This window comes from Cervus canadensis, chromosome 1, assembly GCF_019320065.1.
Source record: "Cervus canadensis isolate Bull #8, Minnesota chromosome 1, ASM1932006v1, whole genome shotgun sequence".
NCBI lineage: Eukaryota > Metazoa > Chordata > Mammalia > Artiodactyla > Cervidae > Cervus > Cervus canadensis.
The window spans coordinates 122,472,096-122,593,991 of record NC_057386.1 but is presented as its reverse complement, the minus strand read 5'-3'; the positions used below and the strand labels follow the sequence as shown (position 1 = coordinate 122,593,991).

The 121,896-nt window shown below is 43.0% G+C and overlaps 2 protein-coding genes across 4 annotated transcripts in view; both read right to left on the bottom strand.

The window, feature by feature from the left end:
* Positions 1-20,758: 20,758 nt before the first annotated feature.
* TMEM233 (transmembrane protein 233) lies at positions 20,759-66,778 on the bottom strand. 2 transcript variants are annotated; one of them, XM_043440337.1, is made up of 3 exons: positions 66,431-66,778; positions 32,266-32,402; positions 20,759-22,751 (listed from the first exon to the last, which is right to left on the bottom strand). In XM_043440337.1, the coding sequence occupies exons 1-3, from the start codon at positions 66,614-66,616 to the stop codon at positions 22,745-22,747; spliced, it is 330 nt and encodes a 109-aa protein (XP_043296272.1). In that variant the 5' UTR covers positions 66,617-66,778; the 3' UTR covers positions 20,759-22,744. The 2 variants fall into 2 exon arrangements, with proteins under 2 accessions (XP_043296272.1, XP_043296281.1); XM_043440346.1 differs by having other exon boundaries at positions 32,262-32,402; positions 66,431-66,766.
* Positions 66,779-106,066: 39,288 nt separating this feature from the next.
* The window catches only part of CCDC60 (coiled-coil domain containing 60), a 174,504-nt gene continuing 158,674 nt past the window's right edge, over positions 106,067-121,896 (bottom strand). Inside the window, exons 8-14 of one of the 2 annotated variants that reach the window (XM_043440303.1) lie at positions 119,072-119,156; positions 115,897-115,968; positions 113,162-113,224; positions 112,016-112,138; positions 110,753-110,884; positions 108,489-108,678; positions 106,067-106,456 (exon numbers count right to left, since the gene is read on the bottom strand). In XM_043440303.1, the coding sequence (XP_043296238.1) occupies positions 106,355-106,456; positions 108,489-108,678; positions 110,753-110,884; positions 112,016-112,138; positions 113,162-113,224; positions 115,897-115,968; positions 119,072-119,156 (767 nt within the window). In that variant the 3' untranslated portion in view covers positions 106,067-106,354. The remainder of the gene's footprint in view (positions 106,457-108,488; positions 108,679-110,752; positions 110,885-112,015; positions 112,139-113,161; positions 113,225-115,896; positions 115,969-119,071; positions 119,157-121,896) is intronic. The other variant, XM_043440312.1, reaches the window with a different exon arrangement.

Below are 121,896 nucleotides of genomic sequence, written 5' to 3'. Positions count from 1 at the left end.
ACTAGAGTGTCCGTGTGCCACAACCACTGAACCTGCACACCACAACTAGAGAGTCTGTTTGCCACAACGAAAAGATCCTGCCAGTCACAAGGAAGATCCTGTGTGCCACAACGAAGACCTGATGCAATCAAATAAATAATAATAAAAATAAATAAAATATGTACCTTCATTTTGGTACACAATTTTACTTCTAGGAAATTTCTACAGGAAAACACGTTAAGATTATATGCAAGCAAGTTCATTGAAGCATTGTTTCTAATGCTATAAAACATTAATTCCAAGATCCCCATTTTATTTTACATTTTAATCTCTCTAAAACGGTGTGTCTTACAGTCCCTGGAATCTTAGATTTGATGGAATAAGGAAATGTGGCTTTGCCACTTAAGAACTGTCATCTGGTTTCCTCTTTTGCGAAATGGGGAATAAAAATAACACCTTATCTTACAGGTTTGCCTTGTGAATTAATTGAGAACATGCAGGAAAAGTGCTCTGCATAGCACCTGACTCTTAGTAAGCAACCAGTAAACATTAGCACTTTTATTAGTATCATTATGCTTGCAAATGGAAAGTTCTGGGAAGATTTACAACACGCTGTTAATACTGGTCCCCTCTTGGGAGAGAACTTGGATTGGAAACATGAGCAGACAGAAATGGATTTTCACTTTTTAGATTACTGTTTGAAAATACTTCTACTGCAAGGATGTATTACTTTTGTAATTTAAAAACATTTTTTAGGGCCTTCCCTGATGGCCCAGTGGTTAAAACTCCGTGCTTCCAATGCAGGGGGCCTGGGTTCAATCCCTGGTCAGGGAACTAGATCCCACATGCTGCAAGTAAGGGTTTGCATGTCACAACTAAAGATCCTGAGTGCTGCAACTAAGATGTGGCACAGCCCAAATTAAATAAATAAATAATTAATTAAAAAACAGAAGTGGAAACTTTTAATAAATCTAAACAGACATCAATATAAGAACATTTAATATAAAAACAATATAAGAACTTCTAGGAATTTATCCTACAGATACACCTGTGCACCTGAAAAATGATGGACAAAGTCATCCATTGCAATATTTGAATATTTGCAAGAGAAAAGTACTGGACACAGCCTGTGTGTCCACCAGTAGAAAACTGGTTAAATAAATCATGACTTATCTATGTAATGGCAAGCTATGCAGCCTTAAAAATGAGAAAATGCTACATGTTGACATGGATCAATATCCAAGGTATATCAATCAATAAGAAGGAAAAACAAGTAAGGTGCAGAACAGGGCATCAAAGTATGCAACATTTAAGGGGGGAGGGAGGAAAAAATATACACATTTGCCAGTAGAAGTACAGGAAATCTGAAGAATATATATGGAAATATATAGGAAACTGAAACTATTTGCTTCTAGGGAAGGCAACTGGGCTTCTGGGAGACTTTTCACTTTATTCCATTTTATACTTTTTGAATTTAGTGCCAGGTGAATGTTAACTATTTAAGAAATAAATATAATTTAAAGAAAAAAGCAGAGAGCAGTGCTTAGCTCTGGAAAAGGGAACCCTGCCTCATTTCTGGACTGAAATCCCTCAATTGTGAGAATAAGAGCCCCACTCTCCTCCCTCATATTCCTTCTAGGAAAATACATCTGGCTCAAGCCATGACTGCTAGATGACAACCTTACAAAGGTCTCCTGGGCAGGGGCCTGTACTTAGTAACTATGGAAACTTCCAGTCCAATCCCTTGACTATTGGCCATTTGGGGTCTGAGGTTTTGGACTCAGTCAACTAGGTGGTACGGAGTTTAGAGCTGATGAAGAGACCTAGGGGAGAAAAGCATCTTTTGTTATGGACTGAATGCTTGTGTTCCCCCCAAATTCATGACCTCACTGTGACTGTATTGGGGGAGAGGCTCTTTAGGAAGTGACTAAAGTTAGGGGAGGCCATAAAGGTGGGGCCCTGATCTGATATAATTAGTGTCCTTAAGAGGAGTGGGAAAGATACCAGTTCACACCCCGCCCCCCACCCCGGCCATTCTTCCTCTCCACACTCAGAGGAAAGGCTTTGTGAGGATAAAGTAGCCATATGCAAACCAAGAAGAGAGCTTCTCACCAGAAACCAAACCCTGACAGAACTTTGTTCCTGGACTTTCCAGCCTCCAGAACTATGGAAAAATAAATTTCTGTTGTTTCAGCCACCCAGTCTGTGATACTTTTTTGTGGCAGTCTGAGCTGACTAAGACAGACTACGATGTGCGTAAAATGTTGGGATAGAATTATAAGCTTGCTTTTAGTTGGCCTACTTGGATTTCCACTAGGCTTTCTGAAATTCATCTAGGCAATGTAAATAACACTGACAATGTTTGGCAGATGTGTCCATCTTTTCTTACTAGGCATCCCTGTATTCTCTCCCCACTGAGATGCAACTGTCATTGTGAAAGAGAGACAGTCATTGGCAGAGAAGTAAATGGAGCTCAGTATCCAGTCCACAGATATTTATGGAGAACCAAAATGTGCTTGGCTTTGTTTTCGGTTCTGGGATAAAGAATAACAGGACCGACAATGCTTATCTCTTTGCAAAGCTGAATGGCCCCTGGTGGCAGGCAGATTTATAAACAGGCAAACAAGCCAGATAATTTCAGAGTGACTGCTACTATGAAGGAGACAAAATGGAATAATGTGAGAGGAGGACAGGGTACTACTTTAAATGAGATGGTCAAGGAGGGCCTCCCTGAGGAAGTGACAGTTGAGATCTCAATGACAAGAAAATGTCAGATGGGAGAAGAGTTTGGGAGGACCATTTCAAGGAGAGGAAAAAATGCAAGTGCAAAGGCCCTGGGGGTTGATATGAGCTTTACATGCTACAGAAATACAGAGGCAACCTTGTGGCTCAGCTTGTAAGAATCTGCCTGCAATGCAGGAGACCTGAGTTTGATCCCTGGGTTAGGGAGATCCCCTGGAAAAAGGCCACCCACTCCAGTATTCTGACTTGGAGAATTCCGTGGACTGTATAGTCCATGGAGTTGCAAAAAGTCAGACATGACTGAGCAACTTTCACTTTCATTTGGCATGTATTGGTGAACAGGAGGAAAAGCTTGATCCTTCTGAACTTCACTGGTCACAGTGAACATTCTGGATATTATTCCAGGACAGTGGTATTTCATGGAAGAGTTTACATTTGGGAGTAATGTTATCGGAGTCATGTGATGATGGATATACATTTTACAATATCATAGAATTTTTTGAGGGCTGGCTAAATCTAAGAAGTCAGCCCATTATAAAAAAAAAAGATTTCTAAATTTCAGGAATCAACACTCCCCTGGAAGAGACCTTGATTGGCAAATAGCCTCATTTTGTGACTTGTGGGGCTTCTGGCAAATCCTACTGCTTGACCTGGGTGAAATTATTAAAGCATTTGCCTTATAATAATTCACTAAGCCACACATTTCTTTTCTGTGGTTTCCTGTATCTTTGTTTTACTCTCAATGAAAAGAATTTCTTTTTTTTCTTTTTAAGAAAAAGCTTCAGGACTTCCCTGGTGGCTCAGTGATAAAGAATCCACTTAACAATGCAGAAGACAGAGTTTGATCCCTGGTCCAGGAGTATCCCACATGCAGCAGAGAAGCTGGGCCCGTGGGCAACAGCTACTGAGCCCACGTGCTCTAGAACCTTGGAGCCGCAACTACTGTGCCCATGTGCTGCAACTACTGAAGCCTCTGTGCCCCAGAGCCCACGCTCTGCAACAGAAGTCACTGCAGTGACAAGCTTGCGCACCGCAACTAGAGTAGCCTCCTCTTCTCGCAGTTAGAGAAAAGCCCGCACAGCAACAAAGACTCAGCACAGTCAAAAATAAATAAATATCATATTAAAAAAAAAAGAAAAAGCTTCAGTTACAGAGTAAACTGAGGCCTAGAGAGGACAAGTGGCCAGCTTGAGGTAACACATCTGTCTTAATAAAGTTGGTCCTGAATTATTTCTATGCTCTTTTAAGAAGATGTGAAGGAGTAGAGGAGAGGAGTCCACCCTTCCCACCTCCCAACAGGATGACTGACAAACTAAGGCAGTTTTAAGGCAATGATTCAACAGGGGTGAAAAAAATAAAAAGACATCTATATCCTCGTCTCTTTAAAATGTGAGCTAGGGGATCAGAGTTTGATAATCCCTCTGCAATGTGGGAGACCTAGGTTCGATTCCTGGGTTGGGAAGATCCCCTGGAGAAAGGAAAGGCTACCCACTCCAGTATTCTGGCCTGGAGAATTCCATGGATTGTACAGTCCATGGGGTTGCAAAGAGTCAGACATGACTGAGTGACTTTCACTTTCACTAACTATAGTTGAAGATCACTATACTTCATGGACATGAGTCCTCCAGTGTATGCTCAAAGTTTCCTACACTGAGCATGTGACTCTGTCTGAGAGCCTCTGGAACATTCCTGGCCTACAGGAGGGAAGGCCAGAGAGTGGACCGTGTGTAAGCAGCCCTCAGCCACTGACAGAAAGGATTTGGTAGATAGATACCCCAGTTCCCTTGCTCCTTGAGTGGGACAAACCTAAGATGTATTCCATACAGTGTCTCAGAGGCCCCCAATGGACCTGAATCCTAGATGGTGACAGCAGTGACTTGATCATAACTATATACTGAATCTGTTGGCTTCCTTCCTTTCTTTATCACTTCTTAGGATCATCTCCCAAATAAATACTCGAAATCACCTTCCAAATAAACTACCCACACAAAAATCCTAGTTTGACCTCTTAGGTTACAGCTGTGGAAGTGAAATGGCTTGCCAAGTCATACAAGAAGCTAGTGGTTGCCCATCATTTTAAGGACCCTGTGTCCTGGTTTCTGGTCCAGGGCATGTTATATTTCACTCTTCATGAACTGACATACCACGCGTGTGTGCTAAGTTGCTTCAGTCACATGCAACTCTTTGCAACCCTATGGACTGTAGCCCGCCAAGCTCCTCTGTCTGTGGGATTCTCCAGGCAAAAACACTGGAGAGAGTTGCCATTTCCTCCTCCAAGGGATCTTCCCAACCCAGGGATGGAACCCACGTCTCTTATGTCCCCTGCATTGGCAGGTAGGTTCTTAACTGCTACCATGGATGCTTAGAAAAACAAAACTGGGGACTTCCTTGGTGGTCCAGTGGCTAAGACTCCACACTCCCAATGCAGGGGCCCAGATTTGATCCCTGTTTGGGGAACTAGATCCCACATGCTGCAACTAAAGAGTTCACATGCCACAGTGAAGATCAAAGATCCTGCGTGCTGCAACTAACACCCAGGACATCCAAATAAATAAGTGAATAAATTAATATTTTAAAAAATTGGATAGCATTCATAATAGTCAGAAGGTGGAAATAATGCAAGTTTCCATCAAGGAACGAATAAATAAAAACATTACGGTATATCTATGGAATGGAGTATTATTCAGCCACTGAAAGGAATGAAGTACTGATATACACAACACAGATAGATGAACGTTGAAAACATCATGCTAAGTGCAGGAAGTCAGAGACAAAAGACTCCATATTGTATGATTCCATTGGTAGGAAATGTCCAGAATAGGTAAATCCATAGAAGAAGTAGGCAGATTGGCGGTTTCCAGGAGCTGGATGGTAGAGGGAACGGGGGAGTGACTCCTTTGTATGCACGGCATTTTCCTTTGGGGTTTTGAAAACATTTTGGAACTTGGTGTAGACAGACTGCATGACATTGAAAATGTTCTAAATGCCACTGAATTGTACACTTTAAAATGGCTAATTTTATGTTATGTGATTTTCACCTCAATTGAAAAATAACAGCTAGGATTGGTCCTAGGACAAATGGTAGAGGTGTACAGTTTATCCTTTTTAACCATCTTGCAGGATAACACCTCCACCCCAGGCTCTACTGCTGTCTCTCAGAACTTAGGTGGCTCAGTATAGCAGAAGCTAATCATGACACTCATTCTAGGTAACATCTAGGCCTACAGCTTTCTAACTTCATTAATTCATTTATTAGTAACACTTATGGCACAACTATTATCTGCGAGTCACTGGGGTAGATGCTGGTGATGAAGTGATTGACAAAACCGGACCCAGGCTCCATGCTCACAGAGCTTACGATCCAGTAGGGAAGAGAAACATTAATCAAATAATCATCCAGTCATTGTCTGTGACAAATGCTAGGAAGGACAACTGTGATCTAGTGAGAGGGATGTGACTGAGCCAAGAGCTCAAGGAAGGCTTCCTGGAGGAAGTGACAAATAGGTCATGATTTGAACACTGTAGGTGTTAGTAGTGAAAATTGTCTATCAAACCCTATTATGTGCCTGTCATTGTGCTTGCTATATCAACTCATAACTCCCAAAAGTCCTTTGAAGGTTCTGCTACTGTTATCACTTATATTTTATAGATAAAGAAACTGAAGCTCAGAGAGGTCAAGTGGCTTGCTTAAGGTCACACAGCAAGGAAACCATGGAACCAGTGGTTTAATCAGACATGGGTAACCAGACCAATATAAAAATTTAGGCCTCATGGACAGGCCAGTGGGTAGGAGATCACCTTAGATGGACCAACGGGTCAGGATACTCAAAATTTTAAATATAAAGCTGAAATGGTCATTCGGTGAAGGAGATCAAACTAGATGCTTTTCTGTTTCTGTTTTATTCTTTGACTTCTGATAACTCTGGGCCCATGTTTCTTACTGTTACCAAACTCATTAACATGTGAAAGTTGGAGGCTATGAAATGCTTGATATAATCAAGAAGGTGAATCACTTAGTAAATTAGTAAAGAGAACACCAATGACAGTGATCATGAACGCAATACCTCCAGCAACTCCTAGGTGGCAATAAAGAGCAATGACAAATGTTACCAGTCTTCCAAAAAAATTACATGTCTGTATTTTTAAGTATGAATGAACATGATAAAAATTCCAAGTAGTACAGGAGGTGTTGAATAAAAAAAAAAAAAGTCCCCCTCACACTTTCACTTAAATCCCTTCTTTTTTCTTCTCAAAATTAACTGGTCGAGGGTTTTTTATCTACTTTTAGGAGGCTTATTTTGTTTTAAATGCATTTTTTTTTCCAGAAAAGGTATTTGCTTATATTACTCTCCATTAAAAAAAAATGACACACTTGGAACTTTCTCCCCTTAGTGTATCTTTCCATGTCAGCACATACCGAGCTCCCTCACTTTTGGCTGCAGAATCCATAACAGTAATAGTTAACATCTGCAGAGTGCTTACTGTATACCCAGCACTGTCCTAAGTACTATCCTTGTTTTAACCCATTTAATCCTCACAAAATCCTAAGAGATACATTCTATTATCATCATCCCTACTTTACATATGAGAAAACTAAGGCACAAGTAGATAAGTAACTTGCCCAACATCACAAAGCCAGTAAGCTCTGGGGCCAGAATTTAGATGCAGGAAATTTGATTCCCAAGTCTACACTCTTAATGACCATGCTAAACTACTATGCATAAATATATCATAATTGATTTTATCTTTATTTTCTGAAGGCTCTTTAAAAAAGTATAATTTTTTCAAAATTGTGCTAAAATACACTGTTGTAAAATGTACCTGGGATCTTGGCTTTATTCATGTTTGATGAGGCCAACAGATCAGGAGAGGAATGCCATGGAAAAGATAGCTTGTTACTCTCAGTTCCCAAAAGGAGGGGTGGGAGGTGTGCCACACCACACACAGCCAAGAGAGGGAACCCAGAGGGTGGCCAGAGGCAGAGAGAGTGAGGGGAAAGCACGTGGAGAAAGTCCTTATTGAGATTTCTCAGAGAAGGAATGGGTGAGGCAAGGTAAGCTGCTGAGCAGGTCTAGGACTGGACAGTTGGAATAATTTTGGTGGGCTCTGGGCTATAGGGCTGGTCCCTAGTTGTACTTGGCCCTGGGATGGTCAGGGCAAAGGAATTTTGCCTCCTGGAGTATAAAAGCCAGAGAAAGGAAGTAGTTCAGAATATGGGCTTTTGAACTGTTGGTTTAATATGCAAGTCATTTAGTTAACTTGCCTAAATCACTTGTATATTCTAGGCAAGTCATTTACCATCACTAGGAATTAGTTGGGAGGGGAAGTCTCTCCCTGGTCTCTGGTCCCAAGATGTCCTAAAATGTAGACAATTAAAAATGATTAATACATATACAGAAATAAAACCTACCATTTAAACCGTTTTGATGATGTTGATCTAGTCGCTAAGTCGTATCCAACTCTTGCGACCCCAAGGATTGTAGCCCATCAGGCTTCTCTGTCCACGGGATTCTCCAGGCAAGAATACTGGAGTGGGTTGCCATTCCCTTCTCCATTAAACTGTTTAAGTGGCATTAAATACATTCACATTGTTGTGCAATCATCACAACCATCCATCTCCAGAACTCTTTTCGTCTTGCAAAACAAACTCTGTACCTGTGAACTCCCTGTTCCCTCTTTCTTGAAGCCCCTGGCAACTACTATTCTACTTTCTGTCTGTATGAATTTGACTACTTAAGTACCTCCATATGAGTGGAATCACAATAGTTATCCTTTGTGACTGGCTTATTTCACTTAAACATGATGCCTTCAAGGTTCATCCATGTTGTAGCATGTGCCAGAATTTCCTCTCTTTTTGAGGCTGAATAATATTCCATTAGGTGTATACTACATTTTGATTATCTATTCATCCATTGATGGATACTTGGGTTATGTCTATCTTTCAGCTATTATAATAATGCTACAATGAACACTGGTTTACAAATATCTTTTTGGGACCCTGATTTCAATTCTTTTTGGCATATACCTGGAAGTGGGATTGCTGGATCATATGTTAGCTCCATTTTTATGTATTTATTTATTTCAGAGGAACTGCCATACTGCTTTCATAAGGGCTGCGCCAGTTTCTTGGAGAAGGCACTGGCACCCCACTCCAGTACTCTGGCCTGGACAATCCCATGGACGGAGGAGCCTGGTGGGCTGCAGCCCATGGGGTCGCTAAGAGTCGGACACAACTGAGCGACTTCACTCTCACTTTCATGCACTGGAGAAGGAAATGGCAATCCACTCCAGTGTTCTTGCTTGGAGAATCCCAGGGACAGGGAAACCTGATGGGCTGCAGTCTGTGGGGTCGCACAGGGTCGGACATGACTGAAGTGATTTAGCAGCAGCACCGGCACCAGTTTCTATTGCTATCACCATGTACTATAGTTCTAATTTCTCCACATTCTCCTATATTTTCTTCAGAAGTTTTATCGTTTTAGGTTTTACATCTAGATCTAATCCATTTTCAGTCAACTTATATGTATGGTATGAGGCATGGGTTGAGGTTCATTCTTTAGCACAAGGGTATCTAATTGTTCTAACATTTTTGTTTTTCATCTTGGACTTTCACAAATAAAATTGCTATCATATACCCATACAACTTAAGCTTTCCCAGTGGCTCATTGGTAAAGAATCCACCTGCAATTCAGGAGACACAGGTTTGATCCCTGAGTCTGGAAGATCCCCTGGAGGAGGGCATAGCAACCCATTCCAGTATTCTTGCCTGGAGAATCCCATGGACAGAAGAACCTGGTGGGCGACAGTCCATAGGGTCTCAAAGAGTTGGACATGACTGAAGCAATTATGTTTGGGATTACTTTATCACAGCCTCCTCAAAACTGAATATTATCAAGGCCTCCCTGGTGGCTCAGTGGCAAAGAATCCACCTGCAAATGCAGGAGATGGGGGTTTGGTCTCTGGGCCAGGAAGATCCCACATGCTCTGGCACAACTAAGCCTGCGCACCATCCTACCGAGCCTGTATCCCAGAGCTGGTGAGTGGCAGCCGCTGAGCCTGTGTGTCCGAGAGCCTGCGCTCTGCAACAGAGAAGCCACCACAGTGAGGGGGCTGCCCCGTGGCTCAGCTGGAAACGAATCCGCCAGCAATGCGGGAGACCTGGGCTCCATTCCTGGGTTGGGAAGACCCCCTGGAGAAGGGAAAGACTACCCACTCCAGTATTCTAGCCTGGAGAATTCCATGGACTGTATAGTCCATGGGGTCGCAAAGAGTGGGACCTGATTGAGCGACCTTCACTTTCACCATGATGAGAAGCATGCACACCACACGTAGAGAGTAGCCCCTGCTCTCCACAACTAGAGAAAAGCCCGCACAGTAACCAAGACCCAGCGCAGCCAAAAATTAAAAAACAAACAAAAAACCCAACCTGAACAATATCACATTAAATTTTTTTTCGCAGCCTCATCAGTAAAAATGGTATTTCCTTGTTTTGCTATATATTTGCTGATTTGTGAATTAGGTAGACCAACTTTTCATTAATGGTCACTCATACTTTGGGGCTTCCCTGGTGGCTCAGTTGTAAAGAATCCATCTGCCAGTGCAGGAGATGTGGGTTTGATCCCTGGGTTGGGAAGATCCCCTGGAGAAGGGAACGGCAAACCACTCTAGTATTCTTGCCTCAGAAATCCCACGGACAGAGGAGCCTGGGAGGCTATGGTCCACGGGGTGCAAAAGGTTGGACATGACTTAATGACAACAACAACTTATACTTTACCTAGGTTAAAAAAAATCTTTTATTAAAATAATAAAATTAATAAAAGCTAATATTTATTGAACAACTTCAGAGGCAAGTCGTATAGATAATCCCTCCCCTTTTGCTAAAACATTTATCTCAGGGATGTGCTTGTAAGCCAGAACTATGCTAACCTGGATTCTCACATGACGCTATGACATGTTACCGTGAGAAAGAAGAGCAGGGTATTTGTCTGCTGGTTTGGGTAGAGAGGCCTTCCTTCTCTCAGGACATTGATGAGGAACTTCTTAGCTCGAGATGCTCCTTTCATAAGGGAAGTTTGAGGACAATGAATTATACACAAAAGAGAAAAGAACTGAGAGAATCAAAGAGAACCAGAGCCATACTCTGCTGACTTCACTGATACTCTGAATCAAATTAACCTTGACGTTTGTCCTCTGTCTGAAATTCTCCATTATGAAAACCAGTAACTTCTCTTGCTGTTTAAGTCAATTGGATTTTCTGTTGCTTACAACCAAAAAGCATTCTAAAACATACACTCAATTTAGCTCTTATTCTTTTTTCTGGGCCATGTCATGCAGGATCTTAGTTTCCCAATCAGGAATCAAAGTCGTGCTCCCTGCAGTAGAAAAGCAGAGTCTTAACCACTGGACCGCCAGGGAAGTCTGTATTCTTAATTGCAGCATGCAGGATCTCAAGTCTTCACTGCAGCAGTCAGGATCTTTAGTTGTGGCATGTGGGATTTAATTCCCTGATTAGGGATCAAACCTGGGCCCTCTGCATTGGGAGCATGGAGTCTTAGACCACTAGGGAAGACCCTATTTTTAAACATTAGGAATGTAGTAGATTTTTCTTCTATGGATATCAATTATTGAACATAGAAAATAAATTTTAGACATGAAAGTGAGACCTCAGAGCTTTTTAAATATTTGATAAGATCCCAGAGGAAAAAAAATGTGTTGTAGTTACCACAAATCTGTTCTAAAAGTTCAGCCCACACAAATTTATGTCAAACTTGCAACTAATTAGAGAAAACGGGAAAGAGGTAATTAAGTCATTTCATTCTGTTATCTGTAATAAGCAGCTTTGTTATTTTTTCTTAGTTATGAACTAAAAGATGAGAGTCGATTTATGATTTATGGGAGTTAGTTTAATGATGTGATTAAGAACATACATGTCAGAATCAAACTGGCTGGCTCAAATCCTAACACTTTGCAGTTGTGTGACCTTGAACAAGTTACTTAACTTCTCTGAGCCTCAGTTCCCACAAAGGCAAAGATGAATTAATACTAGTACTTATATTTAGGGTTGTCAATGGCATCTGAGTGAAAGTACATTTTAAGGGTTTAGCAGAATACTTGGCAGATCAGTTCAGTTCAGTCACTCAGTCATGTCAGAACTCTTTGCAACCCCATGGATGGCAGCATGCCAGGTTTCCCTGTTCATCACCAACTCCCAGAGCTTGCTCAAACTCATGTCCATTGAGTCTGTGATGCCATCCAACCATCTCATCCTCCATTGTCCCCTTCTCCTCCCACCTTCAATCTTTCCCAACATCAGGGTCTTCTCAAATAAGTCAGTCCTTCGCATCACGTGGCCAAAGTATTGGAGCTTCTGCTTTAGCATCAGTCCTTCCAGTGAATATTCAGGGTTGACTTCCTTTAGGATTGACTGGTTTGATCTTGCAGTTGGAGGGACTCTCAAGAGTCTTCTCCAACACCACAGTTCAAAAGCATCAACTCTTCGGTGCTTAGCTTTCTTCATAGTCCAACTCTCATATCCATACATGACTACTGGAAAAACCATAGTTTTGACTAGACAGACCTTTGTTGGCAAAGTAATGTCTCTTTTTATTTTTTTCTGCTTTTTAATATGCTGTCTAGGTTGGTCATAGCTTTTCTTCCAAGGAGCAAGCATCTTTTAATTTCATGGCTGTGGTCACCATCTGCAGTGATTGTGGAGGCCAAGAAAATAAAGTCTGCCACTGTTTTGTTACCCCATCTACTTGCCATGAAGTGATGGGACCAGATGCCATGATCTTAGTTTCTGAATGTTGAGTTTTAAATCAACTTTTTCACTCTCCTCTTTTACTTTCATCAAGAGGCTCTTTAGTTCTTCGCTTTATGCCATAAGGGTGGTGTCATCTGCATATCTGAGGTTATTGATATTTCTCCTGACAATCTTGATTCCAGCTTGTGCTTCATCCAGCCCAGCATTTTACATGATGTACTCTGCATATAAGTTAAATAAACAGGGTGACAGTATACAGCCTTGACATACTCCTTTCCCAATTTGGAACCAGTCCATTGTTCCATGTTCGGTTTTAACTGTTGCTTCTTGACCTGCATACAGATTTTCAAGGAGGCAGGTAAGGTGGTCTGGTACTCGGATCTCTTGAAGAATTTTCCACAGTTTGTTGTGATCCACACAGTCAAAGGCTTTGGTGCAGTCAATAAAGCAGAGGTAGATATTTTTCTGGAACTCTCTTGCTTTTTCTATGATCCAATGGATGTTGGTAATTTGATCTCTGGTTCCTCTGCCTTTTCTAAATCCAGCTTGAACATCTGGAAGGTCTCGGTTCACAGATTGTTGAAGCTTTGCCTGGAGAATTTTGAGCATTACTTTGCTAGCATGTGAGATGAGTGCAATTGTGATAGTTTGAACATTCTCTGGCATTGACTTTCTTTGGATTGGAATGAAAACCGACCTTTTCTAATCCTATGCCACTGCTGAGTTTTCCAAAGTTGCTGGCATATTGAGTGCAGCACTTTAACAGCATCATCTCTTTGGATTTGAAATAGCTCAGCTGGAGGTCCACCACCTCCACTAGGTTTGTTCGAAGAGATGCTTCTTAAGGCCCACTTGACTTTGGACTCCAGGATGTCTGGCTCTAGGCATCTGACTTGGCAGATAGTGAGCCATAATACTATTATTATTATAGTTATTCATTTTTTCTTTTAATGGTTAAACAACTTCTTTGGCGGCAAAAGAGCTATTTTGAGAATTGTAGAATATGGAGAGACTGAAGAACAAACCTTATTTAGCCAGATGCTGTCTTCCTCAGTCACTGAGGTTTTACTGTCTTCTCTGGGATTGCAAAGAGTTAGAAATGACTAAGCGTGCATGCATACACACACACACACACACACACACAACTTTTGCAGTTTCCAAGGAAAAGAGATGCTACACTGCTTTTGAGCACTTTAAGGCCAGAACTGAGTCCTGGTGTGAGTTATCTCGAAAATAACCCTGGAAATCAGCCAATAAGTCTGTTCAAAGGCAACAGACTGTAATTTAGTGCTTTGGACTAGTGGCTAGTGGCAAGTAGTCATGTTGGGAGCTGGAGCTTTGGAAACAGACTAAAAGTGTGAAAAGTGTTAATTGCTCAGTCGTGTCCAACTCTTTGTGGCCCCATGGACTATAGCCTACCAGGCTCCTCTTTCCATGGGATTCTTCAGGCAAGAATACTGGAGTGGGTTGTCATTCCCTTCTCCAGGGGGATCTTCCCAACCCAAGGATCGAACCTGTGTCTCCTGCATTGGCAGGCAGATTCTTTACTGTCTGAGGCACCAGGGAAGCCCCAACTATGCAAGTTCAAATCCTACCTCTACCACTTTCTCCTCATGGGACCTTAGGCAAGTTACTTAACCTTCCCACACCTCAGTTTCCTTGTTGGTGGACAATAAATAGTGGCTTCCTCAGTTGGTTCTTGAGATGAATATATGGCACAGAGTGCTTAGAACAGTGTCTGGCATAATAAGCCCTTAAAAAGCATCAGCTCCATTTCTGTTTGGTTGAAAGGCAGTTATTCAAGAACCTGATGCTTCTTTTCTGATGGAGCTGTGCAGTTTCCCTCCAGCTTGTTTCTGAAGCTCATTACAGAGACACATAGGGTTATAAAAGGCAACAGAAACATGCCACTCATTAAAGGTGAACCAGTCTTGTCCATTGCTTCCACAAGGGGGCAGTCCAGACTCAAAGGAAGCCTCACAAGTCACCCACACAAGTCGGGCTTCATTTGGGTCCGTAACTTCGTGAAGTAACTTCCGGGTGTACGTGGATTTTCATAACTTCTGTTTTCTAATCCAGCATTAATAAGTGATCAAGGAATTAGGGAGAATGTTTGACGACAGGACTTTGAACCAATTCCTTGGTGAATCACATCTTCCTTCTGAAATCAGGTTTAGGGGACTTCCCTCCTGGTCCAGTGGCTGAGACTCCATGGTCCCGATGCAGGGGGTCTGGGTTTGATCCCTGGTCAGGGAACTAGACCATATGCTACAACTAAGAGTTCACATGCTGCAACTAAAGATCCTGTGTGCTGCAACTAAGACCCAATATAGCCAAATAAATAAATAAAATAAAGAAAAACCAACCCAAATCAAATTTAAATCTGATAATAAAGTAAAAAATGATGGGGTAACTTTTGGTTCTGTTCTCTTTCCCCCTTTCTCCCTTATTCATTATTTATTTATTCATTCTTACAGACAACAAATAATTACGAAAAACCTTCCAAATGCCAGGCACCAAGAATGCAGAGGTGAAAAAGATTAACATGGTTCCTGCTCTCCTAGGGGCTGATAGTCTTTGAGAAAGACAATTTTTGAAAAAAATTACCCTTACACAATTGACTATTGTATCTACCACCGTGATAAGACCTCAAAGTAAAACTGCAGGCTGTGTGAGCAGGCAAAGGGAGACCCCAATGTTCTTGAAAAATTGGCATATTCGAGGCTTCCTTGAATACAAGAATTGACCCTGAGGCAAAGGAGTGAACATTATAAAGGAAGGGGACTTGGGAAGAATGGTTTACTCACTGAACAATATTTGTAGGTTATCTGTTGTGGGCTACATCCTTTTCTAGGTATGGAGGAAATTTAAAAGAGTGATATGCTAATGAGGGACCAGAAGTGGGTGGCTGCCTTTGACAGGGGTTAGCTCATCTCTTTCTGAGAAGCTGAGACCTGGGGGAAGAGGAAGAGCCAGTCTTGTGAAAATCTGGGAAACAGTGTTATGGGCAGAGGAAACAGCACATATAAGGGCCCCATAGTGGGAATGGTCTTGGCAAGTTTGGGGAACAGCCAGTGGGCCAGTGAGTGGCTATAGCAGAGGGAAGTATGGGCAGTGGTAGGCGATGACATGGATCACAGCCTTGTTCTAACTCAATGAAACTATGAGCTATGCTGTGTAGGGCCACTCAAGATGGATGGGTCATGGTTGAGAGTTCTGACAAAATGTGGTCCACTGGAGAAGGGAATGGTAAACCACTTCAGCATTCTTGCCTTGAGAACCCCTTAGAACTGCGGCGTTGGAGAAGACTCTTGAGAGTCCTTTGGACTGCAAGGAGATCAAATCAGTCAATCCTAAAGGAAATCAACCTTGAATATTCATTGGAAGGACTGTTGTTGAAGCTCCAATACTTGGGCCATCTGAAGCGAAGAGCTGACTCACTGGAAAAGACCCTGATACTGGGAAAAACTGAAGGCAGGAGCAGAAGGGGGAAGACAGAGGATGAGATGGTTGGATGGCATCACTGACTCGATGGACACGAGTTTGAGCAAACTCCAGGAGATGGTGAAGGACAGGGAAACCTGGTGTGCTGCAGTCTGTGGGGTTACAAAGAGTTGGACATGACTGTGCAACTGAACGAACAGGAGATGACATCTAAGAGGCAGCAAAGGTCTGATTTTGGAGGCCGTGGTAAAAGTTTGGGTTTTAACTGCATGGAAGGCCATTGGGTGGATGGGTTGGGTTTCAGCAGAGGAACGTGGTCCCCTTTAGGTTTTGAGATCACTCTGATCTGAAGTGAGGTGCTGATGCTGGAGGAGGATGAATGTGAAAGCAGGGTATGGAAGGCAGAATAAAGAACCCCCAAAGACATCCCAGGAACCTGTGTTAGGTTCAGTCAGTGAAGTTGCTCAGTCGTGTCTGACTCTTTGCAATCCCATGAACTGTAGCCTACCAGGCTCCTCCATCCATGGAATTTTCCAGGCAAGAGTACTGGAGTGGATTGCCATTTCCTTCTCCAGGGGATCTTCCCAACCCGGGGATCGAACCCAGGTCTCCCGAATTGCAGGCAGACGCTTTACCATCTGAGCTACCAGGGAAGCCCCTTGTATTAGGTTACACAACAGAAAAGAAAGAAAGATAATGCTAAGTCATGTCCAACTCTTGCAACCTATGGACTGTAGCCTGCCAGGCTCCTCCGTTCATGGGATTCTCCAAGCAAGAATACTGGAGTGGGTTGCCATTTCCTTCTCCAGGGGATCTTCCTAACCCAGGAATTGAACCCAGGTCTCCAGTATTGCAGGCAGGCTCTTCACAGACTGAGCTATGCAGGAACACAACAAAGAATTTAAGTGGCAGATGGAATTAAGATTGCTAACCAGCTGCCTTTAAATTACAGAGATTATCCTGGTTATCTGGGTGGGTCCAATGTTATCATAAGGGTACTTAGATGGGGAAGAGGAGGGCAAAGGAGTCAGAACCAGAGAGATGACATGTGCGAAACAGTCTAGTGGCCTTTGCTGATTTTGAAGATGCGAGGAGGCCAGGAAGCAAGAAATGAGGGTGGCCTCCAGAGGGTGGAAAAGTCAAGCAAAGGGATTTTCCCTGAGAGCCTGTAGGGAGGAATGCAAGCCTGCCAGCAGCTTGATTTTTGCCCAGTGAGATCTGTTGCAGATGTTTAACCTCCAAAACAGTAAGATAATAAATATGGACTTTGGGACTTCCCTGGTGGTCCAGTTGTTAACACTCCATGCTCCCAATGCAGGGGGCCTGGATTCCAGCCCTGGTCAGGGAACTAGATCTGACAAAAACTAGAGCTGCAACTAAAAGCCCACATGCTAGGTCTTCCCTGGTGGTGGGATCTGCCTGCCAATGCAGGACAGATTAAGGTCTAATCCTTAATCTGGGAGGATCCCACCTGCCAAGGGGCAACTAAGCTGGTGCACCACAAGCACTGAAGCCTGAGTGCCCTAGAGCCCAAGCTCTGCAACAAGAGAAGTCACTGCAATGAGAAGACCATGCACTGCAACAAAGAGCAGCCCCTGCTCACCGCAACTAGAGACAGCCAGGACACAGCAATGAAGACTCAATGCAGCCAAAAATAAATAAATAATTAAATTTTAAAAAGAGCCCACAGGCTGCAACTAAAGACTCCACACACCACAACTAAGACCCAGTGAACCAACTGTGTGTGTGCGCTTAGTTGCTCAGTCGTGTCTGACTCTTTGCGACCCTATGGAGCCCAGCAGGCTCTTCTGTCCATGGAATTCTCCAGGCAAGACTACTGAAGTAGGTTGCCATTTCCTTCTCCAGGGGCATCTTCCCAACCCAGGGATCGAACCTGGGTGTCCTGCATTACAGGCAGATTCTTTAATGTCTGAGCCACCAGGGAAGCCAAATAAATAAAAATAAATAAATAAGAAAGAAATGTGGATTGTTTTCAAGTCACCAAGTTTCTAGTCTTTGTAATAGCATCGATCAGAAACACACAGGAAGACCTCTAAGAAGACTACTGTCATTGTTTGGATGAGCTTTGGTAATGGCTTAAGAAATATCTACCTTACCTACTAAACGGTGGGATCAGCCTTAGGCCCTCTTCCATGCTGGCCGTCAAGTTGCCCCTTGCCCCTCTGTCACCTTTACAGAGGCAGGACTTGGCCTTTCCTGAGTTCCTGTCAATATCCTCGCTCCAGAGCACAAGCAGTCCCCATACATGGGATTCCATGTCACCCAGTGGAATCTGCACTTGGTGCTGGTGCCAGGAGCAGATGGCTCGGGAAAACTAAAGGGCAGGGCACCTTGGTGAACCGGCGTGTGGTTATACGCTTTGACTGGACCGTCACAGATCTGACCCGACCACTCATCCAAGGTCTAGAACAGGTTCACAAGATGAAACGCAGGTTTACCTGACACACACACAAAAGCACTGAGTCAACTCTGTACTTCCCTCTCCTGACCTTCAATAAATTAATCTGTTGAAACAATCAATCAATCAATCTATTGGAAAGGAAATTCCTTCTTTCTGTGGCCTTCTCTAGGGATGGATGGGTGATGCCTTGGTATCAAGCATCTTTGTATTTGTCAAACTGGAATTCAAAGTGTCTTGATCCAGAGACCTATTTTTAATAGGGTAACTCTCCAGGCTCAAACATTCAACATCCATGAATAATTTTTTTAAGGATTGGTAGTAACCAATGAGGGCTTCCCTGGTGGCTCAGATGGTAAAGCGTCTGCCCGCAATGCAGGAGACCCGGGTTCGATCCCTGGGTCAGGAAGATCCCCTGGAGAAGGAAATGGCAACCCACTCTGTTACTCTTGCCTGGAAAATTCCATGGACGGAGGAGCCTGGTAGGTTACAGTCCATGGGGTCGCAAAGAGTCGGACACGACTGAGCGACTTCACTCACTCACTCACTCAGTAACCAATGAATGTGGACACTATCTTAGAATGTTTTAAAAAAAATCAGCAACCCAAGACAGTCCCTTATATTTAGAAGCCTGAATCTAGGGTTACATATCAAGATACATGTACAACGCTATTTTGCTGAATGCAGCTGTCATAGTGTGGGCCAGAGATAATTTGAGATTCAGGAGCTGAGGCCAGCAATTTTATGTCTGCATCTGCTTCTGCCCGTAACTTGCGGGTAAAGACAGGGCCCCTTCAAAGGCTGTAGTCAAATCACCCTTAGCAAAGCACAGATCATCGGGTCAGGGACATTCCCTCCCTGAGGCTTCGCCCCCGGAGACAGTCAGTGCTCCCTTCTGCAAAGGGACTGCATGACACTGTTCCTTACCTCTGCCTTGGCACTCTCACATGTCCTTCTGTTTCTCTATGTGCCTGTTCCCCACTAGCCTGATAACTGTTCCCAGGGGTCTCTATCCTATTGGAATCTCCAAAGTCTAGCACAGTTTCTATGGTTGAACAAGTGCTCTGTCAATAAAGATCTGATGAGGAAATGGAGGGGAGGGACAGCACAACGGGGAAATTGTCTGGAAAGCTAGCAGATGACTTTTACCCTGCTTGTGACAGGCATAGTAAGAAGCAGCCTGCTTAAAGCAGACAGTGGTTGTTTTTTTTTTTTTTTTCCTGTTCAGCATCTGTCTCTCCTTTCTTCTGGTAAAAAGCACTTTGGTTTTCCTTTGGGAAACCACCCTTCTCACACTCTCAATCCATAAAGTTTGGGTGGAGTTGACTTCACCCTCTGTTTCACTGGCTGAATTGTGACTCATTTCCCGCCAGAGAGGGCAACACACAGCCTTGGACACTGTGTCACTCTGTGTTGGAAAGGAGGGCCACACTTGTGTGTTAATGGCTGGTATCCTAATGGTTTGGTTCCTGCTCCAGATCAATCATGCATTACTTCAAATTGAAACTTTTTTTTTCTCCTTGTAACTATTATGGCAGAGTTACTTTATTTCCATAGACATTGCTTAGCTGGTAGGAAGAAATCTGAAGATGCTGGCAGATGCTGTGCCTCTGTGAAACCAAAATGTGCTCAGGAAGCTGAGAAGTAGATAAGGGAGATATTCTTAACAATGCTGAACACCAAGACCCAGCCATACCTGAAGTTATCTCTGGAATTTTCATTTTCAACTATATGAACAAGTAAACTCTCTGCTATAGACTTTTTTTTTTTTTTTTTTGGTCACTGTCTGCTGAAACAGTCCCCTGGCTCTTGGCCAACCCATTTTCTAACTGTGCTTTCTAGAGTGAAGCAGGGGTGATCTGAGTCCTGCAGAAGAAGACCATCACCTCACTCTGTCAACACTGAAACTCTGTCAGGACTTGGGGGACTGGAAAAAAAAAATCAGACCCTCATCTTGAGCCCAGAGCTCTCTGACTTTAGTGGGGCCAACACTTTCGATGCCACCTAGAAGGGCACTTCAGGCCATAAGCTAGATATGAGTTGATACCTTGCTAGCCCAACCCTCGGACTTCCCTGGTGGCTCAGATGGTAAAGCGACTGCCTGCAATGTGGGAGACCTGGGTTCAATCCCTGGGTCAGGAAGATCTAGAGAAGGAAATGGCACCCCACTCCAGTATTCTTGCTTGGCAAATCCCATGGACGGAGGAACCTGGTAGGCTACAGTCCATGGACTCACAAAGAGTCGGACTCAACTGAGCGACTTCACTTTCACTTCTTTCTTTTGCCCAACCCTCAGCCTCTCTGTGGTCTTCCCTGAGGCTGGAATGAATGAGCCTGTTACGGTTACGGGAGGTCTCAAGAAGGTTGGGAACTGCAAGAAAACACAATGTATGCACCATGGTAGACCAGCTTTCTTAAAACCATTTTTATTCTGCCTCTCAGCAACACTTAATTTGATTTGGATAAAAAATCAGGAAGCCGAATACAAACAAACAGAAAACAAGGTGTGTGGAACAGAAATCAAGATCCATTTACTGGAATGATGCTAGGATCTCTGTGTGCTAAGAATCGGTATTCCTGGTTCATGTCCTCCTGGGACAAGTACTGGCTCATGACGGATGTCTGGGTGAAATGACAGGTGGAATCCGGTGTCCACCCGTGTTTATTTTTTGTGAGGGTCCAGGGTTTTTCCCAAATGCCTGAGATCCACAATAATCTAAGAACAATGCTTTGTATTTGTGTAACAATGAGAATTTTCCCTCCAAGGGCAATCGTATCTATCATGGCGATTAATTCTCACACTGACCACTCTGAGCTAAGTAGGCAGGTGTTCTTATCTCCATTTTCCAGATGAAGAAATCTGAGGCACAGAAGACTAAGAAACTTGCCTAAAATCAGCTTGCATAGATAGATAGTGGCAAAGGAGGTACTGAAACGCAGGTGTTTTGATTTAGACACTTGTTCATTCACTTAGAATAAGCTGCCTTTTTTTTTTTTTGCTTAGGAAGGTTATTTTCATGATTTCTAGTACTAGTTCTTGAAGTTAGTTTTAACATATACCCCCTATCACTCTGTTGTGTTAACCACTTAATATTTTCTTGGAGTCCACTTCCTTTTTTAAGTAAATGCATTTGAACAGAAAATTATATCCCTAAGTGGAGACTCATAAATGGAAAGTAATAAAATACACAGACTGAAAATAAAACCCACTAAGTAATTAAATTTTGTCTAAACAGAAGACTTTGAACCTGAGGTCAGCTCTTTATTAAGAAGGGGAAAAAGTCAAAGGATCACAAAGATATTGAGGACCCATGAGCACTAAACAGAGACTTTCTCTGAAATGTAATCAGGATTGAAAAAGAAAAGTGCAAATGTTCTTTGTGATTCAGTGACATTTAATCTTGTGGCTGCAAATGACTTAAAAGTTATCTTTGTGTACCACCAGTGGTATGTCTTGCACACGGGGTTAGCGTGTTCTGGCAGGCAGAATAATGGTGGCATTGTTAAACCAGTGGTCACACCTACAGGGTTTATATTTGACAGAAAAATAAATACAGTGGGTGGCACTTCCAGGTGGCATCCAGGAAAATCAAAGATCTTGCCTGAGACTTGCTAAAGAGAGAGAGAGAGATTGAAGTAAGTTCATTAAACACAGGCAGTATATTCTCAAAACTGGGATGGGAAGGATGCCCATGTACTTAAGGACTGACCACCAAGTAAATTCTCAGAGTCTGTCTGAGGTGACAAATGAGATTGTGGTCAAGTTGACCCATGGGGGATGCAAGCAAGGAGACGGAGTCAGGCGAGACTAAGGCAAAAGACCTGAGAGCTCCTTCATCCCCCTTTGATGACGGAATGGAGCTGATGGAGGAGGAGCTACCAAAGGCCAAAGTGAAGCTATGACATGTGAAAACGAAAGGAAACAAGGCACAAATTCAGCTCTATTCAATGACTTTAAATATGCTACAAATGTGCTCCACGTTGCAAACCAGCATCCTTTACTCTTCCCAAAGCTTCCCTCTCCTCCCAGATCTGGACTTCTTCCCCTATTAAAAGCAACGAAGATTTTCTGAGGCTCATCTCTGGAGAAGAGGAATGCACACATGGACACAACGGCTTTTGATATACTGAGACAGTGAGGCTTGATTTTCTTAAGAAAAAAAAAAAATCAACGGCTTCAGCTGATCTGGCTTTGCTGCCTGGGTTTCCTAAATTTCGGACTTTGTTGCTGCTGCTGCTGTTCTTTCTGGTTTGAGTTCATTTGCCAGGGGCCTGCCGCTGGAGAGCCCTGGAGGAAAAGATCTCAGTCTGAAGTCAAGGATCCATTCCTCAAAAACTCCTCTGGGGTGTGTGTGAATGAGGTCCATCCTCCATGCTCGTGGCTGACTGCTGGCTGTTCAGGCTCTGTGTGTAAAGAGACAGAGTGAGTGAGAGAGAGAGACAGACCAACAGATGGCGGGGCGGGCGGGGGAGAGAGAGAGAGGAGAGAGAGAGGAGAGAGAGGAGAGCCTCTTCAGCAAGGGCTTCCTTCTTCAATGGCTAGTAGTCTAATTCACCCAGTGCTGACATGGACTAGCAGCTCTGCACACTTTGGAATCTAAGCACTGGCTTCTTTTTGAAAAATGTATTACTTGGAAACATGTTTTACATGTTGCACATGCAAAAATCCAGCTGATACAGATGTAGGCACAATCATGGCCCCTGAGGCTTTCTGAATCTTACTCTCCTCCTCAAGGGTTAGCAGCACTGTTAACATTTGGGGTGCACCCTCCAGGCATTTTCCTCTACATTTAAATCACAGCTGTAGTTAGATAGAGCATCTCAAGGAGAGACGGGAACAAGCCATGCAAATTCCAAAGGAGGGATACAATTCCAGGAAGAGGGACCAGCAAGTGCAAAGGCCCGGTGGCATGCTTGTGTTGCTCAAAGAAGAGGAATTCAGTGCAGTTGAAGCAGAGGAGGGAGGGAGTAAGGGCTGGGAGATGTGGATGGAGAAGCAGAAACAAGATCCTTTGGGGCCTTATAAAGCCATAGTAAGGGAGGTATTTTCACATTTAAATTGCAGTGTCGTATTTCATCCTATGAATGAACCAGTGTGTATTTAACTGTTCTCCCGCTCTTGGACATTTAGGATGGTTCAAGGTTTCCTCTTTTTCAAGTGGAGCTGCCATGAGCATCATTGCACATCCTTGGTTCTCATCCCTGGGCTTCACATTTGAAACATCTAGAAGACCCTAAAACCTATTGATACCCTGCCCTATCACTGGAGATTCTAATTTAACTGGTCCAGGGTGGGCCCTGGGCATTGGGGATTTTCACGTGTAGGGAGGAGAATTACTGTTTTAGGTGCCTTTTTGTGACACTGAGAAGTAGACTGCTGGGCAAGTAGGCACACAGATTTTAGAAAATGACCTTCTGAAAGACTGTCCCAATGTACTGCTCCACCAACAATGTGGTATCCAGGTCTCCACACTCTCACCAACCTTGATATTATCACGTGTGTGTGGATGTATGGACATCTAGTATTTCACTGTTAATTTGAGTTATCCAGCTACTGGAGAGATTGAGCATCTTTTTTTTTGTTTGTTTACTTTTTAAAAAACTTCTTCAGTCTTCCTTCAAATTTTTTCTTTTTTTTTTGAACATCTTTTTCATGTTTATTCTGACTTCTTCATCAATATCCCACCATCTTACATCCTTTTCAAAGCAAAAATCTTCCACTGTTGATGACTTAGGTCTGACTTATCTGTATCTCAACTTATCTGAACCAACAAAGAAAGGGCTTTCTGATCTTCAGGAAACAGGTAATGTTTCCCATTTTTCATCATGGAATCATAAAAATTCTCTGAAGACACATCTGTGCAAAACAATTGCCAGGAAGGAAGCCTTACATCAGCCAATAATACAAAGAATAAGAGAGATTTGCTCTCATGCTTTTGTAAGAGCAGCTTCGTGCTTCTTATCCCTAATGATGTTTCTTCTTACTTCCCTTCTAATGCAAAGTGGGGATATGCTGAGGTCAGGAAGAACTCTTTTCAGTCTCCTTATAATGTAGAAGCTTTACCAGTAAAGAATGGGTTCATATCTGCTAACTCTGAACCTGCTAATGGGAGACAGTTATGGGATCCTTAACCTTAGAAGTCAAGTTCTTCCTTAATGGAACTTTGGAACATGATGTCTCTTATTGCTAAGAATGACAAGCAAGCATTTTTAATACGTGGTGGGAGTGTGCTTGCTTGTTTAGGTACCTACAAGACCACCCAGGTATGTAAAGTCAGTGGAAGTACAATGTATGTGTATTTAACTTACAGAAATAAACTTTCATATTTTTCAAAGAGAAAAAAAGCAACTGTTGAAATGGAGATATTGGCCACCAGGCTGCTCGATGCTTATGAGTATCAATGGGTATAGGACTCCTGTTGAGCTCAGAATGTGGTTCCAATGTTTAAACATATGACATGAGCCCTAAAAAGCCAACCACCTCAGCTGGTGTTCGCCCCAAGGAACACCATCCGTCCCCACACTGGAGGGAACACTGGCTATATTGGGCTGATCAGGAGACGCTGTGTGATTCTCAAATAGGGCACCCTCTGATATATATATATCCAAGATTAATTTTGATTATTCAAAGCTCACCTTATGCCCTGATGTTATAACTTCACCCGAGTAAGCAGCAGCTCCACTGGTTGTCATTTATTGTATTTGTGGCAGACAACACTGGTCTTCCTCACACCCAGGTTTGGTCAACTGATTTTGTGCTAAAGGAGTTCCACTGAATTCAACCAAGCATCAGACACGTGACCATGAGCATGATCACAAGGAGAGAAGAAAGAGGAGACTTGCGAGATGTGTAAACTTTCTAGGAGGTAGGGCAGGGGAAGTAGCAATCACTGAAGCTTCTCCCAGCTGGCCTAGAAATGTGAAAAAGTCCTACATTGCAGCCTACATCTACCTATTAATACATAAGACTGTTCTCCATTAGGGACTTCCCTGGTGGTCCAGTGGTTAAGATTCCATACTCCCAATGCAGGGGGCCTGGATTTGATTCCTGATCAGGGAACTAGATCCCACATGCTGCAACTAAGAATTTGCATGCCACAACTAAAGGGCCCTGTTGCTGCAAAGAAGAAAAGATCCTGCATGCCAGAACTAAGATATGGCACAGTCAAATTAAAAAAAAAAAAAAGAATGTTCACCATTAGATGCAAAGCTTTAGTGCAGAGTTTTTACAACATGACAATACTTAGAACTAGGTTTTGCGGGTTAGCAATGCTGTGATAATGCATGTTTCAGAGCCATTCGGAATTTTGATTGCAGGTCTGGGAATCTGCATTTTCACAAGCATCCCTGCTGGATCTGTCACAGGTGAGACCTGTGCTTTGTGAAACATGACAAGAATAACCTAATCTTGCTTGAATCCTCAGATGCCAACAGAAAGTAAAAGTCTACAGACTTGTTGTTTTTGGCTGAGGATGCGAAAAATCAGGATCAATAAACAGATGGCTGCAGTATTTAAATGTTTCACCTCTGTGATTCATTTCTCTACTTTCCCTAGCAACCTGTGAACAGGGAATTTGATAACTCCAAGAGACTCCAAGTTTCTGATTCCATATGAACAGAGCACTTCTCTCCTGCCAGCTCAGCATTCTATCTCAAACTGTTGAATAAATTTGAGTTCAGTAATTCCCAGTTCTAACAGATTTGATGTCATCAAACTCTTAGCTTTCTTTGCTCCAACCACCACATGACTTACAGAGATACTCTGTAAAATTAGGATAGGTGATACAAAAAGAGATCATATTTGTGGTTACTGGAGGAAGGTTCTGAGGGGAGGGATAACTGGATGGTGGGGGTCAAAAGGTACAAACTTTATTTATAAGATAAGTACTAGGGATGTAATATATAATGCGATAAATATAACAAATGCTGCTGTGTGTTATATATGAAAGTGGTCTAAAAGAACAAATTCTGAGGATTCTCATCACAAGGAAAAAAGTTTGTTTCTTTCTGTATCTATATGAGCTGATAGGTGTTCACTAAGCTTACTGTGATAATCATTTCATGGTGTATGTAAGTCAACTCATTGTGCTGCACACCTTAAACTTACATAGTGCTGTATGTCAGTTAAATCTCGATAAAGCTGGAAGGAAAAAAAATTAGGATGAATGAGAGTTTCATATGAGCTTGGGTGAAGACTATCATGACCAGAGATTTCAGTCATTTGAGAGAGAAAGAGATTGGTTATAGTTTTCTTAATAAGGGTAAGGAATATATATATACACACACATACATACACACATATACATATATACACACACATAAAGGCATGTGTGCTCAGTCTTGTCCAACTCTTTGTGACCCCGTGGACTGTAGCCCACCAGGGTCCTCTGTCTATGGGATTATCCCAACAGGAACACTGGAGTGGGTTGTTATTTCCTCTTCCAGGGGATCGCCCCAACCTAGGGATTGAACCTGAGTCTCCTGCATTGGCAGGCAGATTCTTTACCACTGAGCTACATGGGAAGCCCTTTTTTTAAAGGCAGGACTTAACAAGTTTTAAAAGATAGTAAGAGATTTCAGACTTTTTTTTTTAATGAAATACAGAAAACTGACATACTCAAAGCTTCTGGTCGTGCCTCTAGGCTAGGCCTTCTCTAAAGTCAGATTTTCCCAGCCGTGCCACGGAGGTCCTTGCTTTGATTGTTACAAAAGAGTCTCTCTGCGGGTACACCTTCTGGGTGGTAAAATGATTCCCGTCCTTGGCCTTGAGTCTGATATAACATGTTAGGATGACGACTTTGCTGATGTAAATGAAAACTGACCAGTCTGTTAATGGCTGGTGCTATTAATGTGTTCTTCCTTTTCGATTTGGGAGGAAGGAAGTCTGGCAGAGTGTTCTAATCACCTGCAGCAGAGTCTTTGGGAGGGAGCGGGGAGCTTGAAAATGCAGATTCTTGGTCTTCGCTTCTGACTCAGTAAGTTGGAATCCTTTGAGGTAGGGTTCAGATGTCTCTTTTAAAACTCCCCAGGTAGGGGTACTCTTTTGCCCCCTTCTGATGCCTATGTCAGAAGCTTTCTCTATCTCCTTTATACTTTAATAAAACTTTATTACACAAAAGCTCTGAGCGATCCAGCCTCGTCTCTGGCCCCGGATTGAATTTATCTCCTCCGGAGGCCAAGAATCCCACGTCTCATCGTTCAGTAATAACCTTTCAAGACAAGTCCCTACTACTTGAACTAGTCTCTTCCTTTTGATTTATAAGATATAAGCATCCTATCCATCATCACCACCATGTAAAGAATCTGTCTGCAATGCAGGAGACCCAAGTTCTATCCCTGAGTTGGGAAGATCCCCTGGAGAAGGAAATGGCAACTCACTCCAGTATTCTTCTCTGAGAAATCCCATGGGCAGAGGAGCCTAGTGGGCTACAGTCCATGGGGTCACAAGAGTTGAACATGTGACTTAGTGACTAAACCACCACCACCACCATTCCCTACCACCTCTTCTTGGTTTTCTTATACAATCAGGTGTCTCCTTTCCCCACATTTCTTTCTGTTGTTGATTTCTAATTTAATTCCATTGTAGTTAGAAAACATGTTAGAAAGCTATAGGATACTATCAAATCATTCAAATGGGTGGGGGTGCTGACAATTCTGGGAGGTCAGAATAGGCTTCCTTTAAGAAGTGGCTTAAGCTGAAATCTGTCAAGCCAACTAGAAAAGAGAAGTGTAGAGAAGAGCAATATTGACAGAAGAAATGGTGTCAACAAAGGCCCCACGGGGAGTGAGAGAATATAGGGCACTCAAGCAAATGGGAAAAAAGAGGAGCCAGTGTACTTCTATAATAATGTATAAGCGGGAGAGTGATGGAAGATGAGGCTAGAGAAAAAGAAAAATAAATAAATAATAAAACTCCCCAGGTAAGTATTCTGCAGCCCAAAGTTTGGGAACCTCTACTTTAGTAATTCCACAATGTGATTCAATTTCTCCAGTAAGCCAGGCTGGGAAATTTTATTTCAAAGGATTACCGAGAAATCAGGTCTTGTTCTTGGTCTTAATGGAAAACAGAACTGATTTCATTCACTGAGGTCTAGTTTCTTACTGTCTCTTATACATATGCTCACACACACATGATAAAGCTTTTAAATTTTAGTTTCTCCATGGAATTCTAACTCTGGAAAACATTTTTGCTTTTTTTGATACCACAGAAGTGCCACAACTAAGAGTTCATATGCAAGATCCCGTTGGCCACAACTAGAAGATGCTGCTAGCCACAACTTAAAAAAAAAAATCCTGCACACCACAACTACATATCCCACATGTAGCAATGAAGACTGAAGATCCTGTGTGCCACGACTAAGACTTGGTACAGCCAAATAAATAGGTAAGACTAAAGTAAATATTAAAAAAAAATGCCAGGGTGGTTTGGGCAGTAGAGCTAGGATTTGAGTCCTAGCAAAATGAGTGCTGAGGGCCAGGCTCTCACCACTGTGAACACTTCCCATCAGGGAGAAGCACTGGAGAGGAGACGTCCTCTCCTACCCCTCATGACCACTACTAACGAAACCTCAGCCACAAGTATACAAACGTCACTGCTTCACCTGCATTCAGAAACATTAAGAATGTCCTCCACACGAGGACTTCCTCAATGGAGGAAGACTTCTGGGTCCCCAGTGGAACTTCTTGCCTGGAACCTAACAGGCAAACTGAACTTTGAAAGCCAAATTGTCCACCAGAAACTCCAGGTTGCCGGTGTGATTTTTGTATGTTTTTGTTTTGTTTGGGGCCCTCATCATGTGTTTAAACTGTGTGAATTGGTTGTCAACATCTAAAATAATCAGGAGACTTTAAATAAAGACCCGGCTTTCCAATGTCTTTTGGAAAACGGGCCCATGAGGTCTGTGTTCTAAGTGGTGACAACAAGAGCAGAGTGGTGGCTGCTCCCTTAAACTGTGCTCCTCTTCTCACCACAGTCCACACTGTTCCCGACCAACCTGCTTCATGCGTGTATAATATGTTCCCTGCCTCACTCCTGCAGCCCTTTGATTTTCTTACTCTTGGCCCTAACTCATCATGTTCTTCTGGTGGGTTGGAACCTCAAGGCACCAGCACTATAGAAATAATTCTAGAGTTAACCAAGGTAAGAGCCATCTACTGGCCTTTGTTAGTGCGTGTACTAGAAAGGATGTGCTGGCTTAGAGGTTGTGAGGTGGTGTGGTTAACAACAGCTTCCAGGGACTTCTCTGGCAATCCAGTGGCTGAGACTCTGTGCTCCCAATGAAGGGGGCCTGGGTTCAATCCCTGGTCAGGAAACTAGATTTCTTATGCCACAACTAAAAGAAGATCTTGCATGCTGCAACAAAGATCAAAGATCCTGCAAGCCTCAGCTAAGGCCTGCAGGGACAGCAAAAAAACAACAATAAACATTTTCCAGAGCCAGGACAGCAAAAAATAACAACAAATATTTTCCAGAGCCGGGTTATCCTCGGCTTACCCTCCGTCTTTTCTAATTAATTGTGAGGTATCAGACAAGTCACCTCATTTCTCCGAGCCTCCATTTCTTCATCTGCAAAAAATAGGGATAATATCACCTTCCTGGGGTTGTTGTGAGGACTCAGTGAGATTTAATTCATGTGAGAGCATGGAACAGTACCTGGCATATGGTGAGTTCTAAGTCAGCGTCAGTTGCTATTATTATTATAACCACTTAGCTCAAACACTGATCTGGGCAGTATGTATTTTCACAAGTCCCCAGGAGTTACACCAGGACTTAGCCTTATTTCCCTGAAACACTGTCCTTCAGGTTTGGCTCATCTATTCAAAGCCCTGAACTCAGTTCAATAGCATCTTAAACTCTTTGAGGTCCTTCCTCCAGTCATGTTGATAATCATGGTAATAATTAACAAATGGTTTGTATTTCTTTATGCACTGAGAAGGAACAGATGCCAACCTACACACATTCTGGGCATCATCTCAATTACCTTCACAACAGTTTTATTAAATGGGTACAACTATAAACCCCAGTTTACAGAGGAAGAAACTGAAGTTGAGGGAGGCAAGCAGTTGGCTGAAGGTCTCACAGTAAACAAGTGGCAAAGGGGGGTACTTGTGTCCAGGAAGTCTGGTCCCAAGCCTGTACATGTTACCCTACACCCCTTGGCCCCATGCTCACACATGCAAGCACATTATGCTTTCGTTAAAGAGTAAAGTCAGGTGTGTTCTCATCTATCTTTCAACTGTCTTCTTCATAGGCCAACATCATCAATTTGCCATCTTGTAGGCAAGACACTTTGAGGTTCTTCTGACATCTTAGTGTTCTTTTCCCCTCTCTTTTGGTCAAAGCCATCAATTTTTTCCTTTATGACACTTCCTATTTTGATATCTCCTCCTCCATCCAACAGCCCCTGATTGCTCATGGATCTGGCTTGTCTGATAGGAAGTTGACCCACTGGGACATCCACTACCCTCTTGGTTGCCAAGGTGAGTTTGGCTGATCTAAAAGGTGTCCCCTTCCTCCCATACCCACTCAATGGGCCCCTTCTTGAAACCAAGTCAAAAAGATCAGTCAAAAAGACTGATCTTCCCAGCTTGAGAGAAATGGTGTTGGAGGAACAGTGCTGCTATGAGAGAAGAGTGGAAGGATTTCTGAATTCTTATCTGTTTGGCCAGGAGTTACACAGTGAGACAGAGATGAATCTGGGCTTGTCATTCCCAGATCCTGGTTGTCCATCACACCACCTTGCCCTTTGGCAAAACTCTCACGGAAAATATCATTGGTTCTAGCGGATGGAGCCCACCTCCGCTGGCTGGAGAAATCAGAATAAATTTGTTCAGATCCAGAGAGAAACATCACCTCTTTGTGAGATGAGAGCTGAAAATACCAGACACAGGTAGAGACCCTTCTGCTCTTAAACTAAGAACAGTTAGGCTAGTTGGGTGCAGTGTCATGTAGGAAATCATTTAGCAGATTAGACGCTAAGGCAGAGCAAGTGATAACCGTAAAGCTCCACTTCTTGTCATGTATCTCCCACTCTCTTACAGTTAGGTGGAACTGTGTGACTGGTGTTAGTTGATCGATTATGAGCGTAAGCGACAAGTACCGCTCCAGGGCTGAGGCAGTGAAAACCCATGTGGGATGCTCTGGCTTTTCCTCTTCCCTGTCTCAGCCTGAGAAGCCCGCATGTTCTAGATCAGAGGCTGGAAAACAAAGGGCTGTGGGCCAGCTCCCTGTTTTTATAAATAAAGCTTTATCACACACAGCCACATTAACGCATTTACAGATTGGATATGGCTGCTTCTATGCTAAAATGGCAGAGTTAAATAGTTGCAACTGAGATGCTAATAGTGGCCTAAAATATTTATCATCTGGCCCTTTACAGGAGAAGTTTGTTGACTCCTGTTTCAGACAGAGCAGCTACAAGTTGGTGTAGTCTGGACCCTGAGGGACTGTGTGGAGGAGAGACTTTCCACAAACCCACGTGGCCTATGGAATAGCAGTGAGGAAAAATGAAAACTCTTTTGTTTGAGACTGTTTGTTACTGGAGCACAATCTAACCTATCCTAGCAGATTCCAGGGGGCTTTTCAAGAAAAGGCACCTTAGAGGACTTCCCTGGAGGTCCAGTGACTAAGACTCTGCACTCCCAATACAGGGAGCCTGAGTTTGATCCCTGGTCGGGGAACCAGATCCCACACACTGCAACTAAAGATTCCACATGCCACAACTAAAGATCCCTCTTGTCACAACTAGATTTCGCATGCTGCAACTAAAGATCCTGCATGCCACAACTAAGAGCTTGCATGCTGCAACTAAGGATCCCACATTCTGCAACAAAGATGGATTCCATGTGCCGCAACTAAGACCTGGCACAGCCAAACAAATAAAAATAAATATTAAAAAAACCAAAAAAGCTTACCTACTTCCATGTGAAGTGAACTGTACAAGAAATAGCAATGACGAGAAGGCCAATAATGATGGAGGCAACGGCCACCCACTTGGCATTCCTTCCAAGCCGCTTGGATCCTTCGATGTCTCCATCCTCATAGCTGTTCTGAGCCTGGGGGACACAAGGGAAGAGCTGGAGATGACAACGCATAAGGAAAGACATGGCTTCCCAGGCTGATCTGAGCCAGTGGCATGGTTACCACCTCCTCCAGGAAGTCTTCCCTGAACTCCCCGTCTGAGTTAACTTCCTCTTCTGTAGTTCCTGATAACTTTCATCTTAATATTTACCATAGCATATTGAAAAGAATGATTTGGCCTCTCCCATTAGAGTATAAGTGCTATGTGAGCAGGGACCATTATCTATCTTGTTCAGCACAGTATACCACTGCCCAATGCAATATTTGTCATGTAAATGGTATGAAATAAATATTTGCATGCTGAAAGGATGAAAAGGTACATCTGTCTCATCCATTGGAACAGGGGTCTCTGCAAGCTATGGCCCATAGGCCAAATCCAGCCTGCCATTTTTGTAAACAAAGTTTGTAGGGAACATAGTCACAATCATTTGTTTACTACTGTCTGTAGCTGCTTTTATAACAACAGAACTGAGTAGCTGGGACAGAGAGCATATTACTTACAAGTCCTAAAATTATTATTTGGTCTATGACAGAAAAAGATTGTCTGCTTCTTATGCTAGAAGGTCAGGGACCCTGGCTGACCTGTTCACCCTTTCGTCAAAGCCAAAATGTCATTCATCTGGCACTTATTCATACAGCTTCCCCAGCTGTTAGAATACTGGAAAACTTCTATACTGATTGGTGAGTAGCAGCTACCACTTCCCAATTTCCCAGCCATCCTGCTCTCTCCTCTGAGTTTCCCCAGACCTCCCCATGATCCAGGGTATCACTAGCTTCAACATGGTATCCTTGTGCAAAGGCACAGAATCTTCTGTGCCCTTTGGAGAGATGTCTGGTCCATTGTAGGAACTCAAGAAATCTGTACTGGCTGAATGGGTGATGAATACATCTGTTTTCCTCCAGAATATGAGTTCACTGATGGCATCCTAGAGCCCCAGGCAAAGGCGAGATGCTCAGAGAGTCCTTGCTGCTGAGCTGAAGGTCAGATGCTACCCCCTTCTCTCTTATAAGCCCTCTTTATCATAACTCCCACTGTTGAGCTCTCCCCCAAAAGCTGTGCTGCAGCCCAAAAAACAATGGAAATCTGCATTTGTAAGTTACGGACAGAATCATTCGATCCATGCCATGAATTGCAGGTTTCTGTGGGAACATCTATTCTTGACTCTGAAAGCACAGCACTTCAGTAATAATCACCCTTCTTCGTGAACTATGAAGGGGAATGAGGCATATACAGACAATTACAAGTCAGAGAAACTCCCAGTAAACCACAGAGCCTTCTGCTTCCGGAACCTTCCATCAATTCTTGGACCTGGGCCACCTTAGTCAGCAACAGGCTGGGAGACTTGCCTCCCCAGCTAGTCTTGCTTTCGGGCCTCTTGTGTGAATGGAAGAGTGAGAGCTTGAAATGATGCCAGGGACTGCCGGCAGGGAGAACTCCAGAAACTTGTGTCCTGAATTCTGGAGTTCTTAACCCTGCGTGCCCATCAGAAACACGTGGATAGTATTAAAAACAAATGCCAAAGGCTTGGCCCTATTCTGGAGAGATTCCAATTTAACTGGTGTAGAAGCCAGACACCAGTTTTTCAAAATAGAAATTGTGGTAAAATGTGCCTGACATAAAATTTGCCACTGCTGAGTGTACAATTCATTGGCACTAAGTACATTCACGTTGTGCAAATATCACCATTATTAGTCATTTCAAACTGAAACTGTTTTCATTAAACACTCACTCCTCACTCTTCCCACCACCCCTCCCCATCCCCAGCCCCTGGCAATCACCATTCTGTGTCCTGTCTCTATGGAATTTGACTGCTCTAGGGATTTTATATGAGTTGACTCATACAATGGTTGTCTTCTATGATTGGCTTATCTCAATAAGCATAATGTCCTCAAGGTTCATCTGTGTTGTAGCATGTGTCAGAGTTTCTTTCCTTTTTGAGGCTGAATAATATTTCATTTTATGGATAGACCACATTTTGTTTACCCACTCATTCATTGATGGATACTTGGGTTGCTGCCACAGTATTTTTTAAAAAGCCTTCTCAAAGTCGCAAACCTTTGGTCTAGACAACTATCCTTAACATTGTGCAAGGTCAAGATGTTCACCATCTTAAGATTTAACCCAAGAAAATGTGTCATGGAGCATGGGCTCTAAAACACAGAGAGATATGAGTTCAGATTTCCTGTCTTATCAGCTGTGAGAATTAGAGCAAGCTATCAAGCTTTCTAAGCCTCAGGGTCCTCATCTGTAAACTGGGGACAATAGTAATAACATCTCCTTCATATTGGAGGGGCCAATGAGTTAATGCATGCAAAGTGGTTAGCATTGGTTCAGAACATAATTTATGCTCAATAAATTAAGTTTTACTATGAATTGCCACTGTCTGTTTTATTCTTCTAAAGCTGAGGTCCTTGGGGTGAAACAGAATCATCTGGGCTACTTATGAGAATTATAGGTGATCAGTCTCTATTCCTTGCTAGAACAGAATCAGGGGACCTAAGTTTGGGAAACTTTGTTTTAGAGGCTTCACAATTAAAGTCACTGCATAGAATCCTAGAACCCCAAATTGTGAGTTCATAATCAGTTTAAGATTATATAGATTCAGACCCTCTTAAATTGATCATTATTCTATCATGCTACCTTCAAAAACCCAGTTCTGAGAGTAGTCATGGTGATATACTTGCACTGCCGTAACCAGGAAAAAAAAAAAGAAAAAACCAAAAAAATGAGACATTCCTTGCCAATCTCTCCCCAAACATTGTCAACCCCTGGCTATTTGGATGAAAACCCAGTCTCGTGTTCTCAGTAGCAGTGACAATGAAAGTGGGAAGAAGAGCCAGTGTGTGCCATGTTGAAGGGTACACCTACATCTGGGCATTGCCCATGAGCTCAGGGGAGATGGGAGCTCCCCAGGTCACTTATCTGCTGCAGATCAGCAGAGCCACACTGGTGACCTGGCTAAGGGGCACGTGTTCAACCTTCATCACCTGTTAGCAGTCTGGCCTCTTGTATGTAACCCGTTTCTTTGCAATTCACCATCCCTCTGGGACTCATAAAGGAGACGTTGAGTCATCCCAGGAATGAGTCCATGTTAGCTTGAAAAAACAGGTGAAAAGCCTCTTTCAATATTAGTTGTAGACTCTTTTCTTCCCAAGAATCCTCTTATGAATCCCTTTCTTCCTCTGGTTCTTGGAGAAGGGGCTTCCCATGGGTAAATCTGCTGGGTAAATGTAAGGATATGGGGGAAGGGATGAAGGTGGGGTACTTTAGAACTCTCACATTTCACTTTAAAGGACTTCACTGGTGAGGGGCTCTGGCTTCAGGGTCATCATACAACAATAGAGCAGGAAGGAATTAATCCCCCCCTCCTCAGTTCATTGGCTGGAGTTCTTTTCTCTCCCAACTGGAATTGCGTATTAATATAGGTCTGTTGGCAGATGCTACAGATTGAAGCAGGGGGAATGCGTTTTAGAGAAAATGTATGGTTTATAAATCTTTTTCTGAAGGGCTTAAAAAGCAAACTATTCCATCTGCTATGGAAGAACTATAAAGAAACAAGGGATGACTTTGATACTTAAATTTACATGATCGTCTCAGTTCTTTCATCAATTCTGAATGCAGTGCATGAACATGTAAAGTATCCGAATGCTACAGAAACATAGTAAGATAGGAAGTCTTCTCTCAATTCCATTTCCCAAAGATAACAGGGTAGTACATTTGCTTCTAGATGTTTTCCCCCATGAATAATATGAAAGGAGAACTGACACTTTCTCCTGGTTTCATTTGACTAAGCACATCACACACCACAGTTCATGAATAACAGCAATTTGTATACTGAGACAAACCAAGAACAACAGGTTAGTCTGTTAGCCTGCATCCTTCCAATACTGAAACCTTGAGTATTTCCCGTAAGGCTTTGCAGACACTTTCATCTTGGCCTTTTGTGACATGGATACCTAAACGCAGGTCCCTTCCTTTGTGGATATGCAATCTTTTGAGAAAGATACTGTTTTGCCTTTTTTAAAAAAATCACAAATAGATGAATGGAAAACCTGGTAATCTTGGAAATTTTGTATTCATTTCCTTTAACTACTGTGCTTTGTATTTGGCTGGCTGGTCATTTTGAGGCTGGACTTCCTTGTATTTCTTTTCAAGTAAAATTTTTTTCTTTTCTAATTGTTTTGGCCTCTGAGTTTTTCTTTGACAAAAATCATAATGATAACAGATAACATATACTGAGTATTTACTATGGGACAGACACCTGTCAAGGATTATTTCATCAGTCCTCATAACAACCCTGTGAGGCAGATGTTTTGTTTCCATTTTACTGATGGGAAAACTGAGTCAGAGAAGTTAAAATAATTTGCCTGAAGTTACACAGCTAGTTTGGTTCTCTCTCTCAGAGTTTTCTGCTTTTTCTTTTTTTCTTTTCCTTTTAGTTAAAAATGTGAATAGTATCATACTATTCATGTTCTGTAACTTGCTTTTTACCACTTGTTACAGGGTGGGGGTGGCTTTCCACGCGAGTGCTTCTGGGTCTGTTTCACTGCTGTTTTCTTTCTCCAGTCATGACTTAAAGTACATTGATAAACTTCCTAATGTTGCACTGTCCTTGATTCTTGGGGAAAAACTTTAGTTTGTCATGATTCACTTTTGGTGGGTAACTTTCTGTTTTCAAACAACTTCAAACTTACATAAAAGTTGCAAGCATAGTTGTCTCACTCTTTTTAATGGCTTTGTACTAGTCACTTAAATGGTCACACCTCACCAACAGACATTTCAGCTATTTAAAGTTTGTGGCAATTACATAATACGCTGCAGCGGACACCCTCATTCATATATTTTTGTACACATTGAGTGTCTTCTCAGGATGGATTCCTAGGAATGGGATTACAGAGTCAAAGGGTATATTTATATTTGGAGATAGAGTAAAACTGCATTGCAGAAAAACTGTACAAAATTTACATTCCCACTAACAATATTTCTACGTCCTTTCCTCTACAACCTTGCCAACACTGTATGCTATTAATCTATTTTTGCTGTTTTAACAGGTGATAAAGAAACTCACAGTAACGCTTCTTTATTATGATGAGCCATGTTCAGATTTCCACTCAAACATCACCTTCTGAGAGAGGCCTTCTCAGATCAGTTTATTTAAAACTTTCCCAAGTGACTAATACAGTGCCTGGAGATCAATAAATACTTGTTGAATTAACAAACGTACAGTGCTGGCAAGGTTGTGGAGGAAAGGACACAGAAATATTGTTAATGGGAATGTAAAGCAGGAGATATTAAGAAGAGGTGGCAAGAATACACAGAAGAACTGTACAAAAAAGATCTTCATGACCCAGATAATCACGATGGTGTGATCACTCACCTAGAGCCAGACATCCTGGAATGTGAAGTCAAGTGGGCCTTAGAAAGCATCACTACGAACAAAGCTAGTGGAGGTGGGGGGGAGGAGCTAAGATGGCGGAGGAATAGGATGGGGAGACCACTTTCTCCCCTACAAATTCATCAAAAGAACATTTGAACGCTGAGCAAACTCCACAAAACAACTTCTGATTGCTAGCAGAGGACATCGGGCGCCCAGAAAAGCAGCCCACTGTCTTCGAAAGGAGGTAGGACAAAATATTAAAGATAAAAAGAGAGACAAAAGAGCTAGGGACGGAGACCCATCCCGGGAAGGGAGTCGTAATAGAGAAAGTTTCCAAACACCAGGAAAGCTAGTGGAGGTGATGGAATTCCAGTTGAGCTATTTCAAATCCTGAAAGATGATGCTGTGAAAGTGATGCATTCAATATGCCAGCAAATTTGGAAAACTCAGCAGTGGCCACAGGACTGGAAAAGGTCCGTTTTCATTCCAGTCCCAAAGAAAGGCAATGCCAAAGAATGCTCAAACTACTGCACAATTGCACTCATCTCACATGCTAGTAAAGTAATGCTCAAAATTCTCCAAGCCAGGCTTCAGCAATACATGAACTGTGAACTTCCAGATGTTCAAGCTGGTTTTAGAAAAGGGAGAGGAACCAGAGATCAAATTGCCAACATAAACTGGATCATCGAAAAAGCAAGAGAGTTCCAGAAAAACATCTATTTCTGCTTTATTGACTATGCCAAAGCCTTCAACTGTGTGGATCACAATAAACTGTGGAAAATTCTGAAAGAGATGGGAATACCAGACCACCTGACCTGCCTCTTGAGAAACCTATATGCAGGTCAGGAAGCAATAGTTAGAACTGGACATGGAACAACACGCTGGTTCCAAATCGGGAAAGGAGTACATCAAGGCTGTATATTGTCACCCTGCTTATTTAACTTTTATGCAGAGTACATCATGAGAAATGCTGGGCTGGAGGAAGCATAAGCTGGAATCAAGATTGCCAGGAGAAATATCAATAACCTCAGATATGCAGATGACACCACCCTTATGGCAGAAAGTGAAGAAGAACTAAAGGGCCTCTGGATGAAAGTGAAAGAGGAGAGTGAAAAAGTTGGCCTAAAGCTCCACATTCAGAAAAGTAAGATCATGGCATTCGGTCCCATCACTTCATGGCAAATAGATGGGGGGACAGTGGAAACAGTGGCTGACTTTATTTTTCTGGGCTTCAAAATCACTGCGGATGGTGACTGCAGTCATGAAATTAAAAGATGCTAAAAAAAAAAAAAAAGAAAAAGATAAAAAAAGATGCTTACTCCTTGGAAGGAAAGTTATGACCAACCTAGACAGCATATTAAAAAGCAGAGACATTATTTTGTCAACAAAGGTCCATCTAGTCAAGGCTATGGTTTTTCCAGTGGTCATGTATGGATGTGAGAGTTGGACTATAAAGAAAGCTGAGTGCCCAAGAATTGATGCTTTTGAACTGTGGTGTTGGAGAAGACTCTTTAGAGTCCCTTGGACTGCAAGGAGATCCAACCAGTCCATCCTAAAGGAGATCAGTCCTAGGTGTTCATTGGAAGGACTGATGTTGAAGCTGAAACTCCAATACTTTGGCCAACTGATGTGAACAGCTGATTCATTGGAAAAGAGCCTGATGCTGGGAAAAACTGAGGGCAGGAGGAAAAGGGGACGACAGAGAATGAAATGGTTGGATGGCATCACCGATCAATGGACATGGGTTTGGGTGGATTCAGGGAGTTGGTGATGGAGAGGGAGGCCTGGGGTGCTGTGGTTCATGGGGTTGCAAAGAGTTGGACACTACTGAGCAACTGAACTTAATACAGAATTTATTTAATTTTGACTGTGCTGGGTCTTTGTTGTTGCATGGGCTTTTCTCTAGTTGTGGTGAGCAGGGCTACTCTTCGTTGCAGTGCATGGGCTTCTCACTGTGATGACTTCTCTTTTTGTGGAGCATGGGCTCTAGGACACACAGGTTTCAGTAGCTGCAGTGTGTGGGCTCAGGAGTTGCAGCTCCTGAGATCTAGAGCACAGGCTCAATAGTTGTGGCACACAAGCTCAGTTGCTCTGTGGCATGTGACATCTTCCTAGATCAGGGATCAAACCTGTGTCTCCTGCATCGGCAGGTGGATTCTTTACCACTGAGCCACCAGGGAAGTCCCAAATGTATTTCTTCTTAATGAGTTTTATACTTATAACAACTTTTTGTCTAGTTGTCTATTAATTTGTCTGATAATTATATATTTGCAGAAACTTTTTACATATTACAGGTCAGCACCATGCAATAGAAACATAATGGGGACCACACACCTAATTCAAAATTTTCTGGACATCCTTGGTGGTCCACTGGTAAAGAATCCACCTGTCAATGCAGGGGATGAGGGTTCGATCCCTGGTATGGGAAGATTCCACATGCTGCAAGGCAACTAAGCCCATGTACTGGAGCCTGTGAGCTTCAACTACAGGGTCCATGGGCTGCAAATGCTGAAGCCTGAGTGCCCTACAGCCCATGCTCTGCAATGAGGAGCCCAGGCACTGCAACTAGAGTAGCCCCCACTCTCCACGACTGGAGGAAGCCTGCATGCAGCAACAAAGACCCAGTGCAGTAAAAATAAAAATCTTTTCTAGTAGCCACATTAAAGAGGTAAAATTAACTTTAATAATATTTTATTTAACCCAACATGTCCAAACTTTTATCATTAAAATCTGTGGTGCTATTTCAAATACTCAATAGTCACATATGACAACAGTCACTCTAAGAATAGCACAGAAAATAATATAATGTATTATGTATGTTGCAAAATTCTCTCCCAGTTTTTCCTGGCCCATTGTCTTTTTCCCCTAAATTATATATTTTATTATGATATAGTTTAGGGTTCATAAAAAGTTACAAATATAGTACTAGGAGTTCCCTTGTACCTTTCACCAAGCTTTGGCTAATGATGATATCTTAAGTAACCACAGTACTTGGTCAAAACCAGGAAATTGACATTGGTTGATATTATTAACTCAGTTATAGACCTTATTCAGATTTTACCAGTTTTCACATGCACTCTTTGTTGTTGTTGTTGTTTTGGGGTATGTGTATAGCTGTATGAAATTTTGTCGCCTGCAGATTGGAGTGACTATTGCCATAAAGAAATTCTTTCATGAAGGGTATAGAGAAAAGGGAACCCTCCTACACTTTGGTGGAAATGTAAGTTGGTGAAGCCACTATGGAAAACAATATGGAGGTTCCTCAGAAAACTAAAAATGGAACTGCCATACCATCCAGCAATCCCAATCCTGGGCATATATCTGGACAAAACTATAATTCCAAAAAGATAGATGCACCCCTATGTTCATAGCAGCACCAGTCACAATAGACAAGACATGGAAACAACCTAAATGTCCCTCAACAGAGGAACAGATAAAGATGCCATACGTTTATATCCAATGGACCACTCCTCAGCCATAAAAAACAAAATAATGCCATTCACAATAACAAGAGTACAACCAGGATTATCATACTAAGTGAAGTAAGTCACAAAAAGTAAATCACTTATACGTGGAATCTAAAATATGACACAAATGAACCTCTCTATGAAACAAAAACAGACTCACGAACAGAGAACAGGTTGCCAAGGGGGTGGCCATTGGGGGAGGGATGAGGTGGGAGTTTGGGGTTAGCAGATGTAAGCTTTTATATATAAAATGGATAAACAGCAAGGTCCTACTGTATAGCAAAGAGAACTGTATTCAATATCCTATGATAAGCCATATGGAAAAGAATATTTTAAAAGAATGTACATATATATATATGTAACTGAATCACTGTGTTGAACAGTAGAAATTAACATAACATTTAAAATCAACTATATTTCAATTTAAAAAAGAAGAAATTCTCTCATGTTACCCTTTGTAAGTCACACCCTTTCTCATGTCCAAGTCTGTTGTCTTTTAATTTAGATTTGTGGCATTTGGATATTGCCCAGAGTTCACTTCCAGGCTGTGACACTTCCTCATAATTTCATAAACCAAGTACCTTTATTTTAAGGTGCTAAATAGCAATTTGCAGTCTCCGTTCACCATGCAGAGTAGGTTAAAAAGAAAGACCTTTAGATTCTTTTCAGCTCTTATCATTCCATTGTGAGTCAAATGAATATTTGTCAGCATGTAGAAAAAATGGTTGTCCTCAAATATTTTATAAGGCCTCAAGAGTCCCCAGCAGTGGTTCTTCCCTTTTCTGTGAGGCTGGGCTTATGCTGGCAAAATGTAACAGTCATTACAAAACCTAAAAAGAGCTTTCAGGTCTTGGTCAGCTGCCTTGAACCAGCAAAGGTCACGTTTGGGAACAGAAAAGTGGCCAAGTTCCTTTCTCCTGTAGTAAATACTAGTGATGTCATGCTCACTGCATCTGGTAATTTCAAGCTTGTTTATACGTCCCTTCCCTGGATGGACACATGATATGCAAATACCCTGGCAGGAAAGTTGTTTGGGAGCCAGAAATGAGGATGATTGTCTCTATGCCCAACCACAAGAAGGCTGCAGCAGGGACCAGCAAGACTATGCTGTGAGGCCATGCAGCCAAGCCTCCTGGCCATCTGTCAGAAGGTACAGGTAATAGCTGGAAGCCACATTTCCAAGAAGCAGACACCCAGAAAAATTCCGTAAATTTTAATAACTGGCATTGAACACCAATGGGTCCCATGTTCTGGGACTCTGTGACACTTTATGTCAATGACAAAGTTGATCTCCTGTCCTGAGCCAGGAAAATATGAAGAGTACTTTGTCCATTCCCTCTGGTCTTTAGAGCAGAGCTCTTGCTGCATCTCACATGATATTGGATGAGACAGCATCACCTATGGGGTGGCTGTCAGGTGAAGATCTCAGATGAAACTCTCTAAATGGATATGTTTAACATTCTTTATACTGGTGGCCGTATCTTAGAATCACCTATGTTCCCAAAATGCCCATGAAAATTCCTGTGCCCAAGCCCCACCCCAGATCAACTGAATCAGGATCTCTGGGGATGAGACTTCAACATCAGTATTTTTTGAAAAGCTTCTTGGGTCATTGTGAGAAGAGTTGAGAACCACTGTCCTGGATGGACAGCCATTCATTCATTCATCCAGTCATTCACTCATTCAAAAACTATTTACTAAGCATCAATTATGCGCCAGGCACATTTCCTGCCCTCATGGAGCTTACATTTTGGTAAAGACTGAAAATGAAATACTTAAACATGGAATTTTCTTGGGCTCCAAAATCACTGTGGATGGTGACTGCAGCCACAAAGTTAAAAGACACTTGCTCCTTGGAAGAAAAGCTATGATAAACCTACACAGCATATTAAAAAGCAGAGAAATCATCCTGCCAACAAAGGTCTGTATAGTCAAAGTTACAGTTTTTCTAGGAGTCATGTATGGATGTGAGAGTTGGACCATAAAGAAGGCTGAGCATCAAAGAATTGATGCTTCAGAACTGTGGTGTTGCAGAAGACTCTTGAGAGTCCCTTGGACAGCCAGGAGATCAAACCAGTCAATCTTAAAGGAAATTAATCTTGAATATTCATTGGAAGGACTGATGCTGAAGCTCCAATACATTGGCTACCTGATGTGAAGAGCTGACACATTGGAAAAGACCCTGATTCTGGGAAGATTGAGGGCAGGAGGAGAAGCAGGATGAGAGGATGAGAAACTCAATGGACATGAGTTTGAGTAAGTTCTGGGAGACAATGAAGGACAGGGAACCCTGGTATGCTGCAATCCAGGGGTCACAGAGAGTCAGGCATGACTAAGTGACTGAACAACAACAAAACATGCAAGTAAACAAGAATACAGAATATTACTAAGGTAAGAAAAATGGGATGGTGGGAGGAAGCTCTCCCTCAAGTTGGGGCAGGTGTCAAGACCTGAAGACCTGAGAAGGAGCCAGATCTGCAAAAAGGGAGAAGATGCCCAGCAGAGAAAACAGCAAATGTGAGAGGGAAATTATTTTTCTGCTGAAGGTACTAAAGAAAATCCAATGTGACTGAAATGTAGGCATGAAAAGTAGGCGAGGGGAGAGAGGAAGGGGAGTATAAGATAAGGCTGGAGGTGAAGCCAGGGATTATGTTATAATAATGAACATAATAATAATAATATATAGTTATTTATATATTTATATTTTATCATTTACATATTTATAAAATAATATATAGTCATAACTTTAACTATAGTTATATGAATTATCATGCTAAAATAAATTAGTTAACATAAAGTAGTTAATTTTATTAAACTAAATAGCTAAAATAAATATAGTTAATATTTATGGAGTGCCTATTCTATGCTAGGCCCTGACCTAACATGCAGGAGTCACACTTCCTCAGTGGCTCCCCTGGCTTCATTTTCAAGAGCTTTCTTAGCAATATCAACTCCATTTTGATCTTCCTTTTCTGGAGCCCCGAAGGAAACAGACCAGGGCTGAGTCAGAGCCTAGGTCAGGGGACAGACTTAGGATGGGGTGACCTGAGAAGGCTGCCCTGAGGAAGTTGACATGTAAGCTGAGACAGGAAGAATGAGAAGTCACTGGCCACATGAGATGGACAGAGGAGAGGGCTCCCAGCAGAGGAAATGACCTAGACGAGGATGGAGGCCAGGAAAGGCGGCGGGGGGTAGGGTGGGGGAGGTGAACAGGGAGGAGGGCTCCTGGAGAACCTTGTCGGGGCCAGAACTTGAAGGCCACAGAAGGCCACAAAGTCTCTCCTTTGGAAGGCAAGGGGCGTCAATGATGGGGGGCCACTCAGGGGCTTCTGGTCCCATACCCCACACATGATTTATGCCCTCTGATCACAGACCACTATCAGACATCAGGAGCTTTCCAGAAGAGCAACTTCCCACTGAGGCATCAGTGACAGCTGAGGCCCCACTTGGTTACCAGTCCCAGTAACAGAAATGTGCCTTCTGAGCCGTACCAAGGAAGAAGGGGACTTAACAGCAGAACTTTGGATTTTTACTGGTCTTTTTTCCTTAATGCTGGGCAAAACCAAGAAGGAGAAAAGTTGGGTAAGGGAATGGGAACCCTACCAAAGTGTATTTAATAGCTCATTTGTTTTCACCTCCCTGCTGTTCCAGAAACTCTGGATACTTATCAGGCCCTTACCCTAAAATAATTCATGTCAGTCCATCCCACCTGGAAAAGGTATTTCCTTTTCTGTGTCAGAATCAATCCTAACCCCTTCCAGACCACTTTAACAACCTTGTGGCTTTTCCCTTTACAAGCCCCTGAGTCTTTCTCTTCCCTGGAACATTCTTCCAGTTTTGTCTGAATCTGTGTCACCTGAATTGCAGTTCCCAACATCACAATGAATTCTTCTCTTACTAGTACACAGCTCTTGGTGTGGCTCAGGGCTACTCACTCTGCTGCTTGTGGCCGTGTTGAGTATTTCTAACTGTGAGCTCCACCAGGGCGGACACCATGTCTCTCTTTACTCACCACTCCATTTCCAGGTGCCTAAAGGAGGACACTTAGTACTCCTTTAGTTCCCTTTGATGGGGTCAAAAAACCAAACAAATCCACCAGCAAAGCAAAACAGACACCAAAACAAAACAATCGACCAGCATAATTTTCTGACCAAGGCAACCTGTTATTTTGGTGCTGGCAGAACAAAGGGTAAACTGAGTCATCTAACTTTCCGTGTCAGAGTTCTGAAGGGTGGGCTTCTGCCCTAGAATGGCAGACACAGGTTTGCTGTCTGAATGACCAGAAGAAGGAATTTTCAGCTTGAGGTCAACATTTGTGAAGGAATTTTAGTCCTTTAGCCTTTACGTCATAAGTCAGAGTCACTGACAATTCTTCACCTAAATGGAGGCCACCCTCCCAGTATTTGTATGTGTGTATGTGAACTGTGCTCCACCCGATTTTATTACAGATGTTATACAACAGACAGACAGATCTTTAATATGGCAGTAAGTAAGTAAATAAGTAAAAGATGCTTACTCCTTGGAAGGAGAGTTATGACCAACCTAGACAGCATATTAAAAGGCAGAGACATTACTTTGCCAACAAAGGTCTGTCTAGTCAAGGCTATGATTTTTCCAGTGGTCATGTATGGATGTGAGAGTTGGACTATCAAGAAAGCTAAGTGCCAAAGAATTGATGCTTTTGAACTGTGGTGTTGGAGGAGACTCTTGAGAGTCCCTTGGACTGCCAGGAGATCCAACAGGTCCATCTTAAAGGAGATCAGTCCTGGGTGTTCACTGGAAGGACTGATATTGAAGCTGAAACTCCAATATTTTGGCCACCTGATGCAAAGAACTGACTCACTGGAAAAGACCCTGATGCTGGGAAAGATTGAGTGCAGGAGGAGAAGGGGACGACAGAGGATGAGATGGTTGGATGGTATCACCGACTCAATGGACATGAGTTTGGGTAAACTCTGGGAGCTGGTGATGGACAGGGAGGCCTGGCGTGCTGCAGTTCATGGGGTTGCAGGGAGTCGGACACGACTGAACTGAACTGAACTAAGTATGTGTTAGTCACTCAGTCGTGTTCAACTCTGCGATCCCATGGACTGTAGCCCCCCAGGCTCCTCTGTCCATGAAATTCTCCAGGCAAGAATACTGGAGTGGGATGCCATGAACCCAAAGGAGAATAAAGCTTTGGAGGGATGAATCTGAATCTGTTTTCCTCCTCTGTAAAATGGGGATGATAGTACCTACAACACAGGTTGCTGGTGGGGCTTTATTGAGAAGAGTATAAAAGGGCCCAGCATCATCTCATGCAATTCTGAGAACAATGTAGAGAGGTCTGCATTAACATTCCTGTTGGAGAGGTGGGGAAACCCAGGCCCAGAGAAGTTAGTTGAAGGAATAGAGCCGACATTAGAATCCAGAGTTGAGTGCAGAGCCTGGACCCACTCAGTGCCTACCTTTGAAATCTACTGCCAGCCTAGGGTTCAAATGGCAAACCAAAGGAAAGAGAGGCTACAAGCAAAAAAAAAAAGGTAGGGTTTCCCTAAAAACTTTGGAACACACAGTTAATTCCCTGCAACAAGTTTCACAAAGCAAGTGAAAGAAGCAAGGCCCAGACTATCCACCAAAGAAAAGATTTGCAAGTTAGAAATCTGATAAGGGACTCATATGCAGAATACACCAAGAACTCTTACAACTCAGCAAGAAAAAGACAATTTAAAATGGGCAAAGAATGTGAATAAAAAGCTCTCCAAATAAGATATACAAATAGCCAATAAGCACAAGAAAAGATGCTCAGTCTCATTAGTCTTTCAGTCAGTTCAGTCGCTCAGTCGTGTCCGACTCTTTGCGACTCCATGAATCGCAGCACGCCAGGCTTCCCTGTCCATCACCAACTCCTGGAGTTTACTCAAACTCATGCCCATCGAGTCGGTGATGCCATCTAGCCACCTCATCCTCTGTCGCCCTCTTCTCCTCCTGCCTCCAATCCCTCCCAGCATCAGAGTCTTTTCCAACGAGTCAACTCTTTGCATGAGGTGGCCAAAGTATTGGAGTTTCAGCTTCAGCATCAGTCCTTCCAATGAACACTCAGGACTGATCTCCTTTAGGATGGACTGGTTGGATCTCCTTGCAGTCCAAGGGACTCTCAACAGTCTTCTCCAACACCACAGTTCAAAAGCATCAATTTTTCGGTGCTCAGCTTTCTTCACAGTCCAACTCTCACATCCATACATGACCACTGGAAAAACCATAGCCTTGACCAGATGGACCTTTGTTGGCAAAGTAATGTCTCTGCTTTTTAATGTGCTGTCTAGGTTGTTCATAACTTTCCTTCCAAGAAGTGAGCGTCTTTTAATTTCACGGCTGCAGTCACCATCCGCAGTGATTTTGGAGCCCCCCCAAATAAAGTCTGATACTGTTTCCACTGTCTCCCGATCTATTTCCCATGAGGTGATGGGACCAGATGCCATGATCTTAGTTTTCTGAATGTTAAGCTTTAAGTCAACTTTTTCACTCTCCTCTTTCACTTTCATCAAGAGGCATTAGTCTTTAGGGAAATGCAAATCACAACAAGATACCTGCTAGAATGGCCAGAACGGTGAAGACAGGCAGTGGCAAGCATTACTGAGAAACTGGAACCTTCAGACACTGCTGGTGGGAAAGTAAAGTGGTGCAGTGGCTTTAGAAACAGGCTGGCAGATTCTTAAAAAGTTAAACAGAATTACTATACAACCCAGCAATTCCACTCTTAGGTATATGCCCAAGAAAATAGGAAGCCTATGTTCACATAGAAGGTGTATGTGAATATTCACAGCAGCATTATTCACAACAGCCTCCAAAATGGAATCAGCCCAAAATGTCCAACAACAAAGTGAATAAAACCCAAAATGTGGTATATTCAGTATTAAAAAGAAGGAAGTGCTGACATAAGCTACAGTGTGAATGAACCTTGAAAACACTGCACTGAGTCAAAGAAGCTGCTGGGGCCCAGGGCAGGCCAGCCTAAAACATGTTTTAATGGCATAATGGTTAATTTTGAATTAAAGTTACTAAAGAAATGGTCAATGCAAGAGGGACCCTTTGACCCCCCTTTCTGTCTCCCTGTAAGCAGGAAATAAAACTCACGTGGAAGGTGCAGGCTCTCCATCTGGAGGTAGAAAGATGCCCTTATTGACAGATACAGGGAATTCAGGCTGAGAAGCTTGTATAAACAAACTCTGCTACTTTTAAAATTTACCACCCAAGCCAAAATCCTGTTCAGATTCTTCACTAACTGAGCACCCCAAACCACGGTTTCTTTGTCCTGCTGCATTCTCACAAATTTACGGTTTGTCTGATATAAAAGCTGCCTTGCTTTGGCCACTTCTTTGGTCCTCTTCTAAAGACCTCTGTGCACACAAATTAAAATTTGTCTCTTTTTATTTTGTCTTGTGTCAATTTTATTATTAGGCCAGCCACAAGAACTCAAGAGGGATAGAGGGGGGAAATTTCCATTCCCTGACAAAGCCAAACACGAAAGATCACATATTGTATGATTCCATTTATGTGAAATAACCACAATAACTGATCAATTCAGTTGTCAGTCATGTCTGACTCTTTGCGACCCCATGAACTGCAGCACACCAGGCCTCCCTGTCCATCACCAATTCCTGGAGTTTACCCAAACTCATGTTCACCGAGTCGGTGATGCCAATCAACCATCTCATCCTCTGTTTTCCCCTTCTCCTCCCGCCTTCAATCTTTCCCAGCATCAGGGTCTTTTCAAATGAGTCAGTTCTTCACATCAAGTGGCCAAAGTATTGGAGTTTCAGCTTCAGCATCAGTCCTTCCAATGAACACAGAACTGATCTCCTTCAGGATGGACTGGTTGGATCTCCTTGCAGTCCAAGGGCTTCTCAGGAGTCTTCTCCAGCACCACAGTTCAAAAGCATCAATTCTTCGGTGCTCAGCTTTCTTTATATTCCAACTGTCACATCCATACATGACTACTGGAAAAACCATAGCCCTGACTAGACGAACCTTTGTTGGCAAAGTAATGTCTCTGCCTTTTAATATGCTTTCTAGGTTGGTCATAACTTTCCTGCCAAGGAGTAAGCATCTTTTAATTTCATGGCCACAGTCACCATCTGCAGTGATTTTGGAGCCCCCCAAAATAACGTCAGCCATTGTTTCCACTGTTTCCCCATCTATTTGCCATGAAGTGATAGGGTGGATGCCATGATCTTAGTTTTCTGAATGGTGAGCTTTAAGTCAACTTTTTCACTCTCCTCTTTCACTTTCATCAAGAGGCTCTTTAGTTCTTCACTTTCTGCCATGAGGGTGGTGTCATCTGCATATCTGAGGTTATTGATATTTCTCATGGCAATCTTGATTCCAGCTTGTGCTTCCTCCAGCCCAGTGTTTCTCATGATGTACTCTGCATATAAGTTAAATAAGCAGGGTGACAATATATAGCCTTGACGTACTCCTTTTCCTATTTGGAACCAGTCTGTTGTTCTGTGTCTGGTTCTAACTGTTGCTTCCTGACCTGCATACAGATTTCCCAAGAGAAACTGATAGCCCCAGAAAACAGATTAGCTGTTGCCAACAATAACTGATAGACCCAGAAAACAGGTTAGTGGTTGCCAGGATCTGAGAGGAAAAGGGGTGGTGAGTGACTGCTAATAGGTGTGGGATTTTTTTTTTAGGGGTGGTGAGAATTTATTGGAATTAAATAGTGGTGATGATTGTATAACGTTGTGAATATACTAAAAATCACTAAGTTGTACACTGTATTGTTTTTAAAGAAACAAGACCTAGTGACAGAGCTTTTGTGCATTGAGGGCTCTAGTGGATTGATGATGGGGCTTAGAGAAACTGGTGGGATCTGGCAAGAGATGGTGGTGGGGTTGAGAATCAGCATGGGGGTGCCTGGTAGTTATCCTAGAGTCCATTGGAAGCAGAAGCCAGGCTTGCACATGTTAACAGAAGATTAGACTTTCGTGTGAGCATGTGAAAAACATCTAAAAATACAGACAGGAATTCTGCGGAGAGTTGATTTAGCAGGGAGGTATAAAAAGCCAGAGAAACCTGGGCTATTGTACATTAATGTAAGCCCCTTTTAAATGCACAGGTCATTTATGCCCAGGAAAACTGGGATCCAGACAAAAATAGATCTTAGTTCAGGGACAAAATTAGCTTTGAGTAATTGCTCTAGTTTGCAATGAGGGCTGAAGGAAGAGTAAACCAGGAACTGGTGCTAAGTCTGGGAGCAGGGTGGCTTGAGAGCAAAGCAAGGTAATGGTCTGTTAAGAGCTTGCATCTGACATTCCACTGGCTAACAGAGCCTGACCTTTCTATTTTGTGGCCTATTCTGGGGTTCCTTCCCCGGGGAGTTAAATCCATTTTAAGTGGATGACATAGATGTCATAGCATACATCCCGGGAACACACAAAGCTTATTGCACCCCAGGGCCTTTGCACTTTCTGGCTCTGTCCAGGTCTTTCTATGGCTGGCTAGTTATCACCCTTTTAGCCTTTGCCCATCACCCTTTCTAAAGTAGGTTCTCTTCACCACCTACCCCCACTAATCCTCCTCTCATACGTCCCTGTTTATTCTCTTCAGTGTCTATCACTCTGAAATGACTTTGTTTATGTGCTAACTTGTGTATGGTCTGTCTTCCCCGAATCATACGTTAAGTTGCCAGAGAGCTGAGACCTCGACCGCCTCATCTGACAAGCAAGGGAAGGCTGTGGTTGTCCTGTGGTTCTCATGGAGACTGGATAATCCTGTCCAATTTAGGGGCAGAGTAGACCCCTTTGACTGTGGATTTGAAGTGACATGCTCCATACAACTTGTCTGTTTTCTGTGTCTTATTTCTTAACTGGTTCAGAATTCTCAAGGACAAGAACAGTGTTCACTGAGAACCTATTAGCTCAGAGATGTCCAGAACGTCAGCTGTATAAAGCTAGCATGTATCTACCTGGTCCCCATTGTATCTGGCACATAGTAAGTGTACAAAAATTGTTGAATGAATGAACTGTGAGAACCCCTGCCCCCAGCGTTCTACCCTTGAGAAGCAATGGCTGAAAATTTCCCAGGTCCTATGGCTCCTTCTCTGAGGGTAGCAAACACACTCAAGTGATGTTTCTCTGTGTTGACTTAAAGCTCTCCTCCCTCATCTTCTCCCAGCTTTTCTCTATGAACTTCAGAGCTAACTGCCATGCATCCGGCTTCTTGCTGTGGTGGCGAGGAACAGCCATAAACAGAAGAGAAGGCTGGTGACCCAGGCTGCCTCTGTCTTCGGCCACGCAGATAATCTACTTGCCACATTCCTACCTCCTGTTTTCATTTGATTTGATAATGGATCTTAGACTTTGCCACAATCAAACACAAATATGGAAGAGATTTTTGGGGGCTCATGGGATATCTGAAAGGATGGAGCTGTCAGAGGAGTGTAATCTCCTCGGTTCTGTCTCATCACAACAAAAATTTGAAGCGATGGACGTTAAAGCCCTTGGCCTGTCACAGCTTTCAGACAGTCCATGTTATAGTTCTCAGACAGATCAGTTTTATTTAGAAAAAAAGAAGAAAATACATCCTTGAGGCATGAGGGCATGACGACCCAAAAGATGCAAAGAGAGCGAGCGAGTGCGCGCAGGCGGAAAAGTGAGAGACCCCCGGCCCTTTGGCACCTCTTTTTATGTTTTTTCCTTCCCCTGGGCCTGCCCTATGTAAATTGGGCCAGCCAGGAGTGCTGTTTGTTCTACCTGAGGTCCTCACTCAGGTCCTTGGACCTTCCTTTGTTCTATTTTCGTGGGCTTTTCCCTTCCTTGTCTTTTAGCCACCGCCATTCTGGACTCCTGTTTCCTATTGTAACTACCTAACAGAGCCATCATCTCTGGTGTCTGCTATTTCCTTCTCTTGGTAGATCCTTACTGAAGAGACAGTGTGGAAAAATATTACGGATCACATGTTCTTCAAAAGCATGAAAGACTCATCTCAGAAGCATCAGGTACCCTCACTACATGGGTAAGGGAACAAACAGGTGGACTTAGCTATGGAAACCAGTATGGAGGGTCTTAAAAAAATTAAAAATAGAACCACTACATGAGGGCTTCCCTGGTGGCTCCGTGGTGAAGAGTCCACCTGCTAATGCAGGAGACACAGGCTCTATCCCTGGTCCAGGAAGACCCCATATGCCTTGGAGCAACTAAGCCTATATGCCACAACTATTGAGCCTATGCTCGAAAGCCAGGAAACTTCAACTACTGGACCTGCGCACCGAGCTGCTAAAGCCTATGCGCCCTAGAGCCTGTGCTCCACAAGAGATGCCACCACTATGAGAAGCCTGCACACTGCAACTAGACAGTAGCCTCTGCTTGCCACAACTAGAGAAAAGCCCGTGTAGCAATGAAAATCCAGCACAGCTAAAAATAAATAAAATTATTTATTAAATAAATAAATAAAAATGTTAAAACATTCTGTATCACCCTGGTAGTTCAGCTGGTAAAGAATTTGCCTACAATGGAGGAGATCCTGGGTCGACCCCTGGGTTGGGAAGATCCCCTGGAGGAGGGCATGGCAACCCACTCCAGTACTTTTGCCTGGAGAATTCCCAGGGACAGAGGGGCCTGGTGCGCTACAGTCCATGGGGTCGCAAAGAGTCGGACACGACTGAGCAATTAAGCACAACACAGCACAGCATACTTGGAGAAAGAACTACTACCTGATACAATTCCACTTGTGGGGACACATCCACAGGGAACGAAAGCAGGATCCTGAAGGGACATCTGCACTCTCATCTGCATAGCAGCGTTATTCACAAAAGCCAACATATGGAAGCAACCTAAGGGACCATCAACTGATGAATGCATAAAGAAGATGTGGTACATATACACATACAATGGAACGCTATTCGGCCTGGAGAAAGAAGGAAATCCTGCCATATGCAACAATATAGATGGACCTTGAGGGAATTATGCTAAGTGAGATAAGTCAAGCAAAAAAAGACAAACACTTTATGATATCACTTACATGTGGAATCTAAAAAAGGCAAAGTCACAAAAACAGAGGGTAGAGTGGTGGTTACTAGGGGCTGGGAGCTGGGGAACAGGAGAGATGTTAAGTGTACAAACTTGCAACTGGTAGAAGAGTAAGTCCTGGGGACCTAATCACAGCATAGAGATTATAGACAATACTGTATATAAACATCAGACTCTAAATATCTAAGATCTAAGAGACCAGATCTTAATTATTCCCACCATGAGAAAAGAAAATTATGTGACATAATAGAGGTGTTAACTAATGCTACAATGGCATCATATTGCAATACAGAAATGTATCATACCAGAGTGATGTGCACGACAAACTTCCACAAAATTACATGCCAACTAGATTTCAAAAAAAATATTTTAAAGTAGGCTTATATTAGTGCAGGTAAGCTTCTGCTTAGGTAAAAACCCAGTAAAACTCAGAACCAAAATAACTAAACTGCTGATATTTTCCAATCATTTCTTTTGGGCAGGAGCTGTGCTAAGCTGTGGTTTCTCTGTCCTTAGAGATTCTCAAGACTAGAACACATCAGAATAAAAAAAACATTTGTCTTAAGTGAACGATAGAGCTGACAGTTTCAGCTTGATAAGAACAAATGATTTAGAAGTAGAACCACCTTTCAATGTGGAAAAGAATTCTCTTGTTATCACTCCTTCCTCCTCCTTGCTAAAGGTTTGCAGTATCTTTAGGAAAATACTTATTTCAGACTAGAAATAAGGTCTAAACATTTATTATAGAAAAATTGGAAAAAGTAAAAACTTATTATAGTAAAATCTGAAGTTATAATAGCCAAAGGTTACCAAGATTTACCAAGAATCCTGCAAATATTGGGGCTTCCCTGGTGGCTCAAGATGGTCAAGAATCTGGGGAAGGGATGTGGGAGGGGGGTTCAGGATCAGGAACACATGTACACCCACGGCTGATTCATGTCAATGTATGGCAAAACCCACTACAATACTGTAATTAGCCTCCAATTAAAAAAAAAAAAAAAGATGGTCAGGAATCTGCCTGCAATGCTGGAGACTTGGGTTGGGAAGATCCCCTGGAGAAGAGATGGCAACCCATTCCAATATTCTTGCCTGGAAAATTCCAGGGACAGAAGGGCCTGGCAGGCTACAGTCCATGGGGTCGCAAAGAGTTGGATACAACTGAGCAACTAAGCACAGAGAACAGATAGCGATACACAATGTTGTGGTTGTTTCAGGTGAGCAGCAGAGGGACACAGCCAGACACATACATGTAGATGTGCGAACACTTTTAATTGATAAAGATAGCGCAATCTTATCGTGTATACCACTTTACAGTCGCCCCCCTCACTTTATCTTTTACTTTCAACATTCCCCTGTATCATAAAAATTCTTCACAAACATGATTCTAATAAAATATTCTATGTTTTAAATGAATGTATTATAATTTACTTAGTCACACTCCTCTGTTGGAATCACTATTTATCTCCATCTTCAAATTTTCACATTTAAACCACAACAGTGACAAATATTAATTAAGCAATTATTCTGAGCCAGGCACCATGATTCATGTTTATTAACTCACTTTATAATTCATTTCATCACTAATGCTCAGATGAACATCTAATATATAATGTTATTCCTCTCCATTTAATTTTTAAAAATTTTAATCTCTTGGTGAAGCTTTCTTTGTATAGCTCTTGCTTATTTCCTATGTTTATTTCTAGTATTTAACATTTTTATTTGCTATTTGTGACTATGCCCATATTTTGATCTACTGAGTCACCGATACTGAACTCCTAATTTTAGAATGTGTTTTCTTTTCTTTAAAACATCTATTCTGTCTTTCAAAACCAGCCTCATCTTCACTATTCCTTTATCTCTGGTACATATTTGGCCAATGGTAAGTAAGTAAGGTTTTCTCCCTTTCAGCCTCTCTCTCTGTTCCTCCCTCCCTCTTCTCTCTCACACACACATACACACTCACATACCTGTGCAAACTTAACATCAATGCCTAAACATAATCTGAGATACTTAAATGTCCAGGTGTAACAATTCACTTTACATAGATCAGTACTGTCTTAGATCCCAGACTCCTAGATAGTAAGTTCCATCAAAACAGTTTGATGGATACGGGCACTCAGTAAACATTTTTAGTAATAATGCTTGAGTTTTCAGAGGACTCTGGAATTTGTTTTGGTTTTGCTTGTTCCTAAGTTTCTTTGCCTAAAGGTAGTGCTGGGGATTCAAAGACTAGACTTTCAGATCATAAGGCATGTTTCCTCATCATCACCATTCATCCATTCAAGATGGTCTGTCATCTTCTTGGGCTTCTGGGCTGTTGCTCTTCATAAATATCTTCATGGACAAGTGAAGAATTGTCCTTTTGCCTATCACTAAAATAAAACTAGAGAGAAATTCTGCCAGGCTTGATTGAGAGTATTATACAAACGCTTCTTATATGGATGAGGCAAGTCTATTCAAAGAAAAAGCTCCCAGGACATCAAAGCTGTGTTCCTATCAAAGGGCAAATCTAGCTATCTGATTTTAATGCTTCAAGAGGCCAGACTGTGAACTTTATGGTGGTGATGACCATCATGTTTGACTTCTGTCCACTAGGGTCACCTTTGCAAGCCTTGTTTCTTCATGGATAAGTGGAAATAACAGCTTTCTTGTGTACCTCCCTGGAATTTTGAGAAACAAGTAGAATTGTATCCATGTGAAAATGCTTTGAGAAGTAAATACTTATGGACAAATGTAATAATAATGGCAATACCACAGTGTCAAAATTATCCAGAACAAAGAACAAATGAAATTATCAGAAGAGGGAGGTAACTATAGGGGGTGTACTTTAGTTTGGGGAATAGAAGGCATGAGATAAGGGATAAAAGAAACAAGAGAGTCAAGTTTCTGAATTCCATATGTAGGAAAAAAGATAATGAGAGAGCAAGACCATCAGCCAGAGTCTGGTTAGTGAGATCCATTACAAATATGTGTTGAGCACAATATAAAAAAAAAAAATCAAAAAATGAGATCTAAATAGATATTTCTTCAAAGGAGACATACAAATGGCCAATAGGCACATGAAAAGTTGCTCAACATTGCTAATTACTGTATAAATGTAAATCAAAACTACAATGAGGTATAATCTCATACCACTCAGAATGGCCATCATCAAAAGGTCTACAGATAATAAATGCTGGACAGTGTGCAGAAAAGGGAACCCTCTTACACTGTTGGTGGGAATGTAAACTGGTGCAACCACTATGGAGAAGAGTACGGAGGTTCCTTAAAAAATTAAAAATAGAACTAACATATGATCCAGCAATCATACTCCTGGGCATATATCTGGAAAAGATAAAAACTCTAATTCAAAAAGATACATGCACCTCAATGTTCATAGCAGCACTACTTACAACAGCCAAGGCATGGAAGAAACCTAAATGTCCATCAACAGATGAATGGGTAAAGATGTGGTGTGTGTATACACACACACAGAGATGTACAGATGTAATGGAATATTACTGAGCCATAAAAAGAACGAAATAATGCCATCTGCAGCAGTATGGATGGACCTAGAGATGATCACACTAGGTATCTGAAGTCAGACAGAGAAAGACAAACACTATTTATCACTTATGTGTAGGAGTTTTAAAAAATGATACAAGTGAACTTATATATAAAATAGAAAGAGACTCACAGACATAGAAAACAAACTTATAGCTATGAAAGGGGAAAATTGGGAATCTGGGTTTAACAGATGCACACTACTATAACATAATACACAGAAGAACTGTACAAAAAAGATCTTCGTGACTCAGATAAACACAATGGTGTGATCACTCACCTAGAGCCAGACATCCTGGAGTGCGAAGTTAAGTGGGCCTTAGGAAGCATCACTACAAAGCTAGTGGAGGTGATAGAATTTCAGTTGAGCTATTTCAAATCCTAAATGATGATGTTGTGAAAGTGCTGCACTCAATATGCCAGAAAATTTGGAAAACTCAGCAGTGCCCACAGGACTGGAAAAGATCAGTCTTCATTCCAATCCCAAAGAAAGGCAATGGCAAAGGATGTTCAAATTACCACACAATTGCACTCATCTCACACGCAAGTAAAGTAATGCTCCAAGCCAGACTTCAACAGTACGTGAACCATGAACTTCCAGATGTTCAAGTTTTAGAAAAGGCAGAGGAACCAGAGATCACACTGCCAACATCTGCTGGATCATCAAAAAGGCAAGAGAGTTCCTGAAAAACATCTACTTCTGCTTTATGGACTACACCAAAGCCTTTGACTGTGTGGATCACAACAAACTGTGGAAAACTCTTAAAGAGATGGGAATACCAGACCACCTGACCTGCCTCCTGAGAAACCTGTATGCAGGTCAAGAAGCAACAGTTAGAACTGGACATGGAACAACAGGCTGGTTCCAAATCGCAAAAGGAGTACATCAAGGCTGTATATTGTCACCCTGCTTATTTAACTTACATGCAGAGTACATCACACGAAATGCCAGGCAGGATGAAGTACAAGCTGGAGTCAAGATTGCCGGGAGAAATATCAATAACCTCAGATACACAGATGACACTACCCTTATGGCAGAAAATGAAGAACGAAACAGCCTCTTGATGAAAGTGAGAGAGAGTGAAAAAGTTGGCTTAAAACACAACATTCAGAAAACTAAGATCATGGCATCTGGTCCCATCACTTCAAGGCAAATAGATGGGGAAACAATGGAAACAGTGAGAGACTTTATTTTCGGGGGCTCCAAAATCACTGCAGATGGTGACTGCAGCCATGAAATTAAGAGATGCTTGCTCCTTTCAAGAAAAGCTATGACCAACCTACACAGCATATTAAAAAGCAGAGACACTACTTTGCCAACAAAGGTCCCTCTAGTCAAAGCTATGGTGTCTCCAGTAGTCATGTATGGATATGAGAGTTGGACTATAAAGAAAGCTGAGCACCGAAGAAATGATGCTTTTGAACTGTGGTGTTGCAGAAGACTCTTGAGAGTCCCTTGGACTGCAAGGAGATCAAACCAGTCAATCCTAAAGGAGATCAACCTGAACATTCATTGGAAGGACTGATACTGAAGCTGAAACTCCAATACTTTGGCTACTTGATGCGAAGAACTGACTCATTGGAAAAGACCCTGATGCTAGGAAAGACTGAAAGCAGGAAGAGAAGGGGACAACAGAGAATAAGATGGTTGGATGGCATCACCAATTCAATGGACATGAGTCTGAGTAAACTACAGGCGTTGGTGATGGACAGGGAGGCCTGGCGTGCTGCAGTCATGGGGTTGTAAAGAGTTGGAAACAACTGAGCGACTGAACTGAACTATATATAAACGAGATAAAGAAAGACCTATTATATTGCACAAGGAACTATATTAAACATCTTGTAATAACCTATAATGGAAAAAAGTCTGAAAAAGAATATATACATACACACACAGACACACACACACATATATATACACATACATAAAACTGAATCACTTTGCTGTATACCTGAAACTTTATAAATCAACTATACCTCAATAAAAAAAATAAAAGGACATGATCTGATCAGGAAAAAAAAACCCATTTTGCTGGGAAAAAGGTGGAGAGGTGGGTCTCCACACACGAACGTTAGTGAGGGAACTCTATTCTTGTTCTATCAACAGTGGGTCAACTCAATAAAAGGAGAACCAATGTATCACTAAGAACAGTATTTTTGTGTTCTGTGGCATATTAGCCTTAGAATCAAAAGATGCTTGGCAACATGCTTAGTAAATGCACCATGCTACATTTTCTGACCAAGAGCCACAAGAAACAGTGGTTGGTCCAAGGTTTCAGGAGACTCCCAAGGAAAGGAAACAGTACACTTTTGCTTAACGTAGTATTTGTGTTCTCAATCCACCCCTCCCATATTCCTTACTCCTTTTAAAAAAATAAACTCATTAATATTGGGCAGAACCAGTTGTTTGAGAAGCATGGTTTTAGAAAATCTGGTTTAATTCTTGAACTTGCAAAAATGGAAACTAGGTGTATACAGGTTCCTGCACTGAAAGCATCATACTTCTGGAAAAGCAGCTTTGAATTGAAGAAAATCAATTGAGAACAGAAACCAATTTCCAAAGGTGGATCCATTGGCCTGTGGTGTGGGAATGTTGGTGGGTGCCAGATGAGCCAGCGAAACTATCCTTGAGAAGTAAGCCTTGGCTAACTTCTCAGCAACCCTTGGCATTAGCCTGACTTTCCTGGATGTTTTTCAAGAAAGTTTTGGCAGAAATGCAGAACACAGAGGGGAAGAGAGGGCAATCCTCAGAGATAAAGGTAGGAACACATTTAGGCCTCTGGGGCCATTCATCCATCCATCCATTCATCAGACATACGTTACTTACTAACCATGTGCTCAGCATTGTGCTAAGTGCTACAGCCAACAGTGCAGCTTCAAGAGGCTCACGGTCACAAACTGTGCAAAGAAGGAAAAGTACTCTGAGAGAAAGCTACTCAAAGTGTATGTTGAGGGGACACAACCTAGGGTGAGGGCAAGAGGGTAATCAAGGACTTCACAAAGGAGGCAGTTTTCCAGCTAAACTTTGAAAGAGGAGTGAAACCTGCATTTTAACAAGCTCCTCAAGAGGTTAAATTTTGAAAAGCACTGTTCTAGGATGTGAGTCCTCCTACCTGGCCTTCTCTTGAGGACTATTTAAAGGTGTCCTCCGAAGTCACCATTAAAATTCATTACAAGTCAGATGCAGTTTGCTTATAAATTCATGACAAACTGCACCTCAGCCATGGCATGTTTCACCAACTTATTTAACAGCTGCTGTTTTGTTACCTGGGCGATGTTTAACAACTCTAGGAGGGACTTTTCTTTCTTTTTTTCTTTTTAACAACAACCAACAACAAAAACATCTTTACTATGTAAATTTTCAAGCATATTAAAAAGCAACAGAACAATATGCAAATCTCCATGTTCCCATAACCCAGCTTCAACAACCATTCATTAGTGGCCAATCTTGTTTTTATCTATATCTCCCATATTAGGTTATGAGAAAGTCATTATAAAATTTTATCAGTAAATTAAAATGACATTTAAAATGTGTTTTCTTTTCTAGGAACACACAGATTAACATCTTGTACCTCTAATAATCTAGGACTATTGAAAATATCTATTGAAAGGACCCCAATAGCGGTTTAAAATCTATATTCCCAAATTCCAAATGTCAGTGGCCACCCTCTGCCACATACTGAGAAAACTTATGAAAGTAGCCATCAAGGCAGGGGCAGCCTGGGACATGTGCATATCTAAAATCTATGGGTATCAATAACAAAGCTGTCCAACAAAGCCAACAAGCTTCAGGCAAGGTCTTTGTCATCTGAGACCATCTTAACATTCTTCACAGCTTCAAGTGCAGGAATTCATAAGGAATAAGTCACAGGTGTCCATAATATTGATATTCCATTTCATAGCTGACAGTAATGTAGAAAGAACCACAGAAAGAAGACAGAAATCAACGTAGGACCAAATGAACTATACTACTTAAGAGTTTCAACTTATAAGCAATGGCAAGCATCCTGGGTCAGCTACCTGAACCAGGATCTGTTATTTCCAAGCTCTGCCTTGATCACTGAAAACAAACAAAATAAAACCCGCAAACCTCACAAATCTCCTCTGAACCTGTGAAAATCCAGTTGAAACCCAGTTTCGATGGACAAGCCCTGGTGGAACCTGGGTCAGATAGGAAGAATATCCAGTATGGTCTGTCTGTCATTCTGTGGATACTTACTTTCTTTTTGCCCACAGACTTCGTCTTTTAGAGCAGGTGTGGTCAAGTTCTGGGCAGGGCTGTGGCTTACTGTGTCAGCCCATGACCAGATAATGGATTTTGACAATGGCTTCAAATCGATCATCCATTATCAACTGCATCTTCTGCTGGTTTATGAAACCTGCTGCCTTGTCTTGAGGATTTCTCTTTGCCTTTTTTTGGTGTGCTGGAGCTGTTCCCTTGATCTGTTGTCTTTACGTTTCCTGATTTACTTCCTTGTATTAGGGGAGCACACCCTCCCATAGCTTTCTAAGAAAAGATATATGTCGGACTTCTTTTTGAGATCTTGAATGGCTGTAATTAATGTTTACCATTAGATCACAGCAGTTATTATTCCAGTGACACACTTACTTGTCATTGCTTTTATTTTTTAATCAAATTCGCTAGTCTCAATAAAAATAAAAAAGTTACTGGAAAAGGTAATGGTTTGTATCCCTAAAATATATGCACCATCATCTTTAACACTAAATTCTAGCTGTGTTTTAGGTAATGCCATGAAATCATTTAAATTTTACTATTTAATTTCCACAACAGTACCTGACTTGGTACCCTCACAACCCTGTAAAACATTACAGGATTAAGAAATCAAGCCTCAGAAAGACTGAGACAGTTGCATGAGATGACAAATGTAGCAAACAGCACAAAAGGCTTTGAACCTGTCTGGTACCTAGACAGATTCTGCGGGTGTGAGGAAGAAATTCTACTGAAAGACGGCTTATAATTCACCTAATTAAAATTCACTGGCTATTATGTATTCATACTTAGAGTGACTAAATTGGTTCACCTAGGCAAAAGACTGTATCATATCATAAAAATGGAGACTTGGCATGGACTTGCTTTCGGTCTCTTGAGCCAGGTAGCAAATTCCAGCTACAAAACTAATATTAATAGACAGAGACCTCAACCGAAATTTGCCAACACTCTTGCAAGTTTTTTCTTGCAGATCCAGGAGGGGAGAGACCTTGCTGATCTTATTTATCACTTGATAAAGGTAAAGGAGTATATTAATGCTTGGAGTGTTAGTCGCTCAGTCCTATCCAACTCTTTGCAACCCCGTGGACTGTAGCCTGCTAGGGTCCTCTGTTCGTGGAATTCTCCAGTCAAGAATACTGGAGTGGGTAGTCATTCCTTTTCCAGAGGCTCTTCCTGACCCAGGGATTGAACTCACATCTCCTACATTGCAGGCAGATGCTTTACCTTCTGAGAAACCAGGAAAGCCCAGTGAAGTGTGGAAGACTCTGGCATTTAGCAATAGTGCTCAGTAAATATTTGTTGAGTGAACAACCAGTCTTTTTCCAGGGTAAAATTCATGTGGACAGTCTCCACATTCCATCTTTCATATGGAATAAACAGATAGCCTGGAATGGGCAGGAGTACAACGAATGAAAACCACTCTGGGCTCCACTTTCCAAGTCGTGTGCCCCATCTGTATGGATGAGGGGTGCTATTTTCAAATTTACATATGTAATACGGGCTAGCAGTGATCCAGCCTGCAGGAAATTCATGAGATATGTCTCCCTGAAACTGAGTATAGGTTAAGCGTACTTTTTTTTTACATTTTTTTTTTTTTTAAGGTGGACCATTTGTAAAGTCTTTATTGAATTAGCTACAACATTGCTTCTGTTTCATGTTTTGATTTTTTTGGCTGTGAGGCTCCCTGGCCACAAATGGAAACTGCACCCCCTACAGTGGAAGGTGAAACCACTGGGACCACCAGGGAAGTCCCTAAATGCACTTTCAACAAATAGATTTTTAGTACTTGGGGAAGCAAAGACTTCCATGTCCCTGCTTCTGGCAATGTTTGACCCACCAATATTCTGACACGACAAGCCATACTATACCAACTCTCTTCAGTGGTGAACTCCTCACAACCCCCAGGACTCCCTCAGCTCTGCCTGGGATGGTGGAAAGACTGCAGATGCCAACAGCTTCAAGAACACTCTTCTCAAATGTGTATTTTTCAAAGAGGTTTTATGATTCCCTAGCACCTACTTCAACTTTGTGATTTGATAGAAGGCTTCTCAGACTTGATTTAATAAATAAAGATATTGATTGTTTTGAGTTTCCTGGCTCTTTTTACAGTTCTGGGAATGAATTACATTGAGGCTTGTCAATATTTATGTCAGTTTGCATTATCTCCCTGTATTTCTTGATTGGAATGCTACTGATGTTTGGGGTGGGTCAGTTCTTCATTGTGGGGACAGTCTCCAGCATTGTAGGATATTAATATTCTTAGCCCTTCCCCCCCAAATGCCTGTAGTGCCTCAAATCACTGATACACACAGATATTTCCCACATAGTTCCAAGCACCTCCATGGGGAATGGCACCCCTATTTAGTGCCTCGACTGATCACAAATTACAGATGACTGAGACTTGAAAATAGCCAGGACTGAACATCACCAGACTCCCCAGGGAAAGCATACACCTGGCAGTTGGTCAGCCATCCTCCTCCTATGCCCCCTTCCACTTCCTCTTTATCCTTTAGAGTCTTTATTATGAAACCTGTCAAACTGAGGTCTGCACTGTTTCAAAGGGAAAATGCTTCCAGTACCTTAGAGGCAGCACAATTTGGAGGGTGTAGGAAGCTTAGTTTGACGTTAGTTTGACGTTCTGTTTGTTTTCATACACGACATATGATGTATCCAAGCCCCAAATCTATCCATCTGTCTGCCAGTTATTGCCTGTACCAAGTGCAACGCTGGTGGCTTAACACACTTTTATTCTCTTTTATCCTTACAACATTTTTGCCACCTCTTAAAATGCTTTTTACATTCTCATTTTCTAGATGAAGAAGCCAACACTTTAAAAGGGTATACATAAAGCTGATCCACTTCGTTGTACAGTAGAAACTAACACAACACTATAAAGCAATTATACTTCAGCAAAAAAAAGGTATGAAATTTGGTCAGTAAACTTTCTGATTCCAATATCTATTTTCTGACAATAGGATGGTCTCTTGCTGTAAATCAAGTGAAAAAAAAATCTTGCGGGAGAGAATGGAGATAGGAGGGCCAGAAAAAGGTTTCTATTCAAAGCACATAGAAGTCTTATCCCCCAGGACACACCAAGTGGCATCATTAGCGTTCAACCTGTCACCACCAGCTGGAGTTCCAGCTCATCTCAGATGAATGTGGGATGGGGGGGAGCGGGGGAGCCTCTGCAGGCAGTTTTCTACTTGGCACTGGAAAAGGAGTAAATTGGCTGTTGATTCATTAATAAACCAGGATAGAGTGTGGGCACTAATACCAGTCAGTTCTCTGCTACTGCCTAGAGAATGTGGCTGCTACACCTCCCCTTCCTGCTTGGCTGCAAAAAACCATCCAAGACAGGATATCTCAGGAGAGGAAGGAAGAAAGGAAACTGACTGGTTGGTCCTAAGGAAACTGATACGGTGGTTCAAGGGTTCCAGCATGGGATAAAGTAGCAGGAGAACAGACATTGTGACCCATTAACACCATTCATACAATCATTCATTCATTCACTTTGCAATATTTATTGGGCAACTACCACTAGCCAGATTTTCTTCTAGGTGAAGTTACAACAACAAAAAAACAAATACCCCTGCCCTCATAGAGCTTATATTCTAGTGAGGGGACACAGACAATAAGCATATTAATACATGGAATAATATATCAGACAGAGACTACTCTGAGCAAAAAATTGCAGGAGAATAGAGCTTGCGAGTGTGTGTGTGTGGGGGGGGGGTAGGGAGGTTGATTTTAAAACAGTAATCAGAGAGGCTCTCAGTAAGTGACATGTGAGTAAAGATCTAAAAGCATCACCATGCTGGGCCCTGTTCCAAGAGGTTCCCACTTTATCTCATTAACACAACCACCCTGAGAAATATGGCTATGATTATCCCCACTTCACAGACCAAGAGGCTGAGGTGAAGAGAGATGCAGTGATATCCGGAGATCACACAGCTAATACATGATGGAACTAGGATTTGAACCCAAGTAGTCTGAAGTTCAGCGGCTGAACCCTTGAATGTTGGTGCAGACAGCCTACAAATGCGGTATGAGAGAGGGCAAGCTGTGAGTGCAAACGAAGCCTCCGTGTGCACCCAGGAAGCCAGTACAGTGCCACCCATGGGCAACTGTGGCTGGACTTGCAGGGGGGAAGCAGGTAGAGGCTCTCAATCTTTACCGAGTTTACGGGGGACTCTCCCGATCTGCGGCTGGGGAGCTGGGTCTGGCAAGGTGGGTGGGTGGGGGAGGGAGCTCGCTGCAAGGGTTGTCCTGGGCCAGCTGCCCCAGTCTATAAGGTTAGGACCTCACCAGAGCTCCTCACCCTCCTGGGTTCTCACAGAGCTCCCACCTGGGCAGCTGAAGAAGGTAGTGGAAGTGAGGGCAGGAAGTAGCACCAGCAGCTTCTACTGCAGAGAGAGGCGCAGAGTTCGCGGAGGTCAGCACAAAGGGCGAGCTGCAGGTGCAGGAGTCCCCAGTGCATTCCGGGGCCTAAAGGGGCGCCTGGGAGCCTTCGGGGAATGGCAAGAGAGGTGCAGAGAGACGCGACTGAGCGACTGAACTGAAGAGAGGCGCAGATAGGGTCCCTGTGCAGCAAGTGTGAGAGGAACGACTAGCGCTGGGATAGAGGAAAAGAGGGGAGAGCGCGCACATTGTTGCCGAGAGCGGCACAGGGGGCGCCAAAGAAATGCCTGGAGAGGGAGCAAGCTCACTGGAATAGAGGGACCAAGAGGTGAAGAAGGGTCAGCTGGCGGAGGAAGAAGTGCAAAGGAGCTGGTGTCCCAGAGAGGGCGTGCTGAAGTGTGGGACCAGGGGTCGAGAAGACGCTGGGAATCGCTTAGGGACCCTCAGAGAGTGGCCGGGGCGGCACCCCCGGCGCAGCAAAGACAAGACTATGTGCTAAAATAAATAGAGACGGTGCTGCCGCTTGAGACCCGGAGCGGCAAGGAGGGCGCAGAGCCTGCGCGCTCAGAGAATGGGGCGCGCTGTTGCTTTAAGAGTGGTGCGCTTTGAGGCACCCAAGTGCCCAAGTGGATGGGCGCCCAAGAATGTCGGAGGAGGCCAGGAGGGAAGCCGGGAAGTCCAAGGAAGAACTTGCTCGGGTTGGAGAGAATACACAGCACTGCTGGAAGTGGAAAGCCGCCCGGGTGAGGCTTGGTCAGGGTTCTGAGTACCACCGGGAGCACAAAGGCGGCGCTGGTGGTTGGAGGAAGAGTGTGGAGAGTCTGAGAAAGGTGAGCAGAGGACAGAAAAGCCCCGTGCCCTGGGCAGTGAGGAAGGGAGCGGTGAAGAGGGGAGAGTGTGAGGAGTCCCCACGAGGGGGTTCTGCCACTCGGGTCTTCTGTGCCTGGCTGCTGCAGGTTCTAATTTACTCACCATGATGGAGAAGACTAAAGCCACGATGTTGATGGGGTACGCAGGGCAAAAACACGCGACAATGGCAAGCCACAGGTAGTTCTGGGGCTTGGGCACGTCCTCCTCGGTCTTGTCATCGTCGGTGTTGGCCTCAGGACTGCTGTCCAAAGCCCTCTTGAAGTCCGAGCTGGGAGCGTACTGAGACATGGGCGAGGTTGGCCGTGCCGGGAGGCGCAGGAGCGCACGGTCGGCGCGGTCTGGGGCTTTGGCCGCAGGCTCCTGGCGAGTCGCTGAAAAGCCAGTGGTGCGGGACTCCAGGGAGACGTAATCTCAACCCTTCTGCGCCCTCCACTTGCACCTGCCTGGGCTCAGGGACCCGGGCCAAGAGCCTCCAGCACTGGAGGGAGGGAGCGAGCGAGGGCGTGGGGGAGGCAGCAGGGAGGAGAGAAGGAGCCAGCCAGCCTGAGACACAGGGGAAAGGCACCCCTTGAGGACACACCCAGGGGCCATCAAGCAGACACAGCGACTTACAGGTTAAGGGTCTTACAGGGAAGGGAAAGGGAAGACCCTTTACATGGCAGACTGACTGACCTACAGGCTGAAGATGACCAGCTCCTCTTTTAAAGCAGTTGAATTTGAATTCATTCAGCACCACAGGAGGCGACCCAACTCTATCCAGTTGGGCACCCAGCCCTACCCAGGAGGTAGCAGACTTACTACTTCCTCTTGACTTTAATGATTTGCTTTCCCGGCTCTATGATCCTTCTTTTAAGAGTTTGAACACTGAGCCTCACTGATTTCTCTTCCCCAACAGGTGGGCAGGGAGCAAGGCGCTCAGTTTGGGGCACTAACACACCGCCGAGGGGGCCGCTGGAGACTGGTGTGTCCACAGGCAGCAGCCACCGCCCAGGCAGGGCCTGTCCCGGTACCCTCTACTTTCTCCCAAGTGTGCCGTCAAGGAGTCCTTCTCCTCTCCACTTTTTCACCTTGGAGGAGAGAGAAGCAGGTAGATCTAACTTGTGCAGACAACCCAGATGGTTACCTGGGATGGACAGAAGAAAGAGGGGTCCACTTTGGGAACTGGAGTGAGGGTAGTTGAGATAGATCGGCATCTGAGCAATTCATGAAAGATGGTATGGACCAGAACTGGGGCTCCAAACCAGATGTAGTGGGGCAATCATTACATCTGAGTTGAATGACCTCAGAACACTTCCCTCACCTTGCTGACAGCCAATGTTTTCATCCAAAAGAAATGATAGTAATAGTGGAATAATGAGAGTCCCTGCCTCATCACAGATATTGTTAAAGACTATGAGATGGCATGTCAAGTCAGGAGATTCTAAGTGTTCAATAAATTTTACCTGTTATTAGGATGATATTTCCCCCAAATATAGTTATTAAAGGGCTTTTCAGATGGTGCTAGTGGTAAAGAACCCACCTGCCAATGCAGGAGACACAGGTTCGATCTCTGGGGTTGGGAAGACCCCCTGGAGGAGGAAATGGCAACCCACTCCAGTATTCTTGCCTGGAGAATCCCACAGACAGAGGAGCCTGGTGGGCTACAGTTCATGGGGTCTCAAAGAGTCGAACACGACTGAAGCGACCTAGCACAGACACCTACAGTATCTCAAACCCAGTATCTCTTGCTGTAAACAATTTATGAAAAATTCAGCTAGTCTAAGTTGGCAGGACCACAAAGCCTACTGCAAATAACTTTAGTGTGCACAGTTTCAAAAGCAGTTGCTCACACCATCACATGAAGAAATGAGATGAGGTGAGGAAATAATATGCATCTGCAGTCTCAGAACACGAACTGATTGATGGTCTGGGATGCTCTCACTCATTGCATAGCCCTCTCTGATCTGAATATCTACCTCCCTCACTGGATGGCAAACTCCCTGAGAGAGGGAACTGCTTTCTCATCAACACTTGGCACATATCTGTATTTTGGTAATAAACATGTGCTTAGCATAGCTTTCTGGGTGAACATATGACGATGACACATCACTTATATGGGGAATCTTAAAAAAAAATGATACAAATGAACTTATTTATGAAACAGAAAGAGATTCACAGACATAGAAAACAAACTTATATGGTTCCCAAGGGGGATAACAGGAGATCCCATTGTCGGGGGAGAAATAAATCAGGAGTTTGGGATTAACATATACAAACTACTACATATAAGACAGATAAAGGTAACAAAAGCCTACTGCATAAGCACAGGGAACTATATTCAGCATCATGTTCACTTATAACGGACACTGAAAAGGACTGTCTGTATCTATCTGATTCACTTTGGTGTACACCTGAAACAACACTGTAAATGAACGATGCTGCAATTTTTAAAAATGATTTAAAAAAAAAGGGAAAATACCACAGTATCTTTCCCACCATGCCTTCTCCCCCATTTTGGATGGTTAATCAAGTAGGAATAAGCCAGAGAATTAGATTCATCTACTGAGTTCTCAACCAAACCTTTGCCTGGAATGCTTTTCCCTGAGACTGTCACATGGCTGCTCCTCCTTATTTCTTATCTGTCAACTGAAATGTCACTTCCTCAGAGAGACAGAGAGTTTCTCTTTACATTCATCTAGTGTAGGTCCCCATAATTATTATATATTTTATTAGTTTTTTTTTGGGGGGGTAACATTTATCACTACTGTAATTTATTTCTGTACTTGTTTGCTGTCTATTCTTTCTTGAGACTAATAAACTCTGTAATCTGTTCAGGGCTGTATCTCCAGAACTTAGAATTGTCCTGGCACATACTAGGGATGCAAGAAATAGTTCTTGAATGAATGGATCAGAATTACCTATGAGTGTTGAAAAATGATTTCCAGATCTTGATCAAGATCTACTTGAATGGGAACTTCCCAGACTGGCACTCCAGAAAACTATATTTAGAATGCCTGGGAAATCTGTAACTTTAGAACAATCCCAAGTAATTTTGACGGAACTGAACATTTTCTCAAATCCCAATACCATCTCTAGCTCTCACGATGTAGGCCTGGATCTTTCTTTTTTAGGTCCCCTTTGGTGCCTCAAATTCAGCATATCAAAGATTAAAGTGTCCTCCCTAAGAACCTGCTTCTCAAGGCTTGGTCTGTGGCTAATGGGTCCAGCCCATTTCTCTAACCTCCTCTCCAGTCAACCTTCTCCTCTATGCCCAGTTACATAGGACTTTTTCCCCCTCCTCTTCTCAAGGAGTACATCTAGCCTTTTTCTAACCCAAGGTCTTGGAACTGTTCCTTCTTCCAGGAATGCATCCCTTCCTCCCTTGTATCTGTTGGCTCCTTCTTGTTTTCAGGACCCATCACTTCATGTATTACCTTCTGAGAGAGTCCTTCCCTGACCATCATATCTATATCATGTTTCCACAACTTAAATGTCCAAAAACAGATGAATGGATAAAAAAGATGCAGAACATATATAAAATGGAATATTACTCAGCCATGAAAATGAATGAGACTGGATCATCTATAGTGATGTGGATGGATCTAAATCTGTCATACTGAGTGAAGTAAGTCAGAAAAACAAATATCATATATCAATGCATATATGTGGAATATAGAAAATGGTACAGATGAACCTATTTACAAGGCAGGAACAGAGACGCAGGCACACAGAATGGACATGTGACCATGGGGAGGGTGGGCAGGAGTGCGGGACAGATTGGGAGAGCAGCACTGACACATACACACGACCACGTGCAGAGCAGAGAGCCAGTGGGAAGCTGCCGTCCGGCACAGTGAGCTCAGTTAAGTGCTCTGTGATGACCCAGGGGGTGGGATGGGGGTGGGTGGGAGGCAGGCTCAGGAGGGAGGGGCTATATGTATACATACAGCTGCTTCACTTTGTTGAACAGCAGAAACACAACATCATAAAGCAATTATACTTCATTAATAACAAATAGCAACAATAACAAAAAATAAAGCAGACTTCCATAGTCTTATTCACCATCCTATTACCCTGTTTATTTCCTTCATCACAGTTATCACAACCAGAGACTGTCTTATTTGTCTGCTATTTATTGTCTGTTTCCCCCAGTAGAAGGCAAACTCACAAGAGCAGAGATTTTTTTTTTTCATTTGGTTCACCGTGGTGTCTCCTAGGCCTTGTTCCTGGCCCTAAGTAGGTGCTCAACAGATATTTACTCAACAAATTGTGCATGCAGTCATCCACATTAGGAACTTGAAGGCATAATTCTTTTCTTTCCTTCAGCCTCTACACGAACAATTCATCATACCCTACTGATGCCATCTCAAACACAACTCTTCACCCCATCCTCTTTTCCCATCTCCATGGCCAGTGTTCCAGTTACAGCTCTTATCAACAATGAAAAAACTCCAGTGGGGGCTGTATTAGCTGTATTTGTGATGTGAGGCTGGTGAATTTAGTAGGTGTGACTAAGCCCCTGCTGAAGTCCATGGGGTCACAAAAGAGTCGGACACGACTTAGCCACTGAACAACAAAGCCCAAGGATTGGGCACCACATGGAATTTTGTAGCTTCAAGGTCATGAACTGCACCATCCACTCCAACCCACTTGTGTCATGCTGGAAAATACACAAAAAAAGATTGTTGGTTGTTGACTCAGAATAGCCCATCTCCTTTGTCAGGAAAACAACTGCTCAATACTGGTCCAACACTGGAATCACCAAACATTTCCTACTGTGTGCATTCAATGCATTCCCTAGATGCATCATCGCACTTAATCCCTACAGCTCCATTTATAAAGTAGGTGGAGAGGTTTCTTTTTCTTAAAGCTGAGGAAACCTAAGATCAGATGGGTAAAGGGTCTTGTGGAAAGCATTATAGCTGAATGGAGGTGCCAAGATTTGAACCATGTCTAGGATACTTGTTCAGCAAGCTTGTCCAGGTCAGAGAGGTAGTTGGGCATCTCTGAAGTTTGCTAGAGTTATAATATGCTGTTAGGGAAGATGGATTAATAGCTTGTTGACTGGTCTAAAATGTAGCAGTGAAACTGTAATCACTTGAAATATTTACAATTAGATTGAAAAGAAAGTGCCCATACCAGGAAGTGTAATGTATATGGCCTTGATTCTTGAGGGATGCATTAGACCACTTGGTAGGGGTTTCTAGCTCTTATTTCCTGAGCTTCACTAATTTTCTCTTGAGAGGTCAATTTATTGCTCTCTAACCTTACTGGCTGATTCCTTAATAATGTAGCAATACCTTCCCTCTTTTAAAAGGAGAGAAGAAAGTGATTTCCTAATGGCCAGTCTAGAAGAGGGAAAGAAAACTCACTCTAGCCTTCTGGACCCCAATGTAGCAACTCACCCTTTTTGAATTCAGAAAAAAAGTTTTATTTTCCAAATGTAAAAGTAATACATATTCTTTCTAGAAAAGTTGGGAAATGAATGGAAGCATAAATAAGAGAAATATCACTTGTATCCTACCATCCAATGTTAACCACCATGAAAATAAGGGATTATTTCCTTCTAATTCTCCTTCTACATGCATATATGTTATATCACTCTTAACATTCTTTGCAGGTATTTTTTATAGTCTGCATCATTTTCTATTAGATGGATTACTACTTAGGTAACCATTCCCTGATAATCAGGTATTTAGGTTACTTTTAGTGGGTTTCTGTTACTAAACAAAACATGGAAAATGCTGTCACAGACATCTTCTGTACCCAGTGACCAGCACTTGTGATCATTTCTTTATGACTCATGACCTTATAGGGTAGATGCCTGTCTTTGAAAGGCAGAGAAAACTCAGACTTGCTGGTTCAGAAATTACAGTATAAAATAGGTACCAAAGGTAAAATTAAAGTTTAGCCCAAGGAAACAATCACCGATTAAATGGACTACAGAAATGAGATGATTCAAATGAGATGAAATGAGATGTATTCAAAGAACAACTCAATGCTAGATAGATCCCTAGAACTACAATACTCAATGGGGGTGGTGCTGAATGTAAGCTTTATGAACTTAGTTATGTCTAGGATTCCATAATATTATAGAAGGAGGGAAGGAAGGTAAAAGGAAGAGAGAGAGAGAGAGAAAGGGAGGGAGGTGAGAAGGGGAGAAACAGGAGAGATAAGAGGGGGAGAGAGAGAGAAAGAAGGAGAGAGAGGTTGACTGAGGATCTGCTGATCCGTGAAAATGCGAGGGAAAGGTTCCAGATCTTAGGGATGGTAAGAAGTCCAGTGTGCTTGCTGCCAAATTCTGCATTAGTCTCAACTACCCGGCTTTAGTCATAAAGTAACTGCTGTGGTCTCAGGAGTTTGCTACAAAAGAACTGTGTCTTTTTGGCTAATGTGATTAGAAAATCCTTTACCTTTCAAATTTCCAACAGTTTTGATCTTCTTACAAGGGGGCAAAAAAGAGCAAAACGTGGGAGAGGGAGTATGAGGGGGAGAGAGATTATGGACTGTTAATTTGTAAAGCCACATGAGGATGGAGGGGGATAAAACACAAACTCTCTGACTTAAAATGTAATCCTTTTCCCATTCATCCTCCATTGTACCAGAGAAGAACTGTATCTATCCCATCATTTTCCTTGCTGATTGGATGACATATATATACTGATAATATATAAGAATGCACTGTTTTGGACTACACTCTGCAACTCATGTGTGAACCTGCTGTAATAAATAATAATTAGAAACTTTAATTAGTTTCTGAAAATAAGGGCTTCCCTGGTGGCTCATGGTAAAGCATCTGCCTATAATGCAGGAGCCCTGGGTTTGGTCCCTGGGTTGGGAAAATCCCCTGGAGAAGGGAATGGCTCTACCCACTTCAGTATTCTTGCCTGGAGAATCCCATGGACAGAGGAGCCTGGTGGGCTACAGTCTATGGAGTCGCAAAGAGTCAGACACGACTGAGCGACAAGAACTTTCCCTTTACTTTTCAATTCAGCAGAGGTGGGAGACCAGAAGCGGTAGCTCTCAAGCCCTGTGCAGATAATAGAGCCCAACAGGAAGAAGAAAGATCCCTCTTCTTTCCTGGCAAGGACTCAGCCAATGACAAGTCATGGACTCTTTGTTTACTAGAGCCTTCCCACTGCCTCTCTTACCCTCTATATTATATTGAAGTACAGTTGATTTACAATGTTATTTTAGTTTCAGGTGTACAACAGAGATACAGAATGTTTACAGATAATACTCCATTTAGAGTTATTATAAATATTGGCTATATTCCTGTTTGGTACAATATATCCTTGTAGCGTATTTATTTTATGGATAGTGCTTTGTACTTCATTCCCTACTTCCACTTTGCCGCTCTTCCCATTGGTAACCACTAGCTTCCTCTCTATATCTCTGAGGGGAGTGGGGTACTTTATACTTTCGATGAGGTGGCTGTATAAGAGATGCTGGATACATTCTGTTGAATCCTAGAGACCCTCCTCACATTTTCCCACCCTATTTTCTGACCTGGTAGATTATCTGGAGTGTTTTACATCCAGCCTGAGGACATATGGTTCACTGCTTACTTTGTTAATAAAGTTTTATTGAAACACAACCACACCAATTCATTTATTTATAGGCCATCACTTTTCTCATGCTACCATGTCAGAACTGAGTAGTTGTGACAGACTGTATGGCCTCTAAAGCTGAAAATATTACCATCTAGCTCCTTACAGGGAAAGTTTGCCAGCTTTTATTTCCTTTCAATAGGCTTCCTTGCCCTCTGGTTTCTGATGGGTTTGGACAACAGGGAATCCTGGCAGGAGAAAAGGAGGAGGGAGGAGAGTGATTTTAGGATGCTCTCCTCCAGGGCTCCCTAGCTGCTTGAGCTTTGGTTGCCTTGAGCTGATGAATTATTGGATTTAAAGTCTCAAGTCCTCTGGGGGCAGCCCTCTCCATGGAACTCTCCCTTTGGATTTCAGGTAGCCCGACTTCTTCCCTTCAGACTTGAGAGGTGCCAAGCCCTCTTTTGCTCCTGGGGTACTGTACTATGGTTCCCCACATCTTTGTAAATAGTCCTTCCTCTAATGTTCTAATGTGAATGTGTCAATTGAGGAGTGCTAGGGCCACAACTGACTTAGAAGGTCTCCTTGGGGAGGTGACATTTGAGGGAGAGCTGAAAGCTAAGGAGAAGCCAGACATTTGAAGAGCTGAGGGAACAACAATCCAGGCAATGGGAATAGCATATGCAAAGGCCCTGAGGTGGAAAAGAACTCTGGGCACTCAAGAAACTCAAAGAAGGCCAGTGAGGGTAGGAGGTGTAAGCAGGGCCAGACCATGGAGGACCTTTTCAGCACTGGGAAGGAGTATACATTTTATTCTAGGAACAACAGGAAGCTACTGAAGCCAGATTTTGATGTGAGCTGATTAACTTTTGTGTTTGTGCGCTGTCAGTTACATTAATGAGTTGCTAGATAACGAGAGTGATTAAAATTGACTTTGGGAAAAGGAAGATGCGGTTCATGAGCTGAGTTAGACAACCAGGCCTTGAGACAGGCAGTAACTAGGGCAGATCTGGGGACCTCACCACTGGAGTTAGTTTCTTCTCATCTGGCTCCCAACAACTAGTCTGTGTCTATATATCAAATTACAAACTCTTGGGAGAGCTGAGTTAGACAACCAGGCCTTGAGACAGGCAGTAACTAGGGCAGGTCTGGGGACCTCACCATTGGAGTTAGTTTCTTCTCATCTGGCTCCCAACAACTAGTCTGTGTCTATATATCAAATTACAAACTCTTGGGAGAGAGGATCTGGTTTACCTCAGGTCTAGGGTTCCCAACTGGTGGCCAATATAGTGAAGTGAAGAAGTTACCTATTTCTTGATTCATTCACAAATATTGTGTCAAATGGGTGTCTTGTACTGCTGTCTGTGCTGGGTGTGCATAAAATGATGAGCTAAACAAAACTGTCCATGCCCTCGTGGAAATTTTATTCTAAGGGGCAGAGAGTCCCCTCTCTAAAAAAAGTGAACAAGCTATTTCAAAATGCTCCTTGATGGCAGGGCCTTTATTTGGTCACAGGTATATGTCCAGAAAATAAACAGAGCCTGACACAAAAGAGGTGTTTTATATATGAGTGGACTGACAGATAATAGCAAAGGACTTACTTGGTAGATTGTCAAGGAAGGCTTCACTCAGAAGTTAACATTTAAATGGAGATCTGTAACGTGAGAAGCAGAAGCTATGTGAGGAGCAAAGTATGATCCCACTATACAGGAGGAATAGCATGAGTAGGTCTGAAATGAGAAAGTGCTTCGGGACACGTACATACACGCCTTAGACAAAGGAGGAACTGAACTGGACACTCTATCCCCAAAGGGATATAATTCAACTAGTATCTTGGGAAATGACTGTGACGATCTCTACTTCAGGGCTTCCAGTGGACTGACCGTAAAGTATTTCACTTGCCTTGTGAATGACCAAATCTCAGTAACCCTAAAAATGAGCTATTCACAACTGATTTTAAGAGCTTCAAATTTGAAGATGGAAGCAACTTTTTTCTTCCCAGACTCATTCTGGTGGTTTCTGAAATATTTCAAAGCAAAAGCACCCAAACTTGGGATCATGAGTTACAGCAACTCTTGTGGGCTGGATCCCTGCTGCCCTGCAGCTGCTTTTTCATGCTTTTTCATCTTTTCTAGATGTTTTTGTTCTTTGGTTCTCTGAAGCGCCTCTTACTTGCCCTCTTGTCTTTTTGCGTCTGAGCTTCTGTACCACGATGCCAGACACTGGGTGAAATGAAGTCAGACACTTACCCTAAAGCACCAACTTCCCCATCAGAGGGTACATATCTGTCCTCTGCCCTTCTAAAGAGCAAGGTCCGAAACAACCCATCAAAAAATGGAAAGAAGGTCTAAATAGACATTTCTCCAAAGAAGACATCCAGAGAGCCAAAAAGCACATTAGTCAACATCACTAATTAACAGAGAAATGCAAATCAAAACTGCAATGAAAGGGAGTTCCTTGGTGGTCCAGTGGTTTCACTGCTCTGGCCCAGGTTCAATCCCTGAACAAAAAGAACAAAAAACACTACAATGAGGTTCTACCTCACACCAACCAGAATAGCCATCATCAAAGAGTCTACAAACAATAAATGCTGGAGCGGGTATGGAGAAAAGGAAACCCTCCTACACTGTTGGTGGAAATGTAAATTGGTATAACCACTATGGAGAACAGTATGGAGGTTCCTTAAAAAAGGAAAAACAGAACTACTATATGATTCAGCAATCCCACTCCTGGGTACATATCCAGAGAAAACCATAATTCCAAAAGATACATGCACCCCAATGCTCATTGCAGCTCTATTTACAATAGCCAAGACATGGAAGCAATCTAGATGTCTGCCTGAAACAGATAGAGCTGTGGTACTTATATACAATGGGATACTACTTAGCCATAAAAAGAATGAAATAATGTCATTTGTAGAAACATGATGGATCTAGAGATTATCATACTAAGTGGAGTAAGTCAGACAAATATTATATATCACTTGTATGTGGAATCTAAAAAAATGGATACAAATGAACTTATTTACAGAATAGAAACAGACTCACAGACTTAGTTATGGTTACCAGAGGAGAAATGTAGGAGGGAGATAAATCAGGAATATGGGATTAACATATACACACTATCACATATAAAACAGAAAATCAGCAAGGACCTACTGTGAAGCACAGGGAACTCTACTCAATATTCTATAATAACCTGTGGAAAAGAAGCTGAGAAAGAACAAATATATGTATATGTATAACTGAATTACTTAGTTGTACACCTGAAACTAACAATGCTGCAAATTAATACTTTGCTCCAATAGAAAATAAAAGTTAAATTTAAAAAATGTATTGTAAAAGAAATAAGGGCCCAAATACCTCCTAATTGCTCTCTGCCAATACATGTACATTATCAATGTGTATAACATCCACATTTTGTTCTTTATCATAAAGAGAAATTAATTATTTGAGGCTTTGTCTCAAAGTTAAGTTGCAATCATCAACTGATAGTTTCCAAAGTGTTATGTAAATACCATTCACTGCAGAATCAAGTTGTGTGACTGGATTTGTAGACAGGACTTAATCCCATATTACCATCTACCTGTTAACTATGTGATTTTTATTTTTTTTAAAAAAACAGAAGCCCTTAATTTTTATATTCTCAGAACTAAAAGTTTCCCACTTTGGGCATGAAATTCTGGATTTTACTTAATAATTTCATTTCCATTTGGAAGTTACAAATATATTCTCTGACAATTTATTATACTAGATTTCTGGCTCCACATCTGACATTTGGGTCCTCAAAGAATTTGGAGCTCACGTTTGTAAAAGCGTCAGTAGGGATCCTCCTTCATTTTGGTCCAAATAATGAGCTAGTTTCCCCAAATCATTTATGATTAAGGGTTTGTTTGATAGCCAGTTTCTACACTAGCACTTCAGGTTTTTAATGCTATGAGTTTGTATGATGTGATGAAATACGGTAAACCCTCCACATAATTTTTATTTGCAAAATTGGCTTAGAAAATTCATAATCACTTTTAATGTCTCCTGAAACACATACATATATATGGACAGGAACAAAAAATGATAACATTCCCAAGTCTTCCCCAATTTATATTTATCTAGGATCTTTTTGGGTATCTTTGCAATATTTTATAATTTTTTAAATAAAGGTCTTCTATTTCTAGGCACAGTACATTTTTTGTTGCTATCTGAATAGGATATATTTTTCCCTACTGCATTTTCTCACTGGTAGCTCTTGGGATGTAGAAATTTTACTGCTATTTGTATGTTGTTATTTTACACAATAATCTTGCTGAACTTTCTTACTGACTCTAATAATTTATCTATCTTGTATGTTCTCTATAGTTAGTCACATTGGTTGTAGTCTTTTCCTCTCTTTTTCTTAAACATCATTTATTCTTCTGCCAGGGCTGGCTTCAAGCCTCTAAGTCTAGCTAGACTTTAATAACATTGCTTTCTTTTAATTTTTTTAAAAAACAGTTTAATATCTTTAACAAGCTCATACAAATTTATCAGACCCCAATAGATAAGAGCAGAGGATATGACAACCCACAAAAGAAATACAACTGCTTAACGTGAAAAGATGTTCTAGTTTGCCAGAATTGTTTTCTTTTAATGATGCCTACTTCCAGTTAAGACAAGCAGGAGTGGCTATAAATTAATGGCAGTGACATAACACTGCCTTTAAAAATATATCTTAAAAATAGAAAAATACATTAAAGTAAAAATTTAAAGAAATTTAAAGAGCAAAGATGACAGAGACAGCAAACATAGTGAGGCGATCTTTGGATAACTTAAGCTGAGAAATACTGCCTAAATTATAATGCATCTATTCTGAAAAGAATCTTAGGGATTAAAATCCCATTCTTTTGGTTCAATCTTTCCCTTCATTTATAAAATGTGTAAAATGAAACTGAGAGAGGGTAAAAGACTTCCCTATGGGCATGCAGTCCCCAGGATCACAGCCCAAGTTCCATGACTCTCTTGCCAATATTTTTCTTTCTCTTTTACTTCTATTGTTTATCATCTTGAAAGACTTTCTTTTTACTGTCTTCACTCCCACCACACTATTTCCAATTTACTTTCCTAATTAAGAGTTTCTCAAGGGCAGCACTATTGACATTTTGAGTCAGGTAATTCTTTAGTTGTGGGGACTGTCCTGTGCCACAGAGAATGTTGAGAAGCATTCTAGTGGCTTCTACCCACTAGAATCCAATAGCATTCTCACTTCCAGTGGTGACAACCAGAAATATCTTCAGAGCTTCCTGGGAGGCAAAAATTCCTCCAACTAGGTTATCACTGCTCTGAAGCAGTGCTTTTTTATTTCTTTTTTTTTTTTAAATTTATTTCTTTTTTTTTTGCTTTTTTATTTCTATAAAATATTAGGTCCTTCTGGTGCTGCTGGTTTGTAGATCACACATTGAATAACATTGCTCTGAATGACACAGTCTAACCATTGTCTAACCATTTTTGGAGCATTGTGCTTATCAGAGATGAAATGCAAATTAACACTCCATTCAGGACAACATTTGCTATGAATGAAATTAAGTCTCTTATGTGGAAGATGTAGATTCCAGCATTAAAATTTCAGAAGCAAATTTTTCCTGAGGTGGGTAGAGACCACACATAATTTTACCTCCTACACTTGGCAAATTAGAAATCAATTGGAGAAACTAAGAGGAAATTATTATCAAAAATAATCATTTTAATATTTGAAAAAAAAATGTAATGTGCCTCACCTACATGTTCAGCACGCACAGTTTGAGAAAAGTTTGTAGAATGAGTACAAGTGAAGTGAATAACTCCTTAATGTGTTGTTGCAACTGCAAAGGCTGGGATGAGCTCAGACTCTTTCTAGGCAGTAGAATAACCATTTTTAATTGCTTAAGAGAGCTTCCTGGGAAAGCTGCACTTTAGCAAGGGTTTGGAGGCTGTGTAGAAGCAGGAAGGGTTATAATGCTGCCCTAAATGTCTTCAATTATACATAAAGGAGGGGGTTTTCTATCACAATCCAGCAAAAAAGCTTTTCTTGGGCTCTTGGGGAATTTTTGTGCATTAAGGATTAAAACTTCCCTGGATCTTTTGGGCCAATGAAGGTACAAACTGCTCTTGGTAAGGGAAAATTTTCTCTATGGTTCTTTTGAGTAAGAGTGAAAGTGGGTTTTAAAAATTCAGAACCACAGTCAGTAGAGCCCATATTTGACCTAATCTTTCTTCTTTCTCTTTCTGTCTCTATCAGATGCTTCCTCCCCTGTTCCTCTTTCCATTTTTCTCTTTCTGTGCCTTTAATCTTTTTGCAAAGTGAATATAATGAGGCACACACACATATAAAACAGTTTTGTTTTATGATTTGTACTCTAAGGTGCTCTGCTTGTGCTTCCCGCCCCCCCCTTTACAAAAACCAGACAAAGCCTCATGGTTCCAGGAAATGGATGTGAAATTATCAGCTACAAGAATTTTCAACCATATAGTATTTGTTGACACCGGATGACTTTCTTCAGGTGACCAAAGTTTGGGAAGAGCAGAGTTCAGGCAAAGAAGAAAGAAGGTTCCCCAATACTAGGACTAGCAAAATGATATGTGATGCATTCTCCACATTTTGAAAGTTATCTGGCAGAGACTGCTTACATCAGGAAGGTCAGGCTGGATAAACCTGACCTCTTCCTGGCTGCTCACCAGAATTACCTGAGGGAGATTTCCTAAAGAGGCAAATGATTTTTCAGCCTTGGGGTTCAAATCTTAGCACATCTATTTAAAAAAATCCTCCCTTGAGATGCAGATGAAGTCAACCTGACTCTGGTCCCAAAAGGCATTTGGAACCAATAAACTGGCAGAACTGAAAGGTTCCTTAGAAGAGCCTGAGGACTCCCCGAGAGCCTCCCTGAACTCAGGCACTGTTTTAGGTCAAGGGTCATGTACGTCAGATGGCAGATAATGGTTGCAGTCAATAGAGTGTGGCCAAAAGTGGCATGCACATGCCTGAATGAGTCAAATCCCTGCCTCCCACTTCCTTCTTGGGTGAGCTCGGATGAGCCATCTCGTCTCTCTGAACCTGTTTTCTTGCCTGTAAAATCGTACCATCCCTAACAAGGTTGCTATAGGGATTAGAGGAGGAAATGCATGTAAAGTGCCTAGCAGGGTACCTGACACATGGTAAGTGTTAAGTCCTGGGAGTTCAAAAAAGACAAAGTTATTTTTATCGAGAGGACTTGAGGTGGCACAAGATAACCTAAAACCATTGGGATGCTTCAAGTTAGAGGATGACGCTTAAGAGAAGCCATGATCTAAGTCTAAACTCATGAAAGCGGTAATGGAGAAGTTACTTGTTTACAAGAACAAATATCCTTTCACTCTTGTTCTTACCTCAGGGCGTTTGCATATTCTGTTCCCTTCAGCTGGATTATATCTCTGATCCTCATGGTTTTCAATTACCTTTTTTCAATTATTATTGCTATTATTTACTTAGCATCTATCTTCCCCACTAATACATAAGCTTCATGGTAGCAAAAACTTCCATTCACTGCTGCTGTACATGAGGTCTAGAACAGTTCCTAGCACATAGTAAACAGTCAGTACATACTGATCAGATGAAAGAATACTGAATGAATAAATCTTGGTCAAAATAATAAATGAGTAAAATATGAAGTGATAAATGGGTATAAAAGCCACGATTTCTTTTTTTAATGTAAAAGAACCAGCAAATCTAGAGACAAGCAATCTTAAGACTTGAAGGGACCAGTGAGATGATTAACTTCAAAGCATGCATATTTACAGGTGGTGAGTAGGACCAGGTTTAGTATTCTACCATCCCAGCTCCTTCCCATAGTTTTCTCAGTTACCAAAATCTGGGCATGTGCTCCCATGACTGCAAGGATATATGTGAAGACAACTGAATTGTGTATTTGAAATTAGGACACTGGCCATAATGGTTGTATCAAGATGGAAATTATCCTCCAATAAAAAATAAATAAATAAAAAATAATAAATGGCTATAGGTCAGCTTATTCTACCACATATCCTGACAATGAAAGTCTTTATTAGGGTGGTGTTTGTGTGTGTCTAAATGTTTTCTACAGAATTTGGGGACTAGTAAGGGTTAATTTCCAAAAGGTGACTTAACTTGACCCCTGGAAGCCTCCTTGGCACTTAGAAAATTAGCCTCAATGTTTAGTGCTGCAAAGTTGAAGATATCAAGGTAGTAGCCCTAACAAGTAAATTGTATCAGCAGTTAGCTTGGCTCCCTGGTGTCCCACTGGGGACGGCTGCACCCCCTACTTTGTCTCACTGGTTGAACAGCAGGAGTCCAGGACAGTCATAAATGCCCACATGCTCTCAGTTCAGGCATCTGGGTTTGAAATCTTCTCTCACAGAAGAGACAGAGGCGTCTATCATTCACTCACTCATTCATTCATTTACTCATCATAGAGTCTCAAATGGCTACTGTTATGGGCTGCTTTGTGCCCTGCCCCCAACAAATTCATATGTCAAAGTCCTAACCCCCAGGGCTACAGAATGGGATGGTATTTAGAGACAGGGTCTTCAAAGACATGATTAATGTCATTAGGGCGGGCCCTAGCCCAGTATGACTGGTGTCCTAATGAAAGGAGGAAATCTGGACACAGACACACAGAGGGAAGATCAGGTAGAAACACAAGGAGAAGATGGTCATCTACACGTCAAGGAGAGAAGCCTCAGAAGAAACCAACCCCACCAACAAAGGAACTCCAGCCTCCGGAATTATGAGAGGATAGATTCCTGTGTTTAAACCTCTCAGTCTATGGTACTTTGTTACAGCAGCCTGAGTCAATACATTTACCCTATGCCAGGCATCGGGGACATGGAGGTAGTAACAGATAAGACCTAATCCAGACCAATGGGGAGCTCAGCGGTTTGTGTTCCTGTGAGTTCAACTGGAGTCACTGAAACAGGAAGAGCCAACTGGCCCTTGCCTCCACCCACATACCCAGAACTTCCAGATTATGGCAAGGGATCCTCCATTCCCGTGTGGTAGACTCTGGCGGTGTGTCACATAAGCTTGCAGGCAGGTCTGCCAGCTTCAGTCACTATGTCGAGTCTCCTGTGTCTGAAACCCATTAGCTCTGGTACTCTGCTCTGCAGCCATTTGGGGGTACCCCACTGCTGCTGGTCCTACCCTGAAACCCTGATTTCCATGCCGAAGGTGCAATTTCTTAATCCTGCCCACAGCTTGAAGTGCTACAATGGTAACCTCTGATCGCTAAAGAAGTGGGGAGGATGCCTTCTGTCTCCTCACTGTGAATCTAAATCTCATAGCATCCTTTGTGAAAATGGGATATGCAGTGAATGGGGTGAGAAGGGGTCAATATTCTTTCTCCATGCAAATATCTGATTAACATAGCACCGTTAATAATCTGTCATGAGTCAAATATCTAAATACACGTGGGTCTGTTCCACTGGTTGGCCTACTAATTTCTCCTTGCAGAAGTACTGGATTGTTGAAATTTCTATAACTACATGAGTCTTCTGTCTGAAGAATCTACTTTGTATTTCTTTTAGTGAATGGATTCCTCCAGCTTTTGCTAATATGTATATATTTAACTTTCATTGTTTCAAAATAATTTATGTTGAAATAATCTCAAAGTTATGGGAAAGTTAGAGGAACAGCAAAAACATCCATACATCCTTTACTCAGATTCTCAACCTCTTAACATTTCACTGCATTAATTCATTATTCTCTTTTTCTTTCTATAATGTCTGTATGCATGCGCAAACTTACTATCATTAGCTTTTATGAACCACCCGAATATAAACTACAGATGTGTTGCTTTATCCCCTCTAAATTCTCCTGTATTTTCTCCAAACAAGAACACTCTCCTACATAATCACCATACAACCCTTCAAGTAAGGATATCAACCTTGATGCAACACTACCATCTCACCTACAGATCCTGTTCAAAGGCTGCTCCCTGTCCCAATAGGTGGGTCCTGACTGCACCTAGAACAGGCAGTGAATTTTGTTATCATGTCTCCTTCAATCTGGAATAGTTCTTCAGTTGTCTTTTATATCCTTGACCTTTTTATGATTTTAAATTTTTTGCTGAGTTTGTCTTACGGACCAGAATATAATCTACCTTGGTCAATATTCCATGAGCGCTGGGAAAATAATGTGCTTATTTTACTGTTGTTGGAGTCTTTTAAATATGTCGATTAAATCCTGTTGCATGACCATGTGGTCCAGATTTTCTGTACCCTTGCTGATTTTCTTTTAGTAATTCTATTGCTGAGAGGAGGATGTTGAAGTCCTAACTTCAATGGTGGTTTTTTCTATTTCTCTTCTCATGTATCGTGAGATTCTACTGTTTGATGTGTACATAATTAAAACTGTTAGGTCTTCCTAATGAATTCTTTTCTCATTATGTAATGTCTTTGTTTCTAGTAATTTTCTTTGCTCTGAGGCCTACTTTTTCTGATACTACAGTCATTTCTGTCTTTAAAAAATTAATGTTTGTATAGTATATATTTTTTCATCCGTTTAATTTAACCTATGACACTGCACTTGAAGTGAGCTTCTTGAAGGCAGGATATACTTGATCTTGCTTTGTTGGTTGCTTTGCCAAGCTGCCAATTTCTGCCTTTTAATTGGTATATTCAGACCATTTAAGACAATAAGTCTTCCATTTACTATGTGGTTTCTGTTTGCTTCCCTGTTTCTCATTTCTTGCCTTCCTATATGTTATTTGAATACTTTTAAAGATTCCATCTTGATTTCTAGCGCTTTTAGATGTCTCTCTTCACAAAGCTTTTGTGGTGACTGCTCTGGAAAACTCCATTTATCTGTCTACACATATACAAGTTATACGTGTTTATTATAAACTTCAGTATATAAAGGATGTGTAACATTCAGTTTACAAATAATTAAAAACACAGTATTCTTTATTGTAAACTCCAAATACCCAATTAATTCTCACAGAATCCTTTTGTTGATTTTCATCAAACTCTTGTACTCTTAGTCTATGACTGCACTGATGAATGAGTGTAGCTTTGACAATAATGTTAGCTGACATTTTCGCTTAGGTTAATGAGAAAGGCCAAAATGAAAGGATCAAGACTTGTGTGAATTTCACTTTTTGTCAATGATATGAGCAACTTTTTGAATTGGAGAACAGTTTCAAATATTGGAAGAATATTTCCTCTTTTTGCTATTCATAATGTGATGACCACTTTTAATTTGTATTATTGCTTTTCTCCCAGCTCTGTTGAGATATTGTTGACATTCTATGTTGTATCAGTTTAAGGTGTACCATGTGATGATTTAATATAAGTATATATTGAGAAGTGGTTGCCACAATAAGGTTATTAATACATCCTTCACCTCACAGAATTATTAATATCATTTTTTTTTGTTATGGTGAGAACATTTAAGATCTATTTTCTCAGCAACTTTCAGGTGTTCAACACTCCTAACTACTGTCACCATGCTGTACATTAGATCCCCAGAATTTAAACCTGGAAGTCTATATTCTTTGACCAATATCTCATTTCCCCCACCCCTAGATCCTGCAATTATCAACATACTCTCTACTTCTGTGAGTTCGGTTCTTTGAGATTTCCAAATATAGGTGAGACTATACACAATTTGTCTTGCTTATTTCACATAGCATAATGTGATCTAGCTTCATTCATATTGTCAAAAAATTCAAGCGGCGGGACTGCCATTTTTATGGCTGAATTATATTCATACACACACTTATCTATACACACACACACACACACACACACACACACACACACACATATATATGAAAAATGTGGGGGCTGGGGGCAGTCAAAGTTTGCATATAGTTTTAGAGTGGGTCTCCCATATCTGCAGTTCGTCTGTGGATTCAACAAGCAGCAGACTGTGATGTATTGCAGTATGGATTGAAAAAAATCTGTCTGTAAATGAACCCATACAGTTCAAAACCATGTTGTTCAAGGGTCAATGGAATATATATATGTGTGTGTATATATATACTCATTTGTAACGCCTTGGAAAGTGCTCACATTCCCATGACAATATTTTAAGTCCACTTTTATACCCCACAAATCAAGTATTACTATTATGTTCATTTTTATAGATAATATTTGTATATATTTAACTATTTACCAATGTCTTTGGTATTATACCTTCTTACATTTCAGATTTTCCTTATGGGATTACTTTTCTTCTTTATGGAATATATCTTTCAGGATCTTTATTAGTGGGATCTACTGGGAATAATGGCATAGGAAATGGCAACCTACTCCAGTACTCTTGCCTGGAGAACTTCATGGAAAGAGCTCAGTGGGCTGTAGTCCAGGGGGTCACAAAGGGCTGAACACGACTGAGTGAGCACTGGGAATAAATGATTCCAGTTTTTGATTTTTGGAAAATGTCTGTATGTAGTCCACGTTCTTGGAAGACAGCTTTTTCACTGAGCACAATACTAGTCTGACAGTTATTTCTGCTTTGTATTTTAAAGCTGTTATTTCACTCATAGCTGGCTTTCATTGTTACTGGTAAGATACGTGCTGTCTGTTTACTTGCCTTTCCTTTACAAATGACCTTCTTTCCTCCTGGCTGCTTTTAAGGTTTTTGTTTTGCTATTTGTAATTGTACCATGATGTATAACATATAGTAAGTAAGACCTTTATCTGCTCTGGTTGGGATTTGCTGGGCTTCTTAATCTCCAGATTCACATTTTTTAAATTAATTTTGAAAGATCACAACCATCCTATCTTCAAATGTCATGTTTTCTATTCTATCCTTTACATAAATGTTGATTAGGTATTTGTTTGGCCCTCTTATCTATCTTCTATGTCACTTAATATTTATTTCATATATTTTATCTGTCTCCATGTGGCTTTCTGGGTAATTTCTTTAGAATTTTTTAGTTAGATCAATTTTCTACTTAGCTAGGTTTAAATGGCCTTTTAGCCCATCCTCTCGGTTTTAAATTACCAGATTACAATAAAAAATTTCTTAGTTCCATTTCCTTACTTTCCAGAATTTCCTGATTATAAGCAGGTTAGTATTTCTTGTCCACTCTTTTTCCCCCCTTACATTTTGTTAATAATTTTTTTTTTAATTAACACACAGAAAAATTGGCTTTGGGGACGGTTCAGCTCTAGGAATTTTAACATATGCATAGATCTGTGTAATCACCATGACCACGAATCTTATCACTCTGAAAAAATTCCTTGTGTTATCCATTTGTAGTCACATTCTACCCCACTTTTTTCACTTACTCCCACACTCCCTGGAGTGCAAGATGAGCCTGAGAGGATTTCTTGGCTCATGTGACCAAAAACATCCCAAAACAGCTGCTGTTTCTTTTGACAGTTGTCATCCTAATGGGTGTGAGGTGGTAACTCATTGTGTGGTCAATGTTTTTATCATGTGTCTGGCACTTTGCCTGGAGAAGGAAATGGCAACCCACTCCAGTATTCTTGCCTGAAGAATCCCATGGACTGGAGGCTGTCAGGCTCCTCTGTCCATGGGGTCCCAAGAGTTGGACACAACTTAGCAACTAAACCACCACCTGGCACTTTGCTAGTATAGCACAGCGAACAGGTTTGTGGGTATAAAACACATACAAGTGACTAACTACAGTTGTGCAAATTGATCCAAAGAAGTTGAAGGGCCAGGCTGGAGTGCCTGACTAAATCTTGGAGAAGGAACATCTCTTAAAGACATGGTAGCTCCCTCCCATGCATTCTCCTTGGAAGTGGAACTTGTCATGCTGCTCCATTAACAGGCTTCTGGGGAGGTAGCCTTTTGGCTGCTCAGTGTTTAGAGGCCCACAGATTCTTTTTCTCAGCACACATCAGATTTCGGGACTGGGTTTTGCCAAACATCTTCAAAGGTCCCCAAAGAGCTCTTAATCTGGCAAACAGTTTTCCATCAATAAACAGGGCAGTATTTCCTGCCTAGATACCTATTAAACTTGTATCTCCCCACCCAGAAAGAGTCACTTTTAGCCAGATGTTCCCCAGTTGGGGCAAGATGCTCTGCTGACCCAAGGCCACCTGGTTTTCTGTGATTCCCACTTGTCAACTTGTGACCAGAACCTGGATGACCATTGAGGGGAAGGCAGTGGTAAATGGGGCCAGGAGACATGGAGGATGACTGCTGTGTTTAGGTGCCTTTTCTGTAAGTCCCTCTAAGATTAAGATATTCTTTAATAAAGTGGAGGGATTGAACTTTATGATTCCTTCTTATTTGGCATTTGGTGAGTTTTGAGAGGAGGTGATTAGGTCAGCTGTTTCAACACTTTCTCTAAAAAGAGATAAGATATAATGGGTGATGTTCATAGGCCGACATCACCCACAGACATGCTCAATTCTTGGAAAAGTAGCTACAATGCCACTCTCTCCTTTACCACTCAGAAAGTCCACTGGAAAGCTTAATTACTGGGTTGGCCAAAAAGTTTGTTCTGGTTTTCCTGTTACAGCTTACAGGGGGGAAAAAACCCAAATGAACTTTTAGGCCAACCCAATATAAGTGTAATATTATTATAGTGAAAGATATTTAACACAGCACCTGATACTTAGGAAATTCTCAAAACTAATTCTCTCTAAAATAACTTACTATTTTAAATTATTATTATTTATATTTAAGATTAACTGACAACTTACAATAGCCAAGGGCTTCCTTGGTGACTGAGAAGGTAAAGAGTCAACCTGCAATGCAGAAGACCCAAGTTTGATCCCTGGGTCAGGAAGATCCCCTGGAGAAGAAAATGGTTACCCACTCCAGTATTCTTGCCTGGTGAGTCCCATGGGCAGAGGAACCCTGCAGTCCATGGGGTCACAAAGTGTCAGGCATGAATGAGCAACTAACATACACAGGATAGTCACACTACATTCCAGAAGCCAAATCCAGCCTGGCACTTGCTTTTAGATAACCTGTGAGCTAAGAATAATTTCTGAAATTAGTTAAAAAAATAGTATTCTGTGATATGTGAAAATTGTATGCAATTCAAATTTCGGTGTCTGTAAATAAAGCTTTACTGGAATTCAACAATGCCTAGTTTTGCTTATGCATTGGCTGTGACTGCTTTCACACTACAATGGCAGAGTAGAGTACTTGTGACATACCATAGGACCCAAAACCTAACATATGTACCATCTGGTCATTTACAGAAAAAGTTTGTTGACACGGTTCACAGATTCTTATCTCTATTGGAATCAACTTCACATTTGTATACAGTTGTTGTATATGCACTTTACACCATTTAGCTAATAAAGGATAGAAAGTATCCAAGAAAAAGGATCAAATACCACAAACTAGGGTGAGCTACCTAGGGTTCCTTCTCACATTGGTACATGACTACTGGAAAAATCACAGCTTTGACTATCTGGACCTTTGCTGGCAAAGTGATGTCTCTCCCTTTTAATACACTGTCTAGGTTTGTCATACTTTCCTTCCAAGGAGAAAGTGTCTTAATTTCATGGCTGCATTCACTGTCCCCAGTGATCTTGGAGCCCAAGAAAATAAATTCTGTCACTGTTTCCACTTTTCCCTTTCTATTTGCCAGGAAATAATGGGACCGGATGCTCTTGCTTAATTCTCCGAACAATTAGATCAAATTGTAAGAGGTGGCCTGCTTCTGGGCAATGGTAGCTGCTACAACCCTTCAAAGGGAAGTTGAACAGTTAACGCTTGATCAACCAATCACTGTATGACTCAACACCAGGTTCAGACTTTGGCAAGTTCTAAGGGAACAGAACGGGTTTCCTACAGAAGGTCGATTTGAGCTCAGGTTATACTTTCAGACGACCCAGCGGTTACCATAAAAATCTAAATACGCTAAATCCTGCCCCCCACCACAGAAATGGGGCCCCTGGAGCATGATTATATAGAAACCACAGATATGATCTATTCCTGTCACTGCGACCCAGGAAGGGGAATGTCAAGGGGAAATGGTTCACAGACAGAAGCGGTTTTATGGGAAAAGGAAAAAGGCTGCTGGGATACACAGTGACCTCCTAAACCCAAGTCATGGAGGCATAAACTTATCTCCAGGGACTTCTACCCCAAAAGCCAGGCTGAGAGCCTGCAACCCAATACTTGGGCTCGGAACAGGGAAGATCTTAAAAGTTTTCACACATTCCTGGTATGCATATACCATTCTACATGCACACAGGGCTTTTGGGAAGAAAGAGATACACTTACTGTGGAGAATAAACAGGTAATTGTGGCTTCAGCATACAGAAGCTCTTAGAAGCTATGCAGACTCCAAAAGAAGTGGCAATGATTCACCATCGGGGTCACCAAGGGCAGGTGCGGAGGTGATAAAGGAAAACAAGATGGTTGCAACTGCCAAAACAGCAGCCCTAGAACCGGTAACTTGGCAACTAACCTTTCATACCTTAAAGTCCAGATCCATCCAATTATCCCCCAATCTATACAAAGGAAGAATGAGAAACAGCCCTAGAATGAAGCTTCAGCAGAGGTCTGGGAGGCCTTGGGTGGCTAGTTAATGAAAATGAGCAGTACTTCTTTCCCCCAACTGCAGCTTGTCAAGCCACTGGGGAGGCTCATCTCGGAACTCAGTAGGGAAGCAAAGTCCTTTATAACTGGTTAGTTGAGATCAGGGTAACTACTGGCATGAAACATACAATCTGTCTGGAGAGTTGTGACCAGCTCCATCTGCACACAAACAACCCAACACCAGACCCCACGTAAGGAGGCCCCCAGATAAGGCCCATTCAGACCAGAGAAACATGTTCTGGAGAAGACTGGCAGATTTCACTGTCATGCTCAGAATATCTGGCAATTTCAGGCACCTCTTGGTGCTGGGAGACACATTTTCTGGGTGGGACAGGAAAGTGTTTCCTGCTAGAAGTGAAACAGCGGCTCAAGTAGCTAAAGGCATTACCAAAAGAAATAATCCACCTCGCTCCCCCGACCCTGGTCTGGGGTTCCAGGATCCCTGGAAAGTAATAGTGGTCCAGCACTTGTGTCTCAAGTAACTAAGTGAATAATGAGTGCCCTGGGCATAAAGTGGACCCTGAACTCAGCTTGGAGACTCCAATCTTTCGAGAAAGTAGAGGGAGCCAATCAGACCTGAAAATGAACCTCAGCTGAGCTGTGCCAGGAGACTTGGGAAAATTAGATGCAGCTGCTTCCAACTGCCCGGCTCACAAGCAGCTAGCCCCAAACAGAAAGGTAAAGTTCAATGTGTTAGAGCTCACAGATAGTAAACCCATTCCTCAAGCTTGAGACAAGGGACACCTGAGCCCCCCTGAAATGGAACAACTCAAACGTGCCCTCCAGGCGGGACAAACTCCAAAAGCTCTCATGGAATGTAGTTACCAGGTGCTCCCCTGCAGTGGGGCCTGGGTGTACCTAAAACCCTGGAAAACCAGGAGCCCGTGGGCCCAGCTCACCCCCAAGTGGACTGACCCCACTTTACATCCCACCCATCTGCCCTGAAGTTGTAGGGGTCACTCTGGGGGGTGCAACACATTCAAGGGAAACCTCTAGTGAGGCAACCTGGAATCACAGCCCCCTTGACTACTTATGCCAACCTCTGACTTCAAGCTTCTTCTCCAAAAAACACAACCAAAGCTTGACCAGGAAGATTCCACCCCGGCGGTAAGCCTCCACACCAGAGCAGGCTTGGCTGCAGGCCGAAGACCGAGAGAATCTTCACTTTTAGGAAAAACCTGCGACCATGTGCTCCTGCTAATTTTTGGGCCACACACCCGCAATTGTCAGGCGTCCTTTGTCTCCCAGCAGTTAGACAAACTGAGGCCGCTCCGGGGATAAACAGTCAGGGCCGAGGCCTACTGACCACCCTACAGGCCTGAAGGCAGCGAGGACAATTCTAGGGGCGTTCAGGAGGAGCTCTGCATCTCCACAGAAGATGCTCTAAGCCCTGAGGGCCCCCTGACAGTAAGGAGCAGGACAACGAAAGACAAGCGGAGGCTTTTGTCACCTGCAAAGCCGGTGAACAATTCCAGGGAAATAAGTCTAACCTTTTTTCCTTAGGACCTGGTCTGGTTTCACTTCCTCCAGGGAGGGAGCTGCAGGCGCCCGGCAGAGGCCTTACTCCAGGCACTTCAGGCCAGACCTCCTAGTGCAAAATGGCGCGCGACTTGCAGAGATGTTGCCCACAAGGCACTGCGCGGGGGGAGCTGTGAACAGCGCGTGCGCCTGACCTGTGAGAGCTCCGCCCTTTCTGCCGACCTGGGCCCTATAAAGTGGCTCCCAACCAGAGCCTGTCCTGAGTGCCTGTCCTCTGGAGCTGGGGTTTACATGTCTCCATTCTGTGGACTAAAAAAGATGCACAACGTGAAAGTTGTGAGTTAAGTTCTATTTGGGACAAAATGAGGATTGCAGCCAAGGAAACACCACCTCATATAGCTCTGAGAAACTGCTCCTAACAGTGGGAGAAGGTCAACATGTATGATTTTGGAGAAGGGGGAGTTTGGTGCAATCAGGCACTTGTCTTACAAAAGGTTTTCTACTAGTCACGAGGAGCTGATGTCACCATGAGATTTATTGCTTTTCTAGATATGAGGAGATGCAAGGGTTGGGATCAATTCCTGAAAATATCTATCTAAAGATATGTTCCACTAGTTTCCTGGAGCATAAAGTATCTCATTCTCCACCCTGAACTCCCTCAGGGCATGCTGAAGGTCAACAGCTGCAGTAGCACAGGATTCAACTCCTTCAGAGGCAAATGGCAAATGAATTGGTAATTGACAATTCTTTGATCAAAGAATTAAAGCTTTCGTTTGTTTCTGAACCAAGCTGGGCCTGCTTCTGTTGGCTGGAACAATACCAGGCAGGTGGAACCTTGCTGGGACCTGACTTGAAAAGGACAGAACGAGTCATCTACTTGCCTTCGTTCTTCCTTTCCCATGCCCACAGCCTGGGTTCCTTCCCTGACTACAGCTCGCCCTGCTGTTTAATAATGATCTCCATTGTCCTCAGGATTGGGGGCAAAGGAGGTGAGGGGATGAGGACAGGACAGACGTGGGTACAGTTTGGTGACTTCCTCTTCCTGGAAATATTCTGAGTGCCTGCCCTAGTGGTGGCAGGTTATTCTGGGCTCCTGAGTCTGTGGGGGTGTAATGATGTTAATAATATCCTCTGTGCTAAGTGGGCACAGATGGACAAAGCAGGTACCCAGGAAGCTGGAGGAAGGCAAGGGAGGCACTGGGTGGGTTCACAGGCTGGGCAAAGCACTCTGATGTTGTGCAGTTACTGGTGTCTGGAGTTAGCCTCTGACTGTATCCTTCTGGGGACCACAGCGGTGATCAAAGAACCAGTGGAGCTGGCAGCGGGTGGTGGTGATGGGTATTGCTGGTGGTGAGAATGGTGCCTTTTAATGTCTCGCTTCTTTGCCATTTTTTCTTATGGCAAAAGTCATAAAACCACTGCATATTTTAAAAAAATAAGTAAGGAAAAAAAAGGTTGGATCTCATCTCGAGCAATTTCACTAAACAGTATCTATAGAGATTCTCCTATGATTTTTTCTGGATTCTAGGAATAGAGGCAGAATGAAGGACTTCCTCTTTCCTGGAATTTAAAAACAGATGAACAAATGAATAAGGCATTTTCAGAAAGCATTAAGGGCAGTGAAGAAAATAAAATAGAGCACAGAGAGTAACTTCTTGGGAGTTTAGATGACCACTAATCACATTTTCATGTGTGTGTTTTTTCAGGGTCTCTTTCCCCTCAGTATCTGCCCTCCTGAGCTAACTATATATCATCTATCTGAGAATGGGATCATGATGTACATTCTGTATTGTAACCTTATTTTTCTTCACTTGATATATTGTACACATCTTTTGGTTTCATTACTTATTTATCTGCATCTTTTATTTTTTTATGTATGTGGGGCAATTATTCAGACAGGCTGTACCACACTTATATGACCCTTATGACTGCACACGGGTTGCTTCCAGTGTGCTGAAGGGATGATGTCTCTGGGGTCTGTCCTTTTCCTTCCATCATCACTGTCGCCTCCCTGGCTCAGGCTCACACTGACCCTCACTTGGACCATTGAAACAGCCTTCTAACTGGTGCTCTGTTTCCATTGTACACTCTTCTGAGCAGACTTTATATTGCTGATGATGACACTTTTCTGCCTCCAAACTATCATTGGCTCCCTTTGTGTACACAATAAAGCCTAAACACCATAACTTTATCGCTCTTGGTTTGTGCACCAATAAAACCGGATGGCTTGAACACATGAAAAGATGCATGTGCACAACATTCTTAGGCATTAGGGAAATGCAAACCAAACCACAATGAGGTACCACATCACAGTTAACTAGGATAAATATATATACATACTTCAATATATGGGGTGATGTATTGAAACGTAACAAGTATTAATAAGGATGCAGAGAAACTTGAACCCTTATAACATTGTTGGTGGAAATATAATGTCTTTGTGGGAAACATTTTTGCCATTCCTCGGACAGCTAAACTAGAATTGCTGTGGTTCCTAGCAATTCCTCTTTTAGGTACATACCCAAAAGAACTTAAAACAGAAACATGAACAGATACTTGTATGTTGGTGTTCACTGTAACACTGTTCACACTAGGTAAAAGGTGGAAACCCCTTCATGGATCACAGCCTTGTCATGGCAAATGGGCTTGTGTAACTGAAGTTATGAGCCATGCCCTGCAGGGCCACCCAAGATGAACGTGTCATAGTGGAGAGTTCTGACAAAACATGGACCACTGGAGGAAGGAACAACAAACCACTCAGTATTCTTGCTGTGAGAATCCAATGAACAGTATGAAAAGGCAAAAGGCTATGACACTGGAAGATGAGCCCCCCCCAGGGTAGAAGGTATACAATATGCTAATAGGGAAGAGCAGAGGGCAATTACTAATAGCTCCAGAAAAAATAAAGTGGTTGGGTCAAAGCGGAAACGATACTCAGTTATGGATGTGTCTGGTGGTGAAAGTAAAGTCTGATGCTGTAAAGAACAATATTACATAGGAACTTGGAATGTTAGGTCCATGAATCAAAGTAAAGTGGACATGGTCAAACAGGAGATGTAAAGAGTGAACATCTTAGGAATCAATGAACTAAAATGGATGGGGATGGGTGAATTTAATTCAGATGACCATTATATCAACTACTGTGGGCAATACTCCCTTAGAAGAAATGGAGTAGCCCTCAAAGTCAACAAAACAGTCTGAAATGCAGTACGTGGGTACAACCTCAATAATGACAGAATGATCTCAGTTGGTTTCCAAGGCAAACCATTCAACAACAGAGTAATCCAGATCTATGCCCCAACCACTGATGTCAAAGAAGCTGAAATTGAATGGTTCTATGAAGACCTACAAGAACTAGAACTAACACACACACATACAAAAGATGTCCTTTTCATCATAGGGGATTGGAATGCAAAACTAGGGAATCAAGAGATACCTGGAGTAACAGGCAAGTTTGGCCTTGGAGTACAGAATGAAGCAGGGCAAAGGCTTAACAGAGTTTTGTCAAAAGAACATGCTGGTTATAGTAAACACAACTATTCAACAACTCTACACATGGACATCAATATCAAAATCAGATTGATTATATTCTTTGCAGCCAAAGATGGAGAAGCTCTAAATAGTCAGCAAAAACAAGACCTGGAGGTGACTATGGCTCAGATCATCAGCTCCTTACTGCACAATTCAGGCTCAAATTGAAGAAAGTAGGGAAAAACACTAGGCCATTAAGGTATGACCTAAATCAAATCCCTTATGGTTATACAGTGGAGGTGATGAATAGATTCAAGAGATTAGATCTGGTAGACAGAATGCCTTAAGAACTACGGATAGAAATTTGTTAACACTGCACAGGAAGCAGTGACCAAAACCATCCCCAAGAAAAGAAACGCAAGAATGCAAAGTGATTGTCTGAGGAGGCTTTACAAATAGCTGAGGAAAGAAGAGAAGCAAAAAGCAAGAAAGAAAGGGAAGGGTATGCCCAACTGAATGCAGAATTCCAAAGAATAGCAGAGATAAGAAGATCTTCTTAAGTGAACAATGCAAAGAAGTTGAGGAAAACAACAGAATGGGAAAGACAATGGGAAAAAATAGAGATCTTTTCAAGAAAACTGGACATATCAAGGGACATTTCAGGCAAGGATGGGCAGGATAAAGGACAGCAATGGTAAGGACCTAACAGAAGCAGAAGATATTAAGGAGAGGTGGCAAGAATACACAGAAGAACTATACAAAATAGGTCGTAATGCCCTGGATAACCACAATGGTGTGTTCACTCACCTAGAGTCAGACATCCTGGAGTGTGAAGTCAAATGGGCCTTAGGAAGCATTACTACAAACAAAACTAGTGGAGATGATGGAATTCCAGTTGAGCTATTTCAAATCCTAAAAGTTGATGCTGTTACAGTACTGCACTCAATATGCCAGCAAATTTGGAAAACTCAGAAGTGTCCTCAGGACTGGAAAAAGTCACTTTTCATTCCAATCCCAAAGAAGGACAATGCCAAAGAATGTTCAAACTACGACACAATTGCACTCATTTCACATGCTAGCAAAGTAATGTTCAAAATTCTCCAAGCTAGGCTTCAACCGTACATCAGCTGAGAATTTCCAGATGTACAAACTGCGTTTAGAAAAGGCAGAGGAATAAGATATCAAATTGCCAAAATTCACTGGATCATAGAAAAAACAAGAGAATTCCAGAAAAACATCTGCTTCATTGACTATACTGAAGTCTTTGACAGTGTGGATCACAACAAACTTGGAATTCTTAAAGAGACGGGAATACCAGACCACCTTGCCTGTCTCCTGAGAAACTTGTATTCTCAATCAAGTCAGGAAGCAACAGATAGAACATTACATGGAACAAGGGACTGGTTCAAAATTGGGAAAGGCATATGAAAAGGGTGCATATTGTCATCCTACTTATTTAACTTATATGCAGAGTACATCATGTGAGATGCTGGGCTGGATGAATCACAAGCTGGAATCAAGATTCCCAGGAGAAATATCAACAAGCTCAGATATGCAGATGACACCACTCTAATGGCAAAAAGTGAAGAGGAACTAAAGAGCCTCTTGATGAGGGTGAAAGAGGAGAGTGAAAAAATTGGCTTAAAATTTAACATTCAAAAAACAAAGATCATGGAATCTGGTCCCATCACTTCATGGCAAATAGATGGGGAAAAAGTGGAAGCACTGACAGATTTTATTTTCTTGGGCTCCAAAATCACTGGGGATGGTGACTGCAGCCATGAAATGAAAAGATGTTTGCTCCTTGGAAGGAAAGCTACGACAAACCTAGACAGCATATTAAAAAGCAGAGACATCACTTTGCCAACAAAGGTCTGTATAGTCAAAGCTATGGTTTTTCCAGTAGTCATGTATGGATGTGAGAGCTGGACCATAACGAAGACTGAGTACCAAAGAACTGATGCCTTCGAGTTGTGGTGCTGAAGAATACTCCTGAGAGTCGCTTGAACTGCAAGGAGATCAAACCAGTCAATTCTAAAGGAAATCAACCCTGAACATTCTTCAGAAGGACTGATGCTGAAGGTGGAGCTCCAATACTTTGGCCACATGATGTGAAGAGCCGACTCATTAGAAAAGACCCTGATGCTCGGAAAGATTGACGGCAACAGGAAAAGAGGGCAACAGAGGATAAAATGGTTAGATAGTATCACCGACTCAATGGACATGAATATGAGCACACTCCAGGAGACAGTGAAGGACAGGGAAGCCTGGCGTACTGCAGTCCACGGATCACAAAGAGTTGGATGGGACTTAGTAACTGAACAACAACAAAAACGGTGGGGAAAAGCCCAAGTGTCCCTAACAGATAAACAAAAAGTGATACATACACACCATGGAATATTATTCAGCCATACTTAAGAATATAGTTCAGGTTCATGCTACCACATGGATTAACCACGAAAAAATTGAGTATATAAATCAGACACAAAAGGATAAATGTTAGATCATTTCACTTACATGAAATATATAAAATAAGCAATTCATAGAAACGGAAGTGACTAGAAGTGACCATGTTCCAGAGATTGGAGAGCTGTTGCTTAATGGGTACAGCGTTTCCGTTGGGAGGATGAGAAGGTTTTCATAGCGGTGATGGCTGCACAGCAGTGTGAATGTGATTAATGTGAATGAATTATGTGCCTAAAAAGGGTAAGGTGGCCAATTTTATGCCATGTTATACTTTGCTGCACAGACATGCACACAACACTGGATGGCTTGTCCATCCCCACCTCTGTGCTTTTAGTCACAAAGTTGGTTCTTCTTGGTGCACATTTTGTTTTTCCTAACATTTCTGCCTGTTGAAATCCTATTTCAAGTCCTACCTCAAATGCTACCTCTTTCCTTGATGACTTTCCTAACTTATTGTCCCTCCAATCAAATCAATGTGATGTTTAATTTGTTTGGGCTTTGGGAATTCTCTATACATTTCTTTTGGGCTGTTTTCTTAAGTCCCTATTAGACTGTAATATGGGGCTTCTACCAACTGCTTATTTTATATATTTCATATAAGTGAAATGATGTAACATTTATCCTTTTGTGTCTGATTTGAAGGAGTCTTTTGGGCCTAGAAAAGAGAACAACAGTCTCAAAGGCCCCTTGCTGAATCATCTAACTTCGGAGAAAACAAAGCATAACTTTAGTTCCATCCTGATGCTCCAGGCCAGTTGCATCTATCTGGGACTTATCACCCCCTGTCCGGAAACCTACCACCCCCTACACCCACCCAGAAGACTTATCACCCCCTGCCCAACTACAAGTGTCATCTCAACAAAAGAATACTCAAAATATCCTGCCTGATTGACGTTTCCCTTATCGCTTCCACAAACCTCCCTATAAGTATGAAGCCTCCCTGATCCCTTTCAGCGCTCAGCCTGGTCGTTAGGCCGACTGTCACCCCTCCTTGCCTAAATAAAGGTAACCTACTTCTGTTGAGGTCGTCTTTCCTTTTCTGCCTCGCCGGAACTATGCCTTACATGATTTATAATGTTTTTGTGGATAATCCATGTGGTAGCATGAGCTAGAACGATATTCTTATGTATGGCTAAATAATATTCCATTGTATGTATATATCACATTTTGTTTATTTATCTGTTAGGGACACTTGGGTTTTTCCCACCTTTTCTATTGGTCACAGGGACGCACTGTTCATCTTTGCATAATTCATTCAACAAATATTTATTGAGCCCATACTGTGCACCAGCCTGGTACATATGCCAATATATGGTAAAAGTTAAAATAATGTTATACTGAGTTGAAATGTCATAAGTAGTCTGAACCCCAAACTCTCAGAGGAATTTCACAGTGGTGTAACTTTAAGGAGGAGTCACTTTCCTCCATACTTAAAAGACTTGTGGCTTTCATTTCTGGAGGTAGTCAGCTATGGGCTTCCCTGGGGACTCAGATGATAAAGAATCCACCTGCAATGTGGGAGACTTCGGTTTGATCCTTGGGTCAGGAAGATCCCCTGGAGAAGGGCATGGCAACCCACTCTAGTATTATTGCCTGGAGAATCCCATGGACAGGGGAGCCTGGCGGGCTGCAGTCCATATGGGGTCGCAAAGAGTCAGACGTGACTGAGCACGCACACATATGGAAAACCCATTATGCCTTGCTGTTACCTCCATCATTCATCAGTCAGCTATGACAGGCTGTTTTGCCTTTCTTCTGGGAAAATATATTACCCATCTTTGGGGAAATTGTTTTCCTTTTTCCTTCCTCCAGCTCCAACCCATGTACTTGAGTGAGCTGCCATGTTCCTATGCGATTTCACTCTCTTGGTCACTGCTGATTGGTCCAAGGTGGACACTTAAACCAAGCTGGGCCAATTAGAGCTTTCCCCTGGAATTTAAAAAACCAGAACAGAGGAGGAGAGCCTGGGGGAGACCAGAAGCCATACTGCCATCTGTGTAAGAGGAAGGCTTGTAGCAGGACAGCATATGGCCGACACACAGATAGAAAGGGCCCTGGCACCAGCTACATCCAGAAATCCAGGCGTGTTTTTGTCCATCCTGATCCTTTAGCTTGGTGTTTCAACCCTTCATTGTAGTCCAACAAATTTCTAAACTAGTCTAAACTGGAATTCTGTCCCTTGTAAACTATTTGCTGCAAACTCTCTGAGCCTTGGTTTTCTCATTAAAAGGGATGATAATCCCTTTTTCATAGAATTGTTATGAATATTTTAAAGATGTTGCATATAAAGTGTTCAAGATAGCACCTGACATATAATAAGTGACCAATAATTGTTAATAATGATTATTATTTAAATCAGTACCCATGGTGCCTGCAGACAATGTGTGTGCTCCTTCCAAGCCTGTTGAATCAGAAAAGAGTTTTGATTCTTCTTTCAGCTCTGTCCATGAGAGAAGGGTCATTCTTTGTGACTTCAGTGCCTTCTGTCCTCATTTGACCCAGCCACGCCTCCTTCTCTGATGACAACCTGAGTTCTGAAGGGCTCTCACCATTTTCAGCCAGTTCTGGCGGAAGTGGCTCCCACCATGGGGGCCTGAGACAGATGGGTTTACCCCACACTCCAAACGGAGCCTCACCTCATTCCATTTCCATTTGGCTCCAGCTGGTAGACACCTACTGCACAGCTCCAAGGCTTAATTGCATTCTGCTTGTATGTTGCCAGACACTAAAACCTTGTTGTTGGGAGTTAAGTGTTTTGGGAAATGGGCTGTATTATTCTGCCAACCGAGGCTCTGGAAAGTTGGAACTGCTGAATGAGCCGCCAGAGCTGACCTTGGTCTCCAACTGGTGCACCTGTACTCGCCAGGGAGGACATGTTGAATCGTTTGCCGTGAGCTCTGTGAATCGACTTGGAAGATGCCCTGCTCCTGCAGGGACATTTAGTGGCACATAGTAGGCTCTCAGTTGTTCTCATAATATAAATATATTGTGAATTACTCGGGCCATTAAAGGTAAAACAACGGCAAACAACTAAAAATGGTTGGTCCCAGACAGGGTTTTAAGCCCTCTATGTGTACTGACTTGGTGGTTCACAAACTCTGCTGCGCGCTAGAATCACCTGGGTAATTTCTAAAGGTCCTGATGCTCAGGCCACACCCTGTACCAATGACATAAGAATCACTGGACAGCAAGAGTTTTAAGAACTCCCTGGGTGATTCAAACGTGCAGTCAAGGATGACATTCAGTGAAGGTCCTCATATAATCCTCCCAGCCAGTCTATGAAGTGGGTACTGTTACCCACACTGTACTGTTGAGGAAACTGGTGCACAACAGACAGGTTAAGTGACTTTCCCAAGGTCACAGAGCTGGTAAGTCTCAGAGTCAGGTCTGGGACCAGACCACCAGGTCCCAGAGCCCAAGCTTTTAATTCTAGAGTAAAACACTGCAACTCCATCACTACGCTACATCCTGCAACAGAAGCCTGAGTGTCTCCCCTTTTATACTCTCTCCCCACCCCACGGCCTGGGGATGCCTCCTCCTCTCCCGATTTCTCCTCATTGGTCTTCTCACCTTCAGTCTCAAGCCCTCTAATCCAGTAGGATCATAATGCATGCCACACATGCAATTTTAAGTTTCCTATGGGTCACATTAAAAAGCTAAGGCAAGTGAAATTAATACAACATTTTATTTAACCCAATATACCCCAGATACTATCATTTTGACATGCAATCAATGTTAAAAAATGTTAATGAGATATCCCACATTTTTTCATACTAAGGGTTCAAAGTCCCATGTATATTTTCAGTTATAGCTCAGCTCAGTTTGCGCCTGCCACATATCACGTGCTCAGTAGCTACAAGCAAGTAGTGGCTACCATATTGGACAAAGTGGCTCAGAGTGTAGACCTTAGAAATTCTCATCACGAGAAAAAAAATGTAATTGTGTGAGTTGATGATGGATAATATCTAGACTTGGTAATCCTTTCTCAATTTACATATATATATATATATATACATGTCATTATGCTGTATACCTAAAACCAATACAATGTTATATGTTAACTGTATCTCAATTAAAAAAAAATTAAAAATAGAAAAAAAAGAAGTATCGTAGTTTATTGGAAGACTGAGGGTGAGAAGACAAGGATGCCATGATTAACCATTTTATATTGTGGAACTCTCTCCTCTCCTCTTGGGTTTCCTGGCTTGACTGATACCAGACGCATGGGACCATTCTCAGTATAGACTGAGCAAAGGTTCCAGAGTCAAGCCACATCTAAATTACTAGTTTAGTTAAGATAACTCTAAATTCCAATATCATCTTCTCCCTAATGGATCCTTTTTGGCAGGGCCACCTCTTTTACCTCCTCACCTCCCACTTTGGAGACCATGGAGCTGGGACGTCACCTATCCAGTACGTTCTGTCACATACAGGAGGGTTGGCTATGATAAATGACACCCACCTTACATGTATTTTATACTCTTTTAAAGCAAAATTGACATTTGCAAAGCTGAGTGATAAAACATCTGTGTTCCTAGTCTTTCCTCTGTCTCTTGATTGATGCTGTGGCTTTAACTCCGATTTTTCTCTTTGCTTTACCTGCACAATGTATCTGAAGACAGTCTCTCCCACTACTGTGCCACTAGCCCTGTGAGAGGAAGGACCCTTCCTCAGGGCTGTCTGGAATTTAGCCACACTTACACACGGATCCCTCTTCTCTAATTAGGAAACCTTTTGTTACAAGTGAAGGAGACCAAACCAAATCTGTCTTATTAAGCAGGCTTTGTCCAGTTCAAAGGTCCAACTTGATCCAGGTGCCTGCACAGTGTAACCGAGATTTGATACCTCTCTTACTGCATTTCTCAACTTCATTTTCCTCTCCTGGTTGGCAGTGTCTGTGTGGTGGCTCTTGGAACCTATAGACTTATTTTATCCTTATTGTCATTAATTCCAGCAGAAAGCTCCTTGCTCTCACCAGTTCCAACACAAGATCAGGGGTTGACTTTTATCAGATTACCTTACGTGTCCATCCCTCTGTTCTACTCTGGTCCATGCTCCAAATAAGACCTGTGGTCTATTTTTATATGACCTGCAATCTCAGGTTTTTACATTTTTAAACGGCCATGTATATAAAAAGAATATGCAACAGATATTTGCTGTATCTGCTCCTGCTCCTTTACAGAAAAAGCCTCTCCAGGGCACATGGGGTTTTAAATACTCTCATGATAACCATGCAGGTGGCTCAGTCAGAGGAGCAGTGGGACAGGGGACCGCCTGACACGGGCTTGGCATATAGTAGGTACTCAATTATGGTTCTGATGAAATGCTCATGGCAAAAATACTTCTCCCTGAGGTTCTTCTTTGAGCTTGGGAGTTGGGGGTGATGTATTGCCTCCTTTCAGTCCCTAGTCTATTTTAGTCATAAAAGATCTTCCTTTGAGTAAATACTCCTTGCCTAAGCTGTTAATGCCTGCCCAGTTCCTTTTTGGCAGGTTTTAAATATATTCCTGGAGAGCAAGATGGAAGGATAATACTAATACACACCACTAGATGGAGCTACAGCTCTGAGAAATAGGCTGGGAACAGGATGAGAAGAAGGGTGGAGTAAGTCTCTCATCTCCCCTGCCCAAGATAGAAAGACAGACATGTTCCAGACTTGGCTCTGCCGCTTACCGGTTATGTGACTGTTGGCAAATGATCTCAAGTGCTGGCATCCTTACTTGTGAAATGGGGATTATAACAGTGCTCACATGAGAGGTATGCTGTGACCATCAAGTAGGATGCAAACTGTGGAACATAGAGTAAAAGTAAGTTAACGGGATGCTAGGAAGTTCCATCACTAGAGCTACTCCTGGGGGCATGGTTCCAAAAGCAAGGTAACTTTAGTGACCTCCTTGTCTCATATGATGAGGGCTGGGGGGCAGGGTCAGAGGGCAGCAACAAAAGGGAGGGAATGCAGAGTTAGCTGAACATGGGTACAAAACACCTTTTGGGGGCTCCATTTCATCATCTGTAAGGCAGGGGAGCCCCACCTTGCAGGATGATGATGATGAAATGACATAACACATAGCAAGCATTTTGCATAGTGTCTGGAAGGAAGCGGTCCCTCCGTCAGTGCTAGGTTGTGAGTGGCTGCTTGAAGCTTTTTGCAAGCCCAGTCCTCAAGACCATCTCTCTCTTCTCCTCTTCTGCCCTCTCCTCCCACTTCCTGCTTTAACTGTCATGACCCATAGGATGCTGATGACCTGTGTCTGTCTCCGCTGCCACCCACTCTCCTGAGTTTTAAATCCCCGCATTTGACTGCCCCACAAGCATCTCCCACTCAGTATGCTCAAAATAGAACTCCTTACCTTCTCATTCTGAACGTTCTTTTCTTCCTTTCCTTCTGCTACATTAAAGGTACCAACTTCCACCCAGTGGTCTGAGCTGGAAAATCGGACATGATTCCCGATGTTCTTGTCTTCTGTCCACTTGTAATACACCAAACCGACTTCTGCTGATTCCACCTTTTAAATATCCTTCTAATGGATCTCCCTGGCCCCACTGTCATGTGCTCCCTACAATCACTGCTACGGCAGCCTCATCTTAGCACCCTGTTCCCTGCCTTGCACTCACACAGTGGTTATTTTTTTTTCCTGAATGGAAATATGATTATTCCCCTGCTGAAAATCCTTCCCTGGCTCCTCATGGCCAGTAAGTTGGCCTAAACTTTCTAACATGGCCTGAAAGAAAGAAAACAGTTAGTCACTCAGTTGTGTCTGACTCTTTGCGACTCTATGGCGTATAGCCTGTTTCTGTTCTTGAGATTCTCTGGGCAAGAATACTGGAGTGGGTTGCCATTCCCTTCCCCAGGGGATCTTCCTAACCTGGGGATCAAACCTGGGTCTCCTGCACTGCAGGTAGATTCTTTATTGTCTGAGCCACCAGGGAAAATTAGCGTGGCCTAGAGGCATCTAAAACTCCCTCCCCAGCCCCCGTCTCCTCTCCTTCCCTGTGCTCACTACCAACCTGACCTTACAGTCCAGACACACATATGTTATTTTAGTTCCTCAGATGACATCGAGTTTCTTTTTGCCTCTAGGCCTTTGCCCTCCTTCTTTCTTCTCCACTCCCCCTCACCCCAACCCTGACTTAATACAGAAAAGTTTAGGGGCTTCCCTGGTGGCTCAGATGGTAAAGAATCTGCCTGCAATGCAGGAGACCCAGGTTCAGTCCCTGGGTCAGGAAGATTCCCTAGAGAAGGGAATGGCTACCCACTCCAGTATTTCTTGCCTGGAGAATCCTAAGGACAGAGGAGCCTGGCAGGCTACAGTCCACAGGGCTGCAAAGAATCGGACACGACTGAGTGACTGAACACACAGAGAGAAGTTTAGAGTCTCTTAACTGAGCGGCCTCCTTAGAGACCGCGTCTCACCTCTACGCCCTAGTGGCTTGTCATGCCATCACACTAAACAAAGAGCACTGCTGTGGGTATCGTGTAGTCCCTCTGCTCGCTCCATCATCCTTTGCTGACCCGTGTCTCCAGGTAAATTATCTGAGATCGGGGACCTTGTTTGCTTTGGTCATTGCTCTACCCTTAGAACCTAGAACTTGGTTGATGCATATTCAGTTCTTGATAAATATTCATTGACTAAAAAGAGTAAATAACTGAATAGGTGAGATGCTGCATAGAGAGAAAAATAGTTCGACTTTCTTCTTTCCACCCCTTCTGGATCATGCGGAGATGCTGGGCTCCAGCCTATATGAGCATTCCAATAATCAGGTCCAGTGGTTTAACTGTTAATTCAGTTTAGCTGTCAGTGAGAGAGTTAAAATGACTACAGGTCCTGTAACTTAGTAAGATGTAGGGGGGAAGAAGACCGAGATGGGAAAAGAAGACGAAGATGAGAAAAGAGGTTAAATGGCAATAAACCCACACAATTTTGAGATGACTGGAAGTTAAGCTTCCTTGTACAACCAAACCCAACACAAGATATTACAAGGACTCTTAAGGATGAAATTTTCTTGCACATCACTTGCCTTGTTGGGAAGTGCTCCATCCATTCACCCACTAACCCACCCACTCATCTCTATCTAGGACAGTATACATAAAGTGGAGAACTGCACTCTTGCTCTAATGGTATGAAATGGGCGTAACATCAGCACCCACTTAACTGTAGTTGTGAGATTATTCGGCAAGAACATCACCCAGCACTGGGCCTGCTGCATATCAGTAAGTGATAACTGTATGTTACTATCAGGATTTCAACACCACGCCTAGATCCCACAGCTCCAACTTTTCCCCAGCCGGAGAGCAAACATTCAACTCAATTTTATTATCCAGAATTTGAGGAGAAGGCTTAGAGGGAAGGATCCTGGAGAGGGAGTAGGTAGGGTCAGGCTGGACCAGTGAGCACCAGTGGCTAGGAGCCTGAGGCTGGTGTGTGAGGGAGGAGGAGGCTTCCACCTGGGAGCAGCTCCCCCTAGAATGTTTTCAGAATCTGGTCTCCAGATGACCCTACCAGATCACAATGAGTCTCCATGAGAGCAGGCACACGGTGTAGACAGCCGTCCTCCACTGGGGTCACTGGTTGACCCAGGTCCACTATGTCTGGGCACTCTGGGACCGGATGGGGATGTTGATTCGGTTCTGCAGCCAGCTGATGTAATCCTCTTGAGGCATATGGATGATGTGTTCTCGCACAAACTAAGGGGGCAGACATACGACAGCCTCAGATTTGGTCTGAAAGCTAGACTCAGTGCCCCTCCCCTCCCCAAGAAGATCCCAGAAGATTCGTGATTGAGGCTGGTGGCCCCAGGATACTGCCAACCCCTCAGGCATTCATAATCAAGAAAAGAGCCTCTTTCCAGTTTCCTAGTTCAGCAGGCTAATTTTAAGCCCCTTTTTGTCACTACTGACCCAAAGAAATCTGGGGAGAGCAGAAAAACCCAGCTGTCTGCATCTTTTTCTCTTTTCTGCTGCTGAATATCTTTTTAAAAAGTCATTTGTCCATAAACATTTTTGGGTTCACAGACTCCCTTGAGAATTGAGAACAGCCACTTGAGGCTTTTCTCCAGGAAAGGCTTGCTTCCAGGAAAGGGTTAAGACACAAAGCACAGAGTTTCACATGAATTTCAGGTTAAGAGACCCCCCACATCCAAGTTAACAGAAGTTCTGTGATGTTCTACTGGGAGAAGAGCATGCTAACTTTTATGAGGTAGGGCTAATAAAACTCGGCCCAGAGAAAGGGGAGCATCCATATCCATATTCCCCTCCTTTCACCCACTCAGAAACAGCCTTTCCATAAGCTGTCACTGAGTCGTGTCCAACTGTTTGCAACCGACTGCAGCTCAGGCTTTCCTGTCCTTCACCACCTCCTGGAGTTTGCTCAAACTCATGTCCATTGAGTCGGTGATGCCATCCAACAGTCTTGTCCTCTGTTGTCGCCTTCTCCTGCCTTCAATCTTTCTCTAAGTGGCAGGTGGAATGCACACCCGACAACTGGAAAGATGCCCTAGAGACTTAGTTTCAGGCTAGCCTGCCAGATTCTCCCAGGAAAGAGCTTCATGAGATGTGGGAAGTGGAGTCTGGACATTTGAGCTTGTGCACAGGGTATTTCTCCCTCCCCCCACTCCTGACTGTGCGCCCACATACACAAGCCAGGTCAGCCTGTGGAAAGGCCAGACCATCATGAAAGCACTGAGAGGCCCAAAAAAGCCACCATTTGAATCACTTCTTTGTCTTGGGACACTGAAAACCTTCAGACACTGAAAACACTTCTTTGTCTTGAGACACCGAAAATGTACATTAAAATGTACATTTGCCATCACATGAAATTAAGGAAGTGACTTCACAGACATCTGTTAATACCTAAGTAGGGGGGCCCTTCCTCCTCCCCCCATCTTCTGACAACGTTTGATGCCCTAAGGGAATAGGGCACCAGGAATTTCTGGGGGTGGGGTGGGGAAGGTAGGCTGCTACTACAGACCCTTGTGAGGCTCCTCGGCACCCTTCAGCTAAAGACCTAAATCCTTAACTCGATGTTTGGAGACCTGCACATGCTGACCTTTCTGGTCCCCTGGGAACCATGCACCTTCCTGCTCTCTTCCTTCCAGAGCCACTGACTGCCGCTGAATCCCTCTAGCAGCTCAAGTTGTGTCCTGCTCCGGGGCCTGGGCACCTGCTTATTCCCCTTCTCTTCAGCTTGCTGCCTTTTCATTGTTCAGATCTCAGCTTAAAAGTCATCCTCCTCAGGGGGCTCTCGTTAAGAGAAGCCTCTTCTACATTTACCTTAAATCAGGGCTCCTCAAACTTTATTGTGTGTACCAGTCACCCGGCATCTCACTGAAACACAGATGCTGAGCTGGTCAGATACAGTTCAGAGCCTGGGATGCCGCGTTTCTAACAAGCACCCATGTGAGGTCCACAGGGCACGATTTTAGTTGCAAGATTTAGAGTGCTGCTCACTATGACTGTCAGTTATTGCACTCACATGTCCATTCATTTATATTTCTCCAAAGATTCCAAATTTCCCAGGGGCATCATTTACACAGAATATAATGTCCCCTGGAGTTGAACAACCAAGGTCACAGGACAATGCCTTTTCTATTGGATGATGAGTTCCATGAAGGCCTTTATGCCTTTTAAAAAACTTTAAAAACTTCAACAGTGCCTGGATGTTGACAGGCCAGAATGAGTGTGTCTGGGGTGTTATGAAGGGAAAGGAAGTGCTCGTCACCTCGATGGCCACTGCGATGTCTGGGGAGCACAGTTCCCAGGGTCTCAGCTCCTGAAGCACCTTTAGGAGGACATGCGGTCGGATCCTCAGGTCCAGGTTTTCCCCAAATTTCTGCAGTTTTGCCAGGATCTTCCTCGCAGGGCGGAAATTCTTCAGATCCTCGGGAAGTTTGGACAGCAGGTCAAAGTACCTTCAATTCCAAGAGGAGAGGATCAGTTAGGAAACTGCTGGCAGATGGTCTGGGCACCCAAAGGACCTCATCTCCACTCTCTCTCTCTCTCTCCACTACTCCTGGGATGTCTCCAGGATAGTAACAATTTTTATCTGGGGGACTTTCTTCCCTCCTCAATGTAAAGTGTCCACAGATCAGGCAAGTCTTTGTTTTTAGGGATAGTAAAAACCGGAGTCACAATTTGCACAGTGGCTCAGTGGTAAAGAATCCACCTGCAATGCAGGAGACACAGATTTGATCCCTGGGTTGGGAAGATCCCCTGGAGAAGGGAATGCAACCCACTCAAGTATTCTTGCCTGGGAAATCCCACGGACAGAGGAGCCCAGTGGGTTACAGTCCATGGGGTTGCAAAGAGTCAGATATGTCTTAGAAAATAAACAACAACAACGAAAATTAAGGCATGCTTTAAACATAGGCATTGATGATTCTTCTGCCAAGCAGCCAATGTGAAAAGTTATAAGGAAGGAAAAATACCAGTATTCTGAAGCTACTCTTCGAGAGTTAATCGAGCCAAGGAGGACATGGACAGACTTGTGGGATACCTTCTAGGATGCAAGAGGTTCTCACACACCAGCTGCTGAGGACGTGTGTCTCTGTGTGTGTGTATTTTCCATGCTCCTGAAAATGAACAATCAGGGGCCATGATTTTGGTGTTTCAGTGGGTTTTAAGAACCTACTTTGGGCTGATTCATGTCAATGTATGACAAAACCCACTGCAATGTTGTGAAATGGTTGGCCTCCAACTAATAAAAATAAATGAAAAAAAAAAAAAAAAAGAACCTACTTTGGCCACCAGATGCAAAGAGCCTTCTCACTGGAAAAGACCCTGATGCTGGGAAAGATTGAAGGCAAGAGGAGAAGGGAGGGACAGAGGATGAGATGGTTGGATGGCATCATGGACTCAATGGACATGAGTTTGAGCAAACTCTGGGAGATGGTGAAGGACAGGGAAGCTTGGCATGCTACAGTCCATGGGGTTGCAAAGAGTTGGACATGACTGAGTGACTGAATAAAAAAAATTAATATTATGACAGCGTGTGAAGGTAGTTTGGGAATGCATCCTTGAGACAGTGGCAAAAAGGTAGGTTCTAACCTGGGGGTTCAGGTGTGGGTGAAGGTAGGGGTGTTATCTCATGGAAAATGGGTTTTTTCCCTGATTGTAGAAAAAGTTGAGAAAAACCTGATCATCCATCATACATTTTGGCTGCTCATACTGCTTTATATTTGTGATGTATGTTTATATATTTATTCTGATCTCTTTGTAAGCTCCCACTCTGCATTATTAAAATTGTTTAACGGATTCTCGGTACATTTTTAGGCTTTCCTATCTTACTCTAAGATCTTGATTTACTCACCCTGACAGGATGGAGGTTTGGGAAATCAGACTCCAATTTTATATTGCAGATAAGCGTAGAGACAGGTCAGACAGGGGTTTAAATCCTAAAGTTTCCTGATTTGTAAAGTGGGGGGTAATATGTACCCTTTAGGATTTTTGTGTGGAATAAAATAGATAATTCATGAAAAGTGCTTAGGAGTAGAGTGTCTGCCACCCAGTAATCACTCAATTTGCAATATTTTGTGCTGTATTTATTATCACCCCTGTGTTGGGGGCACAGTGTTCTTGAGGTATGCCTGTCTGGCTTTGTATCATTAAGAGTTAAATTATTTGGGGACTATAGTTCTTCCCCCACAGACCCCAGGATCTGTAGGTATTTTCAGATTGGTTTGCCTCTCCTGCTTCTCTTATAGGGGTTGGCAAGTGAGTCTATATTTGCAAGCTGAAGCAAACAGAAGGTAAATATAGAGAGTGCAGCTAGGTAGATTATCTGTGGCTCAGGAACAGAGGGATTTCTTGCCTGATTATACTCTGGATATAGCCTGTTTTGGGAGCAGGGCCCTCCTGGTGGCCGAGGACAGTTTTGGAGTGATGCCTCTCTGTCTTGAGGATAATGGGATTGAATGTAACTTTGTAACACCAGTACCCCCTTCACCCCTTCCAGGCACTGCCTCATCAGGCTCTCAGGATCTTTACCAGTGGTCTGCAATTTCTTCCGCATCGCCTTTTACCACGGAGACTTGGTGTCTCATTTTGGTTATGTCCTTTTGGAAATTTGAGACAAGGTTGAAAGAGTGGAACTTCTGGATACCTCTTTCTTCTTGGCGCCTGCATCACAGATGGTATGAGAAAGAGGAAGATGAATCAGATATTCTTTTTCTTTCACCTTCCTAGCTGCCCTCAGAGATCTGAGTTAAACACCTTTTCCTTCTTGAGGTCCTTCTTAACCCTCTCAACTACCCTGTAAGATACCAGCGGGCTTTGGGCATGAGGCCACAGCTCTCTCCAAGGTCCTGAAATGCTCATGTCTTACTAAACCCAGTCACTTTTTAATCAGCCCTCGTTCTCCCCCTACTTTTGACTGTATTTCCACAGTTTTCTCATCGGTAAGATGGAGGATAATAATTATTCCTAGATCCCAGTGGTGAGGAGTAAATGATAATGTGTGTATAGTGCTGAGTTTAGTGCTGACTCACAGCAGGTGTTTAACTCGTTGGTTCCTCTCCTCCTCATGCCCTTCATCATCTCGTGCATGTATCTTCTCTCTCCAAAGAGACTATATTACAAATATAACCATGTCCTCAATCATTCATGCATTTCTATGGCTTTCCATTTACTCAGAATAAAGTCCTTTGAGTGACTTACCCCTAAGGCTCTGGATTATTCCACCCCTATGGCAACTTCCAGCCTTATCTCTACCCTTCCACCCCTTTTCTCCCAGCATTTTAGGGTTTGGTTCATGAGCTGGGTCAGGAAGATCCCCTGCAGAAGGAAATGGCACTCCACTCCAATATTCTTGCCTGGAGAATTCCACAGGCAGAGGAAGCTGGTGGGCTACAGTCCAAGGGGCCGCAAAGAATCAAACATGACTAAGCAACTGAGCTCGAGTGAACAAAGTCTCTGAGATAAATCCCAACTTGTCAGGGCTCAGCCTTAACGTCACCTTGTGAGAGAGGTCTTGCTGGATTACCCAGCCTGCATTAGGTCCTCATGGTTTCCCTCCTTCTCCTAGAACCCTTTTCCCTTACTGTGGAGCAATGACTATAAACTGTACCTATAAATCTATCAGTTCAGTTGCTTTGTCTCTGCCCAGATTTTCCAGGAGACTATAAGCTCCCTGGGGGCAGGGAACATGTCCTTCTCATTCCCTGTTATGGTCCCAACACCAGGCATCTGGTGGTTATATGCTAAGTGCCAGATGAATGTCCTCTGAGTGAATGGACACATGTGCGCTCTTACTTCATGAGGATCTCCATCTTATCCTGTAGACAGAAGCCAGCCTCCTGGGCCACACTGTAAAACTTGGCCCTCATGGTGTTACACACCCCACTCTTGCACTGGATGATGTCACGGTTGGCGCGGCTGTGGACACAGATAAGATGGGCTTAGGGGACCAAGCCCAAGGGACAGATGCATTCCTGGGGCCCAAGGTGCTTTGCAGTAATACACAGCCAGGTTCTCCGTCCTCACCTGGGATCTCCCTCAGCATCCCCCTGGATGTAGGGAATAACAAACCTTCCCAACAATGTTGGACTGGTGACTCAGGCCTTATTACATGAGCCCATGGTGAGACATCTGGTCACTTTAGCTCAGTAAGTTCTAAGGACAGTGAGATGAAAATAGAACCTGGAGCTGGGAGGTGGGAGATTCAGGTTCAAACTCCCTACCACCACGTTTTAGCTATGTGGCCTCTGGTGAGACATTTTATCTGGCCAGGTTTCAGACTGTTTCCTTGTAGAATGGGACAGTCCCCCTGCCTCACAAAATTAGTTTTGAGGAATAAGCAATAATGAATACAGCACTCTTGAACTGTGGTGCTGGAGAAGACTCTTAAGAGTCCCTTGAACAGCAAGGGATAAAACAAGTCAATCCTAAGGGAAATCAACTCTGAATATTCTTTGCAAGAACTGATGCTGAAGCTGAAGCTCCAACACTTTGGCCACCTGACATGAAGAGCTGACACATTGGAAAAGACCCTGATGCTGGGAAAGATTGAGGGCAGGGGGAGAAGGTGGGTGACAGAGGACGAGATGGTTGGATGGTATCATCGACTCAATGGACATGAGTTTGAGCAAACTCCGGGATTCAGTGAAGAGCAGGGGAGCCTGGCGTGCTGCAGTCCATGGGGCTGCAAAGAGTTGGACACGACTGAGTGACTGAACAACAAGTGCCAGCATGGAGGAAGATCTGTTGCCACTGTCTGCATGGGTTGCTCCACATCTTGGCTATAAGCCCCTTGCCTTGGGAGTCTTTTGTCCTTCAGTTTTATCTATGGCTTCAGGGAGTCTGGTTGGCCCTGGGTTATTTCTACATCCCTGGGAAGATGGAGGCTGCAGCTGCCACAGTCCCTCTTGCCTGGCACTTTCCATTGCCCACCTGGCGTACCTTTTAATCTTCTTCTGGAGCACCTGGGAGTGGCTGTCTCCACTTGTACTGCTGGATCTGTCACTGAGACACAGAGAAATGGTTTCATGTTGCCTGGAGTCTGATTTGCCCCCAAAGGGTGACTTCAGGGCCCCCATGACACCTGCCAGCCTCAGGTGAGTGTGGTGGTTCTAATCAAGGCATTTGATAGAACTGCATATTTTCCCCACACTTTGACCTTTGCTCCCACTGGACACTCTGCTTGGAGAGTCTTCCGTGTTTCTTCCCCAGCTGCTCAAATCCTGTCTGATCTTATGCCCTAGAGCAAATGCTGCTCTGACTCTCGTAGTCCAGTGGTGGCCTACTGCCTCTGCATGTTGTTGGGATGACAAGTTTTCAGGAACCAGCTTCTGTATAAAATCAGCCTCTCCACCTGGAGGACAGGTTCACTGTGGACACTCCCATCCTGCTCTCTGTCTGTGCCTCTCCTGGGGTTGAGTGCAGATCTGAGGAGGGGCAAGTCCTCCTGGTCATGCTCTCTGGGGTGGTCCCAGCCCCAGGCTGCCTCTTCATTCAAGGATTCTCTTATCTGAACTGGACCCTGGTGCTGAACACCCATTTCACTCAATTTGGGAGACAGACAGAGCTGGGTTCAGAGCCCAGCCCTGGCACTGTCCACTCCTGGGCTGTGGAGAAGCGCCTCTGCTCTGGAGTGTCAGTCTCCTCATCTGTGATCAGGCAACTCCTGATGCCATTTGACCCTTTCTAGGTTGGGAGGTGACTGACTTCCTTAAGTGGCTGCTCCCTCCAGTGACTGCCTGGCTGGGGTCCCTAGATGGGGTGAAGCACTCTGCTCATCCCCGTCCCCCCATACCTTCTGCTGGGTCCTCCCCCAGGGACCCAGGCCTCCAGCGCCATGTCCAGCATCTTCTCTCATAGCCTGCCCTGCTCTGCTCCTTCCTTACGTTTGAGACCCTGACCTGACTGCTTTATCTGTGGGATTCCAGAGACTGAGACTATTTTTCTTATCCCTGTGATGTGTGGCAAATCCTCCCCTTCCTGCCCTGTGACATGTTGGACTTCTTCAGGGAGGCCAGCCATTTCTCAGACCCCTCCCCACAGGAAAGGGCCCAGCCTTTGCTGCTTTACCCAGAGGCTCATGGGACTGGACCCATAGGTCTCAGGCCTGGCAGATGATGGAGCAAACCCTTATCCCATCTTACTAGGGCGTAGAGCCCAGGTAATAATACCCAGAAGGCATTGCATTTGGATTCCAACCAGCTGCCCCTACCTCTGCTGATGAATTCTTTGGGGGAGAAAGTGGGCTTTGACCCTCCTCCTATAGATGGCTCTCTTCTAGAGCTGACAGTGTGACTCAGGGGGAGGCAGGAGGTGAAGGAAGTAGTGTTATTAGCTGTGATTAAAAAAATAAACAAACAACAAAGGACCCTTCTGCCTGTCTCAGTCAATCCTTTTCTTGACCCTCCTTGAATTTCAGCCATACTGGTCTTTGCTCAGTGCCTCTAAACTTCCTCCTGCCTCAAACCCTGTGCACATCTGTTCCCTCTGTTTGGAACGCTATTCCTTCTATTCCCTCCACAGCACGGATCCTAGGTTCTATGGGAAGGCACAGGAATCACCAGGAGAAACTGCTCAGAATGAATGCAGATTTCAGATCCTACTGTTCCCAGCCATAGGCTAGCTAATTCTTCTTTTTCCCTTCAGGTCCTAGCTTAAATGTCAGACTCAGCCTTGGTTAGAATCCTGGTGCTCAACATTCACCTAATCCTCCATAATTCTCCTTCAGAATGCTATCTATGGTCATGATGACATAGCTATCTCTATGGAATTATTTGATAAATGCATGACTCTCCCATTAGAAGAGCAGCTCTTAACCATTGGCAGGATTCAAGGAGTCCAAGAATGCAGATGGAAAAAAAACAAAACAAAAAAACCCAACAGGTTGCATCTTTAGCCTTTCACAGAAATGGAAATCACAGGTTTTTACACATCACATTAAAATTATGGGAGATATTTTAAAAAATCATTTACATTTGACACTAATCCAAAATTATAGTAGTTATCAGAACTGCTGCTATGTCTTGTTGTATAAGGCACTGCTGACAAAGCTCACAGATGACTATATATCCCATATCTGGTTGTAACATTATAATCAATATTACTATAGATTTCCTTGTAAACTTCTGTAGTTTATAGTCTACATTTGGAAGCATTTTGCTGAAAGGCATCCATAAGCTTTCTTGGATGGTCAAAGAGTCTCTGACACAGACACAGAAGGAGTTATGACGCCAGACTAGATAGTGGGCTTTACCCACAGGGCAGACTGCACCTGTCTTGTTTGCTGCTGAATCTCAAAAGAGCTGAGCACAGCTCCTGGGACAAAGTGGGGACTGAGAAGTATTCTCTAGATGAACAAATGAATTGGCGGCAGACCTGCCCCGGTCCCATTTACAAGTCACCTGAGTAAAGAGGGAGGGGGTAGTTCCAAAACACACCATCCCCCCTTCATCCCTCCACTACCAGAGAAGACTAACTTTATGGCACACGATTGCTGGGAAGGAATGGCTGGATACTCACCACCAAGCCCTGGGAGTCAAGTAACTTATTTCCAGTGAAGAAGGAAGAAGATCCCCCTCCTTGCCCCCCTTCCCACAGTCTGGTGAGGGTGTCTGCAATGTCCCCCATAACTGTGTGTTGCCTCCTGACTTACCCGCGAGGGCCCCAGGCCTTCCTACCTTGATTTGTGGGTGGTCTGCATGTCCTTATAGGCAGAATCGCTCTTGTTTTGTCTGAGCACTGACAAGATGCTGCAAAACAAGATGAGTCACTTAACAAGGTTCTGAACATATGATGCTCTGAGGCAGTGAACATCCATGGGAGAACGGAGGGTGCTCATCCACAGCGGGGATCCTAGGTTCTATAGGAGTGCATATAAGTCACCTGGAGGAGTGGCTCAGAATGCAAGTGTGGACTCCTGAGTCACATTCCTAGAGATCTGGAAACATAGGCCTGGAGTGGGACCCCAAAGCTGTGTTTAAAACCACACACACACACGCGCGCGCAGTCTTCTGACTCAGGTTCACAGAGAACATACTTTGAAAACCTTAGAATTTCCTGACACACCACGAAACAATGCCTGCTCAAAGTACTTGTTAAAAAATATGGTTTCCTCTAGGGATTTTGCTTCAGTGTGTCTGGGATGAAGACCAGAAATCGGTAGTTTTCTCAAGCGCCCCAGCTGATTCTGATCTTCAGGGATGTTTGGGAAAGACTGCTAGAGGATTTTAAGAAAAGGTCATCTTCCTAGACAATGTTATGATCTGAATGTTTATGGTTTACTACTACTACCCCCCTATCCACCCGCCAAATTCATATGTTGAATCCTAACCTTTTAGAGGATGCTGTTAGGAGGTGGTGGCCTTTGGGAGGTGATTAGATCATGATGGGGGAGCCCTAATGATTGAAATTGATGCCCTTGTAAAACAGACCCTGGAGAACTAGCTTGTTCTTTCTACCACGTGAGGACACAGTGAGGAGGCAGCTATCTATGAGGAAGAGAGTCCCTGCTGGACACTGAATCTGCTGGCATCTGGATCCAGGACTTTCCAGCCTCCAGAACTGTGCGAGATAAATGTTGTTCACAAGCCACTGTTTACGGTGTTCTTTGTTATATCAGCCTGAACACATGAAGACATGGGACCAGAGGGCAGTCTGGCCCTTGAGGCTAGGGGCTGGAAAGGCAGGCTTTCAGGGGTTTCTAAAAAGCCCAGAATTCTATGTCAGTCTTGATGGGAGCAGATTTGGTGTCTAAAGTGAAATAGGAATCTACATTTTTAAAGTGAGGCAGGCAAAAGAAAACCTGCAGCTTTCCCTAACTGGCTCTGTGCATCTCTGCAGAGAAGACTCCAATATTTGCTGTCTTTGTGACAGATTAGGGAGACTTTTCTCCTAGAGGAACGGAAGCAGATGGGAAACTTCAACAGGTTCTTGCACTGTAACCATGGTTATTTTATCATTAAAGTGAATGCAGAGGCCAGGTGAGGAGTTTTGCGAGAACCAGGTTCTTGTGTGGTTTAGTCTTTGAGCGCCTGAAGCGAGTCATCCTTCTCCATCTATGAGATGGGACAAAGGAATAGGGTACTGGTTAATCAATCTGTCTCAGCAAAGTGCTGCAAAGTTTCCATAGGACACTGCACATGAAATAAAAGTAACCATCACCTCCACTGTCACCAATTTTTACATGCTTACAATATGCCAGGCACAGGCTAATATGTTAAATGCATTATCTCACTAAATGCTTAATGTGACTTGGTGACGTAGACATTATTTCCGTAATAATAAAAACACTTTACCAGGAAATTATCATTTAATTCTCATTGCAGCCCTTTGGGATAAGTTATTAATGAGCCTCATTTAACAGAATTGGAATCAGGTTCAGAGAAGTGAAGCAACTTGCTCAACAGCACAGAGCCATTAACTCACGGAAATGCAGCTCAACCCTGAGCTGCTTGGTACCACTGCCAATGCTTGGGTGATACACAATCTCATTCTACAGATGTGAAAACTGAGGTTTAGAGAAAGGCTGAGGGACTTGTTCAAAGGCACTAGGTCTTGAACCCAAGTCAGTCTGATTCCAAAGCCAGTGTTCATGACGTGAGTGCTCACACAGGAAGGAGCTTCTTGGAGCTGATGCTTCATCACTGTCATCTGTCTTTAATGCTGGTAAGTCAGGCAAACAGGCTGGGGCCGTAAGGGCCAACACTGTCGCCGCGTGCCTTCAGAGCCACCCTCCGGGGCCCTGAAGCAAGCTGAAGCAGAAGCAGCTGCCAATTCATCATGAACAAGCAGAGGCGGGTGTGATGCATGTGAGCGTGCCTGGTGAACTGTAATTATGGCAATAACAATAACCAATAAGTCATAGCCGGCATCCTAGTAGGCTGAAGGCAATGATGAACCTCTCTCGTGCCTCATTTATTCTCTGGAAGTAATTTCCTTACTCAGAGGGATCCACGCTTGGGAAGGGAGCTTCAGTTCTAGCCTGCATGCTCTCCGAGGCTTTTAGAGGCTTAGACGTCCAGTGCCCGGGCTTTCCGCCCGAAGGAGGACACCTCGGGTTCAAGTCCTGACTCTCTGAGCCAATTACATTGGTTGCCTGTCAGCTCAAAACTTCAAAGGGATTCTTTTTTCTCCTTGGATAGAAATCAGAATCCTAGAGGTGGCTTCCAAGGTCCCGGCAGACTTATATCTCTCCCCATCCCATTCTGGCAGCATTTTGGTCCATTCTGAGCATGTTTGCACATGCATGCCTATAATATTCACTCCCCTTGCCTGCTCTCCCTGCTTCTCTCATAACTTTGGTTAGCTAGCTCTTCTTCATGCTTCATCCGAAATCTCAGCTTGAAGTTTCCTCCTTGGAGGGAGCTTCTCTGATCCCCATCCCAGATGAGATTAGATGCTCCTACGACTTCCTCTCACAGGTCTGAGATTTCTTTCATAACCCTTCCTGCAATAATGAGTACGGGTGGTCCATCCATATTCATAAATACTCACTAAGAGAATGAATGAATAACCTTTGGGTTCCTGGGAAGAAGGGCAGCGGAGTCATTAAAGGAAGAGTTTTGGGGATAAGAAAGTTGCAGCTTTGAGTTGTTGCCTTGCCATTTGTTAGCTGGGTGACCTGAAACAAGTTCCTTACCCTCTCTGAACCTCATTTCCTTATTTGTAAAATACAGACAACAGTACCTACCTTGTGGGGTTGTTGGAAGGATTCAGGGAGGTGATATATGTGAACAAAGTACACGATTCAGCACTTGTCACAGAGAAAATGCTCAACCATGGGGCACTGCTGGCCTGCACGATATCACTCTGATGCTGACATCCTTTATTTGACTAGGTATCAAGAGAATATACCTGGGTGCCTGTCTTTGCATCTCATTTTCCATGGTGATTGCTCTCCGGGCATCTTCCCGAACCATCTCTAGGAGCTTCTGCAGATCTGATGGGAACACAAGAAGTCACTGTCTGCAGGGTGCCTGTGAGACAGGACTGAGCAGGTCAGGGCCCAGCCCCTAGCCTGATGTCACCTTTGCTTTGGAGCACTGGCCCCTGATAGCTCAGCTGGTAAAGAATCTGCCTGCAATGCAGGAGACCCTGGTTTGATTCCTGGGTCAAGAAGATCCACTGGAGAAGGGATAGGCTACCCACTCCAGTATTCTTGGGCTTCCATTGTGGCTCAGCTGGTAAAGAATCTGCCTGCAATGGGGGGATCTGTGTTCGATCCCTGGGTTGGGAAGATCCCCTGGAGAGTGGAAAGGCTACCCACTCCAGTATTCTGGCCTGGAGAATTCCATGGACTGTATAGTCCATGGGGTTGCAAAGAGTCGGACACAACTGAGTGACTTTCACTTCACTTAACTTTGGAGCACTGTGGGGCTGGAGAAGGATAAGACCAGGGTCTAGAAGTCTGACAGGTTGTGAATATGACTCCTCTGCCTCCTACCAGTGACCAGCCATCTCCTTTGGAACGCCATCTAGATTCCTCCCTGTGGCCTGTGAGGCCTTGTGGGTCTTGGCTGCTCTTTGTCCCTCCCGTCTCATGCCACATCCTCTTCCCCCTGGAATTCTACTGTCAGCCTGAGAGCACTGCTTCTACTTCCAAGAAGAAATCAAGAAGTCACCTTGTGGGGGAAAACTTTCTTTTACCCCATAGGCCTGAGGTTCCAAAATGGTGCCCCATAGGCTGACTGGATTGGATTGGACTGGGATGCCCAAACTTGTTAAAACTGGCAGTTTTCCCATAAAAACAGCCAGGCCTCCAGCTTCCCTGTAAAGACTCTGAGGTGGGGCTCATCACTGTTGTGTGCTGATGGGGCCTTCAGACTTTCAGGGCATTCTCCAGCTCACCATCGCTCCCCCTCCTCGTCATCACACTAGTTGACTTGTATTTCCATACTTCGTATTGTTGCTTTTTATACGATGTAGAGATATTTCTCTGTGTCTGACTATTGAGCGTTGACTTGAGTTCTCTCAAAAGATAATGTTCAAGTCCTAATCCTCAGTACCTCAGAATATAAGTTATTCATGTTTTTATTTGGAAATAGGTGGCTGCAGGTATAGTAATGATGAGGATACACTGGAGTGGCATGTGTGCGTGCTGTCTCTTTAGTCAAGTCCGACTCTTTGCAACCCCATGGGTTGGAGCTAGCCAGGTTCCTGTGTCCATGGGATTCTTCAGGCAAGAATACTGGAGTGGGTTGCCATGCTCTCCTCCAAGGGATCTTCCTGACCCAGAGATCAAACCCATGTCTCTTACGTCTCCTGCATGGGCAGGCGGGTTCTTCACCACTAGCACCACCTGGGAAGCTCCACATTGGAGGAGAGTGGGCCCTTAATCCAATGTGATTGGTGTCTTTGTAGTAAGTGGAGAAGGTGGCCATGTGAGGACAGCGGCAGACTGGACTGTTGCTGCATCTACAAACCAAACTGTCAAGGATGCCAACAACTGCTAAAAGCTAAAAACGGCAGGGAAGGGTTCTTCCACATGGATTTCAGAGGAAACAAAGCCCTGCTGACCCCTTGGAGTCTAACCTCCAGAATTGTGAAACAATAAATTAGTGCTGCTTTAACCCAGGACACGGTGCTTTGTTAAGGCAGCTCCAGGAATCTAGTACATGGACACTCTTAAAAGCTGGAAAATAACATATATCTGGAGTAGGCTACATGCTTCAGGGTGAGTAGGAGAGTAGAAGCTCTAAGTGCTTTATACGGATACAGATGGGTAAGTAGCTGGCACTGTGCTTGTCACCCAGGCACTGTCAATATTTGCAGAATAAATAAGTAAACGACTAAGGAGAAAAAAACAGGAAGGGTTTGGAAAGCTCTGAGCTAGATTTGGAATATTGATGAAGGAAGACAATGCCAATGTAGACACTTTTCTTCAGTAGGTGTCTGGAGTTGCCTCAGGGTTAAGGCTCAAAAGCCATACCTGGATGGGTGAAGCCAGCGCTTCCCAGGACCGTTCATGTCCAGCCTGGTTTGTGAACGCAGTCACTGCATGCTAGAAAGAGGGTGTTCCCCTCAGCAACCTCCCCTCAGCCATCCAGGCTGTGATAATCATCAACATTTAGCCATTTTCTACTCCACCTTCCTCATTCTCAAGCAGTTCACCTTCCTAGTAACCTGTGGGCAGGGTTCCATTTGACCTGAATCTGATCTTCATTTTTGTCTTGTCATGCCCACCTCCCCTCCTGCTGTGCATCCCAGCATCCTTGTGGTGTGTCTGGAAGCCTGTTAGTGAGGGAGCTCTGGCTTTCTTCCCTTCTCTTCCCCCCCATTTCTGCCCCTGAAAGTGAAGTGAAGTTGCTCAGTCGTGTCCGACTCTTTGCGATCCCGTGGACTGTAGCCTACCAGGCTCCTCCCTCCATGGGATTCTCCAGGCAAGAATACTGGAGTGGGTTGCCATTTCCCTCTCCAGGGGATCTTCCCGACCCAGGGATCGAACCTTGGACTCCTGCATTGCAGGCAGACGCTTTAACCTCTGAGCCACCAGGGAAGCCCCTACTTCTAAACAAATCAGCCTAGTGGGTGGATCCCAGAGAATGACCCCAGGGACCTGGTACACTGGGCAGCTCTCCCAAAGAATCCCCTCTATGGCTCCATATGCCACTTAAGGAACCGAAGTTTTGTTTTGTTTTTTTCCTGCTAGCCAGTAATGCCTCTGGGCAGGAATGGTGCCC

What these genes read in the sequence shown, in the direction of transcription:
- TMEM233 (XM_043440337.1), bottom strand. Translation starts at nt 66,616, where the DNA reads ATGTCTCAGTACGCTCCCAGCTCGGACTTCAAGAGGGCTTTGGACAGC. An exon ending in CTTTAGTCTTCTCCATCATG is followed by an intron (nt 32,403 to 66,430) that starts GTGAGTAAATTA and finishes TGTGTCCCCCAG; the next exon opens with GCTCAGAACAGCTATGAGGA.